Here is a 144,179-nt window from a genome sequence, read left to right as displayed (position 1 = left end):
GTTCTGTCTCCTTTCCCTTCTCTTCTCCCTCTGGGATACCTATAATGTGTATGTTTGTACATTTTGCAACGTCATTCAGGTTCCTATGTTCCTGCTGGATTTTTTCTATCTTTTTATTGACCAGTTCTACTATCTGTTTGATATCAGATGTGCTGTCTCCCACATCACTAATTCTTTCCTCTGCCTCTTCGAATCTGCTATTATTTGCTGAGAGTGTGGTTTTGATTTTTTGAATTATGCTGTTCATCACCATCATATCAGTTATCTTCTTGTGTATGATTGCAATTTCTTCTGTATTCTCAACAAGCGTTTTCTTCAGAATCTTAATCTCTTCCTTCTCTTCATCAAATTGGTCCCAAATATGTGTTTTGAGATCTTTAATTACTTGTTTGATGTTCTGCTCCTCTTCCTGGTTTTTAGTTTGTTTATTGGATTGAGGCATGTTTTCCTGAGTATTGGTTTGGTTTGTAGTTTTTTGTTCCTGTCTGGTCATCATTTTATCTTGATGGGCTTAATCAGTTGCTTATCTTTTTTGTCCAGTTTGAAGTTTAATTAGTTGTTTTTGTATGCATGTTAAGTCTTCTCTTTGTCACTTTGTTCTTCTTATTTCCTTGTCGTTGGCTAAGTTCACTTGAAAGAAAATATTAGGGCCAGAGAAAGCAAAAAGAGTAAGAAAAGAAATGAATAATAGTAATATTGATAGTACATATTAACAGAGAAACATTGTGAGATCTAGGAGAATTGATATTAAACTCATGTAAAGTATGTAGAGTTATAACAGTAAGAAAAATAGAGTATGTATAATGAGACGGTAAATTGAATATGGAGAGGAATATAGTGTGAATTAAAAAGCCAGTGTATTCAGGAGAGAGGGAAAGATAAAAGAAAGGGCGATATTATAAAGAGTGAATATAAGACAGAAAACAGAATAAAAGCCTTAGAAAGAAAATGTCAGAAATATAGAGGGGCAAACAAAGAGAGGTGCAATGTAAGGGAAATAATAAATGATGAAGGACAGGAAGATGTATTAGAAAGGGAGTAATGTTGGTGGCCAAAATCAATACACACAGAAGAAAGGAAAGGGAGGGTGAGGAAATATACCAAATGTGAAGTGTTCCCTGTAGCACATAGTGTAAAAGAATAAAAAAGAGGATAAAGAAAGAAAGAGGAAAAAAGGAGTGAAGGAAGTGGGGAAGAAAGCAAGGAAAAGAAAAAGAAAAAAGGAAAAAGAAAGAAAAATGGGCCATTTAAGAATAAAGAGGAAGGAAAAACAGGAACAAAAACCAACAATATAATAGGCAAAGTTTCAAGCAAGGAATCCTCTTTCCAGTTAAATTAAATACTTAGGGATCCGACAGTCTCCACTTTCCCCTTCCTCATTTCCCTCTCTCCCAGGTAGCAGGAAAGCTGCCTGAGAGGTCCAGTAGAGGATTCAAGGGGGTCTTGTTGAATCAGCCCCACACAGAAAATAATGACATATATTTCCGGAGAGAGAGCACCCCCACCTCACTAGGAAAACCAAGTATGCTATTGGAATCTTGGAAAGCACCTCCTACAGTCCCTCTCATTTAGGTGTGCTATGAGAGGGCTAGTTGATTTTTTGACTCTACCTTCTCCCAGGCCAAGTTTCCTATCTCAGGGTAATTAGGTGAATTGGGATTTCTCAGTAAATTCACCACTCCTTTCTTCCCAGGCTGTCACCAAACAAGGCAGTATGCTCTTCCAAGCACAAAAAAAATTAAAAAATTAAAAAATTAAAAATGGGTGTGACCAGAAAATTGAACCTGTAATCACCGTGCCTCACTGTTCCACCTCCCACTGAATCCCACCCACTCATGGAGTCAGTCCAAAACCAGAGGGCTAGGGCAATCCCGGGCCTCTGGGAGTGCTGGACTGGGGAATGGATAGGCCAGGACACTGCAGACTCAGGGTATGTATGTCTGTGGAATGTGGGCTACAGGGGCTTAGGGAACATGGTCCTGGGACCACACATCTAGCGATCACAAGGCCCAGGAATGCCGCCGCACCACAGAGAGTTCTCAGTGAACACTGCGGGCAGCCAGCCCTAGGGGAAAGTGTCCCACTTTTCTGCAGCCTCCTACCTCCATACTTGCAACCCACAATTCTACCTTTAGCAAGCACTACCTCTGTCACTGTGTCTCCAAATCCACATCCACACACCTCCTGCCTTGCAAGCTCCCAAAACAGCCCACTTCAGCAAGACTCCAATCCCACTCTGCCGCCTCCTTGCAAGAGAGACTGTAAGGTGTATTTACTAAGATGCTATCTTGTCATAAAACTTTTTTGACACTGTCTTTCATCACTGTAAGATCTGTTGTCTTGCACGCGCTGTGACATTTTCTTCTGTATAGTCCCACAGTGTCTCATTTAAATATATATATATATACACAAAGAAAGATTTTCACAGAAAAGTCACATAGAAAATATAGGGATTTCCCATGTAGCTAATGCCCCCCCTTTCCACTTCCCCCTATTAATAATATTTTACATGCAGATGTTACATTTGTTACGACTGATGCACAAGTATTGAAGCATTGATACTAACTCTTGTCAATAGTTCATATTATGGTTTACATTTTGGACCATATATTTCTATAGGTTTTGGTGAAATTTAAAATCACCTGTATCCATTATTGCAAGATCATGCAGAACAATTCTAATGCCTTAAAAATGTCTTATGTTCCATTTATTCTATTCTTCCCTACCTCTCCCCTCAGAAACTATGGTCAGCACTAAGTTTTAATTTTTGAAGAATAAGATTCATAGTTAGCTGCAATAATATTGAGGGATTGACATATTGGTCTGCTTTCTTTTATTTTTTTAAATATGTTTTTTTTTAATTTTTAAAAAGATACTTAGATTACACAAAATGTTACACAAAATATATACAGGATTCCCATATACCTCAATCCATACACCTCCCATCCTTCCCTACATTAGCAACTTTTTTCATTACTGTTGTATGTTCATTATAATTGATGAACACATTGGGAGCATTGCTGTTAAACATGGATTATAGTTTACAATGTAGTTTACACTCTCTCCCACTCAATTCTGTAGGTCATGGCAGGATATATAATGGCCTGTATCTGTCACTGAAATATCATTCAGGACAAGTTCAAGTGCCACTTACAGTAGTATCTACTTTGGCAGTCTATGAGATGTTGCTGACATGTGCAAAAGTGTTACTCTGAGATGACCTCCCAACTCATTTGATGTCTCTTAGTTATATAAATTCATTTGTCATTACACTTTCCCCTTTTATTCAAGGTCTTTTTCCAGTTGCATTGCTTTTTGGTGCTTGGTAGTAATCTCTCTTTTTTTTTTTTTGCATACTTCTTTATTTTTTTATTTTATTTTATTTTTTTTTAAATATTACATTAAAAAAATATGAGGTCCCATTCAACCCCACCACCCCCATCCCCCTCTCTCCCCACAGTAACACTCTCTCCCATCATCATGACACATCCATTGCACCTGGTAAGTACATCTCTGAGCATCGCTGCACCCCATAGTCAATGGTCCACTTCATAGCCCACACTCTCCCACGTTCCATCCAGTGGGCCATGGGGGATTCTACAATGTCCTGTAGTTGTCCGTGAAGCACCACCCAGGACAACTCCACGTCCCGAAAACGCCTCCCCATCTCATCTCTTCCTCCCATTCCCCGCACCCAGCAGCCACCATGGCCACCCTTCCCACACCAATGCCACATTTTCTCTGTGGACATTGGATTGGTAGTAATCTCTTGATACCAGGGAGGCTCATTCCCAGGAGTCATGTCCCACACTAGGGGAATGTAATGCATTTATACGATGAGTTTGGCTTAGAGAGAGGTCACATTTGAGCAACATGGAGGCTCTCAGGAGGTAACTCCTAGGCACCCTACAGCACTAGACTAAGTTTCAAATTCAAGAGTAAAGTTTCATAAGCATAATCATCAATAACAAGGGCTCATCAGTGGACTGTGCATCACTAGTCATTGTCCTGCACTTGGGGGTTTGTTGCTGTTCCATATTAGTATGTGAAAGAACTCCCCAGGATGGGAATTCTTCTTATTTCAGTCTTATTTTTCTGAGTTAGGCCAGTACTTTATTAAGGTAGGGATGGAAGAGAAATGGGAGAATAACAGATCATGGGTCCCAGGTACAGAGGAAGGGACTGAAAAGTGATAAAGCAGATCAATTTACAGATTACAGCCCCACATTATAGATTATAAATGCTCAGGTCTTACTTGCTTGCTGACCATGGCAGGGGAAAATGGCAACAGCAGGGCACAGAAGGCAGGAAGATGAGTCCTAAGGTGAGAGATCCAAGATGGAAATTCCATATTCTTTTGGTTATTGTGTGAATCTCCACCCATTATGACAATGCCCCATGAACATTTTAACACTTTTATATACCTTACATGTATGCCTAGGTGAACTTCCTTTCATGTATCCCTCAGCACTGCCACCTGACATCAGTGATTCTCCCCTGTCACAGTGGTAACCTTTCTGTGGTCCAAAACTTCTTCAAAAATGAAGCCAGGAATATCACCTAATACAATTAATAGGAAAGTGAAATAGTAGTGTTAGGTTTAAACATCAAAAATAAACTACATAATAATTTAGAAAACCTAGAAGTAAATTAAAATAAAAATTGGGATAGTAAAAAAATAGTGAACAATCATAATTTTTTTTGATGTTTTGCATTGCATCATTATAATTTCTGTTGTCATGTCTATGTACAGTGATATTTTCTTCATTTCTTCCCCAGGTGTCTTACTTTTTTTCATTTTGCCTTCAAAGAAGTTTTAGATCAGAATAAAGTCACATAGAGAACATGGGGAACTCCTCTATACCCAACATCCTCCCCTTTTCCTCCTTCCCATATCAATAACCTTTTTATATGTGGATGGTACATTTGTTACAACTGATGTACAAATATTGAAACATAGCCACTAACCATGGTCAATGGTTTACCATATGGTCTACGCTCTAGACCATACACATCCATAAACTTTTGATGAAATTCAACATGGCCTGTACCCATCATTGCAAGAGCATGCAGAATTCTTCCATTGCCACTAAATATCTCCTCTTCCCACTACCCTGTTCTCCCTCCCCATTCCCTCAGGGCCCATGGCGACCATCAGGCTTCACTCCTTGAAGGACAAAATTAAGTTACTTGCTTTGACTGGAGTCTTGATATACTGATCTGACCTCCCCTATTATGAACTGTGCAAGCTCTTGAGAGACACCCACCACTCTGAGAACATAATGGGCCTCCCCAGGATGAGAGTCCAACTAATTCCCACTCATGATCTGAGTCTTCACTCACTGATTCAACATAATATGACAAAGTTATCACTTACATATTCTCTAGAAGACTGCCCCAGTTGCACCCTGTCCTGAATGCACCCCAATCCATTTTCCTAACCAATAGCCCTTCTTTGTCATATTGCCAAAAGATCTTTCCTAACATTGTAGTTTCAACCACATATCCACCAATCCCCAGTGTTCATCTGCTCCCTCTCCCAACCCTATGCCATTTCCATGGACTGTCTAACCCACCCTCCCAATCCTACCCTCCTGTCGAACTTGCATCACCCAACCCAATACTATCCCTACACCCCTGTCATATCCCTTCACTGCACAACTACTCACTTCCACCTTATCATAGATTTTGTCTTATGGGGGATGGGTCACAACCTTCTCCCTTTCTGTTCCCTGTAAGTCTGTTTTCAGACTCTAGTTCTCTAAGTCTGCTTTATTTGCTTAATTCATATCAGTGAGGTTATGTAATATTGGTCCTTCAATATCTGTCTTGCCTCACTTAACATAAGGTCCTCAAGATTCATGCACGTTATCCCATGTGTTAGTATTGTATTCCTTTTTATGGCTGAGTAATATTCAATTGTTTATGTATACCACATTTTGTTTATCAGTTCTTATGTTGATGGGCATTTGGGTTGATTCCAATTTTTGGCAATAGTGGATAATGTAGCAATGAACACTGATGTTCCTATATCTGTTCATGTCCTTGCTTTCAATTCTTCTGGGTATATACCCTGCAGTGGAATTGCTGGATCATATGGCAGATCTACAGTTAGTTTTTTGAGGAACCACCAAAGTACCTTCCACAATGGCTGGCTCCATCTACATCTCACCAGCAGTGAATGAGTGTTCCTATTCCTCCCCATTCTCTCCAAAACTTTAGTCCTCTGTTTTTTAAATAGCTACCAGTAGTTTTGATTTTCATGTCCCTAATAGCTAGTGATGTTTAGTAGCTTTTCAAATGCTTTTTAGTCATTTGTATATTTTCTTTGGAAAAGTACCTGTTCAAATCTCTTGCCCATTTATTAATTGTTTGTTTGTCTTTTTGTTCTGGAGATACAGGATTTATTTAAATATGCTGGATATTAGGCTCCCATCAGATATATTGTTACCAAATATTTTCTCCACCTGGGTATGTTATCTTTTCACTTTCTTGACAGACTCCTTTGAGGTGCAAATTTCAAAAATTTGATGAGGACTTATTTATCTACTTTTTCTTTCAATGCTTGTGCTTTGGGTGTGAATTTAATGAAACCATTTCCTATTATAAGGTCTTATAGATGCTTTTCTAAATTATCTTCCAAGGTCTTTATGTTCTTGGCTCTTATATTTAGATCTTTGATCCATATTGAGTTGGTTTTCATTTAAGGTATGAGATGGTGTTCCCCTCTCATTGTTTTGCATATGGATATTCAGTTCTCCAAGCACCATTTGTTGAAGAGGCCATTCTCTCCCAGTCGAGTGGGCTTGTTGGCATTGTCGAATATCACATGATATGTGTGAGTATCTATATTAGAACTCTCAATTCAGTTCCACTGGTCAGTATATCTATCCTTGTGCCAATACCATGCCATTTGGACCACTATAACTTTGTAGTGTGTTTTAAAGTCAGGTAATGTGATTCCTCCAATTTCATTTTTCTTTTTCAATATATCTTTGGCTAATCAGGGCCTCTTGCTCTTTCAAAAAAATTTCATAGTTAGTTGTTCCAATTTGGTAAAAAAAAAAATCTCTGTAGATTTTTTATTGGGATTGCATTATATCTGTAGATCAGTTAAGGCAGGATAGACATCGTAATGATGATTAGTCTTCCCATCCATGAAAATGGAATTTTCCTTTATTTATCAGTAACTACTTTAGTTAAATTAATTCCTAGATTTTTGAGTCTTTTTGTTGCTTTTATAAATGGGATGTTTTTCTTTATTTCCTCCTCCGTTGGCTCATTATTGGTGCGCAGCCATGTCACTGGTTTTTGTGCATTGACATTATAACCTGTATCTTTACTGAACTCATTTATAAGCTCTAGAAACTTTTTTTGTAGATTTCTCAGGGATTTTTATGTATAGGACCATGTACCCTTCAAATAGTGAAATTTTAACTTCTTCCTTTCCAATTTGGATGCCTTTTTTGTGTTTTTCTTTGCTCGGTGCTTGAGCAAGTACTTCTAAAACTGTGTTAAATAGGAGGGGTGATAGTGGGCATCCTTGTCTTGTTCCTGACATTAGAGGGAAAGATTTTAGGAATTCACCATTGTAAAGATGTTAGCTGTGGGTTTTTCATATATACCTTTATCATATTCAGAACGTTTCCTTCTATTCCTACTTTGTCAGTGTTTTTATCAGTAAAGTGTGCTGTATTTTGTCAAATGCTTTTTTTTGCATCTATAGATAAGACCATGTGAATTTTTTCTTTTGATCTGTTCATGTGGTATATTATATTGATTGATTTTGATTATATTGATTTATTTTCTTATGTTGAACCATCCTTAATACCAGGAATGAAACCCACTTGGTCATGGTCTATAAATATTGGTCATGGTCTATTAAAAAAAAAATTTGATGTGTTGTTGAATATGCTGAGCAAGTATTTTCTTGAGGTTTAACATCTAGGTTCATTAGAGAGATTAGTGTGTAATTTTCCTTCTCTTGTGGTGTCTTTGTTTGACTTTGGTATAAAGGTAATTTTGGCTTCATAGAATGAGTTAGGCAATATTCTTTCTATTCAGTTTTTTGGAAGATTTAAAGCAAGGCTGGTGTTAGTTCTCTCTGTAATGTTTGGTAGAATTCACCTGTGAAGCTGTCTTTCTCAGGGATCTTCTTATTTGGGAGGTTTTTAATGACTGATTCTACCTCTTGTGATTGGTTTGTTGAGGTCATTAATTTCTTCTTTCATCAATGTAGGCTGCTTATGTGTTTCTAGGAATTTGTGCTTTCCTCTAAATTGTCTTTCTTGTTGGCATATGGTTTTCAAAATGTCCTCTTATGATACTCTTTATTTCTGTGAGGTCAGTGGTGATATTCCTTTTTATGTATATTTGTATCTTCTCTCTTTTTTTCTGTTTGTCTAAGTAAGGGTTTGTCAATTTAATTGATCTACTTAAAGAACTTGCTGGTTTTTTGCATATTTTTTCTAGTTCTCTCTTATTTTCTCTTTCATTTAGTTCTGCTCTGATCTTTTTTTATTTTTCTTTAATCTTCCTTTGTTATTTTGTTGTTTTGGTTTGTTTTTTGTTTTTTTTTTTACTAATTTCTCCAAGTGTGCACGTAGGTCTTCAATTTTAGCTCTTTGCTCTTTTTTGATGTATGTGTTTATTGTTATAAGTTTTAAAGCAAGATTTGTGTTAGTTCTTCCATATAGTACAGCTTTTGCTGCATCTCATAAGTTTTGATATGTTGCATTCTCATTTTCATTGATTTCAAGGTAGTTACTGATTTCTTTTGTGATTTCCTCATTGACTCACTGTTTTTCTGATAGTGTGTTGCTTAATTTCCATATCTTTGTGCCTAATCTGGTTTTCTGGCCCTTGCAAATATCCAGCTTATTCCATTGTGGCCAGAGAAATTATTTGGATAATTTCAGTTTTTCTGAATTCATTGATACTTTCTCTGTGGAGTAGCATGTTGTATGTCTTGCAGAATGATTCATGTGCCCTTGAAAGGAATGTGTATCCTGCTGTATTTTGTGTAATGTTCTGTGTAGGTCTATTAGTTCCAGATCCTCATTTATATTATTCAAAATCTTTGTTTTTTAAATGATTTTCTGTTGAGATGTTCTATCTAATGGTGATAATGTTGTATTAAATTCCCTCACTATAATTGTAGAGACATCTATTCCTTCCCTTAGTTTTTCCAGTGTTTGCCTCACACATTTTGAGTTGCTCTGGTTAGGAGCATAAATGTTTATGATTGCTCTCTCTTCTTAAAGATTATCCCTTTTACTAATATGTAGTGTCCATCTTTGTCTCTCTCAATAGTTTTGCATTTAAAGCCTATTTTGTCCGATATTAGTATAACTAGTTCTGCCCTTTTTTGGTTATTGTTTGTTTGTAAGATTGTTTTCCAGCCATTCACTTTCAACTTCCTTGAATCCCTGGGTCTAAGGTGAGTTTCTTGTAGAGAACATATAGATGGGTCATATTTCCTTAACCATTCTGCCAATCTGTGTTTCTTGACAGGTGAGTTTTTTTTTAAAGATTTATTTATTCATTAATTTCTCTCCCCTCCCCCCACACCCTTTGTCTGCTCTCTGTGTCCATTTTCTTTGTTCTTCTGTGACCATTTCTATCCTTATCAGGGGCACCAGGAATCTGCGTTTCTTTTTGTTGTGTCACCTTAATTGTGTCAGCTGTGTGTGGGGTGCCACTCTTGGGCTTGGTGCACTCCCTTTCATGCTGGTCGGCTCTCCGTACAGGGAGCACTCCTTGTGCATGGGGCTGCCCTATGTGGAGGACAGCCCTGCGTGGCAAGACACTCCATGCACACATCACCACTGCACATGGGCTAGCTGTACATGGGAATTACTTACATTAGCCATATTTTCATTGGATTTGTGTATTTCATATATTGTTTTCATTTCTATTTTTGTCTATTTGTTTTTCTTACACTTTCCTCCAATAATGCATCTCCTGCTTTCTTCCTTCCTCCTTTAAAACTCCCTTTACTATTTCTTGAAGGGCAGGTTACCTAATGAATACTCTCTTAGTTTCTGTTTATCTGTGAATATTTTGAACTCTCCATCATGTTTGAATACCATCTTTGCTGGTTAGTTTTTTCTTGGCTGGAATTTTTTTCCTTTAGTGCTTTGACTATGTCATACCACTGCCTTCTTGCCTCCATGGTTTCAGATCAAATATCAGGACTTAATCTCATTGATCCTCCCTTATATGTGATGGTTCTTTTTTCCCTTTCTGCCTTAAGTATTTTTCTCTTTGCCTGAGCATTGGATAGTTTGACAATTATATGTCTTGGGGTCTGCCTTTTAGGATTTATACTGTTTGGGGTGCGTTGCACTTCCTGGACATGTACATCCATCTCCCTTATTAGGTAGGGAAGTTTTCAGCCATTAATTCCTCCAACACCCTTTGTGTCTATTTTCCCTTCTCTTCTCCTTCTGGGATGCCTATAATGCATATGTTTGTGCATTTTGTGTTGTCATTCAAATCCCTAAATCCCTGGTGGATTTTTTAAAAAATCTTTTTATCTATCAATTCTACTATCTGTTTGATTTCAGATGTACTGTTTTTCACATTACTAATTCTTTTCTCTGCCTCTTCAAATCTGCTGTTATTTGATGAGAGTTTATTTTTTATTTCCTGGATTGTGCCATTCATGGCCATGATATCTGTGATCATTTTGCATATGTTTACAATTTCTCCTACATGATCTCCAAGTGTTTTCTTAATATTCTTAATCTTTTCCTTCACTTCATTATGCTGGCACATGTTTGTTTGGTGAGGTTTGATTAATTGTTTGATGTTCTGCTCTTCTTCCTGCTTTTTAGTTTGTACATTGGTTGAGCCATGTCTTCCTGATTATGAGTAAGGTTTGTAATTTTTTTGTTGCTGTCTGGTCATCTTTTAATCTTGATGATTTTTTTCAGTTGATTAGCTTCTCAGTCTATTCTCCAGTTTTTGTAGATGCTGTTTGTGTGTGTGTGTGTGTGTGTGTTAAGTTTTCTCTTTGACACTTTGCTCTTCTTCTATTTTCTTGCTCTTGTTTAAGTTCCCTTGAAGGAAAAGGATTAGGTCCAGGGAAAGACAGAGAGGTAAGAAAGAAAAAAGTATCATAGTAGTATTGACAGTAAATGTTAGCAGAAGAACCATATAAGACCTAGGAGAATGAATATTAAACTCATGTAACTGTGTCGAGTTATAGGAATAAGAAAGTGGAGAACTTACAATGAAATGGGAAACTGAATATGGGAAGAATATAGTATGAATTAAAAGACCAGTGTGATCAGGATAGAGGGAAAAGAAAAGAAAGGACAATAACATAAAGAGTTAATAAAAGATAGAAAACTGAATAGAAGTGTTAGGAATAAAGAGCCAGAAAAATTGGGGGCTAAACAAAGAGAAGTGGAATATATGAAAAACACCAGAATTTGGAAGATAGAAAGATGTGGAAAGGAAAGGAGATCGCATTGGTAGCCAAAATCGGAACACAGAAAAAGACAAAATTGAGGACAAGGAAGCACCAGAATCAAGAAAGAGGGCCAGTACCACCTAATAGAAAATAAAATAAAATAAAAGGTGAGGGGGGTGTGGTTAAAGCAGAAGGAAAGACAAGAAAACAACAACAACAAAAAAGCAGAGAAGTCCTCAATCAAGGAGTCTTCTTTGCAATTGAATTGATTAGGAATCTGTCCTTTCTCCTTTCTCCCTTTCTCACTTCCCTCTGTCCCTGGACAGCAGGAAGCCCATGTTAGAACTTACCTCTGAGGTTTAAATGGGACCCTGGAGAACGAACTCACTACCAAAAATAGTGATTCTCAATCTTTTAGAGAGAGAGAGCACCTATACTTTGCTGAAAGCCCTAAATGTGTTTTTGGAAGCCCATCAATTACTTCCTCCTCTGCCCCTCCCTTAGGTGTGTTGCACAGGACTACTAAATTGCCTGACTCCACCTTATTCCAGACTAGTTTTCCCTATCCCTGGGCATTTAGGTAAACTGGGATGCCTCAACAACTTTACCTCTTACCTCTCCGAGGTTTCTCCTCAAGCCAGTTGGTATGCTTCTCAAATTTCGAAAACAGGGATCCAGACAATTGAACCCATACTTCTTCGGCCCCTCTTCACTGCTCTGAGAACCCTCCCTCTGTTGGAGTTTGCCTGAGACTGAAAGCAGCAGTCTCCAGGAACCCTGAGTTTCAGGGCTTAGGGAGCACTGTGTTCAGGGAATGCAGGTTCAGGGAACTCAGGCTTTGGGGGGCATGGGTTCCAGGATTGTTTATTCAGGGAACACAGGGTTTGTGGAATGCCACGGCTATCTGCCCTGAGGGAAGGGCTTAGCCATCCCAGAGCTTCAGGAACAAGCTCTGGAAATCCACCATTTTACCTTGAGCAATCACTCTTTCTGTTGCACTCTCTCCAGATCCTTGTCCAGAAGCCTCCAGCTTTGTGGATGTCCAAAACAGCTCACTCAGGCAGGATTTTGTCCCCACTCAGCTGTTTTTTAATAGGAAAGATGATGTGGGTGCACTTACTAATATCATCTTATCCTACCTCCTCAAGATTAATAATGTCTTAATGTAATATTTTAAAAATCAACTAATTCATGATGAAAAAATATAAAAATTTGATATTAAGAAAGTTATCTACCTTGTGGTGAAAAGAGAGTTGTCATTGGGGACTGTTTTCTATTGTGGCAATAATGCTTGTGAGACAGGATTTGATTCTGTTTGCTTTCTTGAGTTGTATTTCTTAAACTGTGGTGATAAAAATTTCCAAGGGTATGACGTTTGTGATGACATTTTACAGTAAGCAACAAATGGACATTTTTTGGAAAATAATGCAAAATTCCCATGAAATTTTGAATGAAATCACATCGAAGTCTTTGAAGAAATATTTTTTCCTCAGGTGACTTTAGAACAAGCTGTTAGAAACCTGAAATATGTGCATTCTCTTATCTCTGCCACTCGGCAGGTGTAGTCAGTGGGATGGTTTGAGAAACACTGTCATAAAACTTCTAAGCAAAGAACATCAGAAAACAAGAAAGTGGAATTGTTCAATTGTGCAGAATAGCTTGTGTGCTGTATTTGGCTGTAGATGTGGGAGGTGGGTGGGAGTGTGACTTGAAATAATAGGAAAAGCAGTAAGAATTGACTCTGATGTACTACATAAATGAACTTGTAAGGTGTGGGCTTCTCTTTATGACAGTCTGTCCTAAGTATAAACAAAGACCAACAATGGCCACCAGTGTGTCTTTCCTCCTCATGGGGCTGGGGCTGGGGGTGTTTCTTCCAGTGTCTTTCTCACAGAAGCCCCCAACTAGTAAAATAGTGAGGGCTCAGCAGTGGGAATAGATCACCTTGTGCACAGGCAATAAGGAGGTGCACTATGTGCCCACTGGTTTATACTGGCATGTCTGAAATCTTAGCTGGGGCTATTTGATATGATACCCACATGTGACCTCTCCATGGGACTTGGGCTTCCTTAAAAATGGTTGCTATATTTCAAAGCTAAGCATTGGGCTAGATGATGATAGATGATAGATAGATAGATAGATAGATAGATAGATAGATAGATAGATAGATAGATAGATAGATAGATAGATGGATAGATATAGCTTGAGAGAGGGAGAGAGAAGAGGAGGGAGAGGAAGGGAGAGACAGTGAATGCTCTGGCTGACATCTTGACAGCAACGTCATGATAAACTGTGAGCCAGAACTAACCAGCTAGTTATTTTCAAATTCCTGACTCTCAAAAACAGTGTGAGACAACAGATATTAGTAATTAAATCTTTTTTTTAAACACAGAAGTAGATAGCTGTTGGAGAGATGAAGTAAGAAATGGAGTCAAATATGGGGATAAAGAAAGATGTCTTTCAGCACACTAAAATAAAAAATAATGGCTTAGAAGTTTAAAAATATATGTAGGAGTAAATTGTATGACAATAACAGCATGTAAGTTATGAAGAAAGTCAGTGGAGTCTTGTGCAGTCCTTGCATAGTATGGAAAGAGGAAAAGGGCTAATTTACATGTTTTTGAATTTTTGTGTGTGGGGTAAGATAAAGAGGGTGATTTTCTAAGCCCCCTCTTCATGTAGAGGGAGACTGGACATAACCATCCCAGGGTCCACAGGATGGAGGAATAGAGTATGGATAGTGGGCTTACTGGTTTTCTGCTGGGAAACTATTGTGATTAGTAAGGGAAGAAATTGTAATATTGATGTGGAGAAAGTGGCCACAGTAGCTGCTGATGTTAGGGAGAGGGAAGAAGAGATGATGTGGGGGCATTTACAGGATTTGGAGTTGTTCTGGGTGGTGCTGCAGGGACAAATGCTGGATGTTGTGTGTCCTGCAATGGCCCACTGCGTGGACTGGGGTTGAGTGTAGACTACATTTTAGACCACTGTCCGTGTGGTGCATCAGTGCTCCAAAATGTATTCACCAGATGCAATGAATGTGCCAAGATGATGGAAAAGGTTGTTGATTTGGGAGGAGTGGGGTAGGGGTGTGGGGGGGTATATGGGGACCTCATATTTTTTGAATGTAACATTTTAATAAAGTAAAGAAGAAAAAAAATTAAAAATCACATCAAACTGTTTTCAGGAAAAAAAAAAGCAGATGGAGACCTCCCTACATGAGTTTTTGTGTAAGAGTCTTTAATTCCTGTGGCCATTTGGCACCCAATGTGGGGTAGCTGATTTCCCCCCTATCTGAGGGAGTTTTTGGCACCACCCCTGGGAACAGTCCAGTGAAACTGACAGTCTGGACCTTCGTCGCTGCCTGTGATCACAGCCGCCCTTGAGGTCAGCTGCTCCTTGGGTTCAGTCCTAGGAACAGGTCTGCAGAGTGAGATTGGTCCAGACCATGAATCATGCACAGAGAGGACATCAGCTGCCCTGAGAGAGGGAAGCTGACCACAGACGCTAGTGTAATATGGGAAATACATTATGAAGCAACAAGAGGTCTATCTCCACACTCTACAACAACTATTGTAAACAGCTAATTGTAAAGTGAAAGAAGAACAAATGATTACATTGCTTCAAACAGTACAGACCTTTTGTCCTTACTTCCCTGATGAGGGAACCTTAGATTTTAAGTTATGGAAACTCCAAACCCAGAATCATGAGTCAAGTTGTAAACTTTATATTTCTATTGGTGTGTTACAGTTCCTTTTGGGTTTGTCTGTTTGTTCAATGCCATCGTTTATTTTAATACCTCCTCATGGTAATATTAAATTAATAAACAAAAATTCCTAAAAGAGCTCTATTAAAATGGCCAAAAAATAAATAGTGCTTATATTAATACATAAGTATAAATGCTAATAAGATCTCTACCATGATAAAAAATTGTAAGTCTTAATGAAATTACTACAAGTCTATTCATAAAAAATAGCTCTTACCTAAATGAAAATAGTTTCTTTTTCTTCACAGGATAAAATGAAGGATGTAAAACTAAATGAATATTAAAAAAGGTAAAAAGTTTCTGAGAATGCTAACTAAAATTTGATGTTTGTTAGAAAAGTTTGATTTGTCCTAAAATAAAATGGCTATATTTCATAAAATCAAAACGGAAATATGCAAGATGAAACTTAAATGCATATGGCAAGTTGTAAACAGAGAATGCGTTCTTTGAAGGCAAAATTTTTCTTAAGGTAAAGTAATTATAGTCTATGTGGTTAATTGAAGTGTTTAAATAGCTAATTTCAAGAAGTCATTATTAAACAAATACTGAATTGATAATAATAACAAAAAGTAACTTGATAACAGAAAAACTTATTAGCAACCAGCCTCCCCATGCCAATTTGCCACTAAAAACTGTTTCTAGTATTATATGCTGCTAGGTATTTGATATAAAGAAAAATTATATTTGTGTATAACCAAAGTGAATCATTATTTTGACAATTTTGTTTAGTGTTGATGGTAATTGCATGTAGTAAGATGTTTGTTTGGAGACAGTTTCTAAAAATCATTTTGGTAACTTATGTGTGTAAGGTATATAGAATGTGTTTTTATTATTAAGGAAACAGAAAATAATTTTGTCCTATGATAAAATGACTAGTTATTAAGAAAGTAAAATTTGAGACAAAACCTGAATGAATACAGAAAGTGGAGAAGGTGTGTGGAAAGGGAATTTTTGTGGATAAAGTTCATTAAGATTTAATAAGTCTGTTTATTAAGTTTAAAAAGCTTTAGTATCAAGTAATATACTAATACAAAGTTAAATTTTGCCCTCTTTCAAAATCTCTTAAGTCATTGGTCTGTTTTAGTAAAAGTTTATAAAAAGTTTTTCTCATGAATAATCAGAATGCAAAAAAAGTCTCTTTTATCAAAATAGATTCTTGTACTTTAACCATATCATGTCCTTGGCTATTTAAGAAAATGCAAGTCTTAACACTTTTAAAGGAACATAATGTCCAAACATGCTTTCTCAAAGTCATATCCTAAAAAAATATTTTTTATTTTGGGCTTTTGCAAAGGATTTACTCTTTTACTTCAAAAGAAATGAAGTAATAAAATAGTTAAGTTCATGTAATATGTTATAAGTTAAATGAACAATATTTAAAAGTGCTATAAAATAAAGGGATTCTTTAACCTGTTAAAGTTGTATGAGTAACAAGTTCATATAAATACTTAGAGTATATAAAATTCCTGAATATTTAATAATGTTCTGACATAATATTAAATAAAAATATAATGTTGTTAATTATACTTTTAATTGTTAGTAAAAATAATATATATCATAAAACCAGCCTTTCTCCTTAAAAATCAAAAAGCAAATGCTTTAACTCATGCTCATCTAATTTACAGTAAAAGCTGCCACAAAGCAAATGCTTTAACTCATACTAGTCCAATTCACATTGAGAGCTGCCATGGAATGATATATAACAGTACACTATCATAAACTAAATAATACCATTGCTGTGTGCAGCAACCCTAAATATTGTTAGTTTATTATAAAACTTAGTATCAAAAATATGTCACTATCACTTTATTTTAAAATTTGCTAAAGCTTTCTCTAGTAACTCCATAAGCAATTCAAGTCAGCCTGCATTCATATTTGAACAAGCCAAAAGTAAATTTTACAGTGCTTTTCCACTGTGATGGACATAACCCTATCATCTATCCTAGCCTAATAACAAAAATCTATCTGTATAAAAAACCTGTAGTTTTAATGCTATTTCATTATAATAATAATATTAAGTTAACAATTTTTTTTTACAGAATAATCTCACTCCACCTTAAAACTATGCTTACAAAACAAAACAAGGAGAATAAGGTGTTAGGTTCCATCAGTCTAAAGGACATCATACAAATAGCCTTATATACTTTAAATTATTTAAATTACAATGAGGGTGGTTATATAACAGCAGAATGACATTTTCAGATCCAATTATAAAAATTTATCCTAAAGTGTTATACAAAACCCTGGATGGACAAGAAGCTAATAGTAATTGGCATGGTCCAGTAAATTTATTAACATTGGGAAGAGTTGTCTCCCCAGGAGGACCTCTTTGGCTTCCAGCAAAGTATGTGAAACCATAGCATGGCCTGGTGGAATCTGCAGCACCACCCAGTACCAAGCTGGGAAGCACTCAACCTGCAATTGCCCAACATCTCCCTGAGGACTACTCAAGGAGCTGGACCAGTTACACAGGGGAGTCTTAAAAAATTGGACAACCAAGCACACGTTCTTATGGCACAAGTTGGGTGCCCTAAGATGCCTAAAAATACTTCTTTAGCTTATTTGGCAGTAGCGACTACTGCTTCTGCTAAGGTGGGAAAATGGAAAATGTACATATTACTCATCTTCATGTCTTTTACCCCCTGCACAGCTAGTCACACCAATTGGGCCCATAGAACAGATCCAACCCTATTTGCTCTCACCTCTTGATAGGATCCTGGCCCCCATTATCCTCAAATGATTCAACATGGACAGGAGGATCCTGGGGTCCTCCTGCAGGGCCACCAGTAATTGAAATGGACTGGAGGCATTCTTTCATTTGGGTCACTCCTTTAAAATGGAATGACACCCAGCACATTTGGAAACAAATAAAGAAACACCTTCAAAGTGCCTTCTCCCATCATATATTGGATGAAATGGAAGCTCTCCATCTCCAAATAGAGTGGCAATTATGGAACTTAAAAAATAAAACTCAACAAACCACACTAAAAATATTAGCCAAACAGTTACAATGGCTGAACCCGTCAACATGGTTTTCCATTCTAAATTTTAAATGGTGGTCAAGAAGTGGAGGATTAATTTGCCTCTGTCTTGTTATATTTATAGGATGCCAATCCTTCTTCCAACTATGGGAACATACCACACAATGCTATGAATACCTGGCCACTGTATATACAGCTACTCAAATAAAACCACTTGCTCATAAAAGAAAGGGGGAAGATGTGGGGATTAGTTCCACCACCTCAGCAAGGGCATGGTTCAATGATTTATTAAAGCTCATCTGTTCTTGCTTCAGAGCAAAAATAGCTTTGTCCTTGCTTATCTCTGCACCAGATACCTCTTCTCACTTGAAGATTGAAAACAGCTTTCTCTGGTCCTTTCTGCCTCTAGATAGGGTGTGAGTCTAGAGATGAGGTTTCTTGTTCCAAGACAAAATATCCTTGAGAAATTTATCTTTAACCACAACCCTTGGCTGAATAAAAAAATACATGATATATAAGCAAAAATACATAAAGCTGATGGAGCCCTCCCTGCATATGTGTTTTGGTGTGTGAGTCTTTCTTTCCTGTGGCAGTTAATCTGCCTAATTGTAGTCTATTTGTATCTAGCTATTTTAAAATATTTTTTCCATTTGTACCTTTTTTCCCTTTCTTCTTTTTTGCCTACCTTTCTGCTAAGTATATGAATCCTTTTTCTGACATTTGTTGACTTATTATCTCTATTCTTTAATTTATCACAATTTGCCTTCAGGGGATATTTGATTCCCTGCTTTCATTTCTTTTAGGCCTCTACCTAGTAATGAGATTGCCAGGTCATGTAATTCTGTGCTTAACTTTCTGAGGAAACATTAAACTGTCCTCCACAGAGGCTGCACCATTCTATATTGTCACCAACAATGAATGAATGTTCCTGTTACTCATCATCATCTCCAGCTCTTGTAATTTTCCACTTTTCTTTAAATAGCCAATCTAATGTATATGGAGTGGTTTCTCATTGTGGTTTAAATTTGCCTTTATGTGATGGCTAATGATGTTTAGGATCTTTTCATGGGCTTTCTGGCCATGTGTATATCCTCTTTGGCAAAATGTGGAAGTATTTTTGTCCATTTTTTAATTGGGTTTGTATGCTTTTTTATTGTTGAGACGTGGTATTTCATTATATATTCTGATTATGAGCTCTTTTTTGGATATGGTTACCAAATATTTTCTCCAATTGAATAGCTTGTCTTTTCCTTTCAAAATAATGTCCTTTGATGCACAATGAGTTTCAACTTTTAAGAGGACACATTTTTATCTATTTTTTCTTTCGTTGCTTGCACTTTGAGTGTAAAGTCTAAACAATCAATGCCTAATGCAAGATCCCGAAGACACTCGACTATTTTTTCTCCTAGGAGATTTAAAAAGAGATTTTTTTTTACCACCACCACCACCCCAACAGCATTTGCACTTGCTTTTGGCTTTCTATGTTTGTCATTGTGTGCTTTCTCTGGCTGCTCATCTTCTTTCCAGGAGGCACCAAGAACAAAACTTGGGACCTCCCAAGTGAGAGGGAAGCACCCAATGGATTGAGCCATATCCATTCCCTTCTTGTTGGATCTCCACTGTGTTTCTTCATTGTGTCATCTTGTTGCATAATTTTATTGCATCATCTTTTTGAATCAGCTCACTGTGCCAGGCCATCCCGTCATTTTCTTTAGCAGGCACCAGAAACTGAACCTGGGACCTCCTGTTTGGTAGACAGGTGCCCAACTTCTAGTAGATTTTAAGTCAAATTTTTTATATTAGGTCTTTTTTCCATTTTGAGTTACTTTTGAAGATGTTGTGAGATAGTATTCTACTTCATTTTTTTTTTGCATGTGATTATCCAGTTTTCCCAGCATCATTTGTTGAAGCAACTTTTCTTTCCCAATTGAGTGGACTTGGATAACCATGTTAAAAATAATTTGGCCATTTGGATCCTCAGGAAGCTAAATATAGAACTGCCACATGATCTGGCAATCCCTCTACTCGGAATATATCCAGAAGTGCAGAAAACAGTGTTTGAACAGGGACTGCACACCAATGTTTATAGCAGCATTATTCACAATTGCCACAAGATGGAACAAGCCAAGTGTCCATCAACTGATGACTGGGTAAACAAAATTTGGTATATACATATGATGGAATTCTATGCTGCTGTAAGAGGAAATGAAATTGGGACACATATGATTACATGGATGAACCTTGAGGACATTATGCTGAGTGAAATAAGCCGGATACAAAAGGAAAAATATTGTACATTCTCACTAAATACAAAGAATAAATACAGAGAGTTAAAACCTAGAGTATAGCTTACTAGGATATAGGAAGAAGGCTAAGAAGGGATCCTGACGATTAATTCATGTAAAATTTCAACTAGCTTGATGTAAAAATTTGTGGAAATGGTTAGAGTTGATGGCAATATATTTTAGTGAATATAATGAAAATGGCTGACTTATAAATGGGACTGGGGCTGAAAGGAGTGGTCTGGTGATGTAAATGTCAATCAAAAGAAAGCTAGAGACAATAATCTATGGACTGAATAATGTAGTAAACCCAGAGGTGCGTGAGGATCGTGTTTAATAATAAAAATATAAGAATATTGTTCAATGAACTATAACGAATGTATGCGACTATTATATGCTGGTAGGAATATGGTGATGCATGGGAAAATACAATTAATCTGACTTATGGATTATAGTTAATAGCAATATTTTAATATTCATGCATCAATGTCAAAGAAGGTATCAATGTTAAGGGAAATAAGAGGAAGATATGGAATTTTTTCTTTTTGGACTAAGGAAAACTTTCAAAAGTTTACTAAGTCAATGACTGCAAAGCTCTGTGATGTAAAGTAGAGCCGTGAAGTGTACACATTGGAGAGACTGTATAAAGCATGGTGTTGTGTAACACAGTAAATCATGTGGTGGAAGATGGACTGTGGTTAAAAGTACAAATACAAGTGTTCTCTCATGAACTATAACAAATGTACAATACTTATAATAGTATAATAGTTAATAATAGGAGGTGTATGGAAAACATACAAATCCATGCCATGGGCAGTAGTTAGTGGTAATAGTTTGATGGTGTTCTTTCATAACCTGTGAAAAATGTGCCAACTCTGCCCTGAGCCTCACCAGAGGGGCAACACCTACTTTCCAGATCATTTGACCTATCCAGGTCAGATAACAAGGAGGTAAGCATGGTCATTCACCACACCAGGGAACCAAGATGGTCTTAAAACAGCAAGCACGAGAATGCCATCCATCAGCCATGTGGTATCTAAGCACCCTCTCGAATTGGAGGTGGAGTGGACATTGCCATTCCAGGGTCCTCAGGATGGAGAAATAAAATATGGATTAGAGTGGACTTACTGGTGTTCTATGACAGAATTATTGTGGCTCTGTCATTGGAAGAAATTATACCATTGATGTGGAGACAGTGGCCATGAGAATTACTGAAGGCAGGGATAGGAAAAAAGAGGTGTGCTATTGGGGCATTTTTGAGACTTGGAGTTGTCCACAATGATATTGCAGGGACAGATGCAGGACATTATATATCCTGCCATAACTCACTGAATGGACAGGGAGAGAGTGTAAACTAAAACATAACAATAATCCATGCTTTGTAGCAATGCCCCAAAATGTACTCATCAAAAGCAATTAATATACCATATTAATGAAAGTTGTTAATGTGGGAAGAGTAAGGGTTTGGGAAGTGGGTTATATGGGAACTTATTATATTTTTAATGTAACATTTTGTGTGATCTATGTATCTTTAAAAAAAAAAGATAATTAAAAAATTTTTAAAAAAATGATCCACAACAATATATGGTGTTAGTGGAGGGGTATTAGTGGAGGGGTGCACATTATGCATGCTTTTTTCTTATCTCAAAACTTCTGTAATATATATATATATTTAAAAAATAAAAAATCCACTTTTCCATATTAAACAAAAAAAAAAAACCCAATAGGACAATGGAAGTGCTGAGGTGGTGATGGTAATGGTGGGGGAGAGAAGACAGGATGGTTTCTCCGAGTATAGATGAATAGGCAAAATTAAAAAACATTAAAATGTGACTGAAAACTTTCCCCCTAAAATCAGGAACAAGACAAGGATGTCCACTGTCATCACTGTTATTCAGTATACTGGAGTACTTATCAGAGGAACTAGACAAGAAAAAGAAATAATAGGCATTATAATTGGAAAGGAATATTTCCCTATTTGCAGATGACATGATCATATATACAGAAAATCCTGAAAAATACACAACAAAACCCACAGGGCTAATATATGAATTTGGCACAGTGGCTGGATACAAGATTAATAACCAATAATCAGTAGTGTTTCTATACACAAGCAGCAACCAATTGGAAGAAGAAATCAAGACAAAAATTCCATGTACAGTAGCAACAAATGAATAAAATATCTAAGATAAATCTGCCAAGGACCTAAAGGACTTTTGCAGTAAAAACTATACAACATTGCTGAAAGAAATCAAAGAAGACCTAAATAAATGGAAGGACATTCTATGTTCTTAGAACTAAGTATTTCCAAATGCCAATGCTATCCAAAGAAATTTGTAGATTCAATGCAATCCCAATAAAAATTCCAACAACCTTCTTTGCAGAAATGGAAAAGCCAGTTATGAAATGGGTATGTCCTTCTGAAAGCACAACTCCCACCCCAAGTAACAGACATCATCTGCAATAGCAAGCAAAATAGTTCCATTCATCTGCTCCATGGTATCTAAGCTTCTTTTCAGTTAAGAACAGTGGGCATCAGTATCATGGAGTCCTCAAGAATGGGTTATGTACAGTGGATTAATATAGGTTTATTATTACTCTACCATAGACTTATTATTATTCTAGAAATGGAAGAACTCTTATCATTGTCCACCAGAGATTCTGAGGGATGGAAGAGGGAAGAATGGGTGTAATGTTGGGGAATTTTCAGGACTTTGGGGTTGTCATGAATGACATGCAGTAATGTCAGACCTTTGTATAGTTTGTCATAACCTACAAACTTGTGCAGGAAAAGGTTTAAATTATAATGTAAACTATAGTCCATAGATAGTAACAATGCTTCAATGTGTGTTCATCAATTGTAACAAATGTACTTCACTAATGAGGGATGTTTTTGATGTGAGAAAGTGAGGGAAGAGGAAGTGTGGCATATGTGAATCCCTCACATTTTTAATGTAATATTTATGTAATCTAAATCTTCTTTAAAAATAGAAAAAAATTTTAAAAACTTTATATGGAAGTGTAAGTGGTCCCAAATAACTAAAGCCATGTTTAAAAAGAAGAATAAAGTTGGAGGACTAACACTTCCGATTTTAAGAACTTATGATAAATCCACAGCAATCAAAACAGCAAACTATTGGTCCAAGAACAGACATATAGACAAATGGAACAGAACTTAGAGCTTAGAAATCAATCCTCATGTTTATAGCCAACTAAGATTTTTTTTAAGGATTTCACAGCTTTATTGAGAGATTCATTAATTAAGCAGCATCCATTTCAAAACGTAGAAGGGAGCTCCCTCAAAAAATTTTTGACTTAGTGGTATATACCACTCAATTTGTAAAGAATAATCTCTTCAAAAAATGGTGCTGGGGAAACTGAATCTCCATTTGAAAAAAAAATGAAGGAGGATTCTACCTGACACCATATGCCACAAAAATCAATTCTAAATTCTTCAAAGACCTTAATATAAGAGATAGAACTACCAAACTCCTAGGCTAAAACATAGGGAAGCATCTTCAGGACCTTGTGTTAGCCAATGGTTTCTTAGACTTTAAACCCAAGGCATAAGAAAGAAAAGAAAAACAGAAAAAGGGGAACTCATCCAAATTAAAAACTGGTGTGCCTCAAAGAACTTTATCATGAAAGTAAAATGACAACTTACATATGGCAGAAAATATTTGAAAACCACATATCCAATAAAGATTTACTATCCAGAATATATAAAGAAGTCCTTAAGTTAACAACAAAAAGACAAAAACTCAGTTTAAAATTGGGCAAAATTTTAAATACACATATCTCCAAAGAAGATTTACAAATGGTCAGAAAGCATATAGAAGATTCTGAATATCATCAGCAATCAGAGAAATAGGATATTTCATAGTCATTAGAATGACTGTTATTGGGGAGAAAAAAAACCCAGAAAATAACAAGTGTTGAAGAAGATTCAGAGAAATAGTTAAACCGATTATTTCTGGTGGGAATGTAAAACAGTGCAGCCACTGTGAAAGACAGTTTGGTAGTTCCTCAGAAAAATAAGTATAACTACTAGGTAAATACCCGAATTAATTGTTGAAAGCAAGGACTAGAACAGATTGCACATGGATGTTCCCTGGCATTACTCACAATTAACAAAAATTGGAAGCAACCCAAATGTCTATCAACCAATGAATGGATAAAAAAATGTAATATAGACACACCATGGGATATTAACCATAAAAAGGAATGAGGTTCTATCCATCCTCAACAAGGATGAACCCTGAAGATATCATGTTGAATGACGTAAGACAGACACAATAGAACAAATATTGTATGATCTCACTGATTTGAAATAATTAGAATAAGGAAACTCATAGAGTCATGAGTAGAATATAGGCTACCAGGGGATGGGGTGGGAGTAGGGAATGAGAAATTGAGGTTTAAAATGTACTGGTCTCCTATTTGGAATGCTGTAAATATTTTGGTATGGGTGGTGGTGATGGTAGCACAATGCTGTGGATGCCATTAACAGAATTGAAATATATATCTGAATTTGATCTAAGGGGGAAATACTAGAGTGTGTCTTTCATAACAGAATAAAAAAATAAAAATCTATGATCTATATTATGCAGTGAATCCTAAGTTAAATCATGGACTTTTAATTAATTGTATAATTATAACAATGTGCTATCATCAATGTAACAAATGTTCTACAAAAATGGTGGGCAGTGTATGGGAATCCTATATTGATGCATGATTCTTCTATAAACCCACAAATTCTCTAATATAGAAAATAAAGATCATTGAAAAAAGAAATTGGTCATTGATGAAAGGGTTTATTTCTGAACTTTCTATTTTATTCCATTGGTCTATATATCTATTCTTGTGCCAGTACCATGCTATTTTGACCACCATAACTTTGTAATAATTTTAAAATCAGGGTTGTATGTCCTCCAACTTCATTCCTCTTTTTCATGATGGTTTTCGCTTCCAAATAAATTTGATGATTTGCTTATCCATTTCTGTAAAGTAGGCCGTTGGAGTTTTGATTGAGATTGGATTGAAATTTAAAGCATTTTGGATAGAATTGTCATCTTAACAATATTGAGTGTTCCAATCCATGAGCATGGGATGTCCTTCCATTTATTTAGATCTTCTTTGATTTAGATGTGCAAAATTTTGTAGTTTTCCAGGTATAAGTTCTTTACATCCTTAGTTAATTTATTCTTGTATATTTTATTGTTTTAGTTGCTATTGTAAATGGAGTTTTTTTCTTGATTTCTCCTCAGATTGTTCATTACTGGTGTGTAGAAACACTGTTGATCTTGTACCCTGCCACTTTGCTGAATTCGTGTACTATCTCTAGTGACATTGTTGAGTTTTGGGACTTTGTAGATATATGATCATGTCATCTGCAAATAGTGAAAGTTTTACACCTTCCTTTTGATGTATTTTATTTAATTTTCTTGCTTAATTTCTTTGGCAAGAACTTCCTTTACAATGTTGAGTAACAGTGGTGACAGGTTATTCTTGTCTTGTGTTAAATCTTAGAGAAAAAGCATTCAGTCTTCATGATTGAGTACATTGCTAACTGTAGGGTTTTCATGTAGTCCTTCTATCATGTTTAGGACATTACCTTTTTGTCTATTTTTCTAAGTTTTTTTTTTTATCAAGAAAGGATCCTGAATTTTGTCAAATGCCTTTTCTGTGTAAAATGAGATGATCGTGGGTTTTTTCTCCTTTGTTGATGTGGTATATTACATTAATTGATTTTCTTGTGTTGAACCATCCTTGCATACATGGGATTAAACCCACTTTATCATGGTGCATAATTCTGTTAATGTGCTGTTTTAATCAATTTGCAAGTTTTTTTGAGAATTTTTATTTATATATTCATAAAAGAAATTAATCTGTAATTTCTTTTTGTAGTATCTTTATCTGACTTTAGTTTTAGAGTGATTGTGTCACAGAATGAGTTAGGTAGCGTTCCCCCTCTTCATTTTTTTTGGAAAAGTTTGAGTAGGCTTGGTGTTAATTCTTTTGAAATAATTGTTAGAATTCCCCTGTGAAGTCATCTGGCTCAGGGATTTTCTTTATTGGGAGGCTTTTGGTGAATGATTCAACTCTTGGCTTATAATTTATCTGTTGAGATTTTCCATTTCCTGTAGAGTCAGTGTAGGTTGTGCGTTTCTAAGAATTTTTCCATTTCATCCAAATTGTCTAATTTGTAGGCATTAATTTGCTCATAGTATCCCTTTATCATCCTTTTTATTACTGTGGAATCAGTAGCAATGGATCACCTTTCATTTCCGATTTTATTTATTTTCATCTTCTCTCTTTGTTTCTTCATTAGTCTAGTTAAGTATTTGTCAATTTTGTTGATCTTCCTGAAGAACTAACTTTTGGTTTTGTTAATTCTCTGTATTTTTTTTCTTTCCAATTACATTTATTCCTGCTATAATCTTTGTTATGTCTTTTCTTCTGCTTGCTTTGATGTACTTTTCTATTTTTTTCCTAGTTCCTGTGGGTGTGTAACTAGATCTTTTGATTTTACCACTTCTTATTTACCGCAGGCATTTAGGAGTATAAGTTTCCCTCTCAGCACTTCCTACACTGTATCTCATGAGTTTAGTATGTTGTGTTCTCATTTTCATTCATCTCAAGATACTTACTAATTTCCCTGATGTTTCTTCTTTGACCCAGTGGTTTTTTAGGAATGTTTTATTGAGTTTCTCTATATTTGTGGATTTTCCAGTTCTCTGCCTGTTTTTGATTTCCAGCTTTGTTATATTCTGTTCAGAGAAGTTGCTTTGTATAACTCCAGGTGTTTTCAATTTATTGAAACTTCTTCTATCATCAAACATGTGGTGTATCCTTGAGAATGATCCATGATCACTTGAGAAGAATGTAAATCCTGCTGTTTTAGGGTGCAATCTTTTGCATATGTCTGTTTGCTCTAGTACATTTATCATATTATTCAAATTCTCAGTTTCCTTATTGATCCACTCTCTAGATCTATCAATTGATTAGAATGGCATATTGATGTCTCCAACCATTACTGTTGAGGTTTCTATTTTTTCCCTTCAGTTTTTTGAGCAATTGCCTGGTGTATTTTGTGACACTGTGGTTAGATACATACTTATTTATGACTGGTATTTCTTGGTGGATGGACACTTTTATTATTTTATACTGACATTCTTTGACTATTCTAACATCTTAACTTAATGAATATTTTGTCTGATATTAGTGTAGCCACTATCAGCTCTTTTTGATTATTATTTGTGTAGATGCCTAAGGTTTTATGGTTATTTTGCATTGGGTAAAGACTATTATGATGCATGTTCCAACTTATTATAATTCTTTAGAGTACCCCGTGTTCAACTGTTCAGATTTTGCCAGCTCTTTTGCACTTTGTTATTTCCCTAGATTATGTGGTACAATTTTTTAAATGGTCCTTTAGCCTGCAATTGTTTTACCTCCAGGAGAAAGCTTCCTTTCCTCTTTTCATTCCCTTGGAAACCTACTCTTTTCTGTTTTTGCACAGAATTTTCTCTCAGTTCCCGTGATTTGTTTAAATTCTCTCCCTTACTCAGGGCCCCCTTTTCATTACACTTTTCAGTTCTGTGACCCATCCATTGAGGCCAGATGGAGTCAATCAGGAAGATCTGTTTTGTCTCTACATGGTGTCATAAACAGATTCAGGCTTGAGTGCGTGCACTTCTTGCCAACGGTCCTGCTGCAGTGTCTCTTTTTCCCCTGTGACACTCCTCAGCTGCTTGTGTTCTGTCCTGGGTCCCTTTTGACTTGGAGCCCTTTACTTGGATATAACAGGGTTTTAACTCACTGCTGTGAATGGCTCCATGGTCTTTATTCATGTTAGGAGGGTTCCAGGTCAAGCCACTCTTTGTGACCATTAATCTTTGCAGAACCTAGTGACGGGGAGGGTTCTGGACTGGTGGGTCTGGAATGTAAATCTTTTACCTGATTTGGGTGTTTTATTTTTTCCTTAACTTTGATTCAGTGTTTGTGGGTTTCTTCGCCAGTTTCTATTGTGCTCCAGAGTTCCAAGCAAATGGGATTTGTCCTTTTATTAGTTGATTCTGAGGGGAGATATTTCCAGGGGATGTTGTACATCATTATGTTGATGACACCACTAAATATATGGGTTTTTAAAATTACATCGTCAATTAACATTTCAAGAGATTTAAATAATAAGAAAAAATATGTATATTTACTAATGTAGATATCACTTCTAGGGTTATCGATATTTCCATCTGCTATCATTTTCTTTCTGTTTGTAGGATGTCCTATAATATTTCGAGTAGTGTGGAATTACTGATGATATATACATTCATGTCCTTTACATCTGAAAAGTTTAAGTGCATCTTTGCAGTTAAATCTGATAAACAAAACAATGAGTATTGAATAATGGATAAAAGAAGAGGACCAGGAACTGATCTCTGAGGCAGGGACATGAGGCAGGACCAGGAAATAGTCTGTGAATGAGCAGTGTGTTTGGAAGACAAGAAAAAGAGTGTGATTGCATGGAGTGCATAGAGAAAGTTTCTCAAGTAGGTCGATGATATCAATATGTAAAGGATGCTGATGGGTCTATTAAAATGAGGACTGGGATGGATCCAATATGTTGGGGAATGTGATGGCCACTGTGGATCTTGACTATAGCAGTTTCAATGGGATGTTGGGGTAATGCCTGAGTGGAAGAAGCTTATGAATGTATGGGAAGAGAAGGTTTTGAGTTGGTGAGTATAGACAACTCTTTCCATAAGAATAAAGTAAAGTAAAGGAGAATTATGAAATAGGCCATAATTGGAGGGAGATGTGAGGTCAAGAGACTTTTAAAAATAATATTTGTAAACATCAGGCCTCCCTAGGATGGGTAACACCTTCCCACTCATTGTATGGGTCTTTGTCAAGATGAGCACACACACCTTCCTGGAAGCCTGCCCCTGTGCCAGACAGCCTCTGTCCCTTAAGAAGCTTAACAGTTAATACAGTCTTATTATATTTTCTAAAGTGTTTTCTCAACATTATGGTTTCAAACACATACCTAACAATCTCTTACATACAACTGTCCTCCTCAACTCTTCCCTCTATTTTTTTGGCCCTCTTGAATAAAAGGGGAAGATGGTAAAGACAAACGAGTTTATATGGCTAAGTGTCTTCAAAAAAGAGTTGGGAGGTCATAAGAGGAGTCATGCTTATGCATGCCTCAGCATGATCCCAGAGACAGCCAAGGAAGATACAACCCACTTACTGGTGCTCCTCAGGGCTACGGAGACACACAGGTTTAACAGTCATGGCTGTTGGCTCTGGAGTTCAGAGCCTTATCAGTAGGCCCCACTTTGGAATTTGTGTTCCTGAGTGTGGTGGACTTGGCCTCAGATATGACCTCTCTATACATGCCTCTTCTGTCACTTTTCCTGAACCTGTGGTTGGTGCTGGTATTGGTGCATACCCAGGAGACTTGAATCTCTGGGCTGACCATGTGCCAGCTGGGTCTTGATCCTCAGCAGAGTTGTAACTCCTACTCTGTGGTTGTTGGCTTCCCTAGGTCAACTAAAAGGGAGGCAAAATGGTCAACCACCAAACCAGGGGACTAAGAGTGTCTGCAACTGCAAGCAGGAGAATCACCTGCATCAAGCATATGGGATCAAAGCTTCTCGATATAGTGGTGGTGTGGACATCACCATCCCATGGTCAACAGGATGGAGAAATAAAATATGGATAGAGTGGGCTTACTAGTATTCTACTATAGAATTATTGTGATTAGTAAAGGAAGCAACTCTAGCATTAATGTGGAGAAAGTGGTCACTGTAGTTGCTGAAGGCAGGGAGAGGAAAGAAGAAATGTGATATGGGGGCACTTTTGGAACTTGGGGTTGTCCTAAATTATAATGCAGGGATGGATGCTTGATATTATATATAATCTCTTAACACACTGAATGGACTGGGGGAGAGTGTAAACTGTAATGTAAACTATAATTCAAGTGGTATATAGTAGTGCTCCAAAATGCATTCACCAAATGCAATGAATGTGCCACAATGATGAAAGAGGTTGCTGATGTGGGAGGAGTGTGGGTGTGGGGTGTGGGATATGTGGGAACCTCTTATATTTTTTAATATAACATGTGTTGTGATCTATGTATCTTCCAAAAATACAATAAAAAATAAATGCTCAAAAAAATGGATCATGTATATGGTCAAATAATTGTCTTAAAGAACACTTAAAAATAGAACAAATTAGTATACATTGTTTGTTTTAAAAAGAATAAGTATATGATATTGTGAGAATAATTTATAATTTATATTAAAATGTTTACTTATTTATTATATGATATGGAATAAATACTGTTTAAAATATAACATATAGTAATTTATATGGTAAATGACCTTATTAAATTGACAGCAGTTTTCTATATTTAAAAAATGATATTTGCATGTTGATGGGAATGAAATTAAGAGAGGGGGACATTGATATTTCAGAAAGAGAGGGGTGGACACAATGAGCAATATCCTTGAGCAGATGAGAGGGATGGGGTCTGAGGGTCTGGCCTCACATAGGAGGGCTGTCTGCTCATCTACAATAACTGGAAGGAAGGCAGAGCAGGGGGACATAGGCATCTCTGGATTAAAGGATACATGGGAGGGACTTGTGGACTTGTTTCTCTTTTTTTAACATTTTAAAAAATTATTATTTATTTTCTCTTTAGTTAGGCCAGTAATTTATTCAGGTATGGAAGGAAATGAGAGAAAATAACAGATCATGGGTCCCAGATAGAAAGGACGGGTTGAAAAGTGATAAAGTGGGCTAATTTACAGAGTACAATTTCCCATTATAGATTATAAATGCCCAACTTTGACTTGTGGGTTAATCCATGTGTGGGACACAGTGAGAGCAGGGCACAGAAGGCAGGAACAGGGCAGGACCAGCACTGGACAGGCACTGGGACAGGGTGAAGGCGAGAGACCAAAAGATTTGCCTGCTTTTTAAACCATTAATTATTCCACCCCTTTGCTAATGGCAGGGCAGGAGTTCCATTGTTTGCTACTTTGATTGATTATCCCACCCATCAGTCCCCCAGGAAGTCCCAATTATAATGTCCTTGGGGAATATCAGGGTTTCTCCTGGCTTCTGGGGGAATCCTATTCTGAGTGGCAGACTCTTGTGTGTATGTGTGTGGGGGGTCTTCAAGCAGTCATCTCGGGGTTGTTGATGTCCATGTGGAGTCTCTGCCAGGTTCCAGATCCATCTGTTGATTCCCTGTCTTACTAGCCAGCTTCATTCCCTCCTCATTGAGTTTATCCCTTTATTCTGAATGGACTTGGTCTTCTTATTGCTTCTTTTTACACAGGAAACAGGAAATAAGGCAATTGTTTTGTAGTTAGGATAGGGAAGAGATGTTAGAACTTGAGAGATAATTAAAAGAAAGAGTAGAGGATGAAGGGCCCAGGGAAATGAAGTGTGATTGTGAGGCAAGATTCAGTGCCCTTATGAGGTGAATGGTCATGAATTTAAAGTGAGGCAAGTTAGAATGATTCTCCAGCCACAGAGACATGGATACAGACATGTGAAGTGTTGGGTTTTTACTATGGGTAATGTTTTCCTGGATGACTATAATGAAATACAGGAAGGGAACGTGATTTCTTGATGTGGATAAGGGAATTATTATTAAGCATGGCCATGGAATTTAATCTGGGTAAGGAGGGAAATGAGAATATGAGGCACTTAGGAAAACTGAAAATCAATTTGTTAAAATATATTTTTCAAAAAAGGAAAATAATAATTTTCATATGGATATAAAAAATTTGTGTTAAAAATTTTATTTTACTCATATGTGATAACCAGACAGAGATTATAACTTGTTCAAAGAAAATTCAACACAGCACAGATCTATATGGAATACAGGAATGTAAAGATGAATTGCTAATGGAGAAAAAATAGTTTTTTAAAGAAAAATTTGATATTTATTTTTATTTATTTAAATTCATACTGAAGAGGAATGTTCCAACATTGCAAAGGGTTAGAGTCACTCCATTTGATTATTCCTGAAGAGTTCTTCTTCTTTCAATTTTTAAAAATCAATTTTATTGCTATTCTTTTTTTGTTTTGTTTTTTTAATTTCATTAATATTTTTTCTTTATTTTTTTAATATTACATTAAAAAATATGAGGTCCCCATATACCCCCCACCCCCCTCACCCCACTTCTCCCCCATAACAACAACCTCCTCCATCATCATGAGACATTCATTGCACTTGGTGAATACATCTCTGAGCACTGCTGCACCTCATGGTCAATGGCCCACACCATAGCCCACGCTCTCCCACAGTCCACCCTTTGGGCTATGGGAAGACATACTACTCTTTTTAAAACAAATAAATTTTATTGCTACATATTAATAAAGCATACAATTCATCTAAATTTTACAATCAATGATGTTTGGCTTACTTAACATAGTTGTGCATTCATCACTTCAATCATTATTTGAGCTTTTATAGACTCTAATGTTTTCTAGGTGATTTTGAAGGAAAACTCTTGTTCAGGTAGAGCTTGGTGCACAACAGGGACACTGGAGATGCCATCCTTACTTTGTCTTTTCCTAGAGGTCCCAAGAAGCAGCTGGTGTCAGATAACCCTACTAAACCCTCCCATTAGCTGGGTCCTATCATTCTTCCAAAAAAGTCAGAGGACCTGGAGGGAAAGCAGGAGTCCATCTCCCTAAGCACCACATACTCCAGTGAGGCACTACTGCATCATGGCACTCAGGGATGTCTGTGCCCACCACAGGGGTGCTGTGAGTATGCCCATGCCAGTAGGAGGGAAAGGAGGGAAGGGGGCAGTAGTTGCCACCTTGAGGGACCCACCTTAGCTTCCTGGACCAGAAAGGTAAGTCAGAGAAGAAAATAGTTATGGTATCTGTACTGCACACCTAGCTCACAGTAGAGGAAATCGCAAAGAACCAGGATGAGAGTGGCTGCAGAGGTATTATTTGTTTATTTTTTGTCCCTACCATTAAAATGAAAGCTTTATGAGGTCAGGGCTTCTGTTTTATTTGTTCTTATTTTGATATCCTAAATTTAGAAGTGTTCCTGATGTTGTTGAAAATATTGTTGATTTTGGGTGGGAGTAAATGAACCTGCTCTATGACACCTTAGGAGCTGAAGGCATGTTACCTATCACCAGTAGGTGGAGTTTCCCGTTAGGATACTAATCACTTGTTATTTGACAAACTGACCTAAAGGACAGTGCTAAGGGTGACATCTAAGCATCTGGCTGCTCATTTTCAGAGACAGTATTTGCTGTGAGGACAATGCAGATGTCTGATTCTTGATATAATGAAGAACTGGAGAGGAGTTAGCAGCAATTCTTCTGGGATTCAGGTCTCAATCAGCATATGAACCATCCAAAGACATAAGACTCTGAGAGATATATTTAATAGGTATATTTAAAATTATATGTTCAAATAAAAGAATTAGAAGAATCACAAGTAGTTAGATGAATTATAAATGAGTATAGTTTTGTTATATTGGAGAAGTAGATTATCATATATTACCAAATAAGGCCCACCACAGAGGTGGTGATCATGATGCTGTGTTCCTTGCCTCTAGTTTGAAATCTTGTCTTTTGGGATGATACGATTCATGTGTCAAATTGTCCAGACAATGGCACCATTTGTTGTTGAAGCAAGCGCTGGCATAATTATTACTGTGTAGATTTAAATCATCAGTAAATTGTAAGCAGTCTGAAGAGAGAATTTCTCTACTTCAGCCTGCCAGATTCTCCTGGGAAATGCATCAAAAACCTTCCTTGGATTTACATGCTGAGTTTGGCTTTGAGACTGGCCACATTTGAGTAACATGGAGGCTGTCAGGAGGGAACTCTTAGGCACAGTGCTGCTCTAGGCCTGTTCTTATTTCAGGCGTGTAGGATCACAAGCACAGTCATTAGTGTCAGGGGCTCACTGTTGGACCCTCGTTCCTTCCTGGTGCTTACCGTTGCACGTGGGGGACTGCCGCTGCTCCCCTAGGGACCATGAGAGCCCCCCCTGGCCAGGAACCCAGTACCTCCCCAGCTGTTGTTTTTAATTGTTCCCACTATGAGTATATCGAAACATTTCCATGCACACTGGACACATGCCCTATATAACTCCCTGTCAACCATATATCGCCTGTCAATAACATCCCATACCAGTATTCCTCCGCTGCCATTGTTGAACCACTCTGTGATGCAAAACTTCCTGAAAAGTGAAGCCCAATATAATGTCAGGTTCCCTTACTAGTAAAATGGATTATAGCGATGAGTTTAAAGGTTAGATATAGAATACGGATTGATTTGGAAAAATTCTACATCCTATCTTTTTCTTTTCTTTTTTCCTAATTATTGAGCTTTTCTTCACAAGAGCCTTAGATTACAGTAATTCATATATACAATATACAGTACTCCCACATATCCATTATAAATCCTTTTCCCTTCCACAGTGATAATCTTTTAACTTATTCATATCATATTTACTGAAACTGATGTACAGATATTGAGACAATAGCTTTCAAACAAGGTGACATTGTGTTTACATTGTGGTTTATACTTTAGGCTACACAGTTTTCTAAATTTTTTAGTTATCCTATGTTTTACATTATGGTTTACATTATTAGTCTGTTGTCCCCTATATGTTTTTGGTGTAATATTACATGTTTTATATCCATCCTTGTGTACTCTTGTGAAACACTTCTTTTGCCCTCACATTTACTTTGGTTCCATCTATTCAATATCTATTTCCCCTTTCCCTTGGGGCCCACAGTGACTGTCAATCTTCATTTCTTGAGGAGCCATGTTCAGAGATACTTGCAACAGTGTTGAGGGCTTGACTTGCTCAACTGCCCTAACGCTCTGGGAGCCACCCTTTCTCTTCAGAGATACAGTTCCCTCTATTTGATGGCATTAGTCCTCCCCAGGATGTGGGTCTATCTTCACTCTCATTATATGGGTCTCTACCCAATGGTATAGCCCACTCTGGCAAAATGAGCATTCAGATATTCCCTAGGAGTCTGTCCTGCATCAGATTATCCCCTTTGAGTATCTTAAACAGGTAACTTTCCTAACTATATTTTGAAAAGATTTTCTCAGCATTTTACTTTCAACCAACACCTGACAATCTCCTATGTTCATATGCAATGCCTTCCCCCCAGCAAGGGACATGACACCTCCCTGACACTGAGGGATCACTACCAAGTACCAGCTGATGATGTAACTAGAAAATGACCTTGAATTAAAGGTTCAACGTGGACCAGCAGAATATCCCTGTCTACATATAAAAACAAGAGGTTAAAATGCTGTTTGACTTAAAGTAAGGGGGAAATGGAAAGGACAAATGAGTTTATATGGCTATGAGTCTCTAAAAAAGAGTCTGGAGGTTGTCAGAAGGATTGCCCTTATGCACACCTGAGCAGAGTCTCAGAGACAGATAAAGTAGATACAAGCCCTGGTATATGTCCTTTTGAGGGCTAAAGAGACCCACAGGTTCTATAGTCATGGCAGATGGGGTTCACTGCCATGCCAGTTGGCCCTTCTTTGGAGCTGGTGTTTCTGCGTGATGGAGCTGGACTCAGATGGGATCTCTTTTCACAAGACTTTCATGCTACTTTACTGGAATTGTAGTTAGTGCTGGGGTTTAAGATATATCTAGGGGATTTGAGTCAAGTCCCATGCTGGGGGGAAGGCAATGCATCTACATGCTGAGTTTGGCTTAGAGAGTGGCCACATTTAAGCAACATGGAGGTTCTCAGTTGGTAACTCTTAGGCACCCAACAGCTATAGGTCTAGTTCATATTTCAGGCATACAGCTTCATAATCAGAGCCATCAGTATCAAGGACTCATCATTGGACCACCCATCTTTATTGGTCTTTGCCATTGCACTTGGGGGATTGTTGTTGTTCCATTAGGGAATGTGATAGAGCTCCCCTGGTCAGGAATTCAGCACTCTCTCATCTGTCATTTCCAATTGAAACCACTATGAAAATACCCAAACCTTCTATGTACCTTGTATACATGCCCTGGAGAACTCCCTCCCAACCATGTGCCCCCCACTAGTGACACCCCACACAAGTGCTCCTCCCCCACCATAGTTGAACCTCTCTGTAGGCCAAAACTTCTTAAAAAAGGAAGCCCAATATATTGCCAGTTTCCATTAATAGAAAAACGGAATATAGTGATGGGTTTAAAGGTTAGATATAGAATACTTAGAAATTTACAAAAAATAAATAAAGGTATTGGGGTATCAAAGAAATGCAAAATGGAAAAGCTTTGTTTTTGACATTTTGCCTTTTATCACTGCCTCAGGTATTGTCCTGTAAGTACAGTGGCAAGGCAATTTCTTCCATTTCTTCCTCAGTGTCTACCGCCTTTCTTTCTTTTTTTCCCCCTGATTATTAAGTTTCTCTTATTAAGAAGCGTATCATCACAATATAAAACTTTAAAAACACCGAGGATTCTAGTATTATTTATGGACCATCATATAATACTTGAGCTAATGACACTTAGATCTAGGATAGGTTCAGCAAATCTGAGCCAAACACACTGTGCACTCTTACTTGTATAAGAGCTTCTTTCACTAACAATGTAGATATTTTTTAAACAATATTGATAGTACAGAGTTGATATCATTTAAGATAGAATTATTTTATTTGTACTGTGCCTAAGGCACAAAATACCTGCTTTCATTTTAATTGGTAGAAACATAAAATCACAGGTGTTTGTAAACACTATGTCATTTTTTTCATTATTTAAAGGAGGTTAAGGTTACACATATGTTACATTGAAAATATAGGGGATTACCATACACTCTACCCTATTCCCTACCCTCATTTCCCCGTTAACTGCATCTTTCATTAGTGTGGCACATTTGTTACAGTTGATGAACACATATTGAAGCATTGCTACTAAGCACGGCCTAGAGTTTACATTTTGGTTTACACTTCGCAACACATAATTTTATAGGCTTGACAAAATGTATAAAGGCTTGGATCTTTCATTTCAATATCAAACAGAACAACTCCAATATCCCCAAATGCCCCAGTTTACCCCTATTCTTTGCTCTCCATCTACTCAGAATCTCTACAACCATGAAGTTTTAGTTTTTGAAGAAGTTACGTATATACATGCATTTAATATTGAGGGCTGACATACTGGTTGCTTGCTTTCATTAGGCGCTGCATATATACTTGAAAGACTCTTTCCCCTCTATATGAGAACATAGCAGGACTCCTCAGAATTGGATTTTACTTTTATTTTGTTTATTGTGTATTTCCATCCACTGAGATAACAACTTATGACAAGATGAACACATCCATATTCCAAAGAAGCATGCCCCAGGTACAGCTTTTTCTACATATCCCCCCACCACAACAACTGCACCAGTGCCCCTCCACTGCTATATTTCCTGAAAAAACATTCCCAACATTGTAGTTTCTACCACAGACCCACAAATCTCCAGAGTTCACCTGTTCTTTCCTACAGCTTTCTTCTCAGTTTCATGGAGAGTCAAACCCATGCCCCTACACTGATGACCCTCTCATTCCAGCACCCTTGACCTAACTCACATCCCTGTACCACCATCACCCCACTACACTGCCAAACCACCCCCTTCCACCTTATCATAGGTTTTGCCCATATTGTGCAACAGCTCACCACATTCTACTCCCTTTCTGTCTCCTAATATCCTGTCTTCCAGAATCTAGCTCAGTGAGTCTGCTCAATTTGCTTAAGTCTTATCAGTGAGGTCATGTAATAATTGTCCTTCAGTGCCTGGCTTACATCATTTTATATAAGGTCTTCATGTTTCATCCATGTTATCCCATGAGTTAATAGTGCGTTACTCCTTTTAGCTGAGTAGTTTTCAATTGTATGTATATATCATATATGCTTATCCACTCATCTGTTGAGGGACACTGGGTTGCTTCCATCTTTTGCCAATAGTGACGCCTAATGCCATGGACATTGTGGGGATCTATCTATTCTTGTTCTTGCTTTCAGTTCTTCTCCGTATATACCCAGGAGTGGGACTGCCTGATCATATGACATTTCTAAAGTTAGCTTCCTGAGGAATCGCCAAACCATCCTCCACAATCGCTGCACCTTCCTACATTTCCACCAGCAGTGGATGTGTTACCTTTGCTCCACATCATCTCCAACACTAGCAGTTCTCTGATTTGTTAATGGCCAACTGTCTGTGTGAGTTGAAATCTCATGGTTGTTTTAATTTGCATTTCCCTAAATAGCTAGTTATGTTGAGTATCATTTCATGTGCTTTTCAGCCATTTCTATTTCCTCTTTGTAAAAGTGCCTTTTCAAATCTTTTTCTCATTTTTAAAGGGGCTGTCTTTTTATTTTAAAGAAGTAGGATTGCCTTGTATTTAGTGGATATTGGTCTCTTATTCAGATAAGTGAATTCCAAACATTTTCTCCCACTGAGTAAACTGTTTTTTCTCTTTGTTGACAAACTGCTTTGTTGTGCAAAAGTTTTTAATTTTGAGGAGTTTCCATTAATCACTCTTTTCTTTCACTGCTCATATTTTGGATGGAAAGTTTCTGAAACTACTCCGTACTGCATGATGTCATAGGTGCTTTCCTAAATTATCCTTTATAGGAGCTTTATGGTATTGGCTCTTATTCTTAGGTCTTTGATTCATCTTGAATTAATTTTTGTATAGGGCATGAGGTGGTGATCCTCTCTCAGTCTTTTGGATGTGGATACCCAGTTCTCACAACACCATTTCTTTTTTCTTGTTTTTTTTTTTTAAAGATTTTTTATTTATTTTTCCCCCACACTTCTCCCCCCCTTCCACTGTCTCCTGTGTCCATTCACTGTGTGTCCTTCTGTGTCTGCTTGTATTCTCATTAGGCAGCTCTTGGAAACAATCATGAGACCTTCCTGAGTGGGAGAGAGGTGATTGCTCTCTTGTGCCCCCTCAGCTCCCTGTTTTGCTACATCTTCTTATTTTCTGTCTCCTGTTGTGTCATCTTGCTGCACCAGTTCTCCACATCAGCCAGCACTCCTGTGCAGGGCTGCTTTCCTGCACAGGGTGGCATTCCCATACAGGGCAGCAATCCATGCATGGGGCATCATTCCTGTATGGGCTGGCACTCCATGTGGGCCAGTTTGCCCTCACTAGGAGGCCCTGAGCATTGAACCCTGGGCCTCCTATATGGAAATATGAGCCCAATTGGTTGAGACACATCCATTTCCAAAAATACCATTTCTTAAAGAGGTCATTCTGTTCCAGCAGAGTGGGATTGGTGCCCTTGTTGAATATCAGTTGACTGTGTTAGCAAGGATATGCATCAGAATTCTCAATTTGGATCCACTGGTCCATATGTCCATCCTTGTGCCAACAGTATGCAGTTTTGACTGCAGTATCTCTGTAGCATGCTTCCTCCAATTTCATTTTTTCTTTCAATAGGTTTTTGGCTATTTGGGGTCTTGGCCTTCCAAATAAATGTTATTTGTAATTGACTTTTCCAATTCAGTAAAAAATAAGCTGCAGTAATTTTTATTAGGATTGTACTAAATCTCTAAATCAAGTTGGGTAGGACAGACATCTTAGTGATGTTTATTCTTCCAATTCATGAGCATGGAACATTCTTCCATTTATTTAGGTCTTCTTTGATTTCCTTTAACAATGTTCTGCAGTTTTTATGTGTACAAGTGTTTTACATCTTCAGTTAAGTTTATTCCTAGATATTTGATTTTTTGTTGCTATTGAAAATGGATTTTCCCCTTGATTTCCTCCTCAGATTACTATTTATTAGTGTCCAGAAATGCTACTGAGTTTGCATGTTAATCTTTTATCCTGTCCATTTATTGAAATCATTAGTCTGCTCTAGAAGGTTTCTTGTAGATCTTTGGGGGATTTTTGTGTATAAGGTCATGTCATTTGTAAATAGTAAAATTTTTACTTCTTCCTTTCCAATTTGGATCCCTTTTATTTCTTCTTCTTGCCTAACTGCTTGAGGAAGTTCTTTTAGCACAATGTTAAATAAGAGCACAGGCAGTGAGCATTCTTGTCTTGTTCCAGATATTAGAGGGAAAGTCTGTAGTATTTCACCATTGAATATGATGTTGGCTGTGAGTTTTTCACAAATACCATTAATCATGCTGAGAAAGTTTTCTTCTACTCCTGTCTTTTGAAGTGTTTTATCGAGAAAATGCTCTACTTTGTCAAATGCTTTTTTTTTGAATCACTAGAAGTCATGATGTAACTTTTTTCCCTTCAACTTGCCAATGTGGTGTATTGCAGTGATAGATTATTTAGTTAATCCTTCCTTGTACACCAGGGATGAAACCCATTTGATCACGGTGTTACATGTGTTTAAATAAATCATGTGATAAACACATTAATTCATTTGAAGTGTTTTTGAATATGATTAGCCCATAGTTTCTTGTGGATTTTAGCATCCAGGTTCTTAGAGAGATTTGTCTGTCATTTGCTTTGCTGGTGACATCTTTATGTAGTTTTGGTAACAGGGTTATATTGCATCATAGAATGAATTAGGTAGTTTCCTTCCACATCTATTTTTTTGGAAGAAGTTAAGTGATTCCCATAGAGGCTGGTGCAGGTCCCCGCTGCTTCTTACCTGCTGGAGGTGGCACTAGGGCCTAGGCTAGAGTGGTAATCTGATCTGGATGGAAAGAAGTTGGTCCCCACCAGCACTGGGATACTCAGTACTCCCCACTTCCCCTCACGCCAGGTGCAATGTTAAGATAGCGGCTCCTGGCCTCTTTCTGACTTTTGACAGGCTCAAACTTTCGCTGTTCTCAGGTTTATCTTTCATCCCACTGAATGTAGTCATCGGTAATTGACCTTGTGCCCAACCGTCTCTTCTTCCCCCATTTTGGGAAGCAGCGCTTTCAATTCCAGCTGCAGATCACTTATCGAAAAGGATTGCACCTTTAGTGGAGGATGGGCACCTGCCGCCGTGGTGTGGAGCATTCTACTCATGAGTTTTCTCTGCAGATGGGCAGTCTCATCCTTCCATTCCTTCAATCATGTGGCAGGATGATCTGATGTTTTGTAGCTACCAGACAGGTGCTTTAGATAGCTCTGGGGATTATTAACTGCTGTGTAGCATGAGCTGACTCTAGGAGTTCCTTTCTTTGCCACCGTCTTGTTGGTTCTATGTCTTCTTACTTATATATTTTATATTTTGGAAGAGGTCATCTCTTGTCTTGGATTCTCTAATAACACTAAGTTGGAAAAAATATTTGCATTTAGCAATTTATTTACAGTTTCTAGATTCACAAAATTTGGACACAACATGTAGAATATATTCTAATATGTATCTCTGAGCCTAAAATATTTCAGACTGAATCCTCTGCCAGGATGGCAGCAGTAGATGTCTTCAACCTCCAATGTCTCATGACTGGCATCCAGCATTGATGTTGCCATCAGGAGGGTCCACCATCCATTTGTGGTAGGAGTGGGATCATGTCTTTCTCTTTTTGTGATGTCCCATACTATGTTAATGTCATCTAACTTCCAACACATTTCCTATGCTGCCCCAACTTGTGATCAGATCTATAAGTCAAACCATATTAATTTTGCACTTTCTTTATTGATTAGCTTAAACCCTCCCCATTTCAGTTGTTTACATCCAAAAGCACTAATCCATAAAGTATTTGTCATATTTGGTAGCATTACTCTGTGTCAAAATTTATTTTTCTAGAATATTTACATCTATGATAACCTATTTTCATTTGGGCTTATTTATCAAATAGCAAAAACAAAAATCTAAAATTACACATTAGTTTTTTGCTTAAAATTCTGTTTTACTTGTCAATAAAGTTGACATAATTGATTTATGTCATTTATTTATTAATCTTTTCATTCCTATACTTATTAAACAAATACTACTTGCAATCTCTTATAGGCCTGGTACTCTTTTGTGTACTAAGGTTATAATAATGGCTGCTAATGTATAACCTGACTTCTGGATGAGCGAGAATGGGAGATAAACCCAACAACACATAGGGCTCTTCCATCTCAGTGTATTCATCCTAAGAGGGCTCACTTAGCTTGTCAACTATGTGACAGTACCTGCAGGGATGGGGCAATGCTTTCCAGGAAGTTTGTAGCTCTAAATAAGCACTCTATAGTGCTATTTCTCTCCTAGCTGGGGTTCACAATCCTGGAATCAAGGGGTGGAAATGTGAGTGGCACCACTCACTATTGCCCCAGTGATCCACCAGGAAAGTTTTTGTTTCCTATCCCTACTACCTTAAGCTCAACTTGTCTTCAGGTCTCATTCCCAAAGGAGGAGTGCTTCCACCAGGAAACACAAACACGATTCCATTGATCTTGATGGTAAAACTGCAGCCTGCCCTCTTTGGTCTTTTCATGCCTCTGAATCAAAAGAGAAAGAAGGGAATTGCTGTACTGGCTGGGGTGATTGATCCTATCAAAAGAAAAGAACTGCTACTTACACAATGGAGGTAAGGAAGAGTTTTTCTGGAAGGCAGGAAATGACCTAGGTCACCTCCCAGTATTACCATTTTCTGTGAATAAAGTCAATGGAAACCTGCAACAAGTCAATCCAGGCATGACTAACTCTCCATGGCTCAGAATCTTCAGGAATGAAGGCTTGAGTTAACCCATTACGCAAAGAACCACAGCCAGCTGAGATGCTTGCTCAGGGTGAAGGAAACACAGAACGGGTTGTAGAAGAAGAGAGTGATGAATATGTACTTTGACCAAGTGGCCAGTTAGGAAATTGAGGATTGTAATAGTCATGAATATTTATTCCTAGCTAGAGCTAATAAACGATTTCAGTAGAGTGTTAAGATATAGCATCTATATGCAAAAATTAGGCTAAATATCATATATACCAAATACTTTTGATTGTACACTTTGGATGGATTCATGCTTTATTGATATGGATCCATAAAATAGATTTTTTATCTAACAGAAAACAATACACAAATGATGGGCAATCATCTCCTTCTTTCATACTCCTACTAAAAACCACTCTATTTGGTAAATACACCTATCAAAAAATGAGTATAGATTTCCCTATAAGCTTGATCCGTATACTATGAAGTTTCTTTGTATGCTTCTGACACTTCATAGTCCCAGAAGTTGAATCCACTTTACTACTCTATGGTTCAAAGATATATTTGGGCACTGTCTTCATTTTCAGGTTCGACAGGTGTCTGTTTGTTCTCAGTCTATTATGTCCTGAGTCTTTACCATAATAAAAATACACTCTCACACCTCAGAATCCTCTAATTTCTGATGTAACCTATTTTTTGTCTGCTCTTCTCTTGAGTATACTGCACATTCCTTCTTTGAACCAAAATCACAATTAAGTCAGAGATTGATCTTTAATTTCAAAATCACATATACATTTATTCAATCCTTAACCAGGTTGTCATTTCTTTGCTATTAAGATAAATATAATTATTATCATGCTATGCTCTATTTATCTCAACCGTCATAAAGTCTTGCTCAAAACATTTGATTTTGTCCTCAATGTCATTGGGACAGCTTATGTTGCAGCATTAGTTTCTAAATGCCCATTCATGGTCATGTGCAGACAAGCTATAAATTCAGTGACTTTGCTCAGAAGAGATTCCCACACTCCAATTGTGGATATTCTGACTAGTTTGTCCAAATGTGGCTTACAATTAATATTTTCAACCATTTTCACACCTGATTCTAATATTCAGGTAATTTGAAGTGCCAGGATCTTAGTTGATTATGTAATTTGTGAATTTTCAGGAATCGAGTTCTTTTGTGGATTCCTCAATCTTCTTTCCTCAAGAATGCCTGAAAAATTCTATCTTTATATAATTTGCTGTAGTGTACTTTCCAGATTAACATTTCTTCCAAATTTTTTATTACCTAGAAAGTGTCATTAATAGCTACAATTTTAAAAAGGCATTGTGGTTTTATTAAATGCTTATATTTTTGCTTCTAGCTTCTGCTACAGTCTTTTTTTAAAAGATTTAGTTATTTATTTATTTTTCTCCCCTCCTCCCCCCCCCCCCCACCCTGGTAGTCTGTTCTCTGTGTCTATTTGCTGCATCTTCTTTGTCCACTTCTGTTGTTTTCAGTGGCACGGGAATCTGTGTTTCTTTTTGCTGCGTCACCTTGTTGTGTCAGCTCTCCCTGTGTGCGGCACCATTCTTGGGCAGGCTGCACTTTCTTTCTCACTGGGCAGCTCTCCTTATGGGGTGCACTCCTTGTGTGTGGGGCTCCCCTACATGGTCAGCATCCCTGTGTTGCATGGCACTCCTTGCGTGCAAAGCACTGCGAATAGGCCAGCTCCACATGGGTCAAGGAGACCCGGGGTTTGAACCGTGGACCTCCATGTGGTAGATGGATGCCCTAACCACTGGGCCAAGTCCGCTGCCCGCTACAGTCTTAGTTAATGATTTCCGAGTGTAGAGAACAGAACTGTCACTCTACCTTGTGGTGAAATCTGAGAGAGGTCTGTATCAACCCTCCTTGTCTTCCTGGCCCTTTTCCTTATCACCTTGGGAAAGCGAACTCCATCTAATCTCAGAAGATGTTAGGTGTAATATTTGATGCATCTGAAACCCCCATTTTCTTGGGTACACTACCTTGGTCTGTGCTGTCCACCTTGATGCACAAAGACGCCAAGTTGGACTTGGTGTCAATAGTGGCAAACATGGGCAGTTATAGGTTAGACAAATGTCAAATATTTGCTGGAGAAGAGACACAGGAGTCCTGCCATGGAATTAATAAATTTTAATGAAAATTCCCTTGCTAAAGTGGCTCTGCCATTTAGTGTATGAGGTCCATTGTGACTATTTTATTGTCTCCTACCAGCACTTAGTTCACAGAACCTTTTTAGGCAGCAATTATAAAAGAAAAATGAATGCAAGAAACGCAAAAATTAATGAAATCTTTAAAATGAGTCTACCTCATTTTTATACTTTAAAATTAAAAAAAAATATTTATATTACACAAATGTTATATAAAAAATATTGCTCTCTACCCCCTTAACATTTTCACACATTAACAGCATCTTTTGTTTTTGTGGTACATTTGTTATCATTGATGAACACATTTTTGAAAATTGCCAGTAGGCATGGATTTTAGTTTACATTGTAGCTTATACTACAATTTTGTAAATTACGATAAGATATATGATGGCCTGTATCTGTCTTTGCAATGTCATTCAGGATGATTTTCATGTCCTGAAAATGCCCACATAGGACACCTGTTTTTCCCTCTCCATTCTCTCAGAAACTCCTGTGCCCACTGCCTCCACATCCATGAGAAAAATTCTTCCATTGCTGGAATCATGTCTTTAGTAGAATAAGTCTATTCTAGTCCATCATTCATTCTCCAATCCTGAGGATTCTTGGATGGCTATGCCCACTCTGCCTCCAAGGGAGAGTGGGATTAGATCCTATGGGGCAGATGGACAGGACTATCTTGCTTGCAGTTGCAGACTTGCCTTATTCCTTGAGATAGTCATTGTCCATCATCATCTCCTTGTTAGTTGTTCTGAATGAGTCCAATGAATTGGAGAATAGGTGTTTTTAAAAGTTTAGATAAACAGTTAAAACTAGCCCATGGACAGCCCAAAGATTTGTCTCTTGGGCATACTCCTATCAGGTCTAGTGTTAAATCTAGGTTCAAATAGAAGGGATAGTAGAGCCATGTGTAGGGAAACCACAACAGAGTCCATCTCTGTCACACTGAGAAGTTTAAATTCCAAACTTTTAAAAATCATTATATGACTTCAGTGAAGGAGATGACAGAAAAGCTAGTTTCCCAGTTGCACTGAAATGTTAGTGGCTTCCAATGTGTCACCATCTTCAGATATTATTGGTTGTAAAATGACTCAGAAGTACATGCTAAAATGAAAAATTAATTCTAACTCTTGTTCCATGCATTCTCATGGTACATAACCTAAGCTTCAAACTTTTCATTGAATGAATGTTCCCCTTGGATCATGTCCGTTCTGTTTTCACATTCTGTTTCATTAGTCTTTCTTAAATACCCAGGACTATCTTTTCCCAGGTCCTGTTCATTTTCTGAAGTGCTGTTGCCTGGGCTTTGAAGGACAGCCCTCTCCTCCTTTCATGCATTAGGCCAACTGTCCCCTACTTGAAGACAATATTTCCTCACTCCACATTTTATGTGGACCCCTCTGGGCCAGTTATGCTACATGACACATCCTTTTTTATATCACCTTCTCATCTATGATGACTTTAAATTTTTGAATGTGTGTAAGAATGGGAAGGAAATTATATTGCACGGATGCAGTAAACCTATCAATTAAGTAGTAGAAATTCGAGAAAAATAAGCAAACTTAAGAATGTATATTAAATGCAACTTCATGGAAGAGGAGAAAAAAATACATGGGTTTAAAGAGCAAACCTGAATTAATAATTAACATTTGTAAAAACAGATACTTGGTGTTTTAAGAACAGGGTGGAATGTAGATGAGAAGGAATGCCCTCTCTGATGAGGTGGGTGTCTGAAGCACCATTCCTGAATGCTGGGAGGGGACACTCTCCTAAGGTAAAGTTCTCTTAAGGAGACAAACTACAGAAAATGAACTTATTAATTAGAATTAGAGCAATACATGCCTTAGGACATTCCCCATCAAGGAAAACCTCTTAGGAACTTTTGAAAAAGTCTGCAGGAAAAGTTATACTCATGATAGTGAAAGAATTTTTTACCCATACAATTGTTAAAGTGTCCTAAATTTTCTCTTACCTCTGACTGTTCGTGCAGAGGGTTGATCCTGAAATGGACCAGGTTCACATGGCCCTTCCTTTCCTGAGTAACAGCTTAGCTCAGAGGAGGAAATCTCAAAGAAGCAGGTTAGAAATGGCTGCAGAAATGTTACTTGTTTATTGTATAACCTCCCAGTAAAACAAATCATTCTACTTGTTCATAATTTAATGTCCTATGCCTAGAAGTGTTCATGATATTGTCATTTGCATAATTCTTAAAGTATTAGTTTTGGATAGGAGTAAATGAAGAAATGCTCTATCAGAGACCTTGAGAGCTGAAGCCATTTTACTTATGACCACTAGGTAGAGATGTTGCACTTCAGGTCTCCAAATCACTAGTACCTTTAGAAAGTGGTCGACTTAAATGATAGTCCTCTCCCTGGTTGTTGTTATGGGGGGAGGAGTGGGTAGAGGGGGAAGAGGAGTATATGGGGACCTCATATTTTTTTAAGTATAACATTAAAAAAATAAAGACAAAAAAATGATAGTCCTAAGGGTGATTTATAAGTATTTGGTGACTCATTTCTGGGAGTAATACTGTATTAAGGGCAATACAGATAGCTTGTTTTGGGTATATTAAGTGAGGTTCCTTTCGGATGTTGAAGAGGAGCTTCAAATATCTGTTTAAAATTAAGAATAGACTGAGATAGATACAGAACACCTGCTCTACATCTTAATCTATCCAATGATATGAACATATTCCACCTAGGTTTTGGGACCATATTTATAACATTTAATTAAGTTATGATATTAAACTTTACAGATGCATGTATTTTATGGCAAATTTCTTTTGTTTTCAAGGTGAGTGCAGTTGATTTGAAAGAGTATAATTGTTGATAAAATATTTCATTTTCCTAATTGTGCTAAATATTGTTGAAAATTTTGGTTGTTAAGTTGATTTCTCATCTTTTGCCAGAGTGTAGTTACATTTCATGTGGTCGTGATATTTTTAATCTCCTTCCATTATTTATCTTTACAACTCACTGCACAGGTACGTTTGACTTTATATTCTCTATCGATTTGCATAGACTCCTCTGGGACTTGGTTGTCTGCTCAGTGCTCTATTAATGCAGTTTTCGTAGAGATGAGGTCTGAGTGCATCAGATGAGTGAGCAAGATGATGTCACATTCCCAACTGCTCATCCTGCTGGTGTTCTGGGCCTCAGGTAAGCAGTTTAGAAGAGTATTATCTTTATAAAATTTGAGAATGGTTTTAACATGCAGAGTGAGCAAACCATTTAATCTAAAGCAGATCTGAATATATATGATAAATAAGAAAATCAAACTTTAGATACATATTTTATACATTTGTGATTTAATGTATGATCTATGTTCTTTTCTGGTTGCAGGTGTCAGTGGGGACATCATGATGACCCAGTCTCCAGGCTCTGTGGCTGCATCTGCAGGAGAGACCGTCACCCTCAAGTGCAAGGCCAGCCAGAGTGTTAACAGCTACTTACATTGGTACCACCAGAAACCAGGACAGAAACCTAAACTGCTCATCTATGGTGCATCCACCCGGCCATCTGGGGTCCCTGATCGATTCAGTGGCAGTGGGTCTGGGACAGATTTCACTCTCACCATCAGCAGATTCCAGCCTGAAGATCTGGGAGATTATTACTGTCAGCAAAGTAACAGCTATCCTCCCACAGTGCTCCAGCCTCGAACACAAACCTCCTCCCCAGGGCTGTAGGGCAGTGAGTCTTGCAGCACCAGCTGCTTCCTCTTCAAATTGGATGTGTTTGCTTCCTCCATCAGACTGAGAAACCACATTCATTAGGGGACTTTACCATTGAAATTTTTTTTCTCTTAGCTGGTTCAAGTGACAGGGTATATTGACACTCTAGGCTGGTGTCTTTTAAAGTTTACAACCTGATGTATTGATTCTCTCTTCATTGTACCTCCTTAATGTTTAAAAATTTATCATCATATTTCCTTATCCCTTCCATCTTCTTCCTTCTCCGCCATCTTTCTCCAACTCTGGTCCTTACCAAGATTAAATCCTTAATCCTTCATAAGCAAAACTTCCCCTGTGGAAGGTCATTTTCCTCCCTTACTCTTTCTTCCCTGGACACATTGCCATTCAAGCCTTTCATTTCAGTGTCACAAAAGATGACTTGATTTGCTACTGTACCTTCTTTTTTAAATTTAGATAACTATTTTCATTTCCTATTGCCATCAAATAGTAATTGTGAATGCCTTAATATACTATACTCATTGAAGAATGCTTAGGTTATAAGGGATGATGCTCAGCCAATGACATATGTTGATTGCAGTTTGGGTATAAAATTTTCCAGTGAGCTTCATATTCTGTGATTGTCACCCTATTTCTATAGCTCCCTTTAAAAATGGTTGAACCATAAAACTTGCCAAAAATTGAATGTTTTCCATATTGCTATATGGTCTGTGTTTACTTCATCTTGTTCCAATATATTTGAAATGACACATATATAATTTTAGTCTTTACAACATTGCTTAATGTTGTATGTTCCATCTGTTTAGAAAAGAAAAATAATGCAAATAGAATATATGTGTATATGATGGTGTGAAGCAGGGTGGACCTCAGTAAAGGAGGATTTTAAGGGTAATCTATTCTGTGGTTGTATCCTATTGTAGGTGGAAATCTTTGAGTAGGTTACTTAAGTTCATGCCTGGACCACTGTGGGTCTCAGTCCCTTTACTTGAGTCTTTTATTAGATAATAAGATTCAGACAAAGAAGGAGAAAGTCATGGCAGCAAGAATCTGAAGCAATGCAACTTGGAAGTTACAGAAGTAACAAGCAGATGCCACCATGTGTTTTCCATGTGGCAGAGGATTCTAGCATCACTGGCAGCTGGTCTTTGGGAAGAAAGCATTGCCTGATGATGCCTTGATTTAGACATTTTTCTCAGCCTCAAAATTGTAAACTTGTAAGTTAATAAATACCTCTTGTGGAAGCCACCCCATTTCAGCCTGGCTAACTACAATAGTCTATATCCAAATATTTATAGAATAACTGAAAATCTTCCTCCTTTTGTAAAGCCCTTTTTCTTTTCTCCATCTCTTTCAGCTATTCTCATTCTTTCATGGCAACTCTCTAATTCTTCAACTTTAACCTTCTAGAAATGTGTGACAGCTTTCCTCCTGAACTCTTTCACCAATTGTCAACTTTTTCTCTTACCATCCTTTAGCACTGAAGAAATTCATGGTTCTTAAGTCTGCTGTAACCTGAACACTTTGGATAAACTTTTATTTATTCATTTATTTATTAATTTATTTTTAAAATTTATTTCGCTTCTCTCACCCCCCTCCCTTGTCTACTCTCTCCATCCATTTGCTGTATATTCTTCTGTGTCTGCTTGTATTCTTATCAGGGGCAGCAGGAATCTGTCTCTTTTTGTTGCATCATCTTGCTGCATCAGCTCTCTTTGTGTGCATTGCCACTCCTGGGCAGGCTGTGCTGTTTTTGCATGGGTGGCTCTCTTTTCAGGATGCACTCCTTGTGCATTGGGCTCCCCTACATGGTGGACAACCCTGCGTGTCTTGACACTCCTTGTGCCGATCAGCACTGCACATGGTCCAGCTCACCCCATGGGCCTGGAGGCCCTGGGTTTGATTCCTGTACCTCCTAAGTGGTAGGCAGGTACTCTGTCAGTTGAGCCACATCTCCATCACTGGATAAACTGTAATTAACACATTATTCTCGGTGTGCTAGTGGAAATACTCTGGATATTCTAGTATTATTTCTGAAATTTCATCCTAAGTTGGTGGATGAAATTTAGTTTCACCAAATGTCTCATAAAACCAGAGGTGAATACACCAAACTCTCTGACATACATACTGCTCTTACTCTTACTAATAAGAGGTGTTTTATTCATTGAATCCACATCATGCATTCAATCAAGAAACATTTATTAAGTTGTTCCTCTCTTGGTTGGAAAGATCCCTCCTATTATTGTAGTTGATGAGAAAAAAACACATATGAAAAATATACACTAGGCCATTTTTTAGTGCTAGGTTAAAAAATAAATCAGATCTGGGGAGGAGACTGTGGCTTAGAATGAATAGCAATTTAAAAAATGAAAATATATCAGTTAGCCAATGTCATGTAAGATAGCATGCCCAAAACCAGTATCATAAAGCATTAGCTGTTGAGTTTTTGGTGAGCTGTGCAATCTGTTCATATGGAGGCCTGACTGACTCATCTGGGCCTACTCTTGGTGTCTAGTTATCTGGCAGGTCCCCTGAGGTCTGTGTGTTCTAGGCTCAATTGTCTTCGATCTCCTTCACATGCTTCTTAGCTGGCCATCAGCCTGACTTTGGGTTGACTGCACCACATGTCTTTTACCACCTGGCAGACTAATTCTAGATTCTTCTGACGCCTATTTCATGCTCCAAAAGATGAAATGAAAGCCCATTTCAGAGTGTTTTATTCCCTGATGGATCAACTACCTCTATCCTGTGCCTCCTTTATTTAAACTTTCCTATTTTGACTCCTTCCCCTTCTCCTTCCCTTCCTCTGGTCCCTGCTATTGTCCTCCAAATATGATATAAAGTTATAATCCTGACAAGCACAGGTTCAGAATCTCCTCTGAAGGTCTTGTCTATACTCTCCCTCCTTACCTACTGGATCCTCTGTCAGGGCAGGTCCTTCTGCTCAGCATCTCCTGATTGTATTTTACAGGCCTAGCTCAATGTCTTTATCCTTTATTCCTTCTCATTTGAAAATAAAGAAAATAAAGAAAATTATCTCTCTGTCATTCTTTTCCTATTAATGGACATTCCCCTTTATTCTAATCCTAATTATAAGTACGTGCAAATTTCTCTATGACCCTTTCCCTTCAAGTGTCAATTTAGTTATTTTTTTGTACATCTTTGACAATTTCTGCCCATGTGTGCTCAATTAAATTACTTAACCTCTCAGTGTCAAGGGTGTCTCAGATATAAAGTGTTTATTATATTTGTCCCTGTTTTGTGAGGATATCGTGAGTCAAAATGAGTCAACACATTCAACACACAAAACAGGCTATTAGCCAAAACTGATACAAAGAAAATCCTTTTTTCCAATGGTTAATAATCTTTTCATATCTCCTTTAAAAATCTCACAATTATTTATCAATTATTAAAGATTAAATTAGCTTTCTGTGGCCACTTCAACAAATTGAAAAGAAACTTGGTAACTCACAATAATAAAATTCAAATCACTCACAGTTTTGGGAGCCGGTAAATTGAAATCAGTATCTCAAGGCTGGAATTAAAGATTTTAAAGGTCACACTTCTGGAAGCTCTTCAGAAGCATATATTCCATGCCTCTACCAGCACGTGGAGGCTGCCAGAATTTTTTGTTTTGGGACTTCATTACTCCAGCTTTCAAATCCAGCATCTTCAAATTACTCTATGCTCTTTTCTCTCTTGCACTTTTATAGTTGTCTGTCAAATTATCCTGCATCCCTTTTGTAGGAATGCATGTGATTACATTTTTGCCTAACCTGAAATCCCAGGATAATCTCTCCATCTCAGATTAAACGAAGTATGAGGAATATTTCATATGAGGTAGCATGCATGGGCACCAGGATTTAAGACAAGGTATTTTCAGGTGGGTATTCAGTGTATAGTGTGTTTCTTTCAACCCCAATGATGCCCATTTATCCCACATGCAAAATACCTTGTCCTCATCCCAACATGCCCAAATATCTAAACAAATTATAGCCTCAACTCACTTCCCAAAACTCATCTAAATATCATCTCCCGAACAGTCACAAGTCACCATCTAAATCATCTAAATTAGGTAAATTAGGTATTTCTTACATTCTCAGTAGGATCCATTCTGGGATAAATTCATTTCTCTCTGTAGACCAGTAACAAGAAAAGAATTTTACTGATTCCAAAATACTCTGGTGGGGCAGTCATAGTATAAATGTTGCAGACATCCTAATTCCAAAAGGGAGAGGATGAAAGGAAGAAAGGAAGCACAGCTTCCAAGCAACTTTGAAATCTTGAAGTTCTGTTAGATTCATTGCCTGGAGTCATCTCTGTGGCCTACGTATTGTCTTTGGTGACACGTCTCTGCTCTCTGGACCTTGGGCTTTGGTTTCTGTACCCAGGTCTCTGGCCTCTGAGCCCATGTTTGTTATAACTCTCCCTGCAAAGGCGGCCTCTGGTTTATCTGATGTAGATAGAATTATATACACATTCTTAATCATCGTCAGTATTCCTGTCTGTGTGGGCACATTGTAGCTAGGACCTTGAATATGTTATTTGTGGTAAGGTGTGGCCCATCTAATAGAAAGGAGCCTTTATTCAGATCATTGGATTCTGTTGTAAGCATGACACATTCATTCAAAGACATAGACGCCACAGGGAGGAGCCAGAATATAGAAGTCAACAGAAACCAGAAGAGAAAGGAGAGGACATTGCTATGAAAGTAAGGCGGGGATAGTAGCCAAGGAACCTCAATTGTCTCTGGTAGCCAGCACTGGAATGTTATAGAGTTTGGGGAGAAAGTATTGCCTTGCTGCTTTCTCAGTAGTGGCTTCTCCTAACCCAAAAACTGTGAGCCTATAAATTCGCAGCGTTCAAGCAATCCCATTCTGTACTACCCAAGATAGCCACCTGGCAAAGTAAGGTATCACAATTTGTTTTTCTTCAAAGGGGTTTTGAAAGTTCATAGTTTTATCAGTTTACAGAATTTTGTAATTCCACAGCCTTCTTATCTTGTCCTCTTATTGTCCCACTCAGCTCAGTTGGTAGTATTTTTGATAATATAATGTTCTCAAAAATCTTCTGGTTTGTGAAGAAAGATCACTTCTGAGTCCAGCTCCATCACACAGAAACACAAACTCCAAAGTAGGGCCAACTAATATATCACTGAACTCCATCTGCCATGACCATAGGACCTGAAGGTCTCAGGAGCCCTCAGAAGAACCAATACCTGAGGTTTTATCTACTTTATCTGTCTCTGGGACTCTGCAGAGGTGTGCATAAGGGTGACCCCTCTGATAACCTCCCAGCTCTTTTTGGAGACTCATAGCCATATAAACTCACTTGTCCTTTCCATTTCCCCCTTTTGCCCAAAGTAAAAAAGCAGTTTTTAACACTTGATATTACATCTAGGCTGAGATATTCTGCAAGTCTGAGTTGACCCCTTTAATCAAGTTCTTTTTCTAGTTACATCATCAGTTGGTGTTTGGTAGTAATCCCGCAGTGCCAGGGAAGCTCATCACCAGGAGTCACGTTTCATGCTGGCGGGAAGGCAATGCATCTACGTGCTCAGATGCATTGGCTTAGAGAGTGACCATATTTGAACAAAATGGAGGCTCTCAGGGTTAACTCTTAAGCACCATGCAGCTCTAGGCATAGTTCATATTTCAGTCACACAGGCTCATAATTGGAGTCATCAGTATCAAGGTTCATTGTTGGACCATCCATCTTTGTTGGTCTTGGACATTGCACTTGGGGGATTGTTGCTGTTGCATTGGTGAATGTGACAGAGCTCCCCTGGCCAGGAACTCAGCACTCTCTCAGCTTTCATTTCCAACTGTAACCACTGTGAAAATATCCAAACATTTCTATGTACCCTGTATACATGTCCTGGAGAACTCCCTCCCAACCATGTGTCCCCCACCAATAGCACCCCACACGAGTGCTCTTCCTCCACCATATTTGAAACTCTCTGTGGCCCAAAACTTCATTAGAAAAGCAGCCCAATATATTGCCAGGTTCCATTAACAGTAAAATGGAATATAGTGATGGGCTTAAAGGTTAGATATGGAATTCATAGTAATTTAGAAAAATAAAGAAAAATAAGTTGGGACATCAAAAAATTTAAAAAATTGAAAGCTTTGTTTCTGGCATTTTGCCTTTCATCACTGCTGTAAGGGTTGCCCTGTATGTAGAGTGGCAAGGCAATTTCTTCCATTTCTTCCTCAGGGTCTACAATCTTTCTTTTTTTTTTTTTTCTGAGTATTCAATTTGTCTTCACAAATTTTTACATCACAGTAATTCACATATACAAAATATGGTACTCCCACATATCCAACATCAATCCCTTTCTCCCTTCCCCAACAATGATCTTTTTACATGTTTATATTATATTTGCTGCAGCTGATATTTAAACAATAGATTTCACACATGGTCCCATTTGGGTTTACATTATGGTTTATATTTTAGACTATACAATTTTCTAAATTTTTAGTTATCTTATGTTTTACATTATGGTTTACATTTTAGCCTATAGACTTTTACACATTTTGGTATAATTTAACATGTCCTACATTCATCATTGCATGATCTTGTGGAAAACTTCCATTGCCCCACAGTTACCCTGATTCCATGTATTCAACACCACTTTCCCCTTCCCACAGGGCCCACCATGACAATCAATCCTCATTACTTGAAGGGCAATATTCAGTGATACTTGCAACAATGTTAAGAGCTTGACATACTTGACTGCCCTAACCCATTGGGAGCCTCCAATTCTCTCAAGAGGTACAATTCCCTTTGTTTGAGAGCATTAGTCCTCCCCAGGATGTGGGTGTACCTTCACTTTCATTGTATGGGTCTACACCCAATGATATAACCCTTTTTGACAAAATCAGCACTCACATACTCCTGAGATGCTTGCCGCATGTCACATGCCTCCCCTTAAGCATCTTAAACAGATAATCTTCTGTGTTATATTTTCTAAGAGTTTTCTCTACATTGTAATTTCAACCACATATGAAAATTTCCTATGTTCAAATGTTCCCTCCACCACCACCCCCAATTTCTTGGGCCATCTGACCCATTCTCCCATCCCTAGGCCCCCTGAAGCCCACAAAGCCCCACCCATAGTTTTCAATATGCCCCCATTTTATCCTTTCCCTGTACAAATACTTACCTCCAGCTTATTATAGATTTCACCCATGTAGGATTCAGCTTGCAATCTTCCCCTAATCCCAATTTATTTTAAGTTTGTTATCCTGTCTCTAGCTCTCTTAGACAGCTTGGTTTACTTATTTCATATCAGAGAGATCATGTAGTATTTGTCCTTCAGTGTCTGGGTTGCTTCACTCAACATAAGGTTCTTAAGATTCATCCATGTTATCACATATGTTTGTGCTGTATTTTTTCTTATAGCTTAGTAGTATTCCATTGTATGTATATACCGCATTTTATTTATCCATTCATCTGTTGATGGACATTTGGGTTGATTACAACTTTTGACAATAGTGAACAGTGTTGCTATGAACATTGGTGTGCACATAACAGGTTGTGTCCTTGTTTTCAGTTCTACTGGGTATATGCTGATGAGTGGAATTGGTGGGTAATATGGCAAATCTATAGCTATATTTTTGAGAAACTGCCAAACTGTCCTCCAGAATGGCTGGATCCTTCTGCATTCCCACCCGCAGGGGATGAGTGTTCCCATTCCTCCACATTCTCTCCAACAATTGTAGTCATCTGATTTTTTGATAGCTGCCAGTCTTATGGGAGTAAGATGGTATCTTGTTGTTTTCATTTGCAATTGCCTAGGAGCTAGTGATTTTAAGCATTTTTTTATCTGTTTTTTTAGCCATTTGTATATCTTTTTTGGAGAAGTGCCTGTTCATATCTTTTTCCCATTTTTTTTCTATTTTTTTCCAAATTCTGAAATGGGCTGTTTTTCTTTTTCTTTTCAAGATATTGGAGATCTTTATATATGCAAGATATAATTCTCCTATCAGATATATGATTACCGAATAATTTTCTCCCATTGTGTAAGCTCTCTTTTCACTTTTTTGACAAACTCCTTTGAGGTGCAAAGGCTTTAATTTTGAGGAAGTACATTTATCTATTTTTCTTTTGCTGCTTGTGGTTTGGGTGTGAAGTTCATGAAGCTGTTTCCTAATACAAATTTCGGCAGATGCTTCACTACATTGCTTTCCAAGGTCTTTATGGTATTGGCTCTTATATTTAGGCCTTAGGTCCATCTTGAGTTGATTTTTGTATAAGGTGTGAGTTGGTAATCCTCTTTCCTTCTTTCATATATAGATATCCAGTTCTCCAGGCACCATTTGTTGAAGAGGTCATTCTCTCCCAGTTGAGAGGGTTTGGTGGCCTTGTAAAATATCATATCTGTATTCTCAATTTGGTTCTGTTGGTCAGTGCCCAAGTCATGCTGTTTTCACTACTGTAGCTTTGTAGTATGTTTTGAAGTCAGGTAGTGTGGTTCCTCCAATTTCTTTTTCAATATGACTTTGTCTATTCAGGGCCTCTTTCCTTTCTAAATAAATTTCGTAGTTAGTTTCTCTAGTTCATTAAAGAATGCTGTGTTGATTTTTATTGGGATTGCATTGAATCTGTAGATCAGTTTTGGTAGGATGGACAGCTTAATAATATTTAGTCTTCCTATCCAGGAATGGGGAATATTCTTCCATTTATTTAGGTCTTCTTTGATATCCTCGAACAATGTTGTATAGTTTTCTGTTTATAAGTCATTTGCCTCTTTAGTTAAATTTATTCATAGGTATTTGATTTTTTTATTTACTATTATGAATGGTATTTGATTCCTCATTTCCTCCTCAGATTGCTCATTATTGGTGTACAGAAGTGCTACTGATTTTTATGCATTGATAGTGTAACCTTCTACCTTACTCAACTCATTCATAAGTTATAGAGCTTTTTTGCAAGTACTTCTAAGAATATGTTAAATAGGAGTGGTGATAGTGGGCAACCTTCTCTTGTTCCTGATCTTAGAGAGAAAGATTTTAGGATTTCACCTTTGTAAATGATGTTAGCTGTGATTTTTTCAAATACACTCTTTATCATGTTCAGAAAGTTTCCTCCTATTCTGATTTTTTGCAATGCACTTACCAAGAAATTTTGCTATATTTTTGTTAAATGCTTTTTTTGCATCTATAGATATGATCATGTGATTTTTTCCCTTCAATCAGTTTATGTGGTATATTACATTAATTTATTTTCTATGTTGAACCATCGTTGCATACCAGGAATGAATCTCACTTTGTCATGGTGTATAATTTGTTTAATGTGTTGTTGAATACAATTAGCAAGTATTTTTTTGAGGATTTTCACTTCTAGGTTCATTAGAGAGATCGGTCTGTAATTTTCCTTTCTTGTGGTATCTTTGTTTGGCTTAGGTACTAGAATAATCTTGGCATCATAGAGTGAGTTAGACAATGTTCCTTCTGTTTTGATTTTTTTGGAAGAGTTTAAGCAAGACTTGTGTTAGTTCTTTTTAGAAAGTTTGGTAGAATTCACCCGTGAAGCCATCTGGCCCAAGGCTCTTCTTAGTTGGGAGGTCTTTAATGACTGATTCTATCTCTTTACTTGGGACTGGTTTGTTGAGATTGTTAATTTCTTCTTTCGTCAATGTAGGCTGCTTATTGTTTCTAAGAATTTGTCCTTCTTGTTGGCATATAAATTTTCCTAGTATCCTCTTATTGTTGTCTTTATTTCTATGGGATCTGTGGTAATATCTCCTTTCTCATTTCTTATTTTGTGTATTTACATCTTCTCTCTCTTTTTCTTTGTTAGTCTAGCTAAGGGTTTGCCAATTTTATTGATCTTCTCAAAGAACCAGCTCTTGGTTTTGTTTTATTTTTTCAAGTGTTTTCTATTCTATTTCATTTAGTTGTGCTCTGATCTTTGTTATTTCTTTCTTTCTTCTTCCTTTGGGGTTAGTTTTTTGTATTTTTACTAATTCCTCCAAGTGTGCAGTTCATTCTTCAATTTTAGTTCTTTCTTCTTTTTTGATGTATGAATTTATGGCTATAAATTTCACTCTCAGTACTACTTTTGCTGTATCTCATAAGTTTGGATATGTTGTGTTATCATTTTCATTAGTTTTGAGACAGTTATTAATTTCTTTTGAGATTTCCTCCTTGCCCCAGTGTTTTTCTAAGAGTGTGTTGTTTAACTACCAAATCTTGGTGCCAAATCTGGGTCTCTGCTCCTTGTAGGTTTCCAGCTTCATTACATTCTGGTAAGAGAAATTATTTGGTATGATTTCAGTCTTTCTGAATTCATTGAGACTTTTTCTGTGGCCTAACATGTGGTCTTTCTTGGAGAATGATCCATGTGCACTTGAGAAGAATGTATAATCTGCTGTATTTGGGTGTACTGTTCTGTATATGTCTATTAGGTCCAGCTCCTCGAATATATTGTTCAGTCTTTGTTTCTTTATTGATTCTCTTTTGAGATGTTCTGTCCAAAGATAATGGTGGTGTATTAAAGTTGCTCACTATAATTGTAGAGGCCTCTGTTCCTTCACTTAGTTTTTCTAGTGTTTTCCTCACCTATTTAGAGCCACCCTTGTTAGTAGCATAAATGTTTATGATTGTTCTTTCTTCTTGAAGGATTATCACTTTCACTAATATTTAGGGTCCATCTTTGTCTTTCCCAATCATTTTGTATTTAAAGTGTATTTTGTCTGATATTAATATAGCTACTCCTGCCCTTTTTTGTTTATTGTTTGCTTGTAAGATTGTTTTCCAGCCATTCACTTTCAATCTCCTTGAATCCCTGGGTCAAAGATATGTTTCTTGTGGACAGCATATAGATGGGTCATATTTCCTTATCCAAACTTCTGGTCTGAGTCTCTTGACAGGTGAGTTTAATCCATTGACATTCAGTGCTATTATTTTCAAGGAATTATTTATATTTGTTGGAAACTGAGGCACAGTGGCCTCACAAGGAGAGAAGTCCTGTCTCCATGGCTATGCTTACAACCTAAGGAATGCTGTAATAAAGAGTTCCCAGCAAAGGGGATGAACCTGTTAAAGGCTGAAAGAAAAGATGAGCACATAACTTTTGTAGAAAATAGAACACTTAGAGTTTATACCTTGATATGAGATTTTTTTGAATTCCTTAGACTATGAGTAATGCTGATAGTTAACTGCATGTTGTTGCTTGTTGTCACATAGACTGGGGTATATTGAGAGCCCCTTGTAAACAATAATGTTTTCTGATGGGTCTCTATTGGCAGACACCCTGATCCCAGCTCTCTCATTCTTTCTTTCTTTCTTTCTTTCTTTCTTTCTTTCTTTCTTTTTCTTTCTTCCTTTCTCTTTCTTTCACTCTCCTTTTTTCTTTCTTTCATTCCTGATACCCTTCGGGCACAAATCTCCAAAAATATTAGCCATATTTTCTCTGGATTTGTGTTTTTCTTATTTTATTTTTCTGTTTTTGTCTTTTTAGTTGCTTTTACACTCTCCTCAACTCTGTCTCTCTTCTTTTTTTTTCTTTCTTCCTGCAGAATACCCTTTAGTATTTCTTGAAAGGCAGGATTCTTGTTGGCATACTTTCTTAGTTTCTGTTTATCTGTAAATATTTTGAACTCTCCTTCATTTTTTAATGCTAACTTTGTTGGATAGAGTATTCTTGTATGGAAATTTTTTTTTTTTTTAGTACCTTGACTATGTCATACCACTGCTTTCTTGCCTCCATGGTTTCAGATGAGAAATGAGCACTTAATCTTATGGAGCCTCCTTTGTATGTGATGGTTCTCTTTTCTCTTGCTGCTTTTAGTATTTTCTCTTTGTCTTGAGCATTGGATAACTTGACAAGTATATGTCTTGGGGTAGGCCTGTTTGGATTTATGCTGTTTGAGGTGCATTGTGCTTCCTAGACATGTACCTCCATCTCCCTCAATAGGTTTGGGAAGTTTTCAGCCATTATTTACTCCAACAGCCCTTCTGTCTCCTTTCCCTTCTCTTTTCCCTCTGGGATACCTTTAATGTGTATGTTTGTATTTTTTGCAATGTCATTCAGGGTCCTATGTTCCTGCTGGATTTTTTCTATCTTTTTATCGACCAGTTCTACTATCTGTTTGATGTCAGATGTGCTGTCTCCCACATCACTAATTCTTTCCTCTACCTCTTAAAATCTGCTGTTATTTGCTGAGAGTGTGGTTTTGATTTTTTGAATTATGCTGTTCATCACCATCATATCAGTTATCTTCTTGTGCATGACTGCAATTTATTCTGTATTCTCAACAAGTGTTTTCTTCGTATTCTTAATCTCTTCCTTCTGTTCAACAAATTGGTCCCTAATATGTGTTTTGAGATCTTTAATTACTTGTTTGATGTTCTGCTCCTCTTCCTGGTTTTTAGTTTGTTTATTGGATTGAGGCATGTTTTCCTGAGTATTGGTTTGGTTTGTAGTTTTTTGTTCCTGTCTGGTCATCATTTTATCTTGATCGGCTTACTCAATGGCCTAGCTTTTTTGTCCAGTTTGGAGTTTAATTACTTGTTTTTGTATGCATGTTAAATCTTCTCTTTGTCACTTTGTTCTTCTTATTCTATTTCCTTGTCGTTGGCTAAGTTCACTTGAAAGAAAATATTAGGGCCAGAGAAAGTAAAAAGAGTAAGAAAAGAAATGAATAATAGTAATATTGAGAGTACATATTAACAGAGGAACATTGTGAGATCTAGGAGAATGGATATTAAACTCATGTAAGGTATGTAGAGTTATAACAGTAAGAAAAGTAGAGTATGTATAATGAGATGGTAAATTGGATATGGGGAGGAATATAGTGTGAATTAAAAGGCCAGTGTGTTCAGGAGAGAAGGAAAGATAAAAGAAAGGGCAATAATATAAAGAGTGACTATAAGACAGAAAACAGAACAAAAGCCTTAGAAAGAAAATGTCAGAAATATAGAGGGGCAAACAAAGAGAGGTGCAATGTAAGGGAAATAATAAATGATGAAGGACAGGAAGATGTATTAGAAAGGGAGTAATGTTGGTGGCCAAAATCAATACACACAGAAGAAAGGAAAGGGAGGGTGAGGAAATATACCAAATGTGAAGTGTTCCCTGTAGCACATAGTGTAAAAGAATAAAAAAGAGGATAAAGAAAGAAAGAGAAAAAAGGGAGTGAAGGAAGTGCGGAAGAAAGCAAGGAAAAGAAAAAGAAAAAAGGAAAAAGAAAGAAAAATGGGCCATTTAAGGATAAAGAGGAAGGAAAAACAGGAACAAAAACCAACAAGATAATAGGCAAAGTTTCAAGCAAGGAATCCTCTTTCCAGTTAAATTAAACACTTAGGGATCTGACATTCTCTGCTTTCCCCTTCCTCATTTCCCTCTCTCCCAGGCAGCAGGAAAGCTGCCTGAGAGTTCCAGTAGGAGATTCAAGTGGGTCCTTGTTGAATCAGCCCCACACCGAAAACAATGACTCTTAACTTCCAGAGAGAGAGCACCCCCACCTCACTGGGAACACCAAGTATGCTACTGGAATCTTGGAAAGCACCTCCTACAGTCCCTCTCGTTTAGGTGTGCTATGAGAGGGCTAGTTGATTTTTTGACTCTACCTTCTCCCAGACCAAGTTTCCTATCTCAGGGTAATTAGGTGAATTGGGGTTTCTCAGTAGATTCACCATTCCTTTCTTCCCAGGCTGTCACCAAACCAGGCGGTATGCTCTTCCAAGCACCAAAAAAAAAAAAAAAAAAATTAAAAAATGGGTGTGACCAGAAAATTGAACCTGTAATCATCTGGCCCCACTGTTCCACCTCCCACTGAATCCCACCCACTCATGGAGTCAGTCCAAAACCAGAGGGCTAGGGCAATCCCGGGCCCCTGGGAGTGCTGGACTGGGGAATGGATAGTCCAGGACACTGCAGACTCAGGGTATGTATGTCTGTGGAATGTGGGCTACAGGGGCTTAGGGAACATGGTCCTGGGACCACACATCTAGTGATAACAAGGCCCAGGAATGCCTCCACACCACGGAGAGTTCTCAGTGAACACTGCGGGCAGCCAGCCCTAGGGGGAAGTGTCCCACTTTTCCGCAGCCTCCTACCTCCATACTTGCAACCCACAATTCTACCTTTAGCAAGCACTACCTCTGTCACTGTGTCTCCAAATCCACATCCACACACCTCCTGCCTTGCAAGCTCCCAAAACGCCCACTTTGGCAAGACTCCAACCCCACTCTGCCGCCTCCTTGCAAGAGAGACTGTAAGGTGTATTTACTAAGATGTTATCTTGCCATAAAACTTTTTTGACACTGTCTTTCATCACTGTAAGATCTGTTGTCTTGCACGCACTGTGACATTTTCTTCTGTATAGTTCCACAGTGTCTCATTTAAATATATATATATTTATATATATATATATATTCAAAGAAAGATTTTTACAGAAAAGTCACATAGAAAATACAGGGGTTTCCCATATAGCCAATGCCCCCCTTTCTACTTCCCCCTATTAATAATATTTTACATGCAGATGTTACATTTGTTACGACTGATGCACAAATATTGAAGCATTGATACTAACTCTTGTCAATAGTTCATATTATGGTTTACATTTTGGACCATATATTTCTATAGGTTTTGGTGAAATTTAAAATCGCCTGTATCCATTATTGCAAGATCATGCAGTACAATTCTAATGCCTTAAAAATGTCTTATGTTCCATTTATTCTATTCTTCCCTACCCCTCCCCGCAGAACTTATGGTCAGCACTAAGTTTTAATTTTTGAAGAATAAGATTCATAGTTAGCTGCAATAATATTGAGGGATTGACATATTGGTCTGCTTTCTTTTATTTTTTTAATATATTTTTTAAATTTTTAAAAAAGATACTTAGATTACACAAAATGTTACATAAAATATATACAGGATTCCCATATACCTCAATCCATACACTTCCCATCCTTCCCTACATTAGCAACTTTTTTCATTACTGTTGTATGTTCATTGTAATTGATGAACACATTGGGAGCATTGCTGTTAAGCATGGATTATAGTTTACAATGTAGTTTACACTCTCTCACACTCAATTCTGTAGGTCATGGCAGGATACATAATGGCCTGTATCTGCCATTGAAATATCATTCAGGACAAGTTCAAGTGCCACTTATGGTAGTATCTACTTTGGCAGTCTATGAGATATTGCTGACATGTGCAAAAGTGTTACTCTGAAATAACCTCACAACTCATTTGATGTCTCTTACTTATATAAATTCATTTGTCATTACACTTTCCCCTTTTATGCAAGGTCTTTTTCCAGTTGCATTTCTTTTTGGTGCTTGGTAGTAATCCCTTGATACCAGGGAGGCTCATTCCCGGGAGTCATGTCCCACACTAGGGGAAATGTAATGCATTTATATGATGAGTTTGGCTTAGAGAGAGGTCACATTTGAGCAACATGGAGGCTCTCAGGAGGTAACTCCTAGGCACCCTAAAGCACTAGACTAAGTTTCAAATTCAAGAGTAACGTTTCATAAGCATAATCATCAATATCAAGGGCCCATCAGTGGACTGTCCTTCACTAGTCATCGTCCTGCACTTGGGGGATGGTTGCTTTCCATATTAGAATGTGGAAGAACTCCCCAGGATGGGAATTCTTCTTATTTCAGTCTTATTTTTTTTAGTTAGTCCAGTACTTTATTAAGGTAGGGATGGAAGAGAAATGGGAGAATAACAGATCATGGGTCCCAGGTAGAGAGGAAGGGGCTGAAAAGTAATAAAGCAGATCAATTTACAGATTACATTCCCACATTATAGGTTATAAATGCCCAGGTCTTACTTGCTTGCTGACCATGGCAGGGGAAAAGGGCCACAGCAGGGCACAGAAGGCAGGAAGATGAGTTCTAAGGTGAGAGATCCAAGATGGAAATTCCTTATTCTTTTGGTTATTGTGTGAATCTCCACCCACTGTGACAATGCCCCAAAAACTTTTTAACACTTTTATATACCTTATGTGTATGCCTAGGTGACCTTCCTTCCATGTATCCCCAGCACTGCCACTTGACATCAATGATTCTCCCCTGTCACAGTTGTAACCCTTCTGTAGTCCAAAACTTCTTCAAAAATGAAGCCAGGAATATCACCTAATAAAATTAATAGGAAAGTGAAATAGTAGTGTTAGGTTTAAACATCAAAAATAAACTACATAATAATTTAGAAAACCTAAAGTAAACTAAAATAAAAATTGGGATAGTAAAAAATAGTGAACAATCTTAATTTTTTTGATGTTTTGCATTTCATCATTATAATTTCTGTTGTTATGTATGTACAGTGACATTTTCTTTCATTTCTTCCCCAGGTGTCTTACTTTTCTTCATTGTGTGTTCAAAGAAGTTTTAGATGAGAGTAACGTCACATAGAGAACACAGGGGACTCCTCTATACCCAACATCCTCTCCCTTTTCCCCTTTCCATATCAATAACCTTTTTTTTTTTTTTTTTTTTTTTTTATTGTATATCCTCAAGTTATACCCATAGGTATCCTGTTTTATTTTTTATTTTTTTGTTTTTTTTGTTTTTTGTTTTTTTTGTTTTTTTTTTAATTTTTTTATTTTTTATTGACTTTGTAATAATATTACATTAAAAATATATATGTGAGGTCCCATTCAACCCCACCCCCCCACCCCCCCTCTCCCCCCCCCCCAACAACACTCGTTCCCATCATCATGACACATCCATTGGATTTGGTAAGTACATCTTTGGGCACCTCTGCACCTCATATACATAACCTTTTTATCTGTGGATGGTACATTTGTTACAACTGATGTACAAATATTGAAACATAGCCACTAATCATGGTAAATGGTTTACGTTATGGTCTACATTCTAGAACATACACTTTCATAAGCTTTTTATGAAATTCAACATGGCCTATACCCATCATTGCAAGAGCATGCAGAATTCTTCCATTGCCCCCTAAATATCCCCTCTTCCACCTACCCTGTTCTCCCTCTCCATTCCCTCGGGGCCCATGGCGACCATCAGGCTTCACTCTTTGAAGGACAAAATTCATAGTTACTTGCTTTGTCTGGAGGCTTGATACACTGGTCTGACCTTCCCTATTATGAACTGTGCATGCTCTTGAGAAACACTCACCACTCTAGAACATAATGGGCCTCCCCAGGATGGGAGTCCAACTAATTCCCACTCATGATGTGGATCTCCACCCACTGATTCAACATAATATGACAAAGTTATCACTTACACATTCTCTAGAAGACTGCCCCAGGTGCACCCTTTCCTGAATGCACCCCAATCCATTTCACTGAACCAATAACCCTTCTTTGTCATATTGTCCAAAGATCTTTCCTAACATTGTAGTTTCAACCACATATCCACCAATCCCCAGTGTTCATCTGCTCCCTCTCCCAACCCTATGCCATTTCCATGGACTGTCTAACCCACCCTCCCAATCCTACCCTCCTGTCGAACTTGCATCACCCAACCCAATACTATCCCTACACCCCTGTCATATCCCTTCACTGCACAACTACTCACTTCCACTTATCATAGATTTTGTCTTATGGGGGATGGGTCACAACCTTCTCCCTTTCTGTTCCCTGTAAGTCTGTTTTCAGACTCTAGTTCTCTAAGTCTGCTTTATTTGCTTAATTCATATCAGTGAGGTTATGTAATATTGGTCCTTCAATATCTGTCTTGCCTCACTTAACATAAGGTCCTCAAGATTCATGCACATTATCCCATGTGTTAGTATTGTATTCCTTTTTACGGCTGAGTAATATTCAATTGTTTATGTATACCACATTTTGTTTATCAGTTCTTATGTTGATGGGCGTTTGGGTTGATTCCAACTTTTGGCAATAGTGGATAATGTAGCAATGAACACTGATGTTCCTATATCTGTTCATGCCCTTGCTTTCAATTCTTCTGGGTATATACCCTGCAGTGGAATTGCTGGATCATATGGCAGATCTACAGTTTGTTTTTTGAGGAACCACCAAAGTACCTTCCACAATGCTGGCTCCATCTGCATCTCACCAGCAGTGGATGAGTGTTCCTATTCCTCCCCATCCTCTCCAAAACTTTAGTCCTCTGCTTTTTAAATAGCTACCAGTAGTTTTGATTTTCATGTCCCTAATAGCTAGTGATGTTTAGTAGCTTTTCAAATGCTTTTTAGTCATTTGTATATTTTCTTTGGAAAAGTACCTGTTCAAATCTCTTGCCCATTTATTAATGGTTTGTTTGTCTTTTTGTTCTGGAGATATAGGATTTCTTTAAATATGCTGGATATTAGGCTGCCATCAGATATATTGTTACCAAATATTTTCTCCACCTGGGTACGTTATCTTTTCACTTTCTTGACAGACTCCTTTGAGGTGCAAATTTTTAAATTTTGATGAGGACCTATTTACCTACTTTTTCTTTCAATGCTTGTGCTTTGGGTGTGAATTTAATGAAACCATTTCCTATTATAAGGCTTTATAGATGCTTTTCTACATTATCTTCCAAGGTCTTTATGTTCTTGGCTCTTATATTTAGATCTTTGATCCATATTGGCTTCACTTAAGGTGTGAGATGGTGTTCCCCTGTCATTGTTTTGCATATGCATATTCAGTTCTCCAAGCACCATTTGTTGAAGAGGCCGTTCTCTCCCAGTCGAGTGGGCTTGGTGGCGTTGTCGATTATCACATGATATGTGTGAGTATCTATAGTAGAACTCTCAATTCAGTTCCACTGGTCAGTATATCTATCCTTGTGCCAATACCATGACATTTGGACCACTATGACTTTGTAGTGTGTTTTAAAGTCATGTAATGTGATTTCTCCAATTTCATTTTTCTTTTTCAATATATCTTTGGCTATTCGGGGCCTCTTGCTCTTTCAAATAAATTTCATAGTTAGTTGTTCCAATTTGGTAAAAAAAAAATCTCTGTAGATTTTTTATTGGGATTGCATTATATCTGTAGATCAGTTAAGGTAGGATAGACATCGTACTGATGATTAGTCTTTCCGTCCATGAAAATGGAATATTCCTTTATTTATCAGTAACTACTTTAGTTAAATTAATTCCTAGGTATTTGAGTCTTTTTGTTGCTTTTATAAATGGGATGTTTTTCTTTATTTCTGCCTCCATTGGTTCATTATTGGTGTGCAGCCATGTGCCTGGTTTTTGTGCATTGATCTTATAACCTGTATCTTTACTGAACTCATTTATAAGCTCTAGAAACTTTTTTGTAGATTTCTCAGAGATTTTTATGTATAGGACCATATAGCCTTCAAATAGTGAAATTTTAACTTCTTCCTTTCCAATTTGGATGCCTTTTTTGTGTTTTTCTTTGCTCGGTGCTTGAGCAAGTACTTCTAAAACTGTGTTAAATAGGAGGGGTGATAGTGGGCATCTTGTCTTGTTCCTGACATTAGATGGAAAGATTTTAGGATTTCACCATTGTAAATGATGTTAGCTGTTGGTTTTTCATATATACCTTTATCATGTTCAGAACGTTTCCTTCTGTTCCTACTTTTTCAGTGTTTTTATCAGTAAAGTGTGCTGTATTTTGTCAAATGCTTTTTTTTGTGTGTCTATAGATAAGACCATGTGAATTTTTCCTTCGATCTGTTCATGTGGTGTAGTATATTGATTGATTTTGATTATACTGATTTATTTTCTTATGTTGAACCATCCTTAATACCAGCAATGAAACCCACTTGGTCATGGTCTATAAATAATTTGATGTGCTGTTGAATATGCTGAGCAAGTATTTTCTTGAGGTTTAACATCTAGGTTCATTAGAGAGATTAGTCTGTAATTTTCCTTTCTTGTGGTGTCTTTGTTTGACTTTGGTATAAAGGTAATTTTGGCTTCATAGAATGAGTTAGGCAATATTCTTTCCATTTCAGTTTTTCGGAAGATTTAAAGCAAGACTGGTGTTAGTTCTCTCCAATGTTTGGTAGAATTCACCTGTCTTTCTCAGGGATCTTCTTATTTGGGAGGTTTTTAATGACTGATTCTACCTCTTGTGATTGGTTTGTTGAGGTCATCAATTTCTTCTTTCATCAATGTAGGCTGCTTATGTGTTTCTAGGAATTTGTGCTTTCCTTTAAATTGTCTTTCTTGTTGGCATATGGTTTTCAAAATGTCCCCTTATGATACTCTTTATTTCTGTGGGGTCAGTGGTTACATTCTTTTTTATGTGTATTTGTATCTTCTCTATTTTTTTCTGTTTGTCTTAATAAGGGTTTGTCAATTTAATTGATCTACTCAAAGAACTTGCTGGGTTTTTTGCATATTTTTTCTAGTTCTCTCTTATTTTCTCTTTCATTTAGTTCTGCTCTGATCTTTTTTTTATTTTTCTTTAATCTTCCTTTGTTATTTTGTTGTTTTGGGTTTTTTTTTTTTTAGTAATTTCTCCAAGTGTGCACATAGGTCTTCAATTTTAGCTCTTTGCTCTTTTTTGATGTATGTATTTATTGTTATGAAGTTTTAAAGCAAGATTTGTGTTAGTTCTTTCCGTATAGTACAGTTTTTGCTGCATCTCGTAAGTTTTGATATGTTGCATTGTCATTTTCATTGATTTCAAGGTAGTTACTGATTTCTTTTGTGATTTCCTCTTTGACTCACTGTTTTTCTGATAGTGTGTTGCTTAATTTCCATATCTTTGTGCCTAATCTGATTTTCTGGCCCTTGTAAATATCCAGCTTATTCCATTGTGGCCAGAGAAATTATTTGGATAATTTCAGTTTTTCTGAATTCATTGATACTTTCTCTGTGGCCTAGCATGTTGTATGTCTTGCAGAATGATTCATGTGTCCTTGAAAAGAAAGTGTATCCTGCTGTATTTTGTGTAATGTTCTGTGTAGGTCTATTAGTTCCAGATCCTCATTTATATTATTCAAAATCTTTGTTTTTTAAATGATTTTCTGTTGAGATGTTCTATTTAATGGTGATAATGTTGTATTAAATTCCCTCACTATAATTGTAGAGGCATCTATTCCTTCACTTAGTTTTTCCAGTGTTTGCCTCACATATTTTGAGTTGCTCTGGTTAGGAGCATAAATGTTTATGATTGCTCTCACTTCTTAAAGATTATCCCTTTTACTAATATGTAGTGTCCATCTTTGTCTCTCTCAATAGTTTTGCATTTAAAGCCTATTTTGTCCGATATTAGTATAGCTAGTTCTGCCCTTTTTTGGTTATTGTTTGTTTGTAAGATTGTTTTCCAGCCATTCACTTTCAACTTCCTTGAATCCCTGGGTCTAAGGTGAGTTTCTTGTAGACAACATATAGATGGGTCATATTTCCTTAACCATTCTGCCAATCTGTATTTCTTGACAGGTGAGTTTTTTTTTAAGATGTATTTATTTATTTCTCTCCCTTCCCTCCTCACCCTTTGTCTGTTCTCTGTGTCCATTGTGTTCTTCTGTGACCACTTCTATCCTTATCGGGGGCACCAGGAATCTGCGTTTCTTTTTGTTGTGTCACGTTAATTGTGTCAGCTCTGTGTGGGGCACAACTCTTGGGCTTGGTGCACTCTCTTTCATGCTGGTCGGCTCTCCCTACAGGGAGCACTCTTTGTGCATGGAGCTCCCCTATGCGGAGGACACCCCTGCGTCACAAGACACTCCATGCACGCATTAGCACTGCGCATGGGCTAGCTGCACATGGGAATTACTTACATTAGCCATATTTTCATTGGATTTGTGTATTTCATATATTGTTTTCATTTCTATTTTTGTCTATTTGTTTTTCTTACACTTTCCTCAAATAATGCCTCTCCTGCTTTCTTCTTTCCTCCTTTAGAAATCCCTTTACTATTTCTTGAAGCACAGGTTTCCTAATGCATACTCTCTTAGTTTTTGTTTATCTGTGAATATTTTGAACTCTCCATCATGTTTTAATACCATCTTTGCTGGTTAGTTTTTTCTTGGCTGGAATTTTTTTCTTTTTGTACTTTGACTATATCACACCACTGCCTTCTTACCTCCATGGTTTCAGATCAAATATCAGGACTTAATCTCATTGATCTTCCCTTATATGTAATGGCTTTTTGTTCCCTTTCTGCCTTCAGTATTTTTCTCTTTGTCTTGAGCATTGGATAGTTTAACAATTATATGTCTTGGGGTCTACCTTTTAGGATTTATACTGTTTGGGGTGCATTGCACTTCCTGGACATGTACATCCATCTCCCTTATTAGGTAGGGAAGTTTTCAGCCATTAATTCCTCCAACACCCTTTGTGTCTATTTTCCTTTCTCTTCTCCTTCTGGGATGCCTATAATGCATATGTTTGTGCATTTTGTGTTGTCATTCAAATCCCGAAATCCCTGGTTGATTTTTAAAAAATCTTTTTATCAATTCTACTATCTGTTTGATTTCAAATGTACTGTCTTTCACATCACTAATTATTTTCTCTGCCTCTTCAAATCTGCTGTTATTTGATGAGAGTTTATTTTTTATTTCCTGGATTGTGCCATTCATGGCCATGATATCTGTGATCATTTTGCATATATTTACAATTTCTCCTACATGATCTCCAAGTGTTTTCTTAATATTCTTAATCTCTTCCTTCACTTCATTATGCTGGCACATGTTTGTTTGGTGAGGTTTGATTAATTGTTTGATGTTCTTCTCTTCTTCCTGTTTTTTAGTTTGCACATTGGTTGGGCCATGTCTTCCTGATTATGGGTATGGTTTGTAATTTTTTTGTTGCGGTGTGGTCATCTTTTAATCTTGATGATTTTTTTTTAGTTGATTAGCTTCTCAGTCTATTCTCCAGTTTTTGTAGATGCTGTTTTTTGTGTGTGTTAAGTTTTCTCTTTGACACTTTGCTCTTCTTCTTCTATTTTCTTGTTGTTTAAGTTCTCTTGAAGGAAAAGGATTTGGTCCAGGGAAAGAAAGAGAGGTAAGAAAGGAAAAAGTATCATAGTAGTATTAATAGTAAATGTTAGCAGAAGAACCATATAAGACCTAGGAGAATGAATATTAAACTCATGTAAGCTTTGTTGAGTTATAGGAATAAGAAAGAGGAGTACTTACAATGAAATGGGAAATTGAATATGGGAAGAATATAGTATCAATTAAAAGATGAGTGTGATCAGAAGAGAGGGAAAAGAAAAGAAAGAACAATAACGTAAAGAGTTAATAAAAGATAGAAAACTGAATAGAAGTGTTAGGAATAAAGAGCCAGAAAAATTGGGGGCTAAAAAAAGAGAAGTGGAATATATGAAAAACACCAGAATTTGGAGGATAGAAAGATGTGGGAAGGAAAGGAGATTGCATTGGTAGACAAAATCAGAACACACAAAAAAAGACAAAATTGAGGATAAGGAAGCACCAGAATCAAGAAAGAGGGCCAGCACCACCTAATAGAAAAAAAGAAAAAAAAGGGGGGGTGATGCGGTTAAAGTAGAAGGAAAGACAAGAAAACAACAATTAAAAAAAGCAGAGAAGCCCTCAATCAAGGAGTCTTCTTTGCAACTGAATTGATTAGGAATCTGTCCTTTGCCCTTTCTCCCTTCCTCACTTCCCTCTGACCCTGGACAGCAGGAAGCCCATGTTAGAACTTACCCCTGAGGTTTAAATGGGATCCTGGAGAACCAACTCTCTACCGAAAATAGTGATTCTCAATCTTTTTGAGAGAGAGAGCACCTATACTTTGCTGGAAACCCTAAATGTGTTTTTGGAAGCCCATCAATTACTTCCTCCTCTGCCCCTCCCTTAGGTGTGTTGCACAGGACTAGTTAATTGCCTGACTCCACCTTATTCCAGACCAGTTTTCCCTATCCCTGGCCATTTAGGTAAATTGGGATGCCTCAACAACTTTACCTCTTACCTCTCCGAGGTTTCTCCTCAAGCCAGTTGGTATGCTTCTCAAATTTCAAAAACAGGGGTCCAGACAATTGAACCTATACTTCTTCGGCCCCTCTTCACTGCTCTGAGAACCCTCCCACTCTTGGAGTTTGTCTGAGACTGAGACCAGAAGTCTCCAGGAACCCTGGGGTTCAGGGCTTAGGGAGCACTGTGTTCAGGGAATGCAGGTTCAGGGAACTCAGGCTTTGGGGGGCATGGGTTCCAGGATTGTGTGTTCAGGGAACACAGGGTTTGTGGAACACCATGGCTATCTGCCCTGAGGGAAGGGCTTAGCCATCCCAGCTTCAGGAACAAACTCTGGAAATCCACCATTTTACCTTGCGCAATCACTCTTTCTGCTGCACTCTCTCCAGATCCTAGTCCAGAAGCCTCCAGCTTTGTGGATGTCCAAAACAGCTCACTCAGGCAGGATTTTGTCCCCACTCAGCTGTTTTTTAGTAGGAAAGATGATGTGGGTGCACTTACTAATATCATCTTATCCTACCTCCTCAAGATTAATAATGTCTTAATGCAATATTTAAAAAATCAACTAATTCATGGTGGAAAAATATAAAAATTTGATATTAAGAAAGTTATCTACCTTGTGGTGAAAAGAGAGTTGTCACTGGGGACTGTTTTCTATTTTGGCAATAGTGCTTGTGAGACAGGATTTGATTCTGTTTGCTTTCTTGAGTTGTATTTCTTAAACTGTGGTGATAAAAATTTCCAAGGGTATGACGTTTGTGATGACAACATTTTACAGTAAGCAACAAATGGACATTTTTTGGAAAAGAATGCAATATTCCCATGAAATTTTGAATGAAATCACATCGAAGACTTTGAAGAAATATTTTTTTCTTAGGTGGCTTTAGAACAAGCTGTTAGAATCCTGAAATATGTGCACTCTCTTATCTCTGCCACTCGGCAGGTGTAGTTAGTGGGATGGTCTGAGAAACACTGTCATAAAGCTTCTAAGCAAAGAACATCAGAAAACAAGAAAGTAGAATTGTTCAATTGTGTAGAATAGCTTGTGTGCTGTATTTGGCTGTAGATGTGGGAGGTGGGTGGGAGTGTGACTTGAAATAATAGGAAAAGCAGTAAGAACTGAGTCTGATGTACTACATAAATGAATGTGTAAGGTGTAGGCTTCACTTTAAGACAGCTTGTCCTTAGTGTAAACAAAGACCAACAATGACCACCAGTGTCTTTCCTCCTTACGGGGCTGGGGGTGTTTTCTCCAGTGTCTTTCTCACAGAAGCTCCCAACTAGTAAAATAGTGAGGGTTCAGCAGTGGGAACAGGTCACCTTGTGCACAGGCAATAAGGAGGTGTATTATGTGCCCACTGGTTTATACTGGCATGTCTGAAATCTTAGCTGGGGCTATTAGATATGATACCCACATGTGACCTCTTCATGGGACTTGGGCTTCCTTAAAAATGGTTGCTATATTTCAAAGCTAAGCATTGGGCTAGATGATAGATGATAGATAGATAGAAAGAGAGAGAGAGAGAGAGATGGATGGATGGATGGATAGATACAGCTTGAGAGAGGGAGAGAGAAGATGAGGGAGAGGAAGGGAGAGATAGTGAATGCTCTGGTTGACATCTTGACAGCAATGCCATGATAAACTGTGAGCCAGAACTAACTAGCTAGTTATTTTCAAATTCCTGACCCTCAAAAACAGTGTGAAACAACAGATATTAGTAATTAAATCTTTTTTTAAACACAGAAATAGATACCTGTTGCAGAGATGAAGTAAGAAATGGAGTCAAATATGGGGATAAAGAAAGGTGTCTTTCAAAAGACTAAAAGAAAAAATAATGGCTTACAAGGTTTAAAATATATATAGGAGTAAAATGTGTGCCAATAATAGCATATAAGTTATGAAGAAAGTCAATGGAGTCTTGTGCAGTCCTTGAATAATATAGAAAGAGGAAAAGGGCTAATTTACATGTTTTTGAATTTTTGTGTGTGGGGTAAGATAAAGAGGGTGATTTTCTAAGCTCCCTCTTCATGTAGAGGGAGAGTGAACAAAACCATCCCAGGGTCCACAGGATGGAGGAATAGAGTATGGATTAGAGTGGGCTTACTGGTTTTCTGCTGGGAAACTACTGTGATTAGTAAAGAAAGAACTTGTAATATTGATGTGGAGAGAGTGGCCACAGTTAGCTGCTGATGTTAGGGAGAGGGAAGAGGAGATATGATGTGGGGGCATTTACAGGATTTGGGGTTGTCCTAGGTGGTGCTGCCGGGACAGATGCTGGATGTTGTGTGTCCTGCCATGGCCCACTGGGTGGAATTGGGGAGAGGGTAGACTACATTTTAGACCATTGTGTGGTGCAGCAGTGCTCCAAAATGTATTCACCAGTTGCAGTGAATGTGCCACGATGATGGAAGAGGTTGTTGATGTGGGAGGAGTGGGGTAGGGGGGTGGGGGGTATATGGGGACCTCATATTTTTTTAATGTAACATGTTAATAAAGTAAAGAAGAAAAAAAAGTTTAAAAAATCACAACAAACTGTTTTCAGAAAAAATTTTAAAAAGCAGACGGAGCCCTCCCTACATGAGTTTTTGTGTCTAGTCTTTAATTCCTGTGGCAATTGGTGCCCAATGTGGGGCAGCTGATTTTCCCCCTATCTGAGGGGGAATTTTTGGCATGGCCCCTGGGAACAGCCCAGTGTAAAGATGGTCAAGACCTTGGTTGCTGCCAGTGATCAGAGCCGCCCTTGAGGTCAGCTCCTCCCTGGGTTCAGTCCTAGGAACACGTCTGCAGAGTGAGATTGGTTCAGACTAAGCATCCTGCATAGACAGGACATCAGCTGCACTGAGAGAGGGAAGCTGACTGCAGACGCTAGTGTAATATGGGAAATACATTATCAAAGCAACAGGAGATCTATCTCCACACTTTACAACAACTATTGTAAACAGCCAATTGTAAAGTGAAAGAAGAACAAATGATTGCATTGCTTCAAACAGTACGGACTTTTGTCCATACTCCCCTGATGAGGGAACCTTAGATTTTAAGTTATGGGAACTTTAAACAGAATCATGAATCAAATTGTAAACTTTATATTTCTGTTGGTGTGTTACAATTATTTTTGAGTTTGTCTGTTCAATGTCAATGTATATTTTAATACCTCCTCATGGTAATATTAAATTAATAAATAAAAATTCCTAAAATAGCTCTATTAAAATGGCCAAATATAAATATTGCTCATATTAATACATAAGTATAAATGCTAATAAGATCTCTACCATGATAACAAAATTGTAAGTCTTAATGAAATTATTACAAGTCTCTTCATAAAAAAAGTTCTTGTCTAAATGAAAATGGTTTATTTTTCTTAACAGGATAAAATGAAGGATGTAAAATTTAAATGAATATTTTAAGACATAAAAAGTTTCTGAGAATGCTATCTAAAATTTGATGTTTGTTAAAAAAGTGTATTTTGTCCTAGAATAAAATGGCTGTATTTCATAAAATCAAAATGGATACATGCAAGACAAAACTTAAATGAATATAGCAAGTTGTAAAACAGTGAGAGAATGTGCTCTGTGAAGGTAAAATTTTTAAGATAAATTAATTATAGTCTATGTGATTAATTGAAGTGTTTAAAGAGCTAATTTCAAGAAGTCATTATTAAACAAAAACTCAATTGATAATAATAACAAAAAGTAACTTCAGAACAGGAAAACTTATTAACAACCAGCCTCCCCATGCCAACTTGCCACTAAAAATCTGATTCTAGTATTATATGCTTCTAGGTATTTGATATAAAGAAAAATTATATTTATGTATAACCAAAGTGTATCATTATTTTAACAATTTTGTTTAGGGTTGATGGTAATTGCATGTTGTAAGATGCTTGTTTGGAGACAGTTTCCAAAATCATTTTGGTAACTTATATGTGTAGGGTGTATAAAATGTGTTTTATTATTAAGGAAACAGAAAATAATTTTATCCTAAGATAAAATGTCTAGTCATTAAGGAAGTAAAATTTGGGACAAAATCTGAAGGAATACAGAAAATGCAGAATATGTGTAGAAAGGGAATTTTTGTGGATAAAGTTAAATAAGATTTGATAAGTCTGTTTATTATGGTTTAAAAGCTTTAGAATCAAATAATATACTGATGCAAAGTTAAATTTCATCCTCTTTCAAAGTCTGTTGTCATTGGTCTGTTTTAGTAAAAGTTTGTAATAAGTTTTTCTCATGAATAATCAGAATGCAAAAAAGTCTCTTTTATCAAAACAGCTTCTTGTATTTTAACCATATCATGTCCTTGTCTGTTTAAGAAAAAGCTAGTCTTGCCACATTTAAAGGAACATAATGTCCAAACATGCTTTCTCAAAGTCATATCCTAAAAAATATCTTTTATTTCAGGCTTTTGCAAAGGATTTACTCTTTTACTTTGAAAGAAATGAAGTAATAAAATACTTAAGTTCATTTAATATGTTATAAGTTAAATGAACAATATTTAAAAGCACTATAAAATTAAAAGGGATTCTGTAACCTTCTGTTAAAGTTGTATGAGCAAAAGTTCATATAAATATTTAAAGAGTATATAAAATTCCTGAACATTTAATAATGTTCCAACATAATATTAAATAAAAATATAATGTTGTTAATCATGATTTTAATTGTTAGCAAAAATAATATATATCCTAAAACCAAACTTTCTCCTTAAAAATAAAAAGCAAATACTTTAACTCATACTCATCTAATTTACACTAAAAGCTGCCACAAGGCAAATGCTTTAACTCATACTAGTCCAATTCACATTGAGAGCTGCCATGGAATGATATATAACAGTAAGTTATCAAAAACTAAAGTAACACCACTGATGCTGTGTGCAGCAACACTAAATATTGTTAGTTTATTACAAATCTTAATATCCAATTATGTCACTATCACTTTATCTTAAAACTTGCTAAAGCTTTCTCTAGTATCTCCTTAAGCAATTCAAACCAGCCTGCATTCATATTTGAACAAGCCAAAAGTAAATTTTACAGTGCTTTCCCAAGGTGATGGACATAACTCTATCATCTATCCTAGCCTAGTAACAAAAATCTATCTGTATAAAAACCTGTAGTTTTGGGAAAACGGACTTTGGCCCAGTGGTTAGGGCGTCCGTCTACCACATGGGAGATCCGCGGTTCAAACCCCGGGCCTCCTTGACCCGTGTGGAGCTGGCCCATGTGCAGTGCTGATGCGCACAAGGAGTGCCGTGCCACACAGGGGTGTCCCCCGCGTAGGGGAGCCCCACGCGCAAGGAGTGCACCCATAAGGAGAGCCGCCCAGCGCGAAGGAGGGAGCAGCCTGCAGAGGAATGGCGCCGCCCACAGTTCCCAAGCCGCTGACGACAACAGAAGCGGACAAAGAAACAAGACACAGCAAAAAGACACAGAAAACAGACAACCGGGGGAGGGGAGGGGAATTAAATAAATAAATAATCTTTAAAAAAAAAAAACCTGTAGTTTTAACCCTATTTTATTATAATAATAATATTAGGTTAACAATTTTTTTTTTTTACAGAATAATCTCGCTCCACCTTAAAACAATGATTACAAAATAAAACAGGGAGAATAGGGTGCTAGGTTCCATCAGTCAAAGGACATCATATAAATAGCCTTATATACTTTGAATTATTTAAATTGCAATGAGATGGTTATATAACAGCAGAATGACATTTTCAGTCACCAATTATAAAAACTTATCCTAAAGTGTTATACAAACCCCTGGATGGACAAGAAGCTAATAGTAATTGCCATGGTCCAGGATATTTATTAACATTGGGAAGAGTTCTCTCCCCAGGAGGACCTCTTTAGCTTCCAGCAAAGCATGTGAAACCATAGCATGGCCTGGTGGAATCTGCAGCATCACCCAATATCAAGCCCGGAAGCACTCAACCTGCAATTGACCAACATCTCCCTGAGGAATACTCAAGGAGCTGAGCCAGTTATACAGGGGAGTCTTAAAAAATTGGGCAACCAAGCACAAGTTCTTATGGCACAAGTTAGGTGCCCCAAGATGCCTAAAAATACTTTTTTAGCTTATTTGGCAGTAGCGACTACTGCTTCTGCTGAGGTGGGAACATGGAAAATGTACATATTGCTCATCCTTATGTCTTTTAACCCCTGCACAGCTAGTCACACCTATTGGGCCCATATAACAGTTCCACCCCTATTTGCTCTCACCTCTTGATAGGATCCTGACCCCCATTATCCTCAAATGATTCAACATGGACAGGAGGATACTGGGTTCCTCCTGCAGGGCCACTAATAATTGAAATGGACTGGAGGCATTCTAGCATTTGGGTCACTCCTTTAAAATGGAATGACACCTAACACATTTGAAACCAATTAAAGAAACACCTTCCAAGTGCCTTCTCCCATCATATATTGGATGAAGTGGAAGCTCTCCATTTCCAATGAGAGTGGCAATTATTATGGAACTCAAAAAATCAAACTCAACAAACAACACTAAAAATCTTAGCCAAACAGTTACAATGGCTGAACCCGTCAACATGGTTTTCCAATCTAAATTTTAAATGGTGGGCAACAAGAGATGGATTAATTTGCCTCTGTCTTGTTATATTTATAGGATGCCAATGCTTCTTCCAACTATGGGAACATACCACACAATGCCATGAATACCTGGCCACCGTATATACAGCTACTCAAATAGAACTACTTGCTCATAAAAGAAAGGGGGGAGATGTGGGGATTAGTTCCACCACCTCAGCAAGGGCATGGTTCAATGATTTATTAAAGCTCACCTGTTCTTGCTTCAGAGCAAAAATAGCTTTGTCCTTGCTTATCTCTGCACCAGATATCTCTTCTCACTTGACATTTGAAAACTGCTTTTCTGGCACTTTCTGCCACTAGATAGGGTGTGAGTCTAGAGATGAGGTTTCTTGTTCCAAGACAAAATATCCTTGAGAAATTTATCTTTAACCACAACCCTTGACTGAATCCAAAAATACATGATATATAAGCAAAAATACATAAAGCAGATGGAGCCCTCCCTGCATATGTGTTTTGGTGTGTGAGTCTTTTATTCCCGTGGCAGTTAATCTACCTAATTGTAGTCTATTTGTATCTAGCTATTTTAAAATATTTTTTCCATTTGTACCTTTTCTCCCTTTCCTCTTTTTTGCCTACCTTTCTGCAAAGTATATGAATCCTTTACCTGACATTTGTTGACTTATTAGCTCTATTCTTTAATTTATCACAGTTTTCCTTCAAGTGATATTTGATTACCTGATTTCATTTCTTTTGGGCATCTACCTAGTAATGGGATTGCCAGGTCATATAATTCTGTCCTTACCTTTCTGAGGAACCATCAAACTGTCCTCCACAGAGGCTGCACCATTCTATATGGTCACCAACAATGAATGAATGTTCTATTACTCCTTGTCATCTGCAGCTCTTGTAATTTTCCACTTTTCTTTAAATAGTCAATATAATGTATATGAAGTGGTTTCTCGTTGTGGTTTAGATTTGCCTTTATGTGATGGTTAATGATGTTTAGGATCTTTTCATGGGTTTTGTGGCCATGTGTTTATCCTCTTTGGCAAAATGTGGAAGTCTTTTTGTCCATTTTTTAATTGGGCTTGTGTGCCTTTTTATTGTTGAGATGTAGTATTTCATTATATATTCTGGATATAAGATCTTTATTGGATGTGGTTACCAAATATTTTCTCCAACTGAGTAGGTTGTCTTTTCCTTTCAAAACAATGTCCTTTGATGCACAATGAGTTTTAACTTTTAGGAGGACACATTTATCTATTTTCTCTTTTGTTGTGCGCACTTTGAGTGTAAAGTATAAAAAAGTCAATGCTTAATGCAAGTTCCTGAAAACACTCATCTATTTTTTCCTCTAGGAGATTTAAAAAGAGATTAATTAATTAACTAATTAATTATTTTTACCCCCCCCCCACTAGTGTTTGCACTTGCTTTTGGCTCTCTATGTCTGTCATTGTGTACTTTCTCTGTCTTCTCATCTTTTCAGGAGGCACCAAGAACAAAACCTGGGACCTCCAAAGTGGGAGGGAGGCACCCAATGGATTGAGCCACCTCCACTCCCTTCTTGTTGGGTCGCCACTGTGTTTCCTCATTGTGTCATCTTGTTGCATACTTTTATTACATCATCTTGTTGAATCAGCTCACTGTGCCAGGCCATCCCATCATCTTCTTTAGCAGGCACCAGGACCTGAACCCGGGACCTCCTGTTTGGTGGCAGGTGCACAACCTTCAGTAGATTTTAAGTCCGATTTTTTATATTTACGTGTTTTATCCATTTTGAGTTATTTTTGAAGATGGTGTGAGATAGGGATCCTTCATTTTTTTTTGCATGTGACTATCCAATTTTCTCAGCATCATGTGTTGAAGCAAATTTTCTTTCCCAATTGAGTGGACTTGGATAACCATGTTAAAAGTAATTTGGCCATTTGGATCCTCAGGAAGCTAAATATAGAACTGCCACATGATCTGACAATCCCTCTACTCAGAATATATCCAGAAGTACAGAAAACAGTGTTTGAACAGGCACTGCACACCAGTGTTTATAGCAGCATTATTCACAATTGCCACAAGATGGAAACAACCCAAGTGTCCATTAACTGATGACTGGATAAACAAAATGTGGTCTATACAGATGATGGAATACTATGCTGCTGTAAAAAGAAATGAAATTGGGACACGTATGATTACATGGATGAACCTTGAAGACATTATGCTGAGACAAATAAGCCAGATACAAAAGGACAAATATTATACAGTCTCACTAAATACAAAGAATAAATGCAGAGAGTTGAAACCTAGAGTATAGGTTACTAGGAGATAGGAAGAAGGCTGAGAAGGCATACTGTTGCTTAATTCATGTAGAATTTCAACTAGCTTGATGTAAAAATTTGTGGAAATGGATAGAGTTGATGGCAACATATTATAGTGAGTATAAAGAAAATGGCTGGCTTATAAATGGGGCTGTGGCTGAAAGGGGTGGTCTAGTGATGTAAATGTCAATCAAAAGAAAGCTAGAGAATAATCTAAGGACTGAATAACATAGCAAACCCAGAGGTGCATGAGGATTGTGCTTAATAATACAAATACAAGAATATTGTTCAATGAACTATAACAATTGTATGAGATTATTATATGCTGGTATGAATATGGTGTTGCATGGGAAAATACAATTAATGTTACTTATGGATTATAGTTAATAGTAATATTGTAATATTCATGCATCAATGTCAAAGAAGGTATAAATGTTAAGGGCAATAAAAGGAAGATATGGAACTTTTTCTTTTGGACTAAGGAAAACTTTCAAAAATTTACTATGGCAATGACTGGAAAACTCTGTGATGTAAAGTAGAGCCATGGAATGTACACATTAGAGAGACTGTAAAGGGCATGGGATTGTGTAACACAGTGGTAGAAAATGGACTGTGGTTAAATGTACAAATATGAGTGTTCTCTCATGAACTATAATAAATGTACAGTACTTAAACATAATGTTAATAATAGGAGGTGTGTGGAAAACACGCAAATGTATGCCAAGGACAGTAGTTAGTGGTAATAGTCTGATGGTGCTCTTTCATAACTTGTAAAAAATGAGCCAGCTCTGCCCTCTGCCTCACCAGAGGGGCATCCCTTACTTTCCAGATCACTGGACTTATCCAGGTCAGATAAGAAGGAGGTGAGCACGGTCATCCACCACATGAGAGAACCAAGATGGTCTACAACAGCAAGCAGGAGAATGCCATCCATCAGCCATGTGGTATCTAAGCACCCTCTCGATTTAGAGGTGGAGTGGACATTGCCATCCCAGGGTCCTCAGGATGGAGCAATAAAATATGGATTAGAGTGGACTTACTGGTGTTCTATGACAGAATTATTGTGACTCTAGCATTGGAAGAAATTATACCATTGATGTGGAGACAGTGGCCAAGAGAATTGCTGAAGGCAGGGAGAGGGAAAAAGAGGGCATTTTTGAGACTAGGAGGTGTCATCAATGATATTGCGGGGACAGATGCAGGACATTATATGTTCTGCCATAACTGACTGAATGGACAGGGAGAGAGTGTAAACTGCAACATAACTATAATCCATGCTTTGTAGCAATGCCCCGAAATGTACTCATCAAATGCAATGAATGTGCCATATAAATGAAAGATGTTGATGTGGGAGGAGTGAGGGGTGTGGGATGTGGGGTATATGGGAACTTATTATATTTTTTAATGTAACGTTTCGTGTGACCGATGTATCTTTTTAAAGAAAAATGATTAAATAAAGAAAAAAAAAATGATCCACAACAATATATGGTGTTAGTGGAGGGGTGTTACATGGGAATTCTGCACATTATGCATGATTTTTTCTCATCTCAAACTTCTGTAAATATATACATTTAAAAAATAAAAAATCCACTTTTCCATATTAAACAAAAACAAACCTAAAACCCAATAGGACAATGGAGGTGGTGAGGTGGTGATGGTGATGGTGGGGGAGAGGAGACAGGATGGTTTCTCCCTGTATAGATGAACAATAGGTAAAATTAAAAAAACATTAAACTGTGACTGAAAACTTTCCCCTAAAATCAGGAACAAGACAAGGATGGCCACGGTCATCACTGCTATTCAATATACTGGAAGTACTTGTTAGAGGAACTCGACAAGAAAAGAAATAGTAGGCATTCTAATTGAAAAGGAATATTTCCCTATTTGCAGATGACATGATCATATATACAGAAAATCCTGAAAAGTACACAACAAAACCCATAGGGTTAATGTATGAATTTGGCACAGTGGCTGGATATGATATCAGTCACCAATAATCAGTAGTGTTTCTATACACAAGCAGTGACCAATTGGAAGAAGAATTCAAGACAAAAATTCCATTTACAATAGCAACAAATGAATAAAATATCTAAGAATAAATCTGTCAATGATTTCAAGGACTTTTACAGTAAAAACTATACAACATTACCAAAAGAAATCAAAGAAGACCTAAATAAATGGAAGGACATTCTGTGTTCTTGGAACTAAGTATTTCCAAATGCCAATGCTATCCAAAGCAATTTGTAGATTCAATGCAATCCAGTCAAAATTCCAACAACCTTCGTTGCAGAAATGGAAAAGCCAGTTATGAAATGTATATGTCCTTCTTAAAGCACAACTCCCACCCCAAGTAACAGCATCTGCAACTGCAATCAAAATAGTTCCATTCATCTGCTCCATGGGATCTAAGCTTCTTCACAGTTAGAAGCAGTGGGCATCAGTATCGTGGAGTCCTCAAGAATGGGGTATGTACAATGGATTAAAGTAGATTTATTATTATTCTACCATAGACTTATTATTATTCTAGAAATGGAAGAACTCTTATCATTGTCCACCAGAGATTCTGAGGGATGGGAGAGGGAAGAATGGGTGTAATATTGGGGAATTTTCAGGACTTTGGGATTGTCCTGAATGACATTGCAGTAATGGATACAGACCTTTGTATAGTTTGTCATAACCTACAAACTTGTGCAGAAAAAGGTGTAAATTATAATGTAACTGTAGTCCATAGATAGTAGCAATGCTTCAATGTGTGTTCATCAATTGTAACAAATGTTCTGCACTAATGAGGGATGTTTTTTATGTAAGAAAGTGAGGGAGAGGGAAGTGGGGCATATGCAATCCCTCATATTTTAATGTAGTATTTATGTAATCTAAATCTTTCTTAAAAATAGAAAAAAAATTTAAAAATAACTTTATATAAAAGTGTAAGGTGCCCTAATAATTAAAGCAATGTTTAAAAAGAAGAATAAAGTTGGAGAACTCACACTTAAGATTTTAAGATCTTATGACAAAGCCACAGCAATCAAAACAGCAAATTATTGGCCCAAGGACAGACATACAGACCAATGGAATAGAACTGAGAGCTCAGAATTCAACCCTCACATTTGTAGCCAACTAATTTTTTTTTTAGGATTTCACAATTTTATTGAGAGATGCATTAATTAAGAAGCATCCATTTATAAAAGTAGAAGGGAGCTCCCTCAAATAATTTTTGACAAGGTGGTAAATACCACTCAACTGGTAAAGAATAATCTCTTCAGAAAATGGTGCTAGGGAACCTGAATCTCCATTTGAAAAAAAAAAAAAGGAAGGAGGATTCTACGTGACACCATATGCTACAAAAATCAACTCAAAATGCTTCAAAGACCTTAATATAAGAGAGAGAACTACCGAACTCCTAGGTTAAAATATAGGGAAGTGGGAAACGGACTTGGCCCAGCGGTTAGGGCATCCGCCTACCACATGGGAGGTCCGCGGTTCAAACCCTGGGCCTCCTTGACCCGTGTGGAGCTGGCCCATGCGCAGTGCTGATGCACACAATGAGCGCCATGCCACACAGGGGTGTCCCCTGCGTAGGGGAGCCCCACGCACAAGGAGTGCGCCCCGTAAGGAGAGCCGCCCAGTGTGAAAGAAAGTGTAGCCTGCCCAGGAATGGTGCCACCCACACTTCCTGCTGATGACAAAAGAAGCAGACAAAGAAACAAGATGCAGCAAATAGACACAAAGAACAGACAGCAGGGGGAGGTTGGGGGAATTAAATAAATAAATAAAATCTTTAAAAAATATATATATATATATAGGGAAGCATCTTCAGGACCTTGTGTTAGCCAATGGTTTCTTAGACTTTAAACCCAAAGCATAAGAAAGAAAAGAAAAACAGAAAACTGGGACCTCATCAAAATTAAAAACTTGTGTGCCTCAAAGAACTTTATCATGAAAGTAAAATGACAACTTCCATATGGCAGAAAATATTTGGAAACCACATATCCAATAAAGATTTACTATCCAAAATATATAAAGAAATCCTTAAGTTAACAAGAAAAAGACAAAAACTCAGTTTAAAAATGGGCAAAAATTTAAATATACATCTCTCCAAAGAAGATTTACAAATGGGTCAGAAAGCATATAGCTAGGTAAATACCCAAATTTATTGTTGAAAGCAAGGACTAAAACAGATTGCACACTGATGTTCAAAGTGGCATTACTCACAAGTACCAAAATATGGGAGCAACCCAAATGTCTATCAACCAATGAATGGATAAACAAAATGTGATATATACACACCATGGAATATTAACCATAAAAAGGAATGAAGTTTTATACATCCTCAACCAGGATGAACCTTCAAGATATCATGTTGAATGAAGTAAGACTGTCAAAATAGAATAAATATTGTATGATCTCACTGATTTGAAATAATTGAATAAGGAAATTCATAGACTCATGAGTAGAATATAGGCTACCATGGGATGGGGTGGGGACAGGGAATGAGAAATTGAGGTTTATTTTTTTTATTTTTATTTTTTTTAAAGATTTATTTATTTTTATTTATTTAATTCCCCTCCCCTCCCCCGGATGTCTGTTTTCTGTGTCTTTTTGCTGCGTCTTGTTTCTTTGTCCGCTTCTATTGTCGTCAGCGGCATGGGAAGTGTGGGCGGCGCCATTCCTCAGCAGGCTGCTCCCTCCTTCGCGCTGGGCGGCTCTCCTTATGGGTGCCCTCCTTGCGCGTGGGCTCCCCTACGCAGGGGACACCCCTGTGTAGCAGGGCACTCCTTGCGTGCATCAGCACTGCGCATGCGCCAACTCCACACAGGTCAAGGAGGCCTGGGGCTTGAACCGCGGACCTCCCATGTGGTAGACGGACGCCCTAACCACTGGGCCAAAGTCCGTTTCCTGGAAATTGAGGTTTAAAAGGTACCGAGCTCCTATTTTGGAATGATGTGAACGTTTTGGTATGGATGGTGGTGATGGTAGCACAATGCTGTGAATGCCATTAACAGCATTGAAATATCTATCTGAATTTGATCTAAGGGAGAAATATTAGATTGTATCTTCTGTAAGAGAATAAATAAAATTAAAAATCTATGATCTATACTACACAGTGAATCCTAAGTTAAACCATGGACTTTTAATTAATGGTATAATTATAAGAATGTGCTATCATCAATGTAACAAATGTTCTACAACAATGCAAAGTGTTTGTGGTGGGCAGTTTATGGGAATCCTATATTGATGCATGATTTTTCTATAAACCCACAAATTCTCTAATATAGAAAAAGAAGATCATTCCAAAAAATTTAACTGGGCATTGATGCAAAGGTTCTGAAATTTCTATTTTATTCCATTGGTCTATATATCTATCCTTGTGCCAATACCATGCTGTTTTGACCACCATACCTTTGTAATAATTTTAATATCAGGAAGTGTATGTCCTCCAACTTCATTCCTCTTTTTCATGATGGTTTTGTCTTCCAAATAAATTTGATGATTTGCTTTTCCATTTCTGTAAAGTAGGCCGTTGGAGTTTTGATTGGGATTGGATTCAAAGTTTAAAACATATTGGATAGAATTGACATCTTAACAATATTGAGTGTTCCAATCCATGAGCATGGGATGTCCTTCAATTTATTTAGATCTTCTTTGATGTATATGAGCAAATTTTTGTAATTTTCCAGGTATAAGTCCTTCACATCCTTAATTAAATTTATTCTTGTATATTTTATTGTTTTAGTTGCTATTGTAAATGGAATTTTTTTCTTGCTTTTTCCTCAGATTGTTCATTACTGGTGTGTAGAAACACTGCTGAACTTGTACCCTGCCACTTTGCTGAATTTGTGTATTATCTCTAGTGACTTTGTTGAGTATTGGGACTTTGTATATCTATGATCATGCCAACTGCAAATAGTGAATGTTTTACATCTTCCTTTTGATGTATTTTATTTAATTTTCTTGCTTAATTTCTTTTGCAAGAACTTCCTTTACAATATTGAATAACAGTGGTGACAGAGGTTATCCTTGCCTTATGCTATCTTAGAGGGAAAGCATTCAGTCTTCATGACTGAGTACGTTGCTAGCTGTAGGATTTTCATATAGGCCTTCTATCATGTTGAGGACATTACCTTTTTGCCTATTTTTCTAAATTTTTTTAATCAAGAAAGGATGCTGATTTTTATCAAATGCCTTTTCTGTGTCAAATGAGATGATCATGGGTTTTTTCTCCTTTCTTGAAGTGGTGTATTACATTAATTGATTTTCCTGTATTAAAACACCCTTGCATACATGGGATAAAACCCACTTTATCATGGTGCATAATTCTGTTAATGTGCTGTTTTAATCAATTTGCAAGTTTTTTGAGAATTTTTACTTATATATTTATAAAATAAGTTAATCTGTAATTTCTTTCTGTAGTATCTTTATCGGACTTTAGTTTTAAAGTGATGGTGTCACAGAATGAGTTAGGTAGTGTTCCCTCCTCTTCAAGTTTTTTGGAAAAGTTTGAGTAAGCTTGGTATTAATTCTTTTGAAATAATTGTTAGAATTCCCCTGTGAAGTCATCTGGCCCAGGGATTTTCTTTTTTGGGAGGCTTTTGGTGACTGATTCAACTCTTGGCTTATAATTTATATGTTGAGATTTTTCATTTCCTGTAGAGTCAGTGTAGGTCTTTTGTATGTTTCTAAGAATTTTTCCATTTCATCCAAGTTGTCTAATTTGTAGGCATTAAACTTGTTCATAGGATCCTCTGAACATCCTTTTTACATCTGTGGAATCAGTAGCAATGAATCACCTTTCATTTCTGATTTTATTTATTTTCATCTTCTCTCTTTGTTTCTTCATTATTCTAGTTAAGTATTTGTCAATTTTTTTGAACTTTCTGAAGAACTAACTTTTGGTTTTGTCCGTCTCTTCATTTTTTTCCCTAATTACATTCATTCCCGCTCTAATCTTTGTTATGTCTTTTCTTCTGCTTGCTTTGATGTAGTTTTCTATCTTTTTCCTAGTTCCTGTGGGTGTGTAATTAGGTCTTTGAGTTCAGCTCTTCTTATTTACTGTAGGTATTTAGGAGTATAAATTTCCGTCTCAGCACTGTCTACACTGAATTGCATGCATTTGGTATGTTGTGATCTCATTTTTATTCATCTCAAGAAACTTACTAATTTCCCTGAATTTTCTTCTTTGACCCAGTGATTTTTTAGGAATATTTTATTTAGTTTCTCTATATTTGTGGATTTTCCAGTTCTCTGCCTGTTTTTGATTTCCAGGCTTACTACATTCTGTTCAGAGAAGTTGCTTTGTATAACTTCAGGTGTTTTCAATTTACTGAAACTTCTTCTGTCATCAAACATCTGGTGTATCCTGGAGAATGATCCACAGTCACTTGAGAAGAATATAAATCCTGTTGTTTTAGGGTGCAATCTTTTGTATATGTCTGTTTGGTCTAGTTCATTTAACATATTATTCAATTTCTCAGTTTCCTTATTGCTCCACTATCTAGATCTCTCAATTGATTAGAATGGCATATTGAAGTCTCCAACCATTATTGTCGAGGTGTCTATTTTTTTCCCTTCAGTTTTGTGAGGCATTTGCCTGGTGTATTTTGTGGCACTGTGGCTAGGTGCATACATATTTACTCTGGTATTTCTTGGTGTATAGACACTTTTATTATTTTATAGTGACATTCTTTGACTCTTCAAACAGATTTTAACTTAATGCATATTTTGTCTGATATTAGTGTAGCCAATATCAGCTCTTTTTGATTACTATTTGCATGGATACCTAAGGTTTTATGGTTATTGTGCATTGGGGAAAGGCTATTTTGATGCTTGGTCCAACTTATTCTAATCCTTTAGAGAACCCTGTGTTCAACTGTTCAGATTTTGCTAGCTCTTTTGCACTTTGTTATTTCCTTAGATTATATGGTATAATTTTTAAGATGGCCCTTTAGTGTGCAATTGTTTCACTTTCAGGAGAAAGCTTCCTTGCCTCTGTTCATTCCCTTGAAAGCTTACTCTTTTCTGTATTTACACAGATTTTCTCTCAGTTCCCATGATTTGTTTAAATTCTCTCCCTTACTCACTGTCCCCTTTTCATTACACTTTTCAGTTCTGCGACCCATCCACTGGGGTCAGATGGGGTCAATCAGGAAAGTCTGTTTTGTCTCTACATGGTGTCATAAACAGATTCTGGCTTGAGTGCATGCACTTCTTGCCAACAGTTTTGCAGTCTCTTTTTTTTCCCTGGGACTCTCCTCAGATGCTTGTGTTCTGTCCTGGGTCCCTTTAGACAGGGGCCCTTTACTTGGATGTATGTAGGGTTTTAACTCACTGCTGTGAGTGGCTCTGTGGTCTTTATTCCTGTTAGGAGGGTCCCAGGCCATGCCACTCTTTGTGACTGGTAATCTTTGCAGAACCTAGTGATGGGGAGGGGTTCTGGACTGGTGTGTCTGGAATGTAATTCTTTTACCTGATTTGGGTGTTCTATTTTTTTCTTTAACTTTGATTCAGTGTTTGTGGGTTTCTTCGCCAGTTTCTATTGTCCTCCAGAGTTCCAAGCAAGTCCTTTTATGAGTTGATTCTGGGGGGAGGATATTTCCAGGGGATGTTGTACATCACCATGTTGATGACACCACTAAATATACTTTTTAAAAATGACATAATCAATTAACATTTCAAGAGACTTAAATAAGAAAAAATATGTATATTTAGTAATATAATTACCACTTCTAGGGCTATTCATATTTCCATCTGCTATCATTTTCTTTCTGTTTGTAGAATATCCTATAACATTTCGAGAAGTGTGGAAATACTGATGATATATACATTCATGTCCTTTACATCTGAACACTTTTTAGTGCATCTTTGCAGTTAAATCTGATAAACAAAACAGTGAGTGTTGAATAATGGAGAATGGAAGAGGACCAGGAACTCAACTCTGAGGCAGGGAGATAAGGAGGGACCAGGAAAATGTCTGTGAATGAGCAGTGTGTTTGGAAGACAAGAAAAAGAGTGTTACTGCATGGAGCTCATAGAGAAAGTTTCTCAAGTAGGGTGGTGATATCAATATGTAAAGGGTGCTGATGGGTCTATTAAAATGAGGTCTGGCCACTATCAACTACCAACTGATGATGCAACTGGAAAATGACCTTATACGGAAGGTTCAATGTGGATCAGCAGAATATCCCTGTCTACATAAAATAACATGACTTTAAAATGCTGTTTGACCTAAAGTAAGGGGGAAATGGAAAAGAGAAATGAGTTTATATGGCTACAAGTTTCTAAAAAAGAGTCTGGAGGCTGGCAGAAGGATTGCCCTCATGCACAACTGAGCAGAGTCTGAGAGACAGATAAAGCAGATACAACCCCCAGATATCGGTTCCTTCGAGGGCTAAAGAGACCCATGGGAGTTATGGTCATGGCCGATGGGGTTAACTACCAGGTCAGATGGCCCCTTTTTGGAACTGGTGTTTATGTGTGATGAATCTGGACTCAGATGGGATCTTCCTTCATAAGACTTTCATGCTAATGTGCTGGAGGTGCAGTTAATGTTGGGGTTTAAGATATATTTAGGGGATTTGAATCTCTGGACTGACAATGTGATAGCCAGGTCCTGAGCCTCAACAGACTCCAGCACCTACAATATGATTTATTGGACTTACCACACTCAGCTAAGATGGAGTTGAAGAAGGACAACCACCACACCATGGAGCCTAGAGTGATTACAACTGAAAGTGGGAGGATTGCATCCAACATCCATGTGGAATCTGAGCCTCCTCTTGACATAGAGGTGCAATGGACACAACCAATCCAATGTCCACATAGAAGAGGTGGCATTGGATTGGGAAAAGTGGACATGGTGGCTGATGGGTATGGGGAAAGGCAGGAAGAGATGAGAGGTGGAGGCATCTTTGGGACATGGAGCTGCCCTGGATGGTGCTTCAGAGGCAATCACCGGACATTGTAAATCCTCACAGGGCCCACTGGATGGAATGGAGGAGAGTATGGGCCATGATGTGGACCATTGACTATGAGGTGCAGAGGTGCCCAAAGATGTACTTACCAAATCCAATGGATGTGTCATGATGATGGGAACGAGTGTTGCTGGGGGAGGGGGAGAGGTGGGGTGGGGGGGTGGGGTTGAATGGGACCTCACATATATATTTTTAATGTAATATTATTACAAAATCAATTAAAAAAAAAATGAGGTCTGGGATGGACCCAATAGGTTGGGGAATGTGGAGGCCTCTGTGGATCTTGACTCTAGCAGTTTCAATGGGATGTTGGGGTAATGCCTGAGTGGAAGAAGCTTAAGAGTGTATGGGAAGAGAAGGTTTGAGTTGTTAGTACAGACAACTTTTTCCATGAGAATAAAGTAAAGTAAAGGAGAATTATGAAATAGGCCATAATTGGAGGGAGATGTGAGGTCAAGACACTTTTAAAAATAATATTTGTGAACATCAGTCCTCCCCAGGATGGGTAACACCTTCCCACTCTTTGAACGGGTCTCCACACTTTGATATAACCACTATGAGCACACACACTTTCCTGGAAGCCTGCCCCTGTGCCAGATTACCCCCCCTCCTTTAAGAAACTATAACAGTTAATACTTTCTTCTTATATTTTCTAAAGAGTTTTTTCAACATTATAGTTTCAGCCACATACCCAACTATCTCCTATGTTCAACTGTTCTCCCCAGCTCTTACTCAATTTCCTTGGCTATCTTGAATAAAAGGGGTAAATGGTAAAGACAAATGAGTTTATATGGCTAAGTCTTCAAAAAAGAGTTGGGAGGTCATAAGAGGAGTCGTGCTTATGCATGCTTCAGCAGGAACCCAGAGACAGTCAAGGAAGAGACAACCCACTTACTGGTGCTCCTCAGGACTACGGAGACACACAGGTTTAACAGTCATGGCAGTTGGCTCTGGAGTTCAGAGCCTTGTCATTTGCTCTCACTTTGGAATTTGTGTTCCTGAGTGTGTGGGCTTGGCCTCAGATATGACCTCTCTATACATGCCTCTTCTGTCACTTTTACTGAACATGTGGTTGGTGCTGGTGTTGGTGTATACCCAGGAGACTTGAATCTCTGGACTGCCCATGTGCCAGCTGGGCCCTGATCCTCAGCAGAGTTGCAACTCCTACCCTCTGGTTGTTGGCCTCCCTAGGTCAGCTTAAAGGGAGGTGAAGATGGTCAACCACCAAACCAGGGAACTGAGAGTGCCTACAACTGCAAGCAGGAGAATTGCATGCATCAGAGATGTGGGATCAAAGCTCCTTCTCAATATAGTGGTGGAGTGGACATCACCATCCCACGGTCCACAGGATGGAGAAATAAAATATGGATTAGAGTGGGCTTACTAGTATTCTACTATAGAATTATTGTGATTAATAAAGGAAGCAACTATAGCATTAATGTGGAGAAAGTGGCCAGGGTAGTTGCTGAGGGCAGGGAGAGGGAAGGAGAGTTGTGATGTGGGGGCATTTTTGGGACTTGGAATTGTCCTAAATGATAATTCAGGGAAAGATGCTGGACATTATATATCCTGCCATAACCCACTGAATGGACTGGGAGAGAGTGTAAACTGCAATGTAAAGTAAAATCTATGTGGTGTAGCAGTGCTCCAAGATGCATTCACCAAATGCAATGAATGTGCCACAGTGAAGAAAGAGGTTGCTGATGTGCGAGAAGTGTAGGTGTGGTGTGTGGGGTATATAGGAAACTCTTATATTTTTTAATGTAACATTTGTTGTGCTCTATTTATCTTTCAAAAATACAATAAAAAATAAATGCTCAAAAAATGGATCATGGCGCTAATGACTATGCTTGTGAGCTAATAAGCCTAAAATAAGAACAAGGCCTAGAGCAGCATTGTGCCTGGGAATTTCCTCCTGTCAGCCTTCATGTTACTCAAATGTGGCCAGTCTTGAAGCCAAACTCAGCATGTAAATGCAATGCCTTCTCCCCAGCGTGGGACATGACACCCAGGGATGAGCCTCCCTGGCACCGAGGGAACACTATCAACTACCAACTGATGATGCAACTGGAAAATGACCTTATATGGAAGGTTCAACGCGGATCAGCGGAATATCCCTGTCTACATAAAATAACATGACTTTAAAATGCTGTTTGACCTAATGTAAGGGGGAAATGGAAAGGAGAAATGAGTTTATATGGCTACGAGTCTCTAAAAAAGAGTCTGGAGGCTGTCAGAAGGATTGCCCTTATGCACAACTGAGCAGAGTCTGAGAGACAGATAAAGCAGATACAACCCCCAGATATCGGTTCCTTCGAGGGCTAAAGAGACCCATGGGAGTTATGGTCATGGCCGATGGGGTTAACTACCAGGTCAGATGGCCCCTCTTTGGAACTGGTGTTTATGTGTGATGAATCTGGACTCAGATGGGCTCTTCCTTCATAAGACTTTCATGCTAATGTGCTGGAGGTGCAGTTAGTGTCGGGGTTTAAGATATATTTAGGGGATTTGAATCTCTGGACTGACAATGTGATAGCCAGGTCCTGAGCCTCAACAGACACCAGCACCTACAATCTGACTTATTGCGCTCACCACACTCAGCTAAGATGGAGTTGAAGAAGGACAACCACCACACCATGGAGCCTAGAGTGATTACAACTGAAAGTGGGAGGATTGCATCCAACATCCATGTGGAATCTGAGCCTCCTCTTGACATAGAGGTGCAATGGACACAACCAATCCAATGTCCACATAGAAAAGGTGGCATTGGATTGAGAAAAGTGGACATGATGGCTGATGGGTATGGGGAAAGGCAGGAAGAGATGAGAGGTGGAGGCGTCTTTGGGACATGGAGCTGCCCTGGATGGTGCTTCAGGGGCAATCACCGGACATTGTAAATCCTCACAGGGCCCACTGGATGGAATGGGGGAGAGTATGGGCCATGATGTGGACCATTGACCATGAGGTGCAGAGGTGCCCAAAGATGTACTTGCCAAATGCAATGGATGTGTCATGATGATGGGAAGGAGTGTTGCTGGGGGGGGGGGGGAGAGAAGTGGGGTGGGGGTGGTAGGGTTCAATGGTACCTCATATATATATTTTTTTAATGTAATATTACTACAAAGTCAATAAAAATAAATAAATAGCAAAAAAAAAAAATGGATCATGGGACTTGGAGTTGCCCTGGATGGTGCTTCAGGGGCAATCACCGGACATTGTTAATCCTCCCAGGGCTCACTGGATGGAATGGGGGAGAGTGTGGGCCATGATGTGGACCAATGACCATGAGGTGCAGAGATACCCAGAGATGTACTTACCAAATGCAATGGATGTGCCATGATGATGGGAGTGAGTGTTGCTGGGGGGGGGGAGGGGTGCGGTGGGGGTGGTGGGGTCGAATGGGACCTCATTTTTTTTAATGTAATATTTTTACAAAATCAATAAAAAAAATGGATCATGTATATGGTCAAATAATTTTCTTAAAGAACACTTAAAAATAGAACAATTTAGTACACAATATTGTTAAAGAAATTTATATTTTACATTAACATGTTTACATATTTATTATATTATATGGAATAAATATTGTTTAAAATATAACATATAGTAATTTATGTGGTAAATGACCTTATTAAATTAACAGTAGTTTTCTATATTAAAAATGATATTTGCATGTTGATGGGAATGATGTTAAGAGAGGGGAACAGGGCAGTGGACTTGGCCCAGTGGTTAGGGTGTCCATCTACCACATGGGAGGTCCACGGTTCAAACCCCGGGCCTCCTTGACCCGTGTGGATCCAGCCCATGTGCAGTGCTGATGTGCACAAGGAGTGCCGTGCCATGCAGGAGTGTCCCCCATGTAGGGATCCCCACATGCAAGGAGTGCGCCCCATAAGGAGAGGCGCCCAGCTCAAAAGGAAGTGCAGACTGCCCAGGAATGGCGCCACCCACACGGAGAGCTGACACAACAAGATGACGCAACAAGAAAAGAGACACAGATTCCTGTGCCACTGACAACAACAGAAGCAGAAAAAGAAACAAGACACAGCAAATAGACACAGAGAACAGACAACCGGGGTGGGGTGAGGGGAAGGGAGAGAAATAAATAAATAAATAAATCTTAAAAAAAAAAGAGAGAGAAGGGAATATTGATATTTCAGAAAGAGAGGGATGGACACAGTGAGCAATATCCTTGAGCAGATGAGAGGGATGGGATCTGAGGGTCTGGCCTCACACAGGAGGGCTGCCTGCTCATCCACAATAACTGGAAGGAAGGCAGGGCAGGGGGATGTAGGCATCCATGGATCAGAGGTTATATGGGAGTGACTTATGGACTTGTTTCTCTTTTTTTAACATTTAAATAAAATTTATTTATCTTCTCTTTAGTAAGGCTAGTAATTTGTTCAGGTACGGAAGGAAGACAAATGAGAGAAAATAACAGATCATGGGTCCCAGATAGAAAGGAAGGGGCTGAAAAGTGATAAAGTGGGCTAATTTACAGACTGTAATTTCCCATTATGGATTATAAATGCCCACGTTTGTCTTGCGAGTTAATCCATGTGGGGGACACAGGGAGAGCAGAGCACAGAAGGCAGGAACAGGGCAGGACTGGCACTGGACAGGGTGAAGGCAAGAGAGCAAGAAATCTGCCTGCTTTTTAAACCATTAATTATTCCACCCCTTTGCTAATGGCAGGGCAGCTGTTTGCTGTTTTGATTGATTACCCCACCCATCAATCCCCCAGGAAGTCCCAATTATAGAGTCCTTGGGGAATATTGGTGCTTCTCCTGGCTTCTGGAGGAAATATTGTTCTGAGTGGCAGAATCTTGTGTGTGTGTGTGTGGGGGGTCTTCCAGCAGCCCCCTTGGGGTTGTTGATGTCCATGGGAGTGTCTGCCAGGTTCGAGATCCATCTATCAATTCCCTGTCTTACTAGCCAGCTTCATTCCTCCCTCAGTGAGTTTACTCCTTCATTCTTAATGGACTTCTTCCTCTTAGTGCTTCTTTTTACACAGGAAACAGGAAATAAGGCAATTGCCTTGTAGTTAGGACAGGAAAGAGATGTTAGAAGTTGAGAGGTAATAAAAAGAAAGAGTAGAGGATGAAGGGTCCAGGGAAATGAAGAATGATTGTGAGGTAAGATTCAGTGCCCTTATGAGGTGAGTGGTCATGAATTTAAAATGAAGCCAGTTAGAATGATTCTCCAGTCACAGAGACATGGATACAGGCATGTGAAGTGTTGGGTTTTTACTAAAGGTAGTATTTTCCTGGAGGAAGATAATGAAATACAGTAAGGGCAAGTGATTTCTTGATGTGCATAAGGGAATCATTATTAAGCAGAATCATAGAATTTAATCTGGGTAAGGAGGAAAATGAGAATATGAGGCATTTAGGGAAACTGAAAATCAATTTGTTAAAATATATTTTTCAGAAAAAGTAAAATAATTTTCTTATGAATATAAAAATTTTTTGATAAAATTTTATTTTCCTCATATGATATGAGGGAACCAGACAGAGATTATAACTTGCTCAAAGGAAAAGTCAACACAGCACACAGGAATGTAAAGATGAATTACAAATGGAGAAAAAATAGTTTTTTAAAGAAAGAATTAGATATTTATTTTTATTTAAATTGATACTGAAGAGGAATGTTCCAACATTGCAAAGGGTTAGAGTGATTCAATTTGATTTTATCTTATTCGTGAAGAGTTCTTCCCCTTCCAATTTTTAAAAATCAATTTTATTGCTACTCTTTCTTAAATAAATCAATTTTATTTCTACATATTAATAACACATAAAATTCATCCAAATTGTGCAATCAATGATATTTTGCATACTTAACATAGTTGTGCATTCATCACTTCAACTATCATTAGAGCAATTATAGACTCTAAAGTTTGCTAGGTGAGTCTGAAGGTAACCTTTCATTCAGGTAGAGCTTGGCACACAACAGGGACTCTGGAGATGCCATGGCTTACTTTGTCCTTTCCTAGAGATCCCAAGAAGCAGATGGTGGCAGATAACCCTGCTAAACCCTCCCATTAGCTGGGTCCTATCACTCTTCCTACAAAAGTTAGAGGGCCTGAAGGGAGAGTGGGAGCCTATCTCCCTAAGCACTGGGTGCTCCAGTGAGGCACTACTGCATCATGTCACCCAGGGACATCTGTGCCCACCACAGGGGTGCTGTGAGCATGCCCATCTCATAGGAGGGAAAGGGGAGAAGGGAAGGTGTGTGCCACCTTGAGGGAGCTGCGTCAGCTTCCAGAACCAGAAAGGCAAGTGTGAGGAGAAAACAGCTCTGGTACCTGCACTGCGCACCTAGCACACAGGAGAGTAAATCTCAGAGAAGCAGGGCAAGAGAGGATACAGAGATATTATGTGTCTATTGTTTGTCCCTTCCAGTAAAACGAAAGCTTTATGGGATCAGGGCACCTGTTTTATTTGTTCCTAAGTTGGTGTCCTAAGTTTAGACGTGATCCTGATGTTGTTTGCATAAGTCTAAAAACTATTATTGATTTGGGGTGGGAGTAAATGAAGAACCTGCTCTATGACAACTTTGGAGCTGAAGCCATTTTACCTATCACCAGTAGGTGGAGGGGTTGCAATTAGGGTACTAATCACTTTGTTATTTGACAAACTGACCTAAGGAACAGTGCTAAGTGTGACATCTAAGCATCTTGTTGCTCATTTTCAGAGACAGCATTTGCTGTGAGGACAATGCAGGGGTCTGATTCTATATATAATGAAGAACTGGAGAGGAGTTAGCAGCAATTCTTCTGGGATTCAGGTCTCAACCAGCATATGAACACCTCAAAGACATAAGACTCTGAGAGATATATTTAATAGGTATATTTAAAATTATAAGTTCAAATAAAATAATTAAAAGAATCATGAGTAGGTAGTTGAATTATAAGTGAGTATAGTTTTGTTATATTGGAGAAGTAGATTATCATATATTACCAAATAAGGCCCACCAAAGAGGTGGTGATCATTACACTGTGTTCCTTGCCTCTAGTTTGAAATCTTGTCTTTTGGAATAATTAGATTCATTTGTCAACTTGTCCAGGCAATGGCACCCATTTGTTTTTTGAAGCAAGCGCTGGCATAATTATTACTGTGTAGATTTAAATCACCAGTAAGTTGTAAGCAGTCAGAAGAGAGAATGTCTCTACTTCAGCCTGCCAGATTCTCCTGGGAAATACATCAAAAACCTTCTTGGATTTCCCAGCTTGCAGCGCTTTACAGAATTTGGATGTGTGCATCCCAACAGTCATGTAAAAACAATTATATAAAATATTGTAATATTTTTAGGTTGATGCAAAATGAATTGTGGTTTTGGACCATGAATTTTAGATCTAAATAGGCTCAAGCACATCTTTCTTATTCAAAATAGGAATCATTACAATCAACACATTTTTACTTATTCCTGTAGCATAAAAATCTGTGCTTTGAAATTCGACAAACTCTTGGAAAGTATGTTCTGCACCCTGCTGGTTGTGGAAGCATTTCCCCTGTCAAAAGTTGTTGAGGTGCTTGAAGAACTGGCAGTCAATTGGCAAGAAGTCAGGTGAATAAGGCAGATGAGGCAAACATCATAACCCAATTCATTCACCTTTTGAAGCTTTGGCTGTGTGACGTGCAGTCAGGCACTGTCATGGAGAAGAATCAGGCCCTTTCTATTGAGCAATTTGGCTACAGACATTGCAGTTTTCACTGCATCGCATAGATTTGCTGAGCACGGTTCTCAGGTGTAATGGTTTTACCAGGATTCATAATGCTGTAGTGGATCAGATTGGCAGCAGACGACCAAACAGTGACCATGACATTTTTTTGGTGCAAGTTTGTCTTTGGGAAGTGCTTGGAGCTTCCTGTTGGTCCAGCAAATGAGCTGGTTGTCACTGGTTGTTGCATAAAATCCACTTTTTGTCCCATGCCACAATCTGGTCAAGAAATGATTTGTTTTTGCATAGTGTAAGAGAAGACAACCCTTCAAAAAGATGATTTTTAAAATTTTCAGTCACCTCGTGAGGGATCCAGCTATCAAGCTTTTTCACCTTTCCAATTTACTTCAAATGCCAAAGAATGGTCCATGTTGAGTTCTTCAGCAACTTCTGGTGTAGTTGTCAAAGGATCAGCTTTGATGATTTCTCTCAATTGGTCGTTGTCAACTTCCAGCAGCCAGTCACCATGTTCCTCATCTTCCAGGCTCTTATCTCCTTTGCAAAACTTCTTGACCCACCACTGCACTGTACATTAGTTCACAGCTCCTGACCTAATGCGTTCTTGATGATGTGAGTTGTCTCTGCTTCTTTTTTGACCCATTTTGAACTCAAATAAGAAAATCACTCAAATTTGCTTTTTGTCTAAGATCATCTCCATAGTCTAAAATAAATAGAAAATAAACAGCAATTAATAAGCCGATTGCAAAAAAACATAAAGCAAGAAATACACATTAAAATAGTGTATACGACAACTATATTTATTTAACAATGCATGGCAATATCAAATGGCAATTTCAACAATGCAAAACCACAATTACTTTTGCACCCAGCTAATATTTAGATAGCTCTTTTCAGTTATGTTTCTCTTTACACTGCTAGTATACCTTTCATTATCCATTTAGTAACAAAACTAGAGCCTTCCCATTGGATTTTCTCTGTTGCAGAATGATAGATTTCACTTTTACTTTGGTTCACATTTACTTTGGGATTTGTGCCCCTCTTGCCCATAGTATACTCTGTAAGGTCCTTCAGGATAATGTACCCCACATGGGTAAATTCTTGACTGTCTTTTTTCATTCAGACTCTTGTATAGCCCTGGAACCAGAGGTCAACTATTTGTAATGTCCTTGAATACCTTCAGGATAAAAATGGCTTTGAGTTAACACTTTTTTGGTCCTTGACTTCTATAAAATTTGGACCCAAAGGTATACATTTTCTTCTCTTCCTATTTCTTTTCTCTTCTTTTATCCAATCTTCTATGGTCTTCTTTCTTTCTTTTTTTTTCCCCCAGGGTATATTATTATTATTTTCACCTAGGATAAACTCACAAGTGATAATGCATATTGCTGCTAAGTGGCAATTTTAAAGGGAAAACCTTGGTGTGAAAGTGAGGTAACAAGCATGCTACCATCGTTGGGCAGGCCCAGCACGTTGAGATGAGGCCTCGTCTCCTGCTGGGTGAGTGCTTGGCGCAGGTAGATTGTCGTCCCCCTGCTACTCTTGCCCGTAACAGCTGCCTCCTCTATCTCCAACCAGCATCCGGTCTCCATAGGGGCCACCCTAGGGTAATCAGCCTGCCTCTCCCACGCCTCACCAGAACCCAACCCACAACTTCCCCTTATCTTCTGCCCCAGCCCCCATATACCCCCCGCCAGAATGATAACCTCACCTCTGCCCCTTTACCTAGCAACAGCCTGCAACAACCAATCGGAGGTCGCCTTCAGCTTAAGCCAATCCGCACCCCACACGTCTCCCCTTACCCTCGTACCTCACCCCCAACCGTCCCCCAGCCAATTAGCAGCCTCCCCTCACATACATTGCCTTAATTGCCTTAATTGGCTTAGCCTTGCTACCGCCAGCGCCCTAGCCTATATAAATGCTTGTCTTCCTCAATAAAGCAGACGCGTTGCCACCACTCTCCATCTCCGCAGCATTCTTCGCGCTGCTGTGCGTCCGCCCTTGACACCGCCCGCTGTCCGCCGTGCGCCCTCATGAAAGGGATTTTAAGATGCCCCAAAACACAATCTAGGAATTCACTTTTCCTGCTGAACATGAGTATTCCCAAGCACTGGTATAAGAGCAAGAGGCCTAGACTAAAGACTTTGGCAAGATGAAAAATCCAGAAGATGAAGCTGAAGGACATCAGTTCTGTTAAGTAGTGGTGAGTTGCTCTTGTAGGGTACAAGATCACAGAGCTGTGCAGTTTATCTGTCCAAATCCTTCTGTCTTTGGATATATTAACACGGTCTCTGCCAAGTCAATGCTGTAGCTGCCAGGAGCAATGGAAATTATATGGTATTTAAAATGCAACATAATAATATCAGAAGCCAAGTTTTTCTCTTTTAATTAAAATTAAAAAGAAAGTTATTCCTATGTTCTTGTCAAATGATGAATTGAAGACCATTCAGAGGGTGCAATGACTGATTTCCTGGTGTGCTGAGTCTCTCCTCCTCAGAGAGGTAAAAGGGATTCCAATACAGAAAGGACAGATTAGAAAATGTAATGATGGTCATTGGATTCAGGTGAATCAAGGGCATTGCCCCCTCATCTAGATGGATGTGAATTTCTTCAGAACGTATCTAAAACATACAAGATTGCTCTATTGAACCTTAGGAGTCTGTTTACAATCAACTTGTCAGGGCATGAGATCAGAAGGAGGTCTGATAAACATGGTGACATCCGAACACAAACAGAACCACAGAAGTCATTGTGCATTTCAGCTCCATGTGCAAGTCCCATGCAGTTTGTCACTCTCACCATCATTAAGTTGCAGGTAGGAGATGGAGGTCATTATCACTGTCAGCAGTGAGACAGCCTTCCTCCCACAGAGCTTCAACCTCCAGCACAAACCCCCTACCCTGGCTGCCTGTAGGTGTTTCCTTGCCGCACCAGCTGTTTCCTCCCCCCACAGCTCTGAGCATGCACACTTCCTCTATCTGCCCAAGACACTGTGTCTCCTGAATCATTCCTTAGAGTGTTTGCAGACTCAGGGCAAGTTAAGAACTTGGTCTTTTGTGGAACTCTTTGGATGAGATTGTATTTATTTGCATCTTGTCTCTCTTTTTCTTTGTTAGTCTATCTAGGGGTTTGTCCATTTTATTTATTGTCCAAACAAACCAGCCTTTGTTGATTTTCCCTATTGTTTTTTCTTTTCAGTTTCATTTATTTCTCCTCTAATCTTTCTTATTTCTTTCCTTCTGCTTGTTCGGGATTGGTTTGCTGTTATTTTTCTAGTTTCTTAGTGGTTTAGTTAAATCTTTGAGTTTAACTCTTTCTTCCTTTTTTAATATAGGCATTTAGGGCTATATATTTCTCTCTCAAGGTTGCCTTCAATGAATCCCATAATTTCTGATAAATTGTGTTCTCATTTTAATTTTTCTCAATATATTTACTGGTTTCATTTGCAATTTCTTCCTGGACCCATTGATGATTTAGGAGTGTGTTGTTTAGCCTCTACACATTTGCAAATTTACTTTTTTGCTATTATTTCCAGTTCCATTCCATTATGATAGGAGAAGGAACTTTATACAATTTCAATCTTTTTATATTTATTAAGAGCTCCACTGTGCCCCAACATGTGGTCTATCCTGGAGAAAGATCCATGGGCACTTGAGAAGAATGTATAACCCACTGAGTTTGGATGCAGTGGTCTGTATATGTCTATTATGTCTAACCTTTTATCACATTGTTCAAGTTCTCTCTTTTCTTGTTGATCTTCTGTCCAGTTGTTCTGTCTAAAGATGTGCGTGGTGTTTGAAGTCTCCAATGATTATTGTAGAGATGTCTTTTTCTCCCTTCAGGTTTCCTGGAGTTTGTCTCATGTATTTTGTGGCATAGTTATTTATGGCTATTATATCTTCCTGAAATATTGTCCTTTTTCTTAATATATAATGACCTTCTGTTTCTCATAACTTTTTGATGTTTAAAGTCTTTTGTTGTTTGATAGTAGTATAGCTACCCCTGCTCTATCTGGTTACTGTTTGTGTGGAGTCTCTTTTTCCAACCTTGCACTTCCAGCTGGTTTGTATCCCTGGGTCTAAGGTGAGCAGCGTATGAGCATATGGATGGCTCATGCTTTTTTATCCATTCTGTCAGTCTGTATCATTTGATTGCGGAGTTTAATCCATTCACATTCAATGACATTACTGTAGATGCATTATTTACTTCATTTAATTCTTTGGTTTTCAAATGTCATATCTTATTTTGTCTGTCTTTTTACACTTTTGGTTATCCTTTCTGCTATTCTTTCTTCTATACTCTCCTCAAAGCCTGTCTTTCCTGTCTTTTTTTTTTTTTAATCAGGTTCTAAGGCTTCCTTTATTATTTCCTGCAAAGGTGGATTCTTTTTTGCAAACTCTCTTAGTTTCTGTTTGTTTGTCAATATTTTATACTCACCTTCATATTTGAAGGACAATTTTATTGGACAAAGAATTCTCAGCTGGCATTTTTTCTCTTTCAGTGTCCTAATTGTATTATACTGCTCTCTTCTTGCCTCCATTGTTTCTAGAGAAATCAGCACTTAATCTTATTGGATATTCCTTATATGTTATGCATTGCTTTTCTCTTGCTGTTCTCAGAATTCTCTCTTTTTCTTTGGCATTTCACATTCTGATGAGTATGTGTCACAGAGTTGGTCTATTTGGATTTTTTTGAATGGGAGTACAACTGTGAAAGACATCTGATCCTCAGCTTTTCCTGGTTGGGAGGTTTTTGACGACTAATTCATTCCTTGTCATTGGTCTGTTGAGATCATCGTTTTCTTATTTCATCAATATAGGTCTTGTGTGTTTCTAGAAATGTGTCCATTTCATCTAAGTTAGTCATCTTGTTGACATACAATTTTTGAGGGTATCCTCTTGTGACACTCTTATTTCTGTGGGATCTGCGGTGATATTTCCTCTCTCATTTTTTATTTTAATTGCATCTTCTCTTTCTTCTTTTTTAGTCTATAAAGGGTTTGACAACTTTTTAAAAAGCTGCTTTTAAAAAAATTTACTTCATTTATCTTTAATTATTTCCCCTCTCCCCCAGATGGTTCTTATGTCTGTCTACTTATTGTTTGCTCACCTTCTCTAGGAGGCAAGAGGAACCAAACCCAGGACCTCTCACATGACAGGTGAGAGCCCAATGGACAGAGCCTCATCCAATCTCTGTGGACTGTGGGATCTGCTGGCTTGTGGCCTCTGCTTGTTGTGGTGGCTGCAGAGTGTAGCTCTTTGTGGTGGTGTCCTACTCTTTTGCAATAGCATGTAGCTCTCTTGTGGCTGGAGAAGACATCTGTTTATATTCTTTTTTAGGACGCACTGGTTCCTGAACCTGGGACATCCCATGTGGTAGATGGGTGGCCAAGTGGTTGAACCATGTCTGATTCCAAGAGTGTATGTGTTTATTAATTCTCTCAAAGAGCCATTTTTTGGATTTGTTAAAATTTCCCTGTGCTTTTTTTTTATTCTCTTGTCATTTAGTTATGCTATAAACTTTGTTTTTTTCTTATTTTCTGCTTGTTTGGGATTAGTTTTTTCTTCTATTTCTTATTCCTCCATGTGTTCAATAAGGTCTTTGATCTTAGCTCTTTCTTTTTTTAATATAAGCATTTATGGCTGTAAATTTCCCTTTCATCACTGCTTTTGCTGCACCTCATATTTTTTGATATGTTGTGTCCTCATTTTCATTTGTTACAAGGTAGTTTCTGATTTCTTAGGCCATTTCCTCCTTGACCCACTGAGTGTTTAAGAATGCGTTGTTTAACTTTCATATCTCTGTGCCTGTTCTGGTTCTCTACCCCTTATTGATTTCCAGCTTCATTCTGTTTTGGTCAGGAAAATTACTCTGTAAATATCAATCTTTCCAAATTTGTTGAGTCTGGCTCTTTTATCAGCAATGTATTCTACACTGGAGAATGATCCATGTGTGCTAGAGAAGAATCTTCATCAGGAGTAGAATCTATTTCAAGACATTTATTTTGCTCATTTATAAGGAGCAAATTCTCATCTATTAAAGTTTATCATGAGATGCAGAAGTTCAGTCCAATCTTCAGGCTCCACTTCTTACTCAATTTCTCTTTTTATATCCACACTATCTGCCGTTACTTTCCATCAACATCTCCCATATGAGTTGGAATCAACTTCTTTCAAAGTCCTGTTAATTCTGAGTTTGAACTCCTCCCATGAATCACAGATGTACTTAATGTCATCTAAAATGGTGAATCATATTCACAATTTTTTCCATTTACCTTGCTGAAATCCAAAAGAAGACGCACTGCCTACGGCAGCTGTAGCTTATAAAATGTATTTTTAAATAATAAGGCCTGAAATTCAAAATAACTTCTCAATCCATGGCCTGCAGAATGGATGTTGGGTTATCAGATATGAAAATGATATGAATTTCATTACAACTCCATCAGAGCTCTTGGGTGCCCTAGTGCATTGTCAATGTGCAGTAATATTTTGAAAGGAATCTTTTGTTCTGAGCAGTAGGTCTCTTTAGTGGGCTTAAATTATTCAACTAACCATGTTGGAAACAGAGGACTGTCATTCAGGATTTCTTGTTCAATTTCAAGGGCACAGGTGGAGCAGATTTTGCATATCTTTTTATTGGTCTTTGGATTTTCTGAACAATAAATGAGCATAGGCTTCAACTTAAAATCACCGGGCACATTAGCCCCCAACAAGAGAGTCACTCTGTTCTATCAAGTGAGGACAACAGAGAAAGAAGGAAGGCACCATCAAAGGGAAAGTGGCTTTTAATTTTACTTTTCCTCTTCCAATTTTCTCAATCTTACCTTCACGTCTTTGACAAGATGTTCTCCTTTCCTTTAAAATGATGTACATTACATGTACTGCAGGATTTTATTTGCTTGAGATGAGACCTAAAACCCAAGAAATACATTAATTTATCCAAATCAAAGGAAACTTTTTGAGGCAAAATCAACACTGTTTTCTCATAAGCCCTTTCCCAATATAATAGAGATATAGAACTCCTTTAGGAGAAAAAGCTAGCTGAGAAAATTCTGGCTTCCAAATTAGTTAACCACATGTTTTTCATGGGATTATAGAGTTCATAATTCTCAGACTTTTGCACTAGTGTGTTTTATCTGCCTAGAACTCCAAAAAAAGAAAATATAGTAGGGACACTGAATAATTCAATGTATTTTACCTGACTTCTACATGTCCACAATTCCTGTAAATTTTCTGTTTAATTCAGAAAGTTTCCAGTTAATTCAGTCCATGTCATTACACTTGGGGAAAATATAATTGAAAACAAAACATCCTGCCAATCATGAAGCTACTCCAAAAAGGTAGAAGAGAAAGGTAACATTTTGATTAATGAATTAAAATAGGAAAGTGATGCACTTCCAGACAATTCTCTAAAGGTTTTACAAAGACAGAACAAAATATCACCTTTTTAGACAGTCAGGAGGATAACAACTAATTGTAGTAAATGTTAACCTGTCCTCTGGTAAGAAGACTTGACAGCTCCATTCATCTCAAATAGTTCATCTGAAACTCATCTGGCAATTGAGGTGAGCCTTGGCTTAGTTAATTGACGATTTCCAAGGAAACATAAAAAGAAACATAAAATTCTCATATGTTTATGGCATGAGGTAGATTTTCAATCTGGAGCCAGGTGTGCATTTAAGTTTTGCATGTCATCTCCCAGAGGAAATGGGAGGGAAGGGTATTGTCTTCCTGATGGTTCCATTCCAAGAGATGGTTCCCAGGTGTTTGGGAAAGGTATTCCTCCTATTTTTATAGCAGTTTTAGATTACATAAATGTTACATAAAAATTATGAGAGATTCCTATATACCCTTCACTCATACGTCCCCCCACTAACAAATTTTTATTTGTGTGATGTATTTGCTGCAAATTATGAACAAATATTGCAACATTGCTACTTACCATGGTCTATCGCTTACATTATGGCTTACATTTGGACCACACAATTTGAACCACACAATAATTGTACAGTTATCCTTCCCTGCCATAGTTGTAACTTTAATGCAATCCAAAACTTCCCCCAAAATCAAAACCAAATTTTTGTATTGCATCTTTCATCACTGTATGATCTCTCTTTTATGAATATTGATAATTTCTTCTGTTTGTTCCCTCAATGTCTTATTTGTGTTTATCATTTTATTTTCAAAGAAGCTTTAAGTCACAGAAAAGTCACATAGAAAGTGTATGGGCTTCCTATACACCCCAAGCCCCCTCCTCTCACATTTTAACCTATTAATAATATCTGACATGAGTATGGTCCATTGTTAAAATTGATGAATAAATATTGAATAATTGCTATTATCCATGGACAATGGTCTCCATTATGGTTTACATTCTGCACTACACTATTTTATGGGTTTTGGCATAATATATCATAATGCATCCATCATTGAAAAGTAATGCAGAACAATTCCAGTGATCTCAATATATTCTATGTACCTATTCTTCCCTCTCTGTCCCCTTGGAAACTTTGATAACCACTAAGTTTCAGCCTTCCAAGAATGTTTCATAGTTTCACATTAACATTAAGGTCTTGATTGTGTTCATCTTGTCCTAGGGTGTCATTTTATTGGGTGGACACCCACATGAAAAAAAAAAGGAAATATTAAATTCCCATCCTGGTGTGTCCTGCTACATTCTCTAATAGAGTTCGAGAATCTCAAGAGTACATATGTAATGGCTAATATAAGAAAACAGATGAGTATGTTAAGCAACTATTTATCTTTTAAAAATATATACCTTTGAAGAGTTGGGTGGGGTGGGGTGTGGGGTATCTGGGAGCCTCATATTTTTAATGTAACATTTTTGTGACCTATTCATCTTTTTTAAAATGCCAATTAAAAATAAATAAAAAAATAAAAACAAACAAAAAATATCCATACCTCTGAAGAGAACAGAGAACTCATTTAAAATCTGAATTTTTCTAAAATAGGTGAGCTAAGGAAAGGAGGAGAGTAAAGGCATCTACTTTCTTGTATGAGGGAAAATCACATTTTCTTTCTTTTTTACATTTGATTTTACCTTTAAGAGGACTGCATCATTTATTTCATATCTTATTTTAACATGATGGACTTTATATCTGAACAGGAGGAGGACCTTGGAAGGAAAATGCCTTGCTCAAGTTTGCACATCTTCTCTCATCTGAAACACAGAGTATCAGGAGCCTGAGCTTCTGGGATGGTCTCATCATCTTGTAGGCTTTCTTTCTTTCTTGAAAATGTAGAATCAGAGCAATTTTTCTATGGTTGCTTTGTTTTTATTAATGGAATTCCCAAAACAAGCTCACATTTAAGAGAAAAGCAAATGCTCTGTACTTCTTTGTAGGAAAAGTTGTAAAGGCACCTGGTCATAAGCATGGAACATGGAGGAGTTAAAAAATAAGGGACATGGAATGTCATGGAAGTCTCTACTGAGAAGGAAAGATTTGATCAAAGTCTTAATGTTGTGAGGAAATGACAGGGGAGTGATCCAGAAATGTTGAGCAACTCATGACAGGAAAAATAATCAAGGAAAAATACAGTCTCTAACTGTGCTAAGAAGAGAAGCTTGTGTTACTGGTAGCATTTGTGTCATACCCCATTTTATTTCTTGGATCTACCTGAACAGGAGGATCATGCACTAGGAAGATTTCTGGTTTGTAAAAAGTCTGTAATAAGATCACTGTAGAACAGAAGCATGAGTATTTTTCAGCTTATCCCTAGTTGTTGTTTCTGTGGCCATATACCTCAGATAAAAGGCTTCATTTGTGAGGCTCAGACCAACAATGCTGCTACAAAATGTTTCTTGGCTGAGGGATGTTCCTTCAATGAACCCGTGAAGATGAAGGTGAAATTCTCAGAGCACAGTGTTAGGGATTAAAACCTTGTAAGCTGGCTTCTCCATATATATGTATATGTATATTCATACACATGTATATGTATATACATACTTTTATAAATTCATATATGTTTAAAGTTATACAAGTATATCAGTCATAAATACATATCATAAACAATAAGTGTATACTAACTGTTGTGGGCTTACAAGTCAAATATACATAAAGTCATCGAGGTCTCTCATATCTCAACCTATCAACAATAACTGGAATTGTTTTGAAACATTTTTAACTAATGAGTAAAGAGCAACTTCAAAATATTCCTGCTAACCAAATCAAAGTATTTTTCCCCAAACCACCCTATTATTTTTATATGATTTATAAATGAGCATGCATAAATAATAAAAGTATAGTACAAGTTGGAAACTTACAAGCAAATATGCATAACATCATACAAGAATCCCATATGTCAACCATCACCAATACCTTGCATTGTTTTGAGACATTTGGTACAAATTATGAAAGAATATTTCTAAATTATTTCTAAGTATAGTCGTTATCTTACATAAGGTGTTATTTTCCCTCAACCTACTATTTTTTAAATATATTTTTATGACAGAAGTTTAAGCTTACAAAACAATCATACACGTGCAGAATTCACAAACACCCCTCTATCAACACAACACACTATGGAGGAACATTTTTTAGAGATTGTGAGTAAGTATCATCGGATTATTACAAGGTCCTTAGCATATATTTGGCACACCTTTTCTATACTCCCCCATTATCAACACAGTACATCTTTGGCATTGATGCATGAATATTACATTATTACTATTAACCACAGTCCATTAGTCACTCCAGTTGTATTTTTCCCATGTTTCTCCACATTCCCACCACCCTGTAATAATGATGCACAATTGCTCTAGCTCAACAAGGTCACTCTCGTCTCTGTACAATAAACCACAATTCTCATCCACTTCTGGGTCTACTGTGCTATTCATTTCCTAGATAATTCTCTAGCTTTCTTTAATTTGGTATTTACATCCCTAGACTACCATTTTCAGCCACATTCCAATTTTTAAACAAGCTGTTACTCACTAAATGTGTTACCATCCACTCTATACATTTCCACACTTTTACAGTAAAGTTAAATAAAACGTCTGGATACATTAAACATCAGTAGCACATCTCAGACATCCTCTTATCTTCTTTAAGAAAACACCACCTACAACAATGTCTTGAAGAAATTTTCTACATTTTCTTCTAGCGGCAATATGGTCCTTGCATTTATATTTAGGCTATTGATCCATTTTGTGTTAAATTTTGCATAAGGTGTGGCATAGGGTTTCTCTTTCCTTCTTTTGGGTATGGATATCCAGTTCTTTCAGCACCATTTTTTTAATGGACTTTCTGCCAGAGCTAAGTGTGTTTGACACGCTAGTCAAAAATCACTTGACCATAGATGTGTCTGTTTCTGAACCATCAATTTGGTTCCATTGGTCTATGTATTTGTCTTTATGATAGTAGCATGCTGCTTTTACCAAGGTACCTAGGTAATACACTTTAAATTCTGGACATGAGAGTTCACCAACTTTGTTTTTCCTCTTTAAGATGTTTCTGCCTAATCAGGACAGTTCACCTTTGCCCATAAAATTGTAATCATGTTTTCCATTTATTTAGAAATTCTGGTAGAATTTTTACGCGGATTGTATTGAATCTGTATATCAATTTGAGTAGAATTGACATCTTAATGATATTTGGTTTTCTAAACGTTGAGCATGGAATGTTCTTTCAATTATTTAAGTCTTTCTGATTTCTTTTACCAATTAGTTGCATTCTTCTGGATAGAAGTGCTTACATCAGGGTTAAGTTTATTCCTGAATATTTGTTTTATTCTGTCATATTATTTTCACCACTATTCTGATACTTTTAGTTACTTTTATTGATAAAATCTTCATTTATTTATGCTCTTCCAGGCTTCTCTCTCCAGTCTTCTGTTTTCAGGCTGTAGCACACCCTTTAGTATGTCCTGCAAAACTGGTCTCTTGGTTTATTTTTATGGGACTATATTGTGCTTCTTGATATGGAAATCTCTGTCCTTCAATAGGGTTGGGATGTGTTCTACCATTTTATCTTCAAATATTCCTTCTGACCCGTTTCTCTTCTCTTTTCTTTCTGGGACACCCATGACACATGTAATTTTTTTAGCCACCTCAATGAATTTATTAAGGAGAGTTGTTTGAACATCTGTGATTAGTTGTTTCAACTCCTTTATGTCATCTGGAGGCCTATCTTGCTCCCTTAACTGGGTCATATCTTCCTGTTTCTTGGTGTGAATAGAAATTTTTTGTTGGTACCTTGATTTTCTGGCATCCTAGAGTATTCATTCAGGGTGGAGTTTTTCTCTTTAGTTTAGGGTTTTCTTGCCCTTTCTCCCTTGCTGATTGTGTAGTAGGAGCCAAGAATGCAGTTGGTGTTATGAGTTGTGGAGGCTCAAGTTGCCCACAGTGCCCCAGGGACTGATGAAATTTCTTCTACATTTCTTCTTGCCAGGTTTTCAGACCAAGCTACTTCTGTCTATAATAATCCAAGTTGTGGAGTTCTAGACTGTGGTTGCCCAGAGAGACTCATGAAGCTTCAGGTGCCTTTCTCTGCTTCCTGGGGCTGGGATGGAACTACAGATTTGGGTAGCAATCTATGTAGTACAGGTCCAAGATGATCGCAGTTGTCCATACATATCATGCTCTTCTGTTAGTGTTAGCAAAATGCACCATCATTTACCTGGAAAGGCTGTTGCAGGGCTTGACAGTTTCCTCCCTGCTAGAGGTGGGACTGAATCCTAGGCTTGAGCTGCAGGCCAACCTGGCTGAAATATACCTGTCCCTACAATCACGGTGATTTTCAGTGAGCCTGCTTGTCCTCATGCTGTGGGCATAGTCAATATGGCGGCTACCAGTCATTTTCTGACTTGGACATTTTAAAACTTCAGCTATTTTTAGAGTTATCCTCTAGCCATCGAAATTTAGTAATCAGTAGCTGAAATCAATGGTCAACCATTTCTTCCTCCTTGTTTTTGGGAATTGGACATTCATATTCCATCACAGGATAGCTCCTGAGGCAGCCTGCATGGCCAAGTATGATGATCACCAGCCTCCTTGGTGTGGCTTATATTTTCCTGGATAGGCTGGTGCATGCCTTTCCAGCTATGTCTCTGCCAGAGGTGGGGCTGGGGTTTATGCTAGAAGTGCCATTTGGTCAGGATGGAAAGAAGCTGGTCCCTACCAGCACTGTGATTTTCAGTACATGCTTCTTCCCTTGTGCCAGAGGAGGAGTTAAAATGGTGTTACTGCACTCTTTTTGACCTGGACAGGTACAAACTTTAGCTCTTCTTTGGATTATAATATAACCCTCTGTATTTACTAACCAGTATCTTAAATTGGTGCCCAATCATCTCTTCCTTCTCCATTTTCGGGAAGTGGAGCTTCCAATACCAGCCATGGAATCGCTCCTTAGGCAGCATGTGTAGCCAGTGGAAGATGGGCACTAATCTCTGGGATGTGGAGTGCGCTACTCACAAATCTTCACTGCAGATGGGGAGTATTCTCCTTCCAATCTTTCAATGACGTTGCAGGATGACCTTCTTGTCTCCTGGAGCCAACAGACAGGTGCTTTAGATAGCTCTGGGTGATTACTAACTGCCCTGTAGCACGAGCTGACTCTAGGAGCTCCTTACTCTGCCACTGTCTTCCTGGTTCTATTTCTCCTTCCTTATATATTTATATGTGGGAAGAGGTCATATCTTGTCTTGAATTCTCTATTAACACTAAGTTGGAAAGAAGTAATTGCATTTAGCAATTTATTTACAGTTGTTAGATTCACACAGTTTTGGCATAACATGTAGAAATTTTTCTAATATGCATCTCTGAGTCTAAAATATTTCAGACTGAATCCTCTGCCATGATGGTGGCAGTAGATGTCTTCAAACTCCAATGTCTCATGACTGGCATCCAGCATTGATGTTACCATCAGGAGTGTCCACCATCCATCTGTGGTAGGACTGGGATCATGTCTTTCTCCTTTTGTGATGTCCCAGACTGTGTTAATGCCATCAGACTTCCAAAACATTTTCTATGTTACCCCAACTTGTGATCCGATCTGTAAGCCACACGATATTCATATTATACTTTCATTTTTGCTTAGCAAAACCCACTCCATTTCTGTTGTTTGCATCCATGAAAACTAATCCCCAAAATATTTTTCATGTTTGGTAACATTACTCTTTATCAAAATTTATTTACCCTTGAATATTTATGGCTATGCTAACCTATTTTCATTTCTGCTAATTTATGAATAGCAAAAAAAATCTAAAATTACTGATTAGTTTATTACTTCAAATTCTTTTACTTGTAAATAAAGTTCACATAATTTATGTAATTTATTTATCTTTTCATTCATATACTTATTACACGAATACTAGTTGCAATCTCATACAGTCCTCATACTCTATTTTTGTAGTAGGATTATAATAATGGCTTTTAATGAATAGCCAGGCTTTTGGATCAGAGAGGATGGGAGATCAACCCAACAAAATACAGGGTTCTTCCATCTCAGTATATTGATCCTAATAGGGCTCACTTACGTTGTCAAGTAGATGACAGTACCTGCAGGGATGGGGCAATGCTTTCCACGAAGCTTTGTATGCTCTAAATCAGCATTCACTCTATGGTGCTATTTCTTTCCTAGCTGGGATTCACAATCCTGGAATCAAGGGGTGGAAATGCAAGTGGCACCACTCACTATTATCCCTTTGATCCACGAGGAAAGTTTCTGTTTCCTGTCCCTGAAACCTTAAGTTCAACTAGTCTTCAGGTCTTTGTCCCAAAAGGAGGAGTGTTTTCACCAGAAAACACAAGCACAATTTCATTGATCTTGAAGGTAAGACTGCAGCCAGCTCACTTTGGTCTTTTCATACCTCCGAATCAAAGGCGAAAGAGGGAATTACTGTACTGGCTGGGGTGATTGATCCTATCAAGAGGAAAAGGACTGCTACTACACAATGGTGCTCAGGAAGAGTTTGTGATGCAGATGACCTAGGAAACCTCCTAGTATTACAATGCCCTATGACTAAAGTCAATCAAACACAGCAACAAGGCAACCCAGGCATGATTATCAATGGCCAAGAATCTTCAGGAATGAAGCTTGAGTCATCCCATCAGGCAAAGAAAAATGACCAACTGAGGTGCTGGGTGAGGGTGAAGGGAACATGGAATATGTAGTGGAAGAATGCAGTGATGAATATGTACTTTGCTATGTGACCAGTTACAGAAATGAAGTCTACAATGGTCATGAATATTTATTACTAACTAGCTTTAATAAACAATTTCAATAGAGTTTTAGGATACAGGATCAATAGGGAAAAATCAGGCTAAATATAATTTATACCAGATAAGTTTGATTTTACCATTTGGGTGGATTCATGCTTTATTGATATCTACCCATTAAATTGATTTATTTTAATAAAAGAAAGCAATACACAGAAGATGGCAATCATCTCTTTCTTTCATACACCTACTAAGAACCACTCTATTTTGGAAGTATACCTATCAATAAATGAGTACAGTTTTCTCTATGACCTTGTTCTCCAAAGTATGAAGTTTACATTTATAGTCCAGGCACTTCCTAGTCCCAGAAATTGAAGTTACTTTACTACTGTGTGGTACAAGTATATAAAAACTGTTTCATGTTTTTTAGGATTGTTGTGAGGTTCAATGAGTCTATTTTTGTAAAATATTTGAGAAGTGCCTGACACTAAGACCACATTTGAGCACTGTCTTCATTTTCAGAATCCACAGGTGGCTGTTTCTTAGTGTATTGTGTCCTGAGTCTTTATCATAATAAAGATATATCCTCACATCTCAGAATCCTCTAGTTTCTGATGTAACCTATTTTTTTAGCCTGTTCTTCTCTTGAACACTTAGCATATTCCTGCTTTTGCCAAGACCACAATAAAGTCAGAGATTGATCTTTAATTTCAAAATCACATCTTCATTTTTCAGTCCTCAACCAGGTTGTCATTTCTTTACTTTTAAGATAAATGTAATGATTATCATGTTATGCTTTATTTATCTCAATCTTCATAAAATCATACTAAAAACATTGAATTCTGTCCTGGATGTCATTCGGACAGCTTATATGTTGCAGCATTAGTTTCTAAATGCCGGTTCATGAACTTGTGCAGACAGGCTACAAATTCAGTGACTTTGCTCAGGACAGATTCCCAAATTCCAATTCTGGAAACTCTGACTAGTTTGTCCAAATGTGGTTCACAATTCATATTTCCAAACATTTTGACACCTGATTCTGATATTCATCTAATTTGAGATGCCGAATGATCTTATTTAATTATGTAATTGGTGAACTTTCAGAGACTGAGTTCTTTTGTCAATTTCTCAACCTTCCCTTTTCAATAATCCCTGAAAAAGTCTATCTTTATATCAATTGTTGTAGGTATTTTGCTGTTTAACATTTGTTCCAAAATTTTTATTACCTAGAAAATGTCATTAATAGCTACAATTTTAAAAATCATTGTGGTTTTAGTAATTGTTTGTTTATGTTTTTGCTTCTAGCTTCTGCTCTGGTTTTAGTTAATGAGATCCCAGTGTAGAGAACAGAGGTGTCTTTACATTGTGGTTAAGTCTGAAAGACACCTGTATGAACAATTCTTGTGTTCCTCACCATTTCCTTATCATCTTGGGAGAGATAACTCCATCTAGTCTTAGAAGATAATGGATGAAATATTTGATGCATCTCAAAACCCCATTCTCTTGGGTATACTCCCTGGGCCTCTGCTGTCCACCCTGATGGACTAAGATGCCAAGTTGGAATTGGTGTAAATAGTGGCAAACATGGGAACTTATAGGTTAATCAAATGTAAAATATTTGCTAGAGAAGAGACACAGGAGTCCTGCCATGGAAATAATAAAGGGCAATATAAATTCTCTTGCTAAAGTGGCTCTGTCTTTTAGTGTATGGGGTCCATTGTGACCATTTTATTGTTTCTCTCCAACATTTTGTTCTCGAAAAACTTTTTCGGCAGCAATAAAAAAAGAAAAAGAAATGCTCAAAAGCAAAAATTAATGAATATTTTTCTTTTTTAAAATGGGTATTCTTTATACTTTAAAAAAGTTTTCAAAATATTTATATTACATAAATATTGCACCCAACCCCTTCCACATTTTGCCACATTAACAACATCCTTATTTTTTGTGGTACATTTGTTATCATCGATGAACACATTTTGGAATACTGTTGCTTGGCATTAATTTTAGCTTACATTGTACTTTACACTATCTCCTGACGAATTTTGTAAATTATGACAAGACATACAATGGCCTATATCTGTCTTTACAGTGTCATTCAGGATGATTCCTACATCCTGAAAATGCCCACATAGGACACCTGTTTTCCCCTCTCCCTCCTCTCAGAAACCCCTGTGCCCAGTTCCTCCATACCAATGAGAAAATTTCTTCCTTTGCTAGAATCACATCTGTAATAGAATAACAGTAAGTCTACTCTAGTCCATCATTCATTCTCCAATCCTTAGGATTCTTGGATGGTGATGCCCACACTGCCTCCAATTGAGAGTGGGATTAGGTCCCATGTGGCAGATGGATGGGACTACATTGCTTGAAGGTATAGTCCCTCTTTTTTATTGAAATGTTCATTTTCCATCATCATCTCCTTGTTAGTTGTCCGGGGTGAGTCCAATAACCTCGAAAATAGGTGTTGGTAAGTTGAGATAAACAGTTACTACTGTCACATGGACAGCCCAAAGATTTGTGTCTTGGCATACACTTATCAGCTCTAGTACTAACTCTAGGTTCAAATAGAAGGGGTAGAAGGGCCATATTTAGGGAAACTGAGTTCATCTCTGTCACACTGGGGAGGATAATTTCCAAAGTAGGGCCCAGTGACAGGGCACCAAACAGCTGAGCTATTTGCCCTGCCTTTAGTGTCTGGATGTCCCATGGCTCTAGGGTGCCCTGCTATTTAAGGCAATATTTACTTGGGCTGTCAATGAGATCCTGTGGAAATGTGCATAAGCAGGACCTCTGGAATGACCTCCCAACTCACTGTGAAGTCTCTTAAACATATAAACTCATTTTAGCCTTTCCCCCTCTTTGTCAAGGTCTTTCTCCAGTTGCATTGCTGCTTGGTGCTTGGTAGTAATCCCTCACTGCCAGGCAGTGCCTCTGAGTTGTGTCCTACATTGGATGTAGGTAATGAATTTATATGCTGAGTGTGGCTTAGAGAAAGGCCACATTTGAGCCACGGGGAAGATCTCAATGATTTCCTTTTTACAAATAGTAGAAGATAACAAAATTATAACTTGCACTAAAGGTTTATTGAAACTTACAGTATGATATGAGGGCTAACCTCATTGAAACCAGAACACACATGAGTGACAGAACACTAGCATCTGTATCTCAGAGAAATTTTTATTTTAATAGCACTATTCCTAACACCAATTTACCACATGTATCTGCTGAGGTTGTATTTAAGTATCTCTGACATGTGAGATTTCACTTAGATCAAATGGGAGTTCTTCTAAATTAATTTTGCTTATCTTTAATTCCATGATTTTGGGGGGGCAAGTATGAAATATAAAGTGACTTTCTTTTTCTCCAATAGAAAAAGAATGGTTTTGCAAACAGTTCAATGCTGTCTCTTATCCATCAATAACCTAAGATGCTTCCATTAGAAAATAGTTTAATTCCAATACTGAGCTCATTTTTCATCATATTTTTAGTAACTTTCTAGATGAACCTGCTCAAGGTCCTGTCCTAGAGTTTGGCCATGGCATTTGGTTGAGCCACATCCTGGCCCTGCATTCCACCATGCAGCCAAACCACCAGGGCCTGGAGGGCACCCCCTGATCTCCAGCCTCCCCAGGAGGATGAAGTGCGCACCTGGCAGCTGCAAGGTGAGGGGTTGTCCATGTCCTCCACTGTGCCACCAGATAAGCCTCCCCTCCTGTGGGACCCCAGAGAAGAGATCCAGCATCCCGCCTTTTGGATGTGCTCCTGAGGTGTGACGCTGACTCTGTCAGAGTGGCCTCGACCTGGGGGAGCCTTTTTCACAGTCAGGAACTTCTGGGACTGACCCTGGCTGGCACCTGGGGTCGCTGTGGTCAGTGCATGTTCACCACCTCTGGTGGGCCTGGGCTGTACCTGGACAGTGTGGACACCTACATAAGCATACCAGCAAAGCCAAGGGCATCTTCTTCAAAATTCTGGAAACTGGTGTCCAAAATACAGGTATCAGCAGGGCCAGCACCTTTGAGGCTGCGAGGAGAGCCCCTCCACACTCGGGAGCTCCCAGTGCTTGGTGGTGCCTGACGTGGGGACACCTGCCTCTCTTCCCGTCGTCACACCACCCTCCTCCGTGGATCCGAGTCTCAATGTCCCCTCCTTAGAAATACACCAGCCCCTGGATTTGGTCCCCTATTCCGGGACAGCCTCATCTTAATTTAACTAACTCCAACTGTAGTGACCCGATTTCACATTCTGAGGTTCTTTGGGGGCATCAGTTCTGGGTGGAAGGGGAGAGAAAAAGCTTCTGAAGATTCATTCTGCTGGAGCCCCAATGTCTCCTATTGTTAATAAATATTGAAAATTCAGTGAAAACTTCTATATTGAAAACAAATGTTCGATGTCTGTGGTAACGGTAGGAAAGTTTTCTGCAAAGCAAAATGTGGTGGTAAGAATAATTTTCTTTCCAATTTAAGAATGCAAAGATGGTGAGATTTTCTTTTATTTGATTTTGGTAGAAAGTTCTTCATTCTTTGATCCAAGAAACCTGTGTTATTCTATTCATTCAAAGAGAAATTATGCTGATCAAAATTTACAAATGTTTATATAAATAAATATTATAATACATATACATTAAAATATATGTCTAAGCACACGTATCTGTACACACATGCTCACACATGCACATACAGCGTAACTGAATAGGGACTTAGACAATTTGATAATGAATAAAAACAAAATAATCCATTCTACACATTCTCTCTTTGCTAAGTATAGGTTAATTTCCAACAATTTTTGAGTCTTTATTCAAACACATAAAGTAACCAAGGTGCTTTCTATGTTGATGAACATTTTGTAAAGAAATCATGTAAATGTTTCTGAAATTATACTCAAAATTAGTTGGAAATCTTTAATCCCTTTATTCAAACAAGTGGGAAATTCCAGCTTGTACTGTTTAGCTAGATCCAATTAGTAACTGGGAAGTTTACTATCAGTTTGTTATTAAAATATAGAAAACAAGAATAAACAAGGTGGACTCAGTCTATGAATTTTGAATTCCCTGATGCAATTAGGAATATTTGGATTGACAACTCAAGTAAATTTTCCTTCAGTTTGTTGGGTGTGAAATATTTGGCACCACAGGAGAGTTGCCAGTTTCTAGAGTCATTCACTTTCTGTATGCTGACCCACATGGATTTCTGAAAAATCCCTGCATTTCTTACTGTATATTTCTTTGGAGTGCTCACTCCAAAGATAATAAGATAATTGAGTGAGTGCTCACTTATCTTATTAAAGCAGTAAATGGTGATTGTGCACATGAAGTGGGAAAGGAGAGTCAGCAGCACAACTTGACTGTTCTTTGAAAAATTCAATTTAAGAAAGAACCTGAGCAGAATACATAGATCTAGAAATGTATTACAATAAGCCTATTCTCAGCCATGGAAAAATCTTTTTGCCTACCAGTGGGACACATGCCCTGGTTGAAGAGTTTGCTCTAAAGTAGGTTTGTTTGGACAAAAGGGTCCAATTAAGTAGGAAAATCAGGAGTCAAAAATCACTATTTCAAGTTGTGCAGCTCTCACTTGCCAAGTGAGATGCTGAATGTCTGGAGTAAGTGTTTTAATGTCACTGCAGATGGGGTCTGGCTTTAGAGTAGGATTTTCTTACATGACCTAATCATTTCAGACCTCACTTGGTTAAATACAATGTTCACTCAACTATACAGATATCTCTCTCCACGTGCTTTGTTAATAAGTTTTTATTTTTAAATAATTTTAGATTCCTATTAAGTTGTAGAAGTTGTCCCGAGAGTCCCTGCACACCATTGCCTACTTTTCCCTAATATTTACATCTTACATAATCATGGTACATTTGTCAAACTAAGAGATTTACATTGGTACAAATTTCGTACTTATTTTCCAGACTTCATTCAGATGTATCTAGTTTTTTACTCCAGTACTGTACCCCTTCCAGATTCCAATTCAGGACACCACATGCATTTGGTTTCCATGAATCTATTACAGGATTATCGTGTGACATTTACTGAAAATGTCTTGGTCACTGCTAATGCATTGCTCACATTTTAAGGGAACAGCATAATGTTTTATTCTGTACATCAATATTCTATGCATTTAACAACACATCTCATCATTTCCAGTTTAAAGATTAATTTTGCCTTCATATTAAGAATTTGCTAACACATTGCTTTCATCCATTCATTCCCAAATGAATAGGGCACATTCACTGGGGCCCTGTATCTATACTGGGGAACAAGAATTCCTTAGATAATGTAGAATTGTTTGAGAACCTGAAGCATATTAGGTCTGGCTGCATATGAATGATGCCTCATATATTGATCAGCCTGATTTCATGTCTGTAACAGCAGCACTTGGCTTGACTGCCCCCTGGTAAGTTCATGGGGAAGGGTGAGCTGTGCCCAGGAAATGTACTTGCTAAGTTGATTTTATGTATAATTAATTGAGATTTTTTTGGTCACTTGAACAACATAAGTATACAAAATTAAATAAAACATGTAGAATTGTAAATTCAAAATAAGTTAAAGCATAATACAGTTTATCTCTTAGATCAAGACAACATGCAACATTCTCATTTTGTCCCAGGTAAAAGGAATGAGTCATCTCGTCTTAAGCAAATGTGAAGACAGCAGCTTGGTTCAGGTCTACCTGGGATGTCCCCAGTGCACTGGCCTCTTACCAACAGCCCTGTGTAGAATTTCTTCAGTTGTCAGAGAACATGGCCATGGAAACAGAGGGGACAGATCCTGACCACCTTCAAAGCTAGTTCTGCTCTTACCTGTATTTTCATAGCACAGTATTCAGCCCTGACCCTATGGATGTGGTAAACATCAGGAAATCACCTGTGGGTAAAAGGGGCATAAAGCACATCACATTTCATGAGAAGAGACATGTGTCAGCATCATTCAACCATGAGCTAAATGTGATGAGATCTCTTGTATCTGGATTTATGACTTCCCTTTTCACATGTGGTTATTTTAATATACATAACTTTACTCTTATTTTGTAACTAATTAGCAATTTATTAGTTCAGAGTTTTATAGATCAGTAGTCTGGGTCCAGTGTTGATGATTCTCTTCTCAGGTTCCTACATGGTTAAAGAGGGCTGCCTTCTGTCCAGAGCACAGATTCTCTTCCAAGCTCATGGGGTTTGGCAGAAGCAGTTCCTCAGGTGGCAGTGCTGAGATCCCATGTCCTTGCTGGCTGTCAGCTCTCTCCTCCTAGAGCCTGCCTGCATTCCTTTCCACATGGTCCCCTGGAACTCCACAACCAACTTCAGATGTATTCTTGCATTTCAAATACTAATTATTTATGAATTTCTCTGGGCTCTTTCTCTCTGACCAGTAGAGCAAGATTTAATGGACCCCCCTTCTTAAAGTCAATAGCTTTAATGATATCTGCAAAATGACGTCACAGCTGCACCTAAACTGTGTTTCAACAACTGAGAGAAGGTATGAATATACTAGGGACAGGAGTCCCCAGGCTTTTTTAGAAATCCTCTTAACACAATGTGTTCTTTTTAAATCATTTATCAAAGATTGATTGGGCCTAAATTGGATCTTTGGGATTGGGGGAGCATTTGGAAAATTTCACTTTTAAAAATCATTATATGACAGAAAGCTTGTTTTCCTGCTGCACTGAAACGTTAGTGGCTTCCACTGTGTCTGCATCTTTGGAGTGTTATAGCTTGTAAAATGATACACAAGTACCTGCTAAAATGAACAATTTAATTCAAACTATTGTTCCATGGATTCTCATAGTACATAAACTAATCCACAAACTTTCATCGAATTAATATTCCCTTTGGAACATGCCTGTTCTGCTTTCACACTCTGTTTCATTAGTCATTCTTAAATATCCAGGACCATCTTTTCCCAAGTCCTGTTCATTCTCTGAAGTGCTCTTCACTGGGCTTTGAATTCCAGCCCCCTCCTCTATTCACACATTAGGTCACCTGTCCCCTACTTGAAGACAACATTTCCTTACTTCACATTTTACGTGGACCACTCTGGCACAGTTACCCTTCATGACACATCCTCATTTGTTATCCTGTCATCCATGATGGCTTTAAATTTTTGAATGTGTGTAAGAATGGGAAGGAAATTATATTGAACTGATGCAGGAAACCTATCAATTAAGTAGTAGAAATTCTAACAAAATAAGCAAATTTAAGAATGTATATTACATGCAACTTCATGGAAGAGGAGGAAAAAATACAAGAGTGGAAAGAGCAAACCTGAATTAATTATTAACATCTCCTAAATATAAATACATGGTGAATTAAGAAAAAGGTGGATTGTTGATAAGGAATTCCTTCCCTGATGATGTGGGTGTCTGCAGCACCATTCCTGAATGCTGAGAGGGGACCCCTCCTAAGGTAAAGTGCTCATAAGGAGACAAAGTACAGGAAATGAACTTATTAATTAGAATTAGAACAATACATGCCTTAGGTCATTCCCCATCAAGGAAAACCTCTTAGGAACTTTGGAAAAAGTCTGCCGGAAAAGATATACTCATAGTTGTGGAAGAGTTTTTTACCCATATAGTTGTGAAAGTGTCCTAAATTTTCTCTTACTTCTGACTGTTCTGCAGAGGGTTGTTCCTGAAATGGAGCAGGTTCACATGGCCCTACCTTTCCTGAGTAACAGCTTAGCTCAGAGGAGGAAATCTCAAAGAAGCAGGTTAGTAATGGCTGCAGAAAAGTTACTTGTTTATTGTGTAACCTCCTAGTAAAATGAATCGTTCTTCTTGTTCCTAATTTAATATCCATTGCCTAGAAGTGTTCGTGATATTGTTATTTGCATAATTCTAAAAGTATCATTGGTTTTGGGTAGGAATAAATGAACTGCTCTATCAGACCTTTCCAACTGAAGCCATTTTACCTGTGACCACTAGGTGGAGGTGTTACACTTCATGTCTCCTAATCACTACATTAGTGATTTTAGAAAGTGGTTGACTAAAATGATAGTCCTAAGGGTGACTTGTAAGTATTTGGTGACTCATTTCTGAGAGTAATACTGTACTGGGCAATACAGAGGACTAGTTTGGGATATATTAAGTAAGGTTCCTTGGGATGTTGAAGAGGAGCTTCAAATATCTGTTTAAAATTTAGAATAGACTGAGATAGATACACCATACGTGCACTGCATCTTAATCTATCCAATGATAAGAGTCTTTTCCACCTAGGTTTTGGCACCATATTTATAACATTTATTTAAGTTATGATATTACACTTACAGAGGTATGTATTTTCTTACAAATTCCTTTTGTTTTCAAGATGGGCACAGTTGATTTGAAAGAGTACAATTGCTGATAAAATATTTCATTTTCTGAATTGTGCTGAATATTGTTGAAAATTGTGGTGTTAAATTGATTTCTTGCCTTTTGCAGGTGAGTAGTTACATTTCCTGTGGTCTTGATATTTTTATCTCCTTCCACTATTTATCTTTACAACTCACTGCACAGGCACATTTGACTTTATACTCTCTATTGATTTGCATATGCTCCTTGGGGACTTGGTAGTCTGTTCAGAGTTCTATTAATGCAGGTTCCCTGGAAATGGGGCCTGAGTACATCAGTCGGGTGATCAAGATGATGTCACATTCCCAACTGCTCATCCTGCTGGTGTTCTGGGCCTCAGGTGAAAGGTTTAGAAGGGTATTATCTTTATAAATTTGGAGAATGGTTTTAACATGCAGAGTGAGCAAACCATTTCATCTAAAGCAGATCTGAATATATATTCTGAATAAGAAAACCTACATTTAGATACATATTTTATACATGTGTGATTGAAAGTATGATCAATGCTCTTTTCTGGTTGCAGGTACCAGTGGGGACATCGTGATGACCCAGTCTCCAAGCTCTGTGGCCGCATCTGCAGGAGAGACCATCACCCTCAAGTGCAAGGCCAGTCAGAGTGTTTACAGCAGCTTACACTGGTACCACCAGAAACCAGGACAGGCTCCTAAACTGCTCATCTATGGTGCTTCCACCCGGCCATCTGGGGTCCCTGATCGATTCAGTGGCAGTGGGTCTGGAACAGATTACACTCTCACCATCAGCAGATTCCAGCCTGAGGATCTGGGAGATTATTACTGTCAGCAAGGTAGCAGCTATCCTCCCACAGTGCTTCAACCTCGAACACAAACCTCCTCCCCAAGGCTGTAGGGCAGTGAATCTTGCAGCACCAGCTACTTCCTCTTCAAATAGACTTGAATGGGTTTGCTTCCTCCATCTGTCTGAGAAACCATGTCATTTAGGGGACTATATCATAGAAATCTTTCTTTCACTTGGTGAGATCAAATGACAGGGTGAATTGACCCTCTAGGCTAGGGTTTTTTTACATCTTACGCCCTGAGGCATTGATTCTCTATTCATTGTACCTCTTTAATATTTAAAATTTTATTATCTTCTTTCCTTATCCCTTGCATCTTCTTCCTTCTCCCCCATTATCCTCCAACTCTGGTCCTTCCCAAAATTGAATTCTTGATCCTTCATATTCAAAACTTCCTCTGTGGAAGGTCATTTACCTCCCTTACTCATTTCCTTCACTAGACCCTTTGCCATCCATGCCTTTCTTTTCATTGTCACAAAAGATGATTTGATTTCCTACTCTACCTTCTTTTTTATTTAGATATTTATTTTCATTTCTTATTGCCATCAAACAGTAATTGAGGGTGCCTTAATATACTATACTCATTGAAGAATGCTTAGGTTATAAGGGATGATGCTCAGCCAATGAAATATGTTGATTTTAGTTTGTCCACTCTTCCGTGGCTGGAATTGAAAGCTTCACTCCCAAAATATGGGGGAGGAAGAGACAGTTGGGCACCAACTTCAGCTACTCATGAATAAATTCAGTGGACAAAAATATAATCCTAAGAACAGCTAAAGATCAAAATTGTTCAAGTGAGAAAGAGGCCGGTAGCTGGCATCTTAACTCTGCCTGGCAGAGAGAAAGCAGGGAGGACTGAAAATCACAGTGTTGGTGGGGACTCGCTTTGGTCCATCCAGGCCATACTGCAGGTCAAGCCTAGGCCCCAGCCCCACCTCTACAGGGAGGAAGCTGGAGTCCTGTGGCAGCTTCTCTAGGAAATTACTGGCCAGGTCTCAGATGCATTTGATCACCTGATGTTGGCATTGCAATTCGCCCAGTGCAATTCTGTGGCTGGAATTGGAAGCTCCATTCCCAAAAAGAGGAGAGGAGATGTATGGCCACTGCTTTCAGCTACTGATTAGGAAATTTGGCTGGCTAAAGTATAATCCTAAGATTATCTTAAGTTTGAAACTGTCGAAGTCTGGAAGAGGCTGTTATGCTCCACTTTGACCCTGCCCCCAGCGTGAGGGATAACAGGGCTGAACAAAAATCACATTGACTGTAGGAACCAGGTTATTTCACTCAGATCACCCTGCAGCCTTAGACCAGGCTTCAGCCTCACCTCTTGCAGGGAGGATGCTGGCAGGCCCTGCACAAGTCTATCCAGGAAACCTCAGGTACATTTGGCTGGCAAACACTGAATAATCAGAATTCTACCAGGGTAACTGTGGTCATCTTTGGATCCAAACTGCATAGATTGTTGCCCACACCTGCAACTCCACCCCTACCCAAGGCAAGAGAGAAAGAGGTATGAAGCTTCCTCAGTCTCTCTGGGCAGCTACAGTCTAGGCCAGCACAACTTGTGTTTTTCCACAAAGCTGTGACTTTGTCACTACCCCTAGCAAAGAAGAAAGTCAGAGAAGCTTCCTTGGTGCCTTGTAAAATGAGGGCATCTTCAGCCTCCATATCTTGTATCACCAACTACATCATTGTCTCCTACTACACAACCAGCAAGGGAGAAAGGGCAGGAAGCCTAAACTAAAGTCAAAAACTACACCCAGAATAAATACTGTATTTATTTATTTATAAGCCAGATGCCAAGACACCAACAAAAAATTATAATCCCCACCAAGAAACAGGAAACTATGGCCCAGTTAGAGGAACAAGATAAGCCTCCAGACTACCTAAAGGAGTTGAGACAACTAATCATATATATGTTCAAACAAATCTTCTTAATAAATTCAATGAGATGGCTAAAGAGATTAAGGATTAAGTAGAGATTGGATGAGACAAAATAAAATTTGAAGGCATACATAGAAAAAAAAAACAGATCTTATGGGAATGAATGGTGCAATAAGTCAAATTAAAAAATATTGCAATCATAAATTGCAGATTTTAGGAGGCAGAAAATAGGATTGGTGTACTTAAAAAATGGCCTCTGAGTGAACGTACAAAAGAGCAGATGAAGAAAAGAATGGAAAAATTTTAACAAGGCCTCAGGGAACTAATGACGTGAAAAGTCATGCAAACATACATCTCATGGGTATCCCACAATGAGAAGAGAAGGGGAAAGGGGCAGAAGGATATTTGAAGAACTAATGGTAGAAAATTTCCCAACCCTATTGAAGGACATAGATATCCCTGTCTAAGAAGCCCAGTGTATTCCCATTAAAAATACTCCAAATAGAACAAATTCAGACATATTCTGATCAAAATTTCAAATGCCAAAGACAAAGTGAGAATTCTGAGAACAAGATAAAAGCAATGCAAAAACATATTAGGATACCCAATAAGACAGAGGGCTGATTTCTCATAAGAAACCATGGAGACAAGAAGACAGTGGTATGGTATATTTATGAGGCTACAAAAGAAAAATGTCCATTCAAGAATCTTATATTTGGCAAGATTATATTTCAAAAATGAGTGTGAGTTTAGAATATCAGAGATAAACAGAATTTGGAAGAATTTTTAAAGAGACCAGATTTTCAGGAAACACTAAAGGGTGTGCTAGAGCCTGAGAAGAAAAGACAGGAGAGAGAGGCTTGGAAGAGAGTCAATAAATGAAGATTGTATCAATAAAAGTACCAAATGTTAAAAGAGTGGTGAAAATAAAATATCGCAGATAACACTCAAATAGGCAGGAATAAACTTAACCAATTATACAAACTACTAGTATTCAGAAAACTGCAACTCAATGTTAAAAGAAATAAAAATGGCCTAAATAACTGGAGAAACATTCCATTCTCATGCTTTGGAAGATGAAAGATCATTAAGATGTCAACTCTACTCTAATTTATGTATAGATTCAATGCAATCCTGATAAAAATTCTACCAGCATTTTTTTAATTGAAAATGCAATTATCAAAATTTTTTGGAAGGGTAAGGGGGCCTGAATAGTCAGAAACATTTAAAAAGGAAAAGCAAACTCTCATCTCCAGATTTTAAAGCATGTTATCTAGCTATAGTGGTAAAACAGCATGGTATTGGCATAAAGAAAGACACATAGACAAATGGAATCCAACTGATGATTCAGAAACAGACCATCACATGTATGGTCAAGTGATTTTTTTTACTAGCTTATCAAATCTACACATCTTGTGCAGAACAGTCCATTCAACAAGTGGTGCTGAAAGAACTGGATATCTATAGCCAAAAGAAGAACAGAGGACCCCTTTCTCACTCCTTATCCAAAAATTAATTCAAAGTGAATAAAAAATCTAAAAGTAAAAGCAAGAACCATAAAGCTAGAAGAAAATATAGGAAAATATCTTCAAGACCTGGTGGTAGGTGGAAGATTCTCAAAGGAAATAAGTGGAGGCCAGGTGCAGACTACTGATATTTAGTGTTGTAGAAGTTTTAATTAGCTTTACTGTATCAGTGTGGAAATGTATAGAGTGGATTATAATACATAGTGATTAACAGTTAGTTTATAACAGGGGATGTGGCTAAAAATGGCTGTCTAGGGATGTAAAAGCCAGTCAACAGAATACTAGAGAATATTCCAGGAACTGAAAAGCATGGCAAGCCAAGAGGCGGATGGGAACTGTGTTGGGTGGTACAAATGCAAGAATGTCCTTTGTTAGCTGGGGCAAATGTACATCATTACTGCAGGGTGGTGGGAATGTGGGGAAGCATGGGAAAAATACAGCTGGAGTGAACTCTGGATTGTGGTTAGCGGCAATTATATAATATTCTTGCATCTATGCCAGAGATGTTCTTTGTTGATAATGGGGCAGTATGCAAAATGTGTGCCAAAGGTATACTATGGAGGTGGTGATAATCAGATGACATTATCTTACCTGTAACAAATATTCCCCCACAGTATGATGTGTTGCTAGAGGAGTGTTGCTTGGACATTCCACACATGTACATGATTGTTTTATGGAATTACAAATTTTATCATAAAAATATATTAAAAAATAGTAACAGGGTGTTTTGGGGGAAATACACCAAATGTAAGATATTGATTATAATTAGTAGTAAGATTTTGACAATACGCTTTCTTCATGTGCAACAAACATCTCACAGCAATGCAAGGTGTTGGTGGAAGTTTGATGTATGGGATTCCTGTATGATGTTATGCATGTTTGCTTTGTAAATTCACAACTTTTATTATACAATTATTGTTTTTGTGTCTTCATATATAAATGATACAAATATAATAATAATAGGTTGGGGGAATAATAATAATAATGGGTTGGGGGAAAATTCTTAGGTTATTAGTAATATATTGACAATGCTCCTTAATAACTAGTTAAGGTTGTGCCGGGGTGTCCCCAAGCCCTGAGCGGGCTGTTTCAGGGGCTTGCAGGGCGGGAGGTGTCTGGATGTTGATTTGGTGAGACAGTGACTGAGGAGATTCTTGTGAGAGGTGGAATTTTGTGTTTCTGACATGGAGGTCAGAAGTTGTGGGTGGGACCCCTCCCCCTAGGGCTGGTGTCCCAGCTGCAGCTATCCCTGAAGTCTTTATTGTGCTGTGGTATTCCCAGGCCCCATTTTAACCAGATGTGTGATTCCCAGGTCTGTGTCCCCTAAACCCTGGTGGCCCACACTCCAGAGACTCACACACTTTGAGTCTGCAATATCACAGACTTCCCATACCTGAATTCACTGTGCCCTGAGGTCCGTCTGAGTCTTTGATTACCCTAGCCCTCTGTGTTTTGTGTTGTATTTTTCTCTCTCTCTCCTTGAACTTGGAAGGGTGTACCAGCTGACTTGGAGAGAGTCTTGGAAGAAAGGAGAGGTGAATCTGTTGAGAAAGCCCAATTTACCTAAATGTCCTGGGATTAGGAAACTTGGTCTGGGAGAAGGTGGAGTCAGAAAATCAATTAGACCTCCCTAGCATGTCTAAGGGGTAGGGAATGTAGGACGTGTGATCCAAGCTTCCAGTAGCATATTTGGAGTTTCTGGTGAGGTGTAGGTGCTCTCACGGTGGAAATAAAGAGCCATAGTCTTCTGTGTTGAGTTGGTTCAACAAGGATCTACTTGAATCTCCTACTGGAATTCTCAGGCAGCTTTCCTGCTGCCCTGGGAGAGAGAGAAGTGAGGAAGGGAGAAGGGGGAAGGTCAGATCCCTAAGCGTATTGTTTAAATGCAGAGAGGATTCCTAGCTTGAAACGTTGGTTCTTTTTTTGTTTGTTTGTTTTTTGTTTTTGTCGTGGTTGCTAATATTGCATTGTCTCTTGGTCTTTTCTCCTGTTTTATCCTCCAAGGTTCTTTCTTACTTATTTAGTTTTTTTTCTTTTTCTTTTTCTTGCTTGTTTCCCTGCTTTTCTTTGCCCCTTTTTTCTCTTCTCTCTTTTTTTCACTTCTCTCTTTTTCTTCTTTTTTATTTTATTTTCTTTATACAATAGGTGCCCCAGGGACTGCTTTATATTTGCTGTGTTTTCTCATCCTCCATTTCCTCTTTTCTCTGTGTATTGATTTTGGCCACCTAAACTATCCACATTCTGTTACATCTTTCTATCCTCGATCATCTACTGTTTCTCTTACATTCCACCTCCCTTTCTTTGGCCCCCAAATTGTCTGACTTTTAAGTTCTAAAACCTTTGTTCTGTTTTCTCTCTTTTATCTACTCTTCATATTATTGTCTTTCTTTTCTCTTTCCCTCTCTCATGGAAACACTGGCTTTTTAATTCATACGATATTCCTCCTCATATTCAGTTGACTGTCTCATTATAAGTACTCTACTTATTGCTATAACTCTAAACAAATTATATGGTCTAATATCCATTCTCCTAGATCTCACATTGTTGCTCTGTTAACATTTATTACCAATACTACTTTATGTATTTTCTTTTTTTACTTGTTTTGTTCTCCCTGCCCCTAATGTTTTCCTTCAAAGTGAACTTAGCCAACGACAAGAAAATAGAATAAGAAGAACAAAGTGACTAAGAGAGACATAACACTTATGCACAAACAACAACTAATCAATCCCCAAGACTAAACAAAGAAGCTAAGGAACTGATTAAACCCACCAAGATAAAATGATGACCAGACAGCAACAAAAAACTACAAACCAAACCAATAATCAGGAAAACATGGTCGAATCCAATGAACAAACTAAAAACCAGGAAGAGGAACAGAACATCAGACAAGTAATTAAAGATCTCAAAACATATATTGGAGACCAACTTAATGAAATAAAGGAAGAGACTAACAATATGAAGAATTCACTTGGAGAGAAAATTGCAGAAATACACAAAAAGGTAACAGCTATTATGGGGATGAACACCATGGTTCAAAAAATCTAAAATACACTCACAGCAAATAACAGCAGATTAGAAGAGGCAGAGGAGAGAATTACTGATGTGAAAGACAGTACATCTGAAATCAAACAGATAGTATAACTGATAGATAAAAAGTTAAAAAAAAATCCAGCTGGGACTTAGGGACTTGAATGACAATGCAAAATGCACAAACATATGTATTATAGACATCCCAGAAGGAGAAGAGAAGGGAAAGGGGACAGAAGGGGTGTTGGAGGAAATAATGGCTGAAAACTTCCCAAATCTGCTGAAGGAGATGGATGTAAATGTCCAAAGAAGCACAACACACCTCAAACACCATAAATCCCTAAAGGCCTACCCCAAAACATATACTTGTCAAATTATCCAATTCTTAAGACAAAGAGAACATTCTAAAAGCAACAAGAGAAAGGAGAAAAATCACATAGAAGGGAGGCTCCATAAGATTAAGTGCTGATTTCTCATCTGAAACCATGGAGGCAAGAAGGCAGTGGTATGATATAGTCAGGGTACTGAAAGAAAAAAATTTCCAACCAAGAATACTCTACCCAGCTAAGCTAGCATTCAAAAATGATGAATGATGAAGAGTTCAAAATATTCACAGGTAAACAGAAATTAAAATAGTATGTCAACAAGAACCCTGCCCTTCAAGAAATATTAAAGGGAGTGCTGCAGGAAGAATGAAACAGGAGAGGCAGAGATGGAGGAGAGTGTAAAGCAACCAAAAAGACGAAGAGAGAAGGGAAAAAACAAACAAAATATGACAAACACAAGTCCAAATGAAATATGGCTAACATAAATAATTCCTTGGAAGTAATAACACTGAATATCAATGGATTAAACTTACCTGTCAAAAGATTCAGACTGGAAGATTGGATAAGGAAATATGACCCATCTATTTTCTGTCTACAAGAAACACATCTTAGACCCAGGGATTCAAGGGGGTTGAAAGTGAATGGCTGGAAAACAATCTTACAAAGCAAACAATAACCAAAAAAGGCAGGAGTATGTATATTAATATCAGACAAAGTAGACTTTAAATGCGAAATGATTTTGAGAGACAAAAATGGATACTACATATTAGTGAAAGGGATAATCTTTCAACAAGAATGAACAATCATAAATATTTATGCTCCTAACAAGGGCGCATCCAAATATGTGAGGCAAACACTGGAAAAACAAAGTGAAAGAATAGATGCCTCTACAATTATTGTGGGAGAATTTAATACACCACTATCAACTTTGGACTGAACATCTCAAAAGAGAATCAATAAAGAAAAAAAACTTTGAACAGTATATTAGAGGAGCTGGATCTAATAGACATATACAGATCATTACACCCAAACACAGCAGGATATACATTTTTCTCAAGTGCACATGGATCATTTTCCAAGATAGACAATATGCTAGGCCACAAAGAAAGGCTCAATGAATTCAGAAAGCTCGAAATCATACAAAATAATATCTCTGACCACAATGGAGTGATGCTGGAAATCTGCAAGGGCCAGAGGCCCAGATTTCACAATAAGATATGGAAATTAAACAGCACACTTTTAGAAAAGCAGTGGATCAAACAGGGAATCTCAAAGAAATTAATAACTACCTTGAAACTAATGAAAATGATAACACCACATACCAAAACTTATGGGATGCAGCAAAAGCAGTACTGAGAGGGAAATTTGTAGCCATAAATTTATACATCAAAAAAGAAGAAAGCTAAAATTGAGACTAACTGCACGTTTGGAGGAATTAGGAAAAGAAAAAAACAACAAAGTAACCCCACAGGAAGAGGAAAGAAAGAACAGCAAAGATAAGAGCAGAACTAAATGAAATAGAAAATAAGAAAGCACTTGAAAAGATAAACAAAACCAAGACCTGGTTCTTTGAGAAGATCAATAACATTGACAAACCTTTAGCTAGACTAACAAAGAAAAAAAGAGAGAAGATACAAATACACAAAATAAGAAATGAGAAAGGAGATATCACCACTGACCCCACAAAAATAAAGACTATTATAAGAGCATTCTTTGAAAAACTATATTCCAACAAAAATGACAATTCAGAGGAAATGGACAGATTCCTAGAAACACATAAGCAGCCTATATTGACAAAAGACGAAATTGATAGTCTCAGGAAACCAATCACAAGTAAAGAGATAGAATCAGTCATTAAAAACCTCCTAAGAAGAACCCAGGGCCAAACGGCTTCACACGTGGATTCTACAAAACCTTCCAGAAAGAACTAACGCCAATCTTGCAGAAACTCTTCCAAAAAATCAAAACAGAAGGAACATTACTTAACTCATTCTATGATGCCAATATTACCCTAGTACCAAAGCCAAACAAAGACACCAAAAGAAAGGAAAATACAGACCAATTTCTCTAATGAACCGAGACACAATAATCCTCAACAAAATACTTGCTAATCGTATTCAACAACACATTAAATGAATGATACACCAAGACCAAGTGGGATTCATTCCAGGTATACAAGGATGGTTCAACATAAGAAAATCAATCAATGGAATACACCATATAAACAGATTGAAGGAAAAAAAACACAAGATTTTATCTATAGATGCAGAAAAAGCATTTGCCAAAATACAGCACCCTTTCTTGATAAAAACACTGCAAAAGATTGGAATAGAAGGAAAGTTTCTGAACCTGATAAAGAGTATATATGAAAAACCCACAGCCAACATTGTTTACAATGGTGAAATCCTAAAATCTTTCCCTCTAAGGTCAGGAACAAGACAAGGATGCCCACTCTCACCTCTTCTATTTAACATTGTCTTAAAAGTACTCGCTCGAGCACTGAGGCAAGAACCAGATATAAAAGGCATTCAAATTGGAAAGGAAGAATTCAAAATTTCATTATTGGCAGATGACATGATCCTATACATAGAAAACCCTGATCGGTCAACAACAAAGTTTATAGAACTCATAAATAAGTTTAGTAAGGTTGCAGGTTATAAGATCATGTGCAAAAATCCATAGCATTTCTCTACACAAATAAGGAGTAATCTCAGGGGAAATCAAGAAACAAATACCATTTACAATAGTAAATTAAAAAATCAAATACCTGGGAATAAATTTAACTAAAGAGGTAAAAGACTTATACACAGAGAACTACACAACACTATTCAAGGAAATCAAAGAAGACCAAAACAAATGGAAGAATATTCCCTGTTCATGGATAGGGAGAGTAAATATTATTAAGATGTCTATCCTACAAATACTGATATACACATTCAATATAATCCCAATAAAAATCAACACAGCATTCTTTAATGAACTAGAAAAGCTAGATATGAAATTTATTTGGAAAGGAAAGAGGCCCCAAATAGCCAAAGACATATTGAAAAAGAAAAATGAAGTTGGAGGACTCACACTACCTGACTTCAAAACATACTAGAAAGCTACATATTACAAAGAATTACTTTATTGAACATTCAGGGTCAATTTCTCTTCTTGCCCTTGCCCATGAGCTTGGCTGGTGTAAGGACTGGAGCTGTTACCTGGTACAGAGTGGAGGAGATCTTGTTGATGTAGCACAGACCAATCATGGAGAAGATGAAGCAGGTGGTGACACAGACTAGGTGGATGAGGCCAGATGCAGAGAGAGCCAACAATAGGCAGAGGTATTGGCACAAGGAGAGACACACAGACCAATGGAACTGAATGGAGATTTTTGATATAGATCTTCATATATGTAGTCATATAATATTCAATGAAGCCACCAAACCTTCTCAACTGGGAGAGAATGGCCTATTCAACAAATGGTGCCCGGAGAACTGGATATCCATATGTAAAGGAATGAAAGAGGATTACCAACTCACATCTTATACAAAAATCAACTCTATTTGGATTAAAGATCTAAATATAAGAGCCAAACCACAAAGACTTTGGAAAACAGTGTAGGGAAGCATCTACAGGATGGTGTAATAGGAAATGGCTTCATAAACTTCACACACAAAGCAGGAGTAGCAAAAGAACAAGTAGATAAATGCAACTTCCTCAAAATTAAAGCCTTCCTCACCTCAAAGGAGTTTGTCAAGAAAGTGAAAAGAGAGTCTACACAATGGGAGAAAATATTTGGTAACCATATATCTGATAGGAGACTTATAACCTGCATATATAAAGAACCCCTATATCTTGAAAATAAAAAAGCAAACAACCCATTTAAAAATGGGGAAAAGATTTAAACAGACACTTCTCCAAAGAAGAAATACAAATGGCTAAAAAGCACATGAAAAAATGCTCCAAATCTCTAACTATTAGGGAAATGCAAATCAAAACTACAATGAGACACCATCTTAATCCCATTAGATTGGTAGCTATAAAAAAAAAACAGAAGATGACAATTGCTGGAGAGGATGTGGAGGAATGGGAACACTCATCCACTGCTGCTGGGAATGCAGAAGGATCCAACCATTCTGGAGGAGTTTGGCGGTTTCTCAAAAAACCAGCTATATATTTGTCATATGACCCAGCAATTCCACTGCTGAGTATATACCCAGTAGAACTGAAAACAAGGACACAACCCGATATATGCACATCAATGTTCATAGCAGCATTGTTCACTATTGCCAAAAGTTGGAATCAACCCAAATGCCCATCAACAGATGAATGGATAAATAAAACATGGTATATACATTCAATGGATACTACTCAGCTTTAAGAACGAATACACATCAAACACACGTGATAAAATCTTGAGAACCTTATGTTGAGTGAAGCAACCCAGGAAATCAAGGACAAATACTATATGATCTCAATGATATGAAATAAGTAAACCAAGCTGCCTCAGAGAGCTAGAGACTGGATGATAGGCTTAAAAGAAATTGGGGGGTAGAGGAAGGATGTAAGCTGACACCTACATGGGTGAAATCTATGATAAGCTGGAAATAAGTATTTGTAAAGGAAGGGATAAAATGGGGGAATAGGGTGACCTTTGGGTGGGGCTTTGCAGGCTTGAGGGGGGCTAGGGATGGGAGGATGGGTAATATTGCCCAAGAAAGGGGGGGGGGAGGGGGGGGAACATACAAACATAGGAGATTTTCAGGTATATGGTTGAGCATATAATACTGAGAAAACTTTTTCAAAAATATAATAAAAGAGGTTACATGTTTAAAATGCTTAAAGTGGATAATCTGATGCAGGACAGGCTCCTAGGGACTGTGTGAGTGCTCATTTTGCCATAGTGGGTTATATCATTGGATAGAGACCCATATAATGAGAGTGAACGTATACCCACATCCTGGGGAGGACTGATGTTCTCAAATAGAGGGAATTGTATCTCTCAAGAGAAATGGTGGCTCCCAAAATATTAGGGCAGTCACGCATGTCAAGCCCTCAACACTGTTGCATATATCTCTGAACATGGCCCTTCAAGCAATGAAGATTTACTGTCTCTGTGGGCCCTAACGGAGGGAGAAAAAGATATTGAATAGATGGAACCAATGTAACTGTGTGGGCAATAGAAGTGTTCCACAAGATTATGCAAGGATGGATATAAGACATGTTAAATTACATCAAAAATATATAGTGGCTGGCAGGCTAAAATGTAAATCATAATGTAAAACATAAGGTGATTAAAAATTTTAGAAATTGTATAGTCTAAAATATAAACCACAATGTAAACCCAAATGTTACCTTGTTTGGAAGCTATCATCTCAATATCTGTACATCAGTTTCAGTAAATATAGTATGAATATGTAAAAAGATTATTGCTGTGGAAGGGAAAAGGGTTTTATGTTGGATATGTGGGAGTGCTGTATATTGTATATATGAATTACTGTGATCCAAAACTTTTGTGAAGATAAGCTTAATAATTAGGAAAAGAAAAAGAAAAAGGACGTAGACACTGAGGAAAGGACGGAAGAAGTTTCCTTGCCAATTTGAATACAGGGCAATACTTATTGCAGTGATGGAAGGGAAAAAATCAAAAACAAAGCTTTTGCATTTTTTTTGATACCCCAATTTATTTTTACCTTAATTTTTCTAAATTAATATATGTATTTTATATCTAACCTTTAAACTCATCACTGTATTCCATTTTACTATTAATGGAACCTGGCAATATATTGGGCTTCATTTTTGAAGAAGTTTTGGATCAGAGAAAGGTTGAACAATGGCTGGGGAGAAATACTGGTGTGGGGTGTTATTGACAGGGTACCCATGGTTGACAAGGAGTTCTCCAGGACATATATCCAGGGTACATAAAAATGTTTGGATATTTTCATAGTGGTTACAATTAAAAACAACAACTGAGGGAGTGCTGACTTCCTAGCCAGGGGAGCTCTATCACAGTCCCTAAAGGAACAGCAACAATTCCCCAAGTGCAACAGCAAAGACCAAAAAATAAGGAAGGCCCAACAATGATCCCTTGACACTAATGACTATGCTTGTAAGCCTGTGCACCTGAAATAAGAACAAGGACTAAAGCTGCAGGATGCCTAAGAGTTACCTCCTGAGAGTGTCCATGTTGGTCAAATATGGCCAGTCTTAAAGCCAAACTCAGCATGTAAATGTCTTGCCTTCCCCCCAGTGTGGGACATGACTCCCAGGGATGAGCCTCCCTGGTGCTGAGGGATTACTACTAAGTACCAGCTGATGATGTAATTAGAATATGTCCTTGAATAAAAGGGCCAATTTAGACCAGCAGAATATCTCAGTCTACATATAATACCAGGAGTTAAAAATGCTTTTGACTTGAATAAACGGGGGAAATGGAAAGGACAAATGAGTTTATATGGTTATGAGTCTCCAAAAAGAGCCAGGAGGTTATCAGAGGGGTTGCTCTTATGCATACCTCAGCAGAGTCCCAGAGACAGATAAAGTAGATAAAACCCCAGGTATTGGATCTTCTGAGGGCTACAGAGACCCACAGGTTCTATGGTCATGGCAGATGGAGTTCAGTGACATGTCAGTTGGCACTACATTGGAGTTTGTGTTTCTGTGTGATGGAGCTGGGCTCAGATGTGATCTTTGTCCACAATCCTCTCCTGTTACTTTTACTGGAACTATTGTTGATGCTGGGATTTAATGTATACCCAGGGGACTTAAATCTCTGGAGTGACCATGTGATAGCCAGGACCTGAACCTCAACAGACTTGCAACTCCTACACTCTGGTTTATTGGACTTACCCCACTCAGCTATCATGGAGGTGAAGAAGGTCAACCACCACACCAGGGAGCCAAGAGTGCCTACAACTGAAAGCAGGAGAATTGCATCCAGCATCCATGTGAAATCTGAGCCCCCTCTTGATATAGATGTGGAGTGGACACAACCATTCTAAGGTCCACAGGATGGAGGAATAGTGTGTGGATTAGAGTGGACTTACTGATATTCTACTCATGAACTATTGTGATTAGTAATTGAAGAAAATATGGCATTGGTGTGGAGAATGTGGCCATTTTGGCTGCTGGGGTTAGGGAGTGGGAGGAAGAGATGTGATGCGGGGGCATTTTCAGGAGTTGGAGTTGTCCTGGGTGGTGCTGCATGGACAGTTACCAGACATTGTATGTCTTCTCATGGCCCACTGAGTGGACTGTGGGAGACTGTGGGCTATGGTGTGGACCGCTGACCATGAGGTGCAGCGGTGCACAGAGATGTATTCCCTAAATTCAATGAATGTCTCATGATGATGGAGGAGGTTTTTGTTGTGGGGGGATGAGTGGGGTGAGGGGGTGAGGGATATATGGGAACCTTAATGTAACATTAAAAAAATAAAGACACAAAAACAAAAAAAATAACTAGTTAAAAATGTTTAGCAATAGTGCAAGTTAATGGTGGTAGGGTGAGGTAGGAGATTCCTGTATGATGTTATATATGTTTGTTTTGTAAGTTCACTATTATTATTATACATGTATTGTTTATGTATGTTTATGTATGAGTGATACACTTCAATAAATTTTTTAAAAATGTGAATGACCTGATAACAATTTTGTAGACTGAAATAATTGTTGACTTAATGTTGTCTGTTCATTCAACAGAAACTTTTAAGTGGCATCTGTTTGCTTGACTCAGAGAGACTTTGCTACAAAGCAGTATAAAAATCCTAATTTGGAATATGTGTGTACCTGACGTAGCTGCATGGAAGCTTCCACAAAGTCTATAAGACAAGCTAGGATCAATTCAATCTAAAATTTGATTAAAAAGATGGGTTGAAATCTATTTGGGTAGCTTAGATATTCTTCTTAAATTCAATAAAAAATGACCATTAAGCATCTACTGGTTGTATGTTGGATGATATATATACATCAGATTTAATAATGTAACTACTGTGAATTATAAAACTTTTTATTTTATATTAGAAAAAATAAGTGAATTATTAAAAATTTAATACCTGATATGAAGGAGTATCAGGTATTAAATTTACACATGTCTTCTGACTATTTCACATATCATTAGACAAGAGGGTCCTCCACAGATATTCCCAGGATATTCCCATCTCTGTTCCTCATTTCTGCTCCTTGTTTGAAGTGATCCCTATGCACATGCCTAATGTCTTTCCACTTACAAACGTTATCAAGCCTACCTGGACCTTATCGACAGTTCATTCTTTCTTTGCAGTTGATATCTTACTTTTAGCATCTTTTGCAATCTAGACAGATGAAGTATTACCCAAATCATAATTCTTAGTTCCATTCAATTTAACAGATTTTTTTTCACCTTACCATTTTACCTTTCCTCATGTAGTTTGTATACATAACAAGATGAACCTGGGACATGACTGAACTTGTTGCTTGGAAATCATCTAGGCTAAGTATCGAAGTTTATTGATTTTGAGTTCTGCTTTTTACACAAAAAACTCTCAGACAAAATTCAGCAATGTTTTGCACTTGGGGAGCTGAGCACTCTTCTTTGCCAGCCCCATTGGGTTAGTTTCGTAGCGATGCTGCAACAAAGGGCACAAACTTCGTGACTGAAAACAGCAGAAACTGCCTAGGTCAGCTCGGGATTCCACCACCTGTCCTCCAGCCACCTGGAAAATCCCCACCACCAGCACAGTCTGTGAAGTCCAGGGAACCCCCGAGGGATGCTGGACCTGTCTGGTCCACCTTCTCTTCCATCCAGTTCCTGGAAAAACCTCTGCTCATGGCAGCCTGAGGCAAAGTTTTATTGAACTAAAAAGCAAACAGAAATGTATTCTTTCATGGTCCTGGGGAGCAGAAGCTGGAAATCAGGGTGTTGCAGGGTTGGTTTCTCTGGAGGCTCAGAGGGAGAAACCGCCCCTCCTCTCCCACAGCTCCTGGGGCTTCCATCAAGCCTTGGCATTCCTTGGCTTGCAGGTGTGTCCCTGCACTCCCTACCTGACCTTCCCGAGCTGGGGTTTCCAATCGCCCCCTCCTTACTAGGACACCAGCCACTGGGTTAGGGCCACCCCAGTCCAACATGACCTTATGTGAACTAAGTGCATGAGCAAAGACCCTATTTCTAAATAAGGCCACGTTCACAGTATGGGGAGGTTCACACTTCAATATACCCTTTCGGGAGACACAATTCATCCCATGACACCTGGTTTTACTTGTTGGGTTCTGGAGGTTCTGGTTTCAGAATGTTGCTTTCTGAAGAGAAGCTGATATCAGGTTCATAGAAGAATTACAGAAGAATGAGGGGCTTGCAAGGCTCCAGCGTGCTTGGGTCTGCAGTGAAACCCTGTGCATTCCTACAGTGCTTGCAAGAACAGTTTTGAAATGGTTTGAGACCTTGCTCTGCTCGGTCTACAGAGCAAGATAATAGAAATTTAGACAATTGCTTGCCCCCTCCTGAATCTCGTGTACCTGGTGTTTTGTCTGCACTGTCTAATATTGCAGCCACCTGGCCATGTTTGGCTTGTTTAACAGAAAGTAAAATTTAAGATTCAGATTTTCCGAGGCTCTGAGTATACAGGATGTTTGATTAGAGAAACAAAGACTAAGTTTTTACTGAAGAGCTGAATGCCTAATGAACTAGGGGAGGGTCAGGGCAGTATGAGCCGAATTTAATGAAAGAGCATTGGAGAGTCAGATGAGAATGTCTGCTGAGCACCCATCTTGTGCCAAACCTGCTGACACTCAGCTTAGTTTCAATGTTGAGGAATAGTTGTAGCTCCAGAACAGTAAGGGAGCAGAGGCTGAACATGTTGGACCTCAGCAGGGTTCCTGTTGGAGACAAATTTCGGCTGTGATGTCTTCCCACCATGGTTCTCGGCACTTTGGAGTCTACCATTCCCCTGGTGTTTGAGCAACAAAATTCCCATAATGCCAGAGCTGGAATATCCTTGAAAGCCTGTGCCTTCAGTGTCCATCAGGCTGTTCCATGGAATCTGTGCAGTGATGAGGAAGTTGATGTGTCTCAAGAAGTTGAGCACCTGCCTATCACATAAGAGTCCCCAGATTTGGTCCTGGTGCCTCTTAAAGAAAACAGCAAGCTGATGCAATTAGATGATGCAACGAGGAAAAACAGTGGGAGACATAATAAGCAACGAACGGGGGTGGATCAAGCACCTCGCTCCTACATGGTAGGTCCCGGGTTCAGTTCCCAGTGTCTCCTAAAAAGAAAAGAAGAGGAGCAGATAGTGTGAGTGCAAACAACAGGGAGGGGGAGGTAAATGACCTCCCCAAAAAGTCATTGGAATTTCTGATTCTTGGAGTAACACTGGTGGGTAGAGTGTCCAGCTGAGACTTAAGCCTTGGGTGGGGTGGGAGTGGTTGAATAAAGGTGGTTTTATATCTGTGGGGTAAAAAAGAAAGAGGGGAGCCCTTAATTGTTGAATGTGGCTCCCAGGGATGTGTAAGTTCATGTAATTTGAAGGGAAGGTATTTAGCCTTTCTGAACTCTATTCAGACCTTCTAAGTTTAAAAAATGTGATAATAGAGAATACTCTTTAGAGGAAGGATAGCAAGTGGTGTCCCTATCCAGCTTTCCCACCACTGTGCTTTCCCACCCACTGCTCTAGGTTGGACGAGGGAAAGGAAAAAGAGTAGAAAAACTGGATTATCAGCTGCTTGAGGGAAGGGATGCTGCCTTAGGTGTCTCTGTACTTCCTTAAGAGTGTTTGCTGAGAGCAAACTCAGTGAGTGTTAGCTGGGTGGGAGAATGAAAGGGGAAGGCTCGGTGCCCACACAGGAGTGGAAGGAGAATCAGAGTGGGTGTCACATGCTCCCCCACCCCACCCCAATACGTGACGTTTCACATGTGGGCCCCCAGCGCTGTCCTTTGTGCTGAAGCCTGCTCCCTTCTGTTTCCATACCTGGTGCTCCTCACTAGGGGATGGAGGCCAGGAAGGAGCACGTCTGACCCCGTGGTCTGTGGAGCCCCGTTAGCGCTGGAAGGAGAGAAGTGGGGGCTTCAGAGGGCAGATTCAGGCAGGAGGGATTTGATCCCTGCCCACCGTTTACCAGCTGTACGGCCTCGACCTGTTACTATTCTTCTCAGCCTCTCTTACCTGTAAACTGGGTCTTAGACATTCCTCTAGATGAACTTATTTTGAAATATAATATACATACAGAAAAGTGTACAAGTCGTAATCGTACAGCTCTCACAAAGCAGCACTGCACAAACGGAGGGCAGAATAGTGCAGAGCTCCAGACCCTCTTCTTGGCCCTCCCAGTCATCACCCCACCCCACCTGATGCAAGAGGAACCCCATCCCAATGTCTAACTTTATTTTACTTCCCTCTGATATTGAATTTCATATGGATAGAAACATATAGAATGTACCTTTTGCATTTCGTTTCTTCTGCTTAGCATCATGCTTATAAGATTCATCTACATTGTTGGGTGTAGTTGTTGTTTCTTGAGTCTCCTTACTGAGCTGTGTTCCAATGTGTAAGTATAGCACAAGGAAATTATCCCTTTCACTGTTGTAGACATTTCAGTTATTTGCAGTTTTTGGCTCTGAGCACTATTGCATATATATTTTTTTGGTGGACAGGTGTAAGGAGTGGAATGATTCCCTCTAGGAGTGGAACTGCTGGATTATGGAATGACCAGCTCTGAACTGTATAGAACCTGCTTAATAGTTTAATGTTCATTTTTAACCTCACAGCGTTGCGAGCATTAAAGTGCTTGTTAGGGTGCTTGGAAGACAGAAGGCCCCCAATATGCCTTTAAAAATGTAATCAAGGTGGTGGACTTGGCCCAGTGGTGAGGGCATCCATCTACCACATGGGAGGTCCAAGGTTCAAACCCCGGGCCTCCCTGACCCGTGTGGAGCTGGCCCACGTGCAGTGCTGATGCGCGCAAGGAGTTCCTTGCTGCTCTGGGGTGTCCCCCGCGTGGGGGTGTCCCACGCACAGGGAGTGCGCCCCGTGGGTAGGGCCGCCTAGCGTGAAGGAGAGTGCAGCCTGCCCAGGAATGGTGCCCCACATGCAGAGAGCTGACGCAACAAAAAGAAACACAGATTCCCATGCCACTGGCAACAACAGAAGCGGACAAAGAAGATGGAGTAGGTGGACACAGAGAACAGACAACCAGGGTGGGGGGGAATGGGAGAGAAACAAATAAATAAATAAATCTTTAAAAATAAAAATAAAAATGTAACCAAGGCTTAATATTCTCCATTAATTTGAAGTACCTTAATGGACTTAAACATTTTCTTATTGCTTGCTCATTTAGGTGGTATCTGGTTTTTTCTGTGTGTGTGTGTTTAAATATAACGCTGCAGGGAATGACTCTCCTTATAGCTGTTTCCTTCTAAAAAGTTGCTTTGGGTTAAGTTCTCAGGACACGTTTAACAGGATCAAGCATGTGTGACTTTGAGAACTGCCTCCCTGGAAAGACCACATGGGCTGGCTGAGAAGGGAAAGCAAGGCAGCCTCTCATGCCCTGTGCGGTGGAGCAGGCTCTGAAGACAGTGGGCTCTTATAGAGGGCAGGGTAGAGGATGGATTTCTTAAATGGTGGTGTCCTTGGGGCAACTAATGACTTAGTTCCTTAGAAGAAAAAATTGGCAATTTGAAAAACAATGCATTACCACATTAAGTTAAGAAAGAGAAACCACAGGTGCAAAGCATTTTCATTTACTTTATTAGTTCATTCTTTTTGTTCTTTTTCCCCAAATATTAGGATCTTTGACCTAAAGGGGCAGGGGAAGGTGAGCTGGGGAGGGGCTGCAGGACTGAGAGGCTCGGGCATCTCTGGGGAGAGGGCAGCGCCCTGGGCCGGGGCGGCCTCGCAGGCTCCAGCCTGGTTCCTGGTGCAGCTCTTGACCAG

The 144,179-nt window shown here is 38.1% G+C and overlaps 1 non-coding gene and 1 gene segment (V, D, J or C); both read left to right on the top strand.

Moving 5' to 3' along the window:
* Window positions 1-48,323: 48,323 nt before the first annotated feature.
* LOC101416203 (immunoglobulin kappa variable 3-20-like) lies at window positions 48,324-124,582 on the top strand. The segment is given in 2 exon segments: window positions 48,324-48,381; window positions 124,239-124,582. Coding segments are annotated over 2 exon segments (393 nt in total).
* A 16,021-nt stretch (window positions 124,583-140,603) lies between these two features.
* Window positions 140,604-140,739, top strand: LOC111766838 (small nucleolar RNA SNORA9). The gene has a single exon (XR_002798791.2). It is a non-coding gene; the product is annotated as a small nucleolar RNA SNORA9 (small nucleolar RNA).
* The last annotated feature ends 3,440 nt before the right edge of the window (window positions 140,740-144,179 follow it).

The sequence above is a fragment of the Dasypus novemcinctus genome, chromosome 17 (genome assembly GCF_030445035.2).
Source record: "Dasypus novemcinctus isolate mDasNov1 chromosome 17, mDasNov1.1.hap2, whole genome shotgun sequence".
NCBI lineage: Eukaryota > Metazoa > Chordata > Mammalia > Cingulata > Dasypodidae > Dasypus > Dasypus novemcinctus.
Note: the sequence above shows the minus strand (reverse complement) of the source record. Positions and strands in the feature narration are given on the sequence as shown.